Source organism: Podarcis melisellensis (genome assembly GCF_964234715.1).
Source record: "Podarcis melisellensis genome assembly, chromosome: 5".
Lineage (NCBI taxonomy): Eukaryota > Metazoa > Chordata > Lepidosauria > Squamata > Lacertidae > Podarcis > Podarcis melisellensis.
Window position 1 is genome coordinate 53,066,240 of NC_138537.1, and position 144,179 is coordinate 53,210,418.

The window sequence follows — 144,179 nt, forward strand, 5'->3', positions numbered from 1 at the left end:
AAGCCAAATTTATATTGACCTAAATGTGCAATGCAATCCTATGTATTTTAATTTGGAAGTAAGTCCCACTGAGTATTCAAATATGTATAGAATTTTGCTCTGGTGATTAGATGGATCACTGCCTGTCATGTATGATCTAGTTGTGATTCCTGCACTGAAGGAATCTCTTCCAACTCTACAATTCTATAATTCTATGAAATGAAGTTCAATAATGACAAAGGTAAGGTTCTGCACTTAGGTGGAAATAACCAGCTGCACAAATATAGGATGGGAGACACCTGGCTTGCCAGTAGTACGTGTGAAAAGGGGTCTTCGTAGACCACAAGCCGAATATGAGTCAACAATGTGATGAAGCAGCAAAAAGGCTAATTCTAGTGAGGTATAGTGTCCAGATCAACACATGTAATAGTACCGCTCTATTTTGCATTGGTCAGACCACACCTGGAGTCCTGTGTCCAGTTCTAGGCACCACCATTCAAGAAGGATATTGACAAGTTGGAACACAACATGTGCAGAGGAGGGCAACCAAGTTGACCACAGAACTGTAGAGTTGCAAGAGACCCTAAGGGCCACCTACTTCAGCCCCATGTAATTCAGGGTCTGCCATCTAATTTGAAAGCATACCAGCTCGTTTAGCTTTGCAAATGTGCTAGTAGTTTTATCGCTGCACCACTAGGAGGACCAAGGGTCTAGAAACCAAGTCTTGGAGGAAAGGTTGAGTTGGGTATGTTTAGCCTGGGGTGGGGGGGGGGGAGAGACTCGAGAGGAGATATGAAAGCAATCATCAAGTATCTAAAGGGCTGCCACATGGAAGATGGAGCAAGCTCGTTTCCGCCTGCTCCAATGGCTTCAAGAAAGGAGGTAACGATGACCATTGTGGGGTCCTAGGACAATCCTATGATTTGATGACCTTTCCCCCCTCTGTGGACTCCACGTCCTAAAAGAGCTGGTGAAAGAAGAGAAGCAAGCCAAAAGCAACGATGCTTTCGTTCTGGATGAGTGGCAGACAGCACCGGCCTTTCGTATACTATGTATACACGCCTGGCGAACAGGAGTGTCAGCAGCACTGCCTCCTCGCCTCTCTCTCTGCACAGATCTGTGTCTTTTCCTAGGCCAGCGCGGGCGCCTGTCTCTGCCGAAGCAGCCTCGCCGCTTATCTCCAGGATAAAAACAACCACAAAGAAGGGCCTGGCGGCGGGAGTCACGTGTCCAGCGGGGCTCTCTCTCTCCCCCTCGCGCGCCGGAACCCTCCCGGCCTGAGCGCCGAGCGGCGACAGGGGCGGCAACAGCCCAAGGAGGCGGGCCCAGCCTCCAGGCGGCGGATGTGGTGCGCCGGGCGTGAGCGCGCTCCCGTCACTCTTCTTGGAATTTGGAGGGCTCGCTCGGCTTCTGTGGCCGCGGCGCGCCAAGCGGGGCAGGTCCCTTCGCCGCGCCTCGGAAACCCGGCGGCGGGCTGAGGGGAGGCGAGGCCGCTGCCCCTCGCCTCCCTCCCTCCCCTCTCGGCGCTCTTCTCGCCCCCAGCATGGAGCTCTTCCAAGCCAAGGACCACTACATCCTGCAGCAAGGGGAGCGGGCGCTGTGGTGCAGCCGCGCCGACGGCAGCCTCCAGCTGCGTCCCGGTGAGTCGCGGGGACGGGCAGGCTGGGCAAGGAAAGGGGCGCGCCGCCGCCGCCCGAGGGGCTTCAGTCTCCGGAGTAGCAATTCTCCTCAGGGGAGGAGAAGACTTAAGGTCGGCCGGGCGGAAGGAGCTTTGAGTCCGGGTCGCCCAAGGGCGGCGGGAGGGCGGCGCACCTGCTGCGAGGCGGGCGGGGGGAGATGCTGGGCGCGCGCTCAGGTGAGCGCCAGGTGGAGGGACAGAGGGAGGCAGGCGGCCGAAGGTGAGGGGTCCTCCTGCCGGAGGATTTGTGTATGTGTATGACAGGCTGGGAGGAAAGAGGGAATTGTGGGCAGCGGGGCAGGGAAAAGAGGCGACTCTTGACATCGGATCCACCCGCTTGGTGACCACTTTTACCTTTGGGAGGTTGTGGCTTTCATTATTTGCACCACCTCCTGCCTGACTCGAAGCGGCTTGCAAATAAGAACACGCACAGTCCCCCCCCCCCCCCCACAATATCCTCGCAAACGAACAATATCTATAATAGTTCTTCCTTTCCTCACCTATAAAGTCGGTGACTCAGAGCAAACAGTGAACTCTTCGTGGCCTGATTTGTGTAGGTTTGAATTTCTTTTCCTGGAAGCCCAAAAGCACTCTTAAGTACACGGAGTGTTTTACAATGTAAGTTAGTAGGGAATCCGTGCCCAGCCATAGGTCTGACCCACGGAAAGCAACACACCCCCTCCCCGCCCTCCCAAGATGGTAGAGTTACACCAGTTTTGCATGCCCTTGCACTGCATGGAGTTATTCTGTCGCCCTCAGGATGTATCCTGTGGCTTGCTGTGCCTAGCTGTCTGTGGATTAAAGCATATGGAGATTTCTTTGTGGCTTGTGTATCCCAGACCAGTGTATTACCTGCCTTTTTAATTGTCTGGGTGGGTCAGACAGTGACTAATGCCTCATTGTAAGAGGGGCTGATGCCCACCACATTAAAAGTGGTGGTGGTGCAAATGCTCCTTAAGGCCCTCTCTGGATCCAGAGGTACTGGACAACTGATGCAAATATTTCACTTTTTTTAAGGCAAGGCGATCAAGGTGGTGTTCAATTGCATTTGTTCTTGGATGAAACCGATTTTCTAGACCCAGCCCAATCTGGCTTCTGACCTGAGTATGACATTGAGTTTACCTTGCGGAGTATGCATTACTGGAAGAGAGAAGATGGGGGCATGCTACCCTGTTTATTCTCACCAAACCCTCCATAGCTTTTGATATCACAGACCATGATATTGTAGAGTGACCATGAACTGGGCACTATACTACAGTAGTTCCATTCTTACTCTAAGAAAACAGCATTGGGAGACTTTTGCTTGTCCCCATGATATTTTTGCTGTGGGGTGCCACATGTTTTTGTTTTGTCCTTGGTGCTGTTTAACTACTGGGAGGTGTCATTTGAATATTGGGAGTGCAGGGACTTCAGTATACTGATACCCAGTATTGTCTCCATTCCTCTTAAATGACATTGGCTCAACCAATGTCTCAAGGCTATGATGGGCAGGATGAGATCCAATAAACTGAAGCTGAATCAGAGCAAAATGAAGGTGCTGTGGGTTCATGGTTCTTAGGCTCAAGAATATGGTCTGTTTTGGATAGGGCAGCACTCCCCTTGAAAGCGCAGGTTCATAGTCTGGGCGTGCTTCTGGATTCCAAGCTGTCACTGGATGTGAAAGTAGCCTTGATGGTGCCTATTCCCACTTCCGGCTGATTTGCCAGCTGTAGATGTTCCTGAACCAGGAAGGCTTGTCCTTCGTTTTCATCACTCTAATAGCCTCCTGTATAGACTACTGCAATGCCCTTTATGTGAGACTTCCCTTGAAAATGTTGCAGCTCAGTTGTTGGGTGCGGCCTGACAGTATCATATGGCTCCAATCCTGAAGGCATTGTGCTGGCTGCCAGAATGTTACCAAGCCCAATTCAAGGTCTAAACAACCTGGGGCCTACATTCTTGTCAGAATATGTTTCCTGATGCCTGCCACCCTGAGCTTTAAGATCTGCTGAAGAGTCCTGGCTTATAGTCCTGCCAGCCAGTGGGCCAAGCAAGACAGTGACATGAGACAGGGAATTCTCAGTGGCATCACTCCATTTATGGAACTCTCCCCAAATTAAGATACAACAGGCACACACATATAGATGAAAGGCAAAAATGCATTTGTTTGTGAAGGCCTTTGGAACCTTTCTGTTTGGTTCTGTATTTTATATTTTGTTATATTTTGTTGTAAGCTGCCTGCCCTATGCTCCAGTCTGGAGGAAGGGTGGAGTATGAAAACTTAGAGATAAATAAACAAGAGGCACATTGTAAACTTTTGAAAGGGCAGGCTGTTTAGATGGTTCAGTGAAGAGCCACACAGAATGAGCTAAAATTTTGCTTAACCAAATTGAGAAAGGAGTGTGTGGGCTGAGGGTTTGCTGGAGTTAGCTAGGATAGAGATTTTTTAAAAGCAAGTTGATGGGAGTGCAGCACCTTGTAGAGTAGAGAATATACCTGGGATTTATGAAAGTACTGTATACTGGTCCAATTTTTGACAGTTGGTGGTGGATAAGCCTGCTGAAGAAGGAAGTGTGTAGGAAGGTGGTGATCTCATCTGGTGATGCACACAAGGTGGAGGATGACTGGGGAAGCAGAACAAATGAATTATAGAATTATAGAGTTGGAAGGGACTGTGAGGGTCATCTAGTCCAACCCACTGCAATTCACCCTGCCAAGAGTAAGTAGGAGCATGTCAGATTTAGTATGAAAGTGCCCCTCCCCTCTTTAGACTTCTTAGAATGTGCAAGCCTTAAAAGATTAGATGTCTGGTAATGGATTTTTTTTTTTTTGCTTCCTCTGTGCTATACAGTGGTACCTTGGGTTACATACACTTCAGGTTACACACTCCGCTAACCCAGAAATAGTGCTTCAGGTTAAGAACTTTGCTTCAGGATGACAACAGAAATCGTGCTCCGGTGGCGCGGCAGCAGCGGGAGACCCCATTAGCTAAAGTGGTGCTTCAGGTTAAGAACAGTTTCAGGTTAAGAACGGACCTTCGGAACGAATTAAGTACTTAACCCATGGTACCACTGTACTTCAGATAATTGTAACTCAAGTTGTCTCATGTTTTAAAGTGGAATCAATTACAGTTCACTGACACCACCTTCCAAATGCAATAAGGTGCTTGGTATGTTGTAATTTCTCCTTTGTTTAGCACATTGTAGGAATTTAACATTTACTTTTGAATGCTTTAGGAAGATTCAAAGTAGCTGTGTTGTGTGTGTTTGTAATACAACCTTCCCCAACCTGGTTCCCACCAGAGGTTTTGGGCTAAAACTCCACAATATGTCTGTGCTACCTGGGGCTAATGGAAGTTGTAAGCCAAAATATTGTGGTGGCACAACTTTGGGTAAGGCTGCTATAGGGAGACTTTACTGCTGATTTGCCAGGAATTTTTGACATTAGAGGGTGTAACTATAGCTTATATGGAAATGACTATGCACTTGTTTTTGTATTGCTCATGTGTAAAGTGATTTCTTGCTTCACTTGCAGTCTTTTCACATGTTTTGTTAACGCTCATTTGATTTGCTCAGTTTGTGCCCTAATGAACCTATTGAATGATATCAAAGTATTGTCATAGCATTTTGTTTGCTCGGTGCATTTTTTAGAGCAAGGGTGGCAGAACCTTTTTTAGCCCAAGAGCAGCATACATTTGTGGAAACCTGAGAGGCTGCATTCCATTGGTGGTTGAGGCAAAAATCAAAAGTGAGTGAGACAAAAATCAAAATTGGGTTCTATCTTTGTTATAACACACACACACACACACACACACACACACACACACAGCATCTTAAATCCAACCAGACAAAAAACATGTTAATTTATTTTCCCCCTCTGCTTGACCCCTCCCCCCAACAAAGTTCTTACTAATGTTCTTCTTTTTTTCCAAAAGATGTGAAATGATGAGGGTGAGTGGTTGTCAAGATTCCTCCAGATATTGCTACACTGACTGGCAATGTCTGTCCAGAGTTTCAGATACTATCTGGAGACACTAGGGATTGAACCTGGGACCTTCACACAAACCTTTGCTCCACTACTGAGCTATTATCTTTGCACTTACATGCCTAAGGGGCTTTTCCTGACATTGCACTGACCTTTATGGGAACCTCTAGAGTAGCAATACTTTTTCAAGACCCTACACTTTTTGGGTAAGCTAGAATTTGCTGTCACCAGGATACCCCCTTCACTCATTCCTGACTTTGTACTGTAAAAGTTGGGGAGATAAAGCCTTTTAGTTTAGGTTTTTGAGGCCCTGGGTGTGGTTTGCTTGAGGATGATCCCTGCTACCCATCCCTCCTGCAGCTCCAATATTGAGAGGAAGTATGGGGCTTTTCATGCTCAAAAGAGGATAGCCTCACACTTGCCATGATGAGCAAACGTGTAGAACCCTGTTCTACTTAACAGTTTTCTCAAGTGCAACACAAATGTTAAGTCACCATTCCATTCTGCAACTGAGATCTGGGAAAGAGAGCGATGGCCCACCTACTGCAGTCACCTTGAGACTTGAGCTCTGCATAGCGTCAGATGAGACCTTGTCCTCACCATTGGGATAGTACCTGGAAGGGTTCTTTTCAGAAGCAGTATTTGCTGGCTAGCCAGATTTGTGGAACTCTTGAATGAGAACAAAGGAATATTTTTCCCTGTATGCTTTTATGTTGCTTATCAAAGTACATGATGTTTTGAAAAAGGAATAGCGGAGCTGCTGAAGGATACATTCATTATCTTTCTTTGTCTCCCTTTTGCAAAGAACTAGTCTTGTGAGATGGCAATTAGAGTATATTTCCCATTGATTATATAGAAAGTAACATGCTGGCCATGGGAAATTAGCAACCAACAGTTCTCATTGATTTGCAGTTTCATGAAGTTATGTATCCTGGTATCACAAAGACTACTAATAAAATACAGGTAAAATTACGTAGTCCTATATGAGCTACTCCCATACAATCATGTACTTACTGAGTATTAAGCTATATATATAGTCAGCATTTGATTACAGCTTAGCATTGATCACACTGAGATTGACCCTGGAATGAAAAGTAAACCACCGAGTATTCTGTACTAATCACATAACACAAGGAGAATACTATACCTAGTATGAAGAATACAGTTAGACTATTAAGGTAATGGATATGTTAGTGTCTCTTGTTTACTGTATCTTTGATGCCATATGTGTGTGCTGCATCCATCCATAAACAAAATGGCAGCTGTAAGAGTTTGTGTGAATCTTATAATCATAAATATAGTCTTCTTTTCTTACATAATCCAGAAGATGATGCATGTGCAAGTATAGACGTATAATAATGCATGTACGATATAGGCTTTTATGTTCCTGTGAGTTCCACCATTTTTACATTGTTTTCACTGCCATTGTTACCCGTAGCATTTCTAAGTTGAGGTGCTCTAAGCATTTTGTCAATGACTAAGTTGTTCTGCCATAATTTGAAGAAAAATATTGTCTGCACCTGTTTCAGTCTGTGTTCAGGTTTTGTTTTGGGACAGAATCTGTCTTGGCCACTTTTATGGATGACCTTGAGGGAGTGCAGTTCTGCTACTTTTATTGGATCTTTCAGTAGATTCTGATACCATTGACCATAGCATCCTTTTGGTCTAAGTGTGTGGGATGTGAGTGAGAGGCACTCTGTAGGAGCCAGTGTCCAGTTTGGGGGTATTCCTGGGTCATCTTTGTTTCTGGAAGCCCAAGTGGCAACAGTGACTGGAATTCCTTTTGTCAGCTTTGGCTGGTATGCTGGCTGCGACTGTTCCTGCACAGACATAGCCTTTCCACAGTGACTTGTGCGTGGTAACTTTTTGATCTAACTACTGTAATGCCTAGGGACGCTGGTGGCACTGGGGTCTAAACCACAGAGCCTAGGGCTTGCCGATCAGAAGGTCGGTGGTTCAAATCCCTGTGACGGAGTGAGCTCCCGATGCTTGGTCCCTGCTCCTGCCCACCTAGCAGTTCGAAAGCACGTCATAGTGCAAGTAGATAAATAGGTACCACTCCGGCAGGAAGGTAAACGGCGTTTCTGTGTGCGGCTCTGGTTTGCTAGAAGCAGCTTAGTCATGCTGGCCACATGACCCGGAAGCTGTACGCCGGCTTCCTCAGCCAGTAAAGTGAGATGAGCGCCGCAACCCCAGAGTTGTTTGTGACTGGACCTAACGGTCAGTTTGGGTGTAATGCCTTCTATGTGAGGTGGCCCTTGAGGCTGGTTTGGAGACTGTGGCTGGTGCAACATGCGCTGACTGGGGTACCAACTGTGCACACATTATACTAGTTCTTAAAGAATTGCACCAGCTGCCAATAAGCTGGTTCATGGAGCTGTAGCTCAGTGTTAGAGCATCTGCTTTACATGCAGAAGTCCCTGGTATCTTCTGGCAAGGCCAGGAATGATTCCCATCTGAAACCCTGAAAAGCCACTGCCAGTCAGTGTAGACAGTACTGAGCTAGATGGACCAATGAATCTCAGGCAGTATAAAGCAACTTTCTGGTGCCACAACTAGTAGAGGTTCAACTGATGGGGAAGCATTTTCTGTAACAGCAGCCTTTCATGGAATACCCTGCCTTTTGACCTTAGGCAGGAGCTATTTTTAATGTTATTTCAGTGCCTTCTTTAAAACATATTTATTTAACCAGGCTTTTGCTTCTGTTTAATTCCCATTTGGTTCTTTTCATTCTGCCTGACTTGCAGCTGGATTTGGTTATCATACTGTTGTATTGTGTTTTTAAATGTGTACACCACTCACCACCTCAAGACCTTGGTGTACACGTTTAAAAACACCAATTTAGGAGAATTCCTCCTAAACTGTAGCAATTCATATTACAGGCTGTGATCACATTCTTAAATCACTGCCATGTCAAAGTCCTCCCTTCCTTGCTGAAAACTGCACATTGGAGAGAGAATAGGATTAGGATAAAATTTCCTTCCTTGTGTGTAGTCTAAAATGGCACTTTGTTAAGATATTGCTGACTTTGTAGAATGGATCTCACTGTGCAGTCCCATGTATGCTTACTCCAAAGTAGGCCCCACTAAATTCATTGCGGCTTACTCTCAGGGAAGCATATAGGATTGCAGCTTTAGTTTCTATAGGGTGCAAAGTGATGTCTTCTTCTAGAATTGTCCACTAATATATTTCCCTGAGGGTATTGCTGGGCACAGTGTCATTGAGTCACATGACTTCTTGTATGTGTCCCTGACATCAGGCCTAGTATTGGATTCCCACCCCCCTCATTTTGTTGATTGTGTTTTACTATATTCACAGTCCTTATCCTTTGACCCTCTAACAGCATGCCTGGTGGACTGACTTTTCAGTGGGTGTGATGAGAAGGACAATAGTTACTGCTGTATAAGGCTCTGATTTACAAAGGTGATCGATTTAACTTAATATACCTGTTCAGATGGGGATATCTATCTATGGACTAATACTGTATTGTCTTCTGCATGCCTCCAAAAGCCTGAATTTGTAAAAGTATTGCTAGCCCTCTTTTTGTGCTGTGTTAAATGATAATACAGTGTTTGGCAAAACTGTAAGGAAAGAATATATGATGACTGTGCTTAGTAACATGCAAGGTTACTGTTATAATTGTCAGAAACCCTACTTATGCTTAAGTGAGAGTCCAAATGGCTTATTGCATATAGGTGCCTGATATTATTTTGTTTATGGGGAGGTTCTTTTTTTAGCAATCTGACAGGTGTACAGCTTTTGCTGTTATGAAGCTTACATCTTTGATGACTGAATCTGTTTTGAGGCAAGTACAAATCTATTTGTGTCATGCTTACTCATCATCAAAGCTGTATGTCAAAAGAACAACTTGCAAAAGTTGGTAGGAAGGAATCCTGAAAAGACATTCTGAATTTGAGGACGACAAACCCATTTTATGATCTAAAAATTACCATGTACTGGAACATATGACTGGCTAGTTTTCCCTCTCAACTTTAAATTATTACTGTTTGCACATAATTATAATCTAGACTTGCTGGTTTATTGGGAATGAGAAGTGATAACTCCCACTGCACTCCTCCACAGCACAAACAGGATAAACAAACCAGGAAGCATTGATTTCCCATTATGTCTGTACCAGGGATTATGACTTGTTGCTCCCTAACAAGCCAGAATTGCTATCCAACCTGAAGCCATAGTTTTGTTATTGGATTGCTGATTGTGACTTACAAGGGAGGAACAAGCCACAATCCTTGGTTTGCATATAGTGGGAAACCAATGGCACTTTTATTTATCATGTTTGAGCCAAGGTAGAGGAGTGCAGTGTGAGAAATCTGGCAGTGTACACATCACAGACAGAGAATCTGGCATATTGTTGCATCTGAAAGTGGCCTGTGATTGTCTCACAGTTCCTGGGGCATGGAGTTGTACAATAGCCCTCTTAAGAGAAAATGACCTTGCACCCACTTTGGATATTGAAGATAGAATATTGAAGATGCTTAAATCTTAACAGTGAAGGCAACCTCACTTGGTGCTTACATGCATCTAGGAATGATATTAATTTATAGCATGGTATCCTAAAACTTTGTCAACACTATCTTCTGTTCCCAGTATTCCCCCCCCAAAAATAGCTTGAAATAATTGTTTTCAAATACATGTTTGTTGCTCTAATTTATATATTTTAACTTCCAAGTACAGTGTCTTGAATTATTTCAGAGACTTACTTTTACAGGATGATAAACTGTAGTAGAAAGTTAACTGCTGTGTATTCAAATATGGGAATGCCTTAAAATGTGGAGCACAAGTTTGGGGAAGGCTGATTTCAAAAAAGCCTGTGGAGGGAATGTAGAGAATGGATAGATTCCCTCCTCCTACAATATTATAACTTGATCAGCCATGAAAATGATTTGATTATCTGTCCAGGATAAGCAACAGGACCTTATTCATACACAGAATAATTAACTTAGGAACTTGCTGCCACAAGATAAGGAACTTGCAGCTGGATTAAATGACTATACAAATTCATGGAGGATAGGACCAAGCCATACTACAATAAAGTAGCCACCATCTACCAGGATAGAAGAGTTATGTTGCTTCCAGATACATTGTGGTGTTCCACACATGTGTCAGCAGCATGCCAAGTTGGCGCCAGAGCATACCTCATCACCTGCGCCGGAGACATCTTGTCAAGAGGTTTTGCTAGTCAAACCACTCTTAACATGCACACTGATCCTAAGGACAGTACTGAAAGCTAGGCCAGCGGCCTCCTCAGAAGCACCCTTGTCTTCTCCTGGAAAAGTTGTTCTTTCTTAGACTAAGGAGGGCCTTCCCCACTCATCACCATAGGTGCCTAAAGTTCTTATGATGATCTGTGCCTTGAAATTACGCTGCAGGCCTCCGTGATGCATGTCTAGGAATGAGGGAAGGAAGGAAGGAAAGCATTTGAACTGTGTTTAGTTGAGGCTGTGCTGAGAGTAGCCCAAAGATCTCAGAAGAGGAGATCATTCATGTTTCCTGGCTCCTTTCTGCAGCTGGCCAATGGTAAGAGGCCTATTCCAGTCCTTGGCAGCGGATAAGGCATTCAAGTTAACACCTCGACATTCACAGGAGAGTCAAGGGGTGGAGGAGGAAGCAAAGGCATGTTAGGTCCAACAAACCACAGTATCTTTGTTCTTATGCCAACTTGGTACTGGCTAGTTAAATTGTGGCTCAGTGTTGAGTCTGAGTGCAACTATAACGTTGAAGTGACTTGCGGCTTTGTTGTCCAGATCATTCTAATAGGTGGCAAAGTGCCAAGCCCTCCTTTGTTCCATTTCTTTGTTTCTGAGCAAACCTAGCAATATCAACAGATCTATTCAAATTGTTTATAAATACAATAGGAATTCAGGGTAGCAAAGTGGCTGGTACCAGAAACATTTCCCAAATGGTGCTTAAACTGACAGTGTCTCTAGACAAAAGAGCATCAGCTTGGTCTGCACTCTTCACTCTTTAAACAATAACTTTTAATCTTATTGTGAAATTGTTTTTCTTGGAATAGAACATTTCCCTATAGAATATTTCTTTGAAATAAAGTTTAAAAATACATTTATTCTGAGTAGCAGTTTTACAAAAACCTTTGTCCGAACATCAACTTTAGTTTGTGTGCTTTCATTTTAAACCTAAACAGCACTGTTGGTTGTTCCTAAAGCCTTGATGGAATAATCCATTAAGAATAGATATTTTTACATTCTTTTCTTTCCTTGAAATCATAATTATTTGTGCCAGAATAACTAATTTCCAACCAGGGAGTTGCAGAAGTTTTATCCGTTCTGATCCATCAAACTAGATATGAGCAGAAAGAAAAGAGAAAGAAAGAAAGTACAGCAGCAAGATCATATACTCTCATCAGAACTGGCATTACTGCCTCTGCAGTATTTGTTCTTCCTAGCTGGTTAACTTACTGTTAAAAGGATATACTGTATGTAGCATGGGTGGTAGATAGCATTCTTTTGTTGGGGGAGCTGCATACAGGATGTGGACAGAGATAGAGCCAACGGTGGGCAGAGCAGAGATAAACATGTTCTGGATTTATTAATATGGAACAAGGACCACTCTTGTTTCAATTTTCACCATGACTACATTGGAACATTGGATTATAATTCCTAAATCCTATGCTTTTTGGAAAAACATCATATATACATCTAAGGGTGGCACTCCATCAACACAAAGATGCACAATAGAATTTCCCCTACCTCTCCCCTCCCTGTATATCCCCTAAATTGGTTCTGGGGGTTCCTTACAACCCTCTGGAGGAGATTTAAGGAAGGCATATGGAGAGAGAGGGGAAGAAGTTCTGGTGTGCATGGGGCAAAGTGCATGTGGCCTCATATTCCATACATAGTTTATTCCCTCACACATATCTGCTGAACTCCTGAATAGGTGGTCTTGGAAAAAATGATACTAACAGTACAAGTGGTCCTGGTGAGTAAGAATGTTAAGCACTCCAGAGATTGAACTGTAAATTCCATAGGCTGAGGTTGGGAGTTGGCCTAGTGTGCTATTTTGGAGTGTGGTTGTTCTGGTCTCAGGCATAGAAGCAATAGGGGAATGCAGTGTTGGCCCTTTCAATGGCTACTTCTAAATTCCTTAAACTTCTTTCTTACAGGAGAGTGAGAGCGCTCTTGCCAAGTTTTCTTCAACTTGTTGACAGCATGAGTAGTATGTGAATAGAGTGGCATTCATACTTTAAGGGTGTGTCATCTATCCTCTGATTATGAACTCTAAATGAGTCATGTTTGTACAATTAAGTTATTGCAGAGAGCTATTTTCCAGTTATATAAACTGGAATGAACTTTGTAAAATTGTTTTTAACTCCTTGCTTAAAATAAAACTTGAAGAAAGCTTTTGGGCCTCTACAAGTAGGAATTCGGGTCTTGGAAGGTCACCCACCCTGATATTTCTTGCTGACTACAGCAAATAGGGCAGGATAGGAGGTAGGAGGTGGTAGGAGGCTTTTTCTAGTATATCTGCCTAGTCCTCACCTGGGGTATGAAGTGGGAGCAGTAGAACAGAAAACTGAGATGTTGGCTACAACCACTGGCTTGGGTTGCCTTGTAATTGGCACAGTAAACCTGACATTTAAAGATGAATTCTTTCTTTATGTCCCGGGAGGCCAGCTTTAAAAATGAATATGGTATCAGAATAATGGAACCTTCACATATTCCAGTGGGAACCTGTTGAATCCGTAGAGAGCGACCCATTTACAAAGTTATTAGCTAGCAAAATATGTGTTGAGATAACGTACTATAGGAATGAGCAACTAGAGGTCCTGCTGCCAAATCCATCCCTTGGAGAGGTAGGATCAAAACAAACAAACAAACAAATAATCAGACTTGATTTTAAATTGCTTACCACAGATTCTGATTTGCATTTTTGTTTGTCTAAAATTTCTCCCACAGCTACTGACCTGCTTTTGGCTTGGAATCCGATTTGTCTGGGCTTGATTGAGGGACTTATTGGAAAAGTTCAGCTTCACACAGGTATGAATAGTAAAATTCTTTATCTTACCAGATTGATGGTTAACGTTAAAATTGCTATGCCCTTTTGTGCTTGTAACTCCCCTGACAAGGCTTTGCTACCTATAATTGATAAAACTAAAGTGGGCTTTGTCAGCGCCTCTCAGACTGATTTTTCTGACACTTTCATTTGTTTCAAGTCAGTGTCTGAATTGCAACACATAAATAACTGGCTCTATTTACATATACAGTGGTTCATGTATATTTTGTTGTGTTTTCTTGACCTGAGGAAAAGGTAATTGGGAGAAGGGGGAGGTGAAGAATCAGCATCTTCCTGTAAATAGAATTTCATGAGGATACAGAGGTAAGTAAAATGTGATGCTTTAGTTCAGCTTGAGCATTATTCGCAAATATAAATGCAAAGTTCTTGTAGATATCAGTTTAATTTTGGATTGTAAATAAAGGTGACTAATGATTTCCTACAAATGACAGGGATATAAAAATGTTCAGTGGAAGATGCAGTTTTCCGGAGCATTGATTACTAACATTTTTTTAGGCTGGCTTTCTCATCTAGTTTCCTCAAACACCATCTGCTTCATGTTGATATAAGAAAACCTAGACGAGCTTGATTCTATTAATGGAATAGTATTGGAAATCCTGCCAAAGAAACAGCTTTCACACATTGAATATTTCAAAAGTGAGGTCAGCATGCTTCAGAGTCTTATTTGCTTCTGCTCTAGAGTTGTTTAGCTGACCTTTAAATAATAAATATTGTTAACAAGCGGTATTTGTGAATTGATCTTTTGTAATTGTTAGAAATGGATTAAAAACCAATAGTTGCCACAAAACACTAAATTCGTGGTTAACAACAAGAAAAACCCACACATCTGATTTTCATATATGCTTGAAAAAACTTCCTTTAATACTAGATTTTATTTTAAAATAGAACCAGTGGTCTTACCAACATGGAACACAGATAGCTATGAGTGACCCCTATGCTCTTGCTGTGTACTCTTCAGATTTGACTTTAATATGGGCTCAACAAGACCCTACAGATTCCATTCTGTGGACAGCCTGTGATTTATTACACACAAGAAAGAAGAGATTTCACAGAGGGGAAAAGAGGTTCACTCTTTTTTCAGTGATGCCCTCAAAGTTCTTTTAAGGCTCTATAGATTAAAAGAGAACAGTTATGTAACACAATAGTACAACTGGTTAGAAGGAATCTCTCTTCTGAAATGATCAGATTATTTGTGGAGTCATTCTACACATTGTACAGAATTCATGTGATCTGTACTACTAGAGGTTGGGGAAATGATATTTCTTAACACTTCCACTAATAAAAAGAGTGATTTAGTGTAGTTGAGTTCTTGATGCAAGGAGTGCTTATGTGATGGAAATTTGTTTAAGACTATCAGCAGTCTTAAACAGAGAAGACCAGAATTGTGTGCAGTATCTAGAATGACACTAATTTATTATGATGCCACTGCACTAGCTATTGTCCTTCAACTTTGGATCCCTACCTAGAGGTTGTTGGACTTCATCTCCCATAATCCCTGGCCGTTGGCTAACCTTTGGGGGATGATGGGAGTTGTAGTCCGAACAACATCTGATGAGCTAACATTGAGGAACCCTGAGGCTAAATTTTTTTTACAAATTTAGTCTTGAGCTTTCATTCCTGTAGTTTGTGTTTGTTATTTCTCAGTTTTTAAAATCCGAGAAATGCCATTTGCTTCCATTCCAATGATCTCTAGGAGTCTAGGTACTAGTAATGACAACTGACATTGGTTGTTCAGATTTGTTTGTGATGTATGTATGTTCATTTCTGATCTCTTCAGTGTAGCTACAGAGAGACTGTATAAAGTGATTTTCTGCTATTCGCAATGCATCTTGGATGAAGCCTCTGTTTTCTGTGAATGCTAAGCATATCTATTAAGCACAGAATTTAGAGGATTAGGCTGTTGGCAATGAAGAAACCAGAGCTATTGGTAGATATCTAGCTTTCCCTGGGTTAAATGTAGTATCTGATTAAAATTTTATAAGAAGGCTCTGTGTGATGTGTCCCAAGTTAACAAGAACACTGCATCACCATTCCCTTGAAAGCCAACTAGCAGTTATTGATTCTTTGAGGAGCTGAGCTGGAAACATTGCTTTATTTCCTTGCATTGTGGAGCTCTCTGGTAATGTTGTCATGGACAAGTTGTAGAGCTTTGATACCATGGTTGATTCATTGATTAAGAGCACAGGCCTTGAATAAATAAAAAGGCAACTTGGCAGCCTGGAAATGTGTTCTGTTTCCAGAACACTGAATACATTTTAATGGCTTTCATATTCATGGGTGCTTATTAGTAACTACATTAGTTCTGCAATTTTGCATGTTCTTTTATAACACTTGCGGGCCCTTTCTAAAAATAGCTGTGAATATATATATATTTTTAATAGTTGACCATAGTTCTGCAGGCAGGTATGCATGTTCTTTTAGAACAATTGCTGGTCCTTTCTAAAAATAGCTGTGAATATAATTTTAAAAATAGTTGACCATGACCCAATTAAATACTAATGTGTACCTTGAGGCAAAGGAGCAAGTGAATACACTTAGCATTTTCCGTAGAGAGAATATCTTTATATTCTATGATCACAAAATGGAAAATCTATTAATTTTATTGCAGATATACTGACATTTTGCTTTTTCAAAGCAAATATGAGCTATCGCTTATTTTTGTATATGCTGAGGGTATCATTAGAGAAGAAGGGAGGAAGAGAGCATACTAGGATTGCAGGGATGACAAACTGTGTATTTTTAGGACCATACAGGAAAGCATGATTTCTCTTGGGCTCTGCAAATCTGTTGGGGGTTTCTCTCAAACCACTGGAACATTTTTAAGGGGGTACCTGGGGAGGGGAGAGGAATGGGAAGTTCAGTTGCTCAGACCAGAGTGTCTGCTCTGTGTATAAATTAGTTGGATTCAACCATGATTCATGTTTGTCATTCTTTGGGAAGATTCTCCTAAAAAGGATGTTTGTTTTCTTTCTCAAAAAACAAATCAGTAAATAATGTACTTCCTCCTTTCTGGCAAGGCAGGAAAAGGCTGAGGTGCATCCTTTGTATCAATTTTTTGGAGTAGCATCACCACTTCCTCCTTTAAGACCACCTAGTTCTGGGCATGGAAGAAACTCCAGGCAGGGACATTCATGATGTCCCAGCTTCCCTCTTCAGATGTACAGGGAAAATCTTGAGGCTACCAACTGTGTATGTTTCCTGTTAGCTAATATAGGGAATGTTTAGTGGGGGCAGCAGGGAGAGTCAGGTCTTTCATCTTGTGCTTTGATAGCATCCGTGTTTTCCGAGAGCGACAAATAAAATACATAATGCAATAGTTAACATTGCTTTTGAGCAGGGTATGTAAACAATTGCTGTGTTAGTAAGAGCTTGCCTCATCTCGCCCAGCATGAGAACTGACTTGCAAGCTTTAATTGTTGACTCCTGCCACTGAAAGACGTGGCTACGCTTTGGCTGTTGCTGAAAGGAAAAAGGAACACTCAGTTTGTTGGAATTATTATAGACTTGTCTACAAGAGATTATAATTCTACAAGCTGTATATTGCTATATATTGAGGGAGGGAAAGTCCAGTTCTTTTATCATAATTTTCACATTGAAGAATGTGAAACTGTAAATAATGGGGTTGGAGGGGTTGAGTAATAAAGGGTTCAATTTGAAAATTGATTACAGTAGCCCTGAAAAGGAACCTTCCTTTTAAAATAAACATTGCAGAAAGTTGTTGGCTTGTAAATGAATGCAACAAATGTTGCTTCTGCTGCTCATACGCAGTCTGGTTTAAAGAATCTAATTTCACCTTGCATTAATCTTAGTGTAGCACATGAAATGGGGGGGGGGGGTGGCACACTTTGAATGAAATTTCCCTGTTTGTGTATGCTGCGGAATAAGTTGTCATACCATCTTAAAGCTAGAAACGGGTGATTGACAACCAGAGTCATACTCCCTTACAGACTTAACGGATCTGTGAACTCATTAAGGCTAGAATAAATGGGAATGGCACATATGGAGACATTGTAGTTTTTGGTTTGCTCATTAGTTGCTCTGTGCTTAGCGGCAATTGACCTGAAATATTTGACTAAGATTTGACGGCTGAAAATTTTATAGAATTGTAGAGTTGGAAGTGACCATGATAATCATCTTGTCCAGCCCCCCTGCAGTGCAATGTAGGAATGTAGACTCGAAGTAATGACCCAGAGATTAATGACCCAGAGAGTCTCATACTCTACTGACTGAGCTGTTATAGATGTAGGAATTCAAAATTAAAAAGTGATCAAGACTGTAACGTCAGATATTTTAATAGTCTTGCCTGTCTTAGCCATCAAGTCCATATTTCACTGGAATATTTATGACAAGCAGAAGCACTTGAACCTACATGGAATCCTATTTAAGAGAACTCTCTTCTTGCTGTTCAGACATTCATTTTAATCTATCCAGGTTGCAGGTTTAATCCCTGTATGGCATGGCTGCCTATTCATGCATTGCAAAGGGTTGGACTACCGGTAGATGTTTCTCAGGTTCTCTTCCAACTCTACAGTTCTGTGTTGCATGATTACTATCACAATGAAGGATGGCTTAGAAGTACTTGTATGTGGTCTTTAGAACACTTTTACAGATTATTGAGTTCAGTCGTTGAGACAGAGTTCTGAATGCATTTATGCCACTGAACTTCAGTTCCTGTTTGCCTTGGTGCTTCCCAGGACAGAATGCTGCTTGCTTCTTGTGGCTGTGATCTGTATATATTTGATTCTATTAAAATGAGGGCTGCCAACAGACCAGGAAAAGAGTTGCTAGGCTAGTTTTGTTTACTTCCTGGGCATTGTTAGTGATGAGAGAGAGAAAGCGAGAGAACTGTTGTCTCCCATCCTTCTAATTCATTTAAAAATGATTCTCCCCTCATCCAACTGTGTCTTAAAAGCATGCTGTGAGGATACTAGGCCCAGCAGCAAAAATTGGTTTGAGCACCAGCTGTGAAAATTTAAAACGACTGTTGCCAGGGACTAGAGACAGGGGTGTCTGTTGCTGTGCTGGCCTGTACACACCACACACAGGAGGTGGTGGTTGAGTGCTGCATAGTCAGCAAAAGCCACAGCAGGCTAAAGTGTGAACAATGACCTGGGTATTATCTGGAGGTGTCGGTCTTTACGTTTTTATTTTTAGCTGCTGGTTTGTGGGTAGAAGGAGTCTTTGTTTCGTTTTGTTATCGTGTTGCAAATGTTTTCTATCATAGTTTTGGGAGCCTGTTTCCCCACAATGTATTGTATGATACCATATAATCCCCCTTTCCTGTGGTATCATGTATTTATGTATACATATTTTTTAAATGTCAGTATTTGGAGACCCTTTGGTTCTTAAAATTAAAAACCAATTCTATGTTTCCATTCTCTTGAGGTTTGTACTGCTGCTTCTTTAATCTTGGTTTTGCAGAAATGGCAGGCAGGGTGTTCCTGATGGGCAGAATAGCACACCAAAGTTTCTATGCTATCTCTAAAGTGTCTTATGGAGGCTATGGTTATATAATGTCCCTAGAGAATAGCTTGCACTGAAGGTTTTCATCACAGATTTTGCTGTTAAAGCATTACTTTCTTTGTGACACCTTTTTAGTGTTCAAGCAGTTCTGTTTCAAATTGATGGAAGCTGTTTCACCCTGCTGAAAATCTGAATGTGTAACCTTACAATCTCCCCCCTCCTTTAGAAGGAACCAAGAAACCTTCTGTTTCAGATTTGTTTTTGCAGACAAAATGCATTTTATTATTAGCAAAGGAAGCCTTTGTATCATGACACACAATTCTAGAAAATTGCATGACTATTCTTTAGTTAGTAAAAACACAAGCAGTTTCTATTTTGTTACTAATCTTATTACAGTATTCTATAGTTTTGTCAGCAAGAAATCTTTCCACTAAAATGGATTGATTTCCTATATCTAACCTTGGGAGGAGGGGAAATTGTGAAGTCAAATGTTTGTAAATAGAAAAAACAATATTTTAAGTATTCATTTTCAACAATAGCATTCTACAAGAGCCTTTGGTTTCTTGAAGCCACCATACATAGTGGGGGCACATTCACTTGTTTAAATAAGGGTCTGCACACAGTCAGGATTAGTAGTGCCTCTCTCCCTTTTCGCATAACTGAACAATGCTTTGAGTACAGGAAGTATATGCATGAGTGTTTTGTAGCTGAAGAAAGCCACCAAATTTGTTGTGAAACCATGCTACTGTCTGTTATGGAAATGTTTTGTTCCTGGGTTAGGGAGAGGGGACTACTGGATGGCGCTGCACTTCATGATAAGTGCCAGCTATTCTACCGTTTGTTGTTGCATGGAAAAGAGCCACAGATATGAATACTATATTCTGACGCCATTCTGCAGTTTGCAAGCATTGTTTTCAGACCCCCAGTACCAGAATGATTGTATTGTGTTTTAACTGAGATGGCTCAATGGTGAGGAAAGTTAGTTTGAAGGGTTGCTGCCTAACTCTGTGAAAATGGATACTTGGAAATGGAAAATGCCATACTAATAGATTTGGATTTGTTTCAGATTTGCCTTGGTGGTTGATTCTAATTCGCCAAAAAGTCGTGGTTGGCAAGCTTCCAGGAGATCATGAAATATGCAAAGTAACAAAGATTGCAGCAGTACCACTCTCTGAAGCAGAACCTCAGGATCTGGAACTGGAGGTAACTTTAACACTCGGAATACTTTGAAATCTAGCAGTTGATAAGATGAGTGCTTATATGCAAAACTAGGGCTTCGATGTTATCTGAGGCTCTTAATTGGATGGTGTTTTTAAAAGTTTGAACTTTGGGATTTCTTCTGTTATCTGCCGCCTTGCTGAATTTGTATTTTTAATTTTATTGTTAATAACCTTCATTAGCTGCTTTGAAGCATACATGAAAATCTGCATATAAATATCCTGAAAATAGATAGATAGATAAGAATATGCACATATTCATACCTAAACCACATGCTTAAATAAAAGATAATTTATTTAACATTCATTTGATAGGACATATGGAATAGAATATTGTTTCTTTAAGCTTTATATTAACTTGATATTTTCTTTTCAGCTCTGTAAAAAACATCATTTTGGAATAAACAAACCAGAGAAGATTACCCAGTCTCCAGATGACTCTAAATTTCTGCTCAAGACCTTCACTCAGATTAAATCAAATGTTTCTGCTTCTAATAAAAAGAAGGTAGGGATTTCTGTGGGCTTTCAAAATGTCTTTTCCTTGTGGAGTGCTATAAAAACTATTTGTATTTGTTTGTATGTATGTATGTATGTATGTATGCATGTATGTATTCTGTACTTTTTCCGCAAAGTAGCTTTTTATGGTTTCCTGCCAATCAAATCTGCTACTCATTCTAAATAAGCATCCCTGGCCCCTCTGTTTTGCATTTCACCCTGCAGGTGATATCCAGTTATGGCATCCCACTTGTGCAGTGCACTTCTGCTCCTTCAGATAGGACTTCCTCTTCCTTTCTTTTCCAAAGCCTTTCTCTTGTCCTGTATTGTTCTTATTTATTTGACAACTTCACCATCCATCTATTGATGGGGCAGAAAACCTTGGACATTTTTGATTTCTCTCTCCTTTGAGCATATTCAGTCCTTTACTGAGTCATATGGCATTGCAAACATTTGTCAGCATTTCAAAAACATGTCTCTTCCATTTGGGCCGTGTTCTGCTTGTGCCCAGCTTCCACTGCTGCAGTCTTCTCCTCTGTCTAGAACAGGAGTGGGGAACCCAGCATCCCAGACAGCATGACCAGTGCTCAGGGATAATGGGTGTTGTAGTCCAGCAACATCTGGAAGGCCGCAGGTTCTCTACCTCTAGCCTAGAATTCTGCACCCACTATTCATCTTTCATCATTCATACTATGACATAGTTCCTTACATCCTTATGACAGCTTCCTGTCTGCTTTCATATTCAGCACAATTTCGTTCCAGGTCTTTGGCACCTCGTACGTCTTCATGCTCATCTTCCAGTATATCCATGCCAATGACCTTTTACTCATCCCAACTCCCCCAGGCTTAGGTTTCCTTCTTGCTGGAATTGCTGTCTTGTCTTTGTTGGCAGCATTTATGCCTGTCCCAGCAGAACAAATATGTAATGTTCCCACTTTGTCAAAAGGACAACCATAATGGCTAAAGCAGAGCTTTCCAAACTTTTCATGTTGGTGACACACTTTTTAGACATGCATCATTTTGTGACACTGATTCAGTTTTGCATCCTTTCACAATACTCTAATGCAGTTTTACTAGCAAACTGGAGGTTAAATCCTTTTCCAGCCCCAGGAGGAGCATGGGGAGTGTTTGTGCGACACACGTACAGACTGCAGCCAACACACTAACATGTCTTGACACACAGTTTGGAAAGCTCTGGGTTAAAGGAACTAAAGCACTTTTTGTTCATAAAGAGGCTAAAACATTTGGGACTGTTTAGTTTAGGGATGGCAGAGGGACTAAGGAAGAACATAATAAAGATTTATTAAAAATTATTTGTGGTTTGAGGAAAGTGGATAGACATTTTTTCCTATGCTACCTCTTAGACTCTTCCATCTGTGAAAGGTACACTCTGTACTGAACCATTTGCTTTTTAGAAGATAAAATCTCGCTGTAGAACATGAAGTGTTTTGTAACATATGATGTGGTCTGATCTTTTTATCTCCTTCCATGCATCAAAATAGAGGAATACAGTATATTGTGTATGGTGCCTGAGCAACTTCTGCTACATTGGAAAATGGGCAGTCACGTTGATAGGGAAGGCCTATCAAAGACAGTAGCATCTCGGGTTACTTTATCCTCGGGTAACGTAAACTTCAGGTTGCGAAAGCAGCAAACCTAGAAGAATTCGACCAGGTTTTGCCGTGCGCGCATGTGCAGAAGTGGTCTACTGCCGCGTGCATGCGTACAACAGTGATCCTCGGGTTGCGAAAACCTTGGGATCGGGCCGGAGCTCCAGAGTGGATCTCGTTTGCAACCGGAGGTACCACTGTATTCTAAATCTCTCTCCTACTTGAAATCTAAAATGACATAATACCCTATACAGTGGTACTTTGGGTTACATACGCTTCAGGTTACATACGCTTCAGGTTACAGACTCTAAACCAGAAATAGTACTTCAGGTTAAGAACTTTGCTTCAGGATGAGAACAGAAATCGTGTTCCGGCGGGGCGGCGGCAGCAGGAGGCCCCATTAGTGAAAGTGGTGCTTCAGGTTAAGAACAGTTTCAGGTTAAGAACGGACCTCTGGAACGAATTAAGTACTTAACCTGAGGTACCACTGTATGTATCTTCCAATCTATGTGACCTGAAGAAGCAAGACCTTAAATTTGTAGTTAACTTCTATGGCTGACCCATTTGCTTGATGAGGACAAAGGTCGAAGGTTGGGAGATCTTGCTGGGCTGGAATTTGTAAAAGTTGTTTAATAGTATATATTTGGATATAAAATTAATCAAAGTAACATTTCCCCAGTCAGCCTAATATTTTGCTGTTTCACAGGTTAAAGAAAGTAAAGAGAAAGAGAGACTGGAGAGGCGGCTGCTGGAAGAACTATTCAAAATGTTTATGGACTCGGATTCTTTTTATTACAGTTTGACTTATAACCTAACAAACTCCGTGCAAAGGCAAAGTGCATGTGAGAAGGCTAACTTGCCACTCTGGAAGAAGGTAAGGTTGTCTGTTGAAACATTATCAGTGTTTTGAACGAACACTTGGATTCCTATGTGCATGTATCTGATCTTATTCATTTATCTGTAAAACCAAGAAACACGAATTGTTTCCTGTTGGTTTGTGTTCTGATAAGGGTGAGTTTGCATTGTTCTCTGATTTTCAGATGGAAAATATTTACATCTTAATTTCATTTTCAGGTTGATGATAGATTTTTTTGGAACAAACACATGCTAGAAGACTTGATCAATATTGGTGTGAGTAATGTTTGCTATGAATATGTATTTTGTTTAGAACCTCTGCGTAGAAAGCTGTTCTACTTGTTTTTACTTCTTAATCAAATTGATTAGTAAGGAGATTTGTCAGGCTTCATGGGTCTCATTCTAACTTTCTGCAATATATATAATTCTGTAATAAAAATGTAGAAACCTAGTGTGGAAGGGGAAAATGCATAAAATGACATATTCATCAGACCATAGGAAGAGCCTACTTGTTCAGGCCAGTGACCAGAGGTGCCATCTTCGGAAGAACATTGAGGGGGAGGGCACACAATGTCCTGACGTCGCTCTGTTCTCGGCTCTGCATTTGGCTTGAACAATGCAGGGGCCCCTGGAGCTGGTGCCTTTGCCAGTGGCCCATCTACTCCATCATTCTGTTGTCACAGGGACCGATCTGATGCCTATAGGAAGCTTGCATGTAGGACCTGAGCATAAGAGCATGGTCCCCTCTTGCAGTTTCTAGCATCCAGAAGTGTGCTGCCTCTGATTACGGAGGCAGAGCATAGCCATCAAGGCCTGTAGCCATTGCTAGCTTTTACCTCCATTAATTTGCCTAAACGTATTTTAAAGCCATTCAAATTTGGTGGCCATTATTACCTATTGTAGGAACGAGTGTGAAGAAGAACTTCCTTTTATTCACCCTAAATCCTTCCAACAATTAGCTTCACTGGAATTTCATGAGTTCTAGGGTTACGATAGAGGGATGAAATATATATCCACTTTCTCCATGCCTTATAAATTTCTATCATCTCACATTTTCTCCAAACCGAAAAAGTCCTAAATGCTGCAACCTTTCCTCCTATGGGAGTTGCTCCATCCATTTGTACTTCATTTCTTTTTAACTTTGTAGAAATCTGAAGTGGATTTTTGGATTATCCCAGTCATCCAGGGATTTGTTCAGATTGAAGAGCTTGTAGTTAATTATAATGAAGCATCAGATGAAGAGAAAAGCAGTCCTGAGACACCACCTCAAGAGCCAGTCTGCGTGGATGATATTCACCCATGTTTTCTTGTGGCCCTTATCTCACGCCGAAGTCGCCATAGAGCTGGTAAAGTTGCTATGATAGCTTTCATGGACTGTTTAATAATAGAAAAATATTGATTGAATCAAGAACTTGAAAAAGTTGCACAAGATTCTTTTTTCAAAAATGATGTTCAGCTGATACTCCATGCCTTCCCCCACCCCCCAGATGACTGTACCCAGAAAACGGTATTGCTCTCTTTTATTCCTTTCACCATGTAGTAGTGCTAATAATATTTATTTTGATGGGATTAAAGTTATGCATTTTTCACAGGTTTGCTTTCCAATTACATTGATCCTGAATTACATTGACCATGGATACCTGTCTGGTTTGGGATAATGATATAAAACTACATTACTTTCATTCTTCTGTGCTAGTTTTTGTGTAAAAGGGGAAAGAAAGACTTGAATCATAAGGCAAAGGACATTCATGGGAGAAAAACTTTCCTTTCTCCTCCACACTATCCTGTGCTACCCCCAAAGCCTTTTTTGCAGGGAGCACAGGGGAGAGGAAACTTTCCTTATGTGGACATCCTTATTAACTTAACAAAGCTATTGGCTTGGATCCTAAAGTTATCAACAATTATTTAATATGCAGAAACATGCACATTTCTAATTGAATTCTCTTACTGTTAACCTGTGTGGCTGGCAAGAATAACTTTTCCAACTGCTTTGCAGGGCTTGCCATCGCCATATAAATCAGAAATGGTAATAAACACTGAGGGTGGAATTCATCATCATACTCTTCCAGTTGTTCCATCTGTGCAAGCATTGCCAGACAGAACAATCCTTCCTCTGTCCCACTGCATGCTATTCTGGGGGTTCCCTCCTATGAGCCAATTTCAAGGTATGAAGGGGGAGGAGTCGGGGGGAAGCCCCATTGTTCAGGTAGAAGTCCTTGCACATGACTTCTGCTGATGGGGTTTGCTAGGTGAATCCCACCTTGAATATATGCCACACCCCTGCCCCCCCCAAAGGAATTAGTTTTCATAGCCCTGTGTATTCATTGTGACGAAAATAAGCTGTTTTTAAAATAAAACTGGCTACATAAAATAAAATACATAAACTAAATAAACTACATAAGATTCACTGTAGTCTTCTGAATTTATAAATTGATTTCAGCCATCTAATTCCCCCCACCCCCAAATATCTGCCGTAGGACTAATTTAATCTACTGATACCAGTTTGACTTTTGATTTGACATTTTTGATCTCTTCATTCTTTTGCTATAACGGAGTAGCATTTAACAGCTGGAAATTACTCTAGCAAATACTATTCATAGGCTTGCTATATCCTTCCTTAGAATTCTTTGTTCTTGTTTTTTAAAGGAATGCGTTACAAACGGAGAGGCGTTGATAAAAATGGGAATGTGGCAAATTATGTGGAGACAGAACAATTGATTCACGTCCATAACCACACCCTCTCTTTCGTTCAGACGAGAGGCTCAGTGCCTGTGTTCTGGAGTCAGGTTGGTTACAGATACAATCCCCGGCCACGACTGGACAAATGTAAGCATTGGTACCTTAAGAGTGATTTATGCTCTTACTACAGCGTTTGATAGACTTAAATATTTATAGCTATGTTTCAGGTCGTAGTAAAGGTAGTCACTTTCGTTCCTTCACATGTACCTGGAGTATTTTCATTGCTGTTATCTCCATACTCCAGGATATAGCAAGCTGCTGCTCACATTATTTGACACTCAATTGGCAGAGGGACAATTCCCAAAGGGACAAGTGCCCCTTGGATGTGTTGTGTGAACACTGTAAACCAAACTACACAGATGAAACTTTTTTGAGTTCTTAAGGGTGGCAGGGGAACAGCGATGTTCCAGGTACACATAAAGAATGGTATATTAATTTAATAACGTAAACCTACAACCCTTTGTTTGACATCCTTCTATGGAAGCAACCACTCTGCAAACTAAATTTCTGATGGCATCTTGAAACTTGCACAGATCACTTTATATGGAATCAGATCAAAAGCCTGAAAGTCTTGAATGTGGCTGTTAAGTTAGATCAGCTGAGAGCATCCATAATCAAGTTGAGAATGCCAGAGATTGAACCTGAGTTGTACTCTACCGCAGAATGTTGCTTTACCACACCTCCCCCCTAAAGCACAGTTTTTCAAGCAAAGTAAAGATGAAATTACATTCTTGCATTCACCTGACATTTGAGGAGGATAATACTTAAAATAGTGCCGAGTGTCAGTTTAAGTATTTCCAAATGTATTAGAAAGGTACATCTCCCCAGGAGTTTCTTTTAGTGAATTAGATGTACCTGTTCACCTGGTAGTGAAGATGGTTGGGATAATAGCAAGCTGCAGCGTTAGATGGGATATCAGGCTGCAGTTCTGTTCTGGAGTGGTACAGAACTGGAAGAAATAGTTCCTATGGAAAAATGCTCTGAAATTCATTTATTCTCCAGAATTGCCCACACTCGTCTCTTAGCGGTAATTTTCTCTTTCCTATGAATTTCTTTCCACAGACTCCTCCATGCACCTACTTCCAACGTGGCCCTGTTTGAATATTTTAAACGTGCCCATTTCATCTCCCAAGCTTCCTTAACAAGGTATTTTTTTTGCAGGTGAAAAAGAAACTGTTCCATATTTCCGTGCACATTTTGAAGAACAGTTGAAAATTTATACAAAACAGGTGGGTTTCCAAATTATTACAAGATCATATATTAAAAGTTTGGAACTATTGTAATGGTGATGTGTATCTTTTAACTTATGAAGAACAGAACTAAATGGTTGCATTTCATATTGAAAGCTGTTCCTGTTGTTGTTGTTGATGATGATGATGATAATAATAATAAAGATAATCATCATCATCATCAAAATAAAATAAAATAAAAATAAAAATAAATACCCCGCCCATCTGGTTGGGTTTTGCCAGCCACTCTGGGCGGCTTCCAACAAAATATTAAAATACAATAGTCTGTCAAACATTAAAAGCTTCCCTAAACAGGGCTGCCTTCAGATGTCTTCTAAAAGTCTGGTAGTTGTTGTTCTGTTTGACATCTGGTGGGAGGGCGTTCCACAGGGTGGGTGCCACTACTGAGAAGGCCCTCCGCTTGGTTCCCTGTAACTTGGCTTCTCGCAGTTCCAACCATTGGAACAACAATTACAACCATATAAGGTGACATGCTTAGGACCAAACAGCAGCTGTATGCCAGAGAGCATCCTAACTATTGTTGCTGCCTTGGCAAGTTTCTGTGCATTTGTGTATGCGAACTCTTTTTATCCTAATCCTGAATGTTGGAGAGCTAGGAGAAAAGCAACTTTTCAACCATAATTAGCCCATAATATTGGATTACATGCAATTAATTGATGGCACTCTAGAGGACACAGTTTCTGAGGGAGCTTCTAGCACTTATTGAGAAAGCACACAGCAGTCACCTATAACTTCTCCTAGACTAGACATATTTGCCCCTTGTATATACCTGTTAGATTTCATTTGTCTTATGTACTTGTTTGCATTTTTATTTTGAAAACTTTTAACAGATTATCATTAACTTGGTGGACCAAGCTGGACGAGAAAAAATTATTGGTGATTCTTATCTTAAACAAGTTTTAATGTACAACAATCCAAGTCTTACATACGTTTCATTTGACTTCCATGAACACTGGTAAGTCTGTCAAAATGTCTTATAGCAATTTAATACAAAAATGCTAAATCATTCCATTACATTCCATGTTTCTTGTAAGCTGGTATAGTATGGCAGGTGTTTTCCAGAGCTAAGTTATGCCTCTGTGAATGTTTTCAACATCTTTGTAAACTGTCATTTTGAAATATTGTCTTTATAAAAATGTTTAGGTGAGTATTTTCTTGTATGTGTTCATACATACTGATGTCAGAGAGTGAGTCAGGATTTGGGGCATGTGCATAGCTATTCAAGTTGATTTGTCTGTGACAGATACTAGAAAATGCTTTTTAAAAATCTCCATAAGGATTATTTTTTCCAGATTTCGTTTGATATAAAATATACAGTACTGCATTCCTCTAAGAGTAAAAATTCAGTGGAACTTTTAATCTTACTCTTCAAACAATGACCTGCACAATTCCTTATCTGCATCTCCCATGGTCGTATTAAATTATGTGTTATTTTTAATACACCTATGTAGAATTGTACTGACCATTATTATATAAGCATCTCTCCGATGAATTTTCATGTTCCTGTGTTGAAAAAAAGAAAAATAAATCAGTAAGTTATATTTTCTTTGTACCTTTTAGCCGTGGAATGAAGTTTGAAAATGTTCAAACATTGACAGATGCCATTTCGGACATAATCACTGATGTGAAGTGGTGCTGGTTAGTATTAGCATGTTAATTTCACTCTGAAACAGAAAATAAATTTTACATAAATGATTGCATGCCACTTGCCCCCTTGTAATGATACACACGCTGCTTGATAGGGTAGATTATTTTGGCCGGTGATTTACAACTGGTCCAAGATGAGCTTGTATATCCCTCGAAGTACCCAGTGTACAGTTCTTCTGGGCCGGCTGCTAACTGGGAATGCTTGGTTAGTAGAAATGGCCAGGGTGCTTTTTACCATCTTATGTTCACAACTGGTGAACATTTGGAGAGGATAAGCCTTTTCTCAGTTATCATTGCACCTAGTAATGCCCAGTCTGGACTATGTTAATTCATTCCATTTGGGCTGCATTTAAATACAGTTTGGAAATCTGGCTGCCCTAGTAATGATGGGGTCAGGTGATCAGATCAAATGGAACCTATATTTCACCAGTTGCTGGTACATTTCTGTCCCATTTGAAAGTGCAGGTCCTAATAACCTTTGAATGGTGTGGAACTAAGTTGCCCACACTTTTCACCAGCTGAAGCCTTATTTATGTCTCTGCCGGGAGAAAAATTAAGCTTGAAGGCATATAGGACAGAGATTTTCTCAGTGGTGACCCTACATTTGTGGAACATACTGCCAATTAGAGAACATCAGGACTCCATTGCTGCAGGCCTGAAGTCTTCTTTGTTCTTTGTCACATTTTCTTAAATGGGCTTTATTGGGCTGCTGAATTAAATAGTTCTTAACCATAATTACTGAACTGGATATTTAGGCATAATTACTGAGGTTGGTTTCATCAGTGGTTATTTTAGTTACTGTTTGGATGTTTTTGTTACTCATGTTATATATTTTATGGGAAGTTTCCTTAGAAGGCTTTTGACTCTTAAAGGCAGCATATAATAGTGTTAATAAAATTAATTAGGAGAGGTTTGGACAGTATTTAAAGCTCAGGTTAATAAAATGATGGCATCTCATCAGTGATAATACAGTTACCTCACACAGAATGGGTAATGTTTAGGTGCCCTTTTTGAAGGACAAGAAATTAGTTTCTTGAGAGTAATGTTCATTGTTTCCCCTGTGACAGGGGTGGGGAAGCTTTTTGGCTCCATGTTCCATATCCTTAACGGGATTTCTGTTTTAAGACAGCAAACACTGCTATTGCAAGCATCGTGGCAATCAAGAGAAACCCTGCTTCTTGCAGATCCACTAAAAAGGGGCTTCTCTAGTGAGCAGTGATATGTCCTGCAGTGCGCCTGTAAGAAGTGCAGCGATACCTGTAAAATACTGGGGGTAGTTTCTCCTCTCCCCTATTCTTCTTCTCATCTCAAGCCACCCTGAGACAGCCTTCCTCAGGAAATAGGAGAGAAGGGGAAAGAAAGCATGCTGTTTGCAAAGGCCTCTGTAACTATGAGAAGAGAAGGAGGAGAGGGCCTAAAGCTGAACATTATTTGGACAGATTTGTGGACATTAACGCAGCAGCAAGAAGATGATTGGAATCCCCTTCGGAACTTGAAATATGCGTACCTCCAACAAAAATTTAAAATTCGGCTTTGTAATTCATGTGATGTGATTTGATTTGATTGGTTGGTTAATAAAAATTATTATAAAAAAAAGCTGATCTAGTCCCCTCAAGCTGGACAAGGGAAAACACAAGAGAACTAAAGGAGCCAGGTGCAAGACCAGCAGAATGGAAGAGGGGAGGGACTTTAAGACAGCCCTTGCCACACTTGGGGCAAGGATTAAATCCCACTACTTTGGCTGTGCAGGCACTCAGACAATGCAGAATTTAATTCTGCCATCCCACCCATCATTCGGATGGGTGGGGTGGTTTAGGGAAAATGAATTTTTTTCTACACCGAGGGATGTAGGATTTTTTTCACTTTAAGCCTTCTAATATTTTACTTCTTCACTTTTTGCAAGGGTGGACCAAGCTGGAGTGATTTGTAAGCAGGAAGGGATTTTCCGAGTTAACTGTATGGATTGCCTGGATCGAACCAACGTTGTCCAAGCTGCCGTGGCCCGTATAGTTATGGAACAGCAGGTATTGCAACTTCAGTTTACAAAAACCTTTATTAATGAGAACTATGTCAATTAGACTAGTATGAAATGTGTGCATAGTCTATTCATATTTAAATTGCTTCAGAATAATTCTTCTAATGTAAAGCATGATCTTAGTGGAGAACAGTAGTTATTACCCTTGCCATGGTTGCACAAGTAATAGATGCAAATTCAAATTTTTGTCCGGTGTTTGGAGAACAAGGTTTCAGTGGTTAAGAGACAAATGGAATAAACTTGCTTTCTGTAGCTTCAGCCCTATACTCCTAGAGTAAAAAAAGACGAAAGAATGGCACTTAGTAATAACAATAAAATTAAATTCCAGTTGAAGAAGTTGGGTGTGATGCCACCGGAACAACCACTGCCAATGAAATGCAATCGGATCTACCAGATTATATGGGCTAACAATGGTGATGCCATAAGCAGACAATATGCGGGAACAGCAGCTTTAAAGGTAAAAACATTTCACTTCAAGTAAAAATAACTCTTAGGGTAATTCTTTTCAGTTTTGTTAACTGAACTTATAGCAGGAATAGTTTACAAGGTTTATACAGGAGCTTATTGTTTTGGTTTAACACATCACATCTTTCTTAATGTACAGGACTTCTGCTGACTGGGCTGGTTAGGTGAATCCCGTCCATAGATTTCACTGTTAATAGTATAGATCAGGGGTTCTCCAACTTTCTACCAATGTGGCCAGCTGGAGACAGCTGAAAATTACTGAGGCCCAGCAGTCAAAAAAACTGCAGTGCAGGGGCAGAGCCTGTTACAAAATAGTGGCAGATTGAGGCAGAGGTTGGAATTAATCAGATGGAAGTTCCAGGCATTTTCTGGCAAGCCAGTCGATCTTTGAAATTGCTAAGTTCTTTATTACAGCATTTTCTTTGTAGGAAAAAATTCCATAGCTCAGCTTTCCTCCAGCTAATTACAGGCGTTTGCTCTTGAGGTATCATGAGTCAGCCTTCCCGTGTAAGGCAGAATTTGTTGATCCAGAGGGGTCTAAGTAGAAAGGTATTTCCCCTTCCCACCCACACCTGTCTCCGGTGATTTCTTCTGCTATCCTCCCTTCACATTTAGTTTGCTTGCTATTCACCACCCACCCAGCTGCCTGTCTCATTCAGCCTTTTCCCTGATCTTCTTATGCTTTATTTTCTCCTATAAGAGCTTTCCTCCATTATCCTCTTTTCGCTTTCCAGTTTGTTTAACAGTAATGATGATTGTGATAATAAATCATTAACCTTTTATGTTAAAAGTTTCCTGCAACACCTCTTCTGGCTTTCCCCCTCCCTCAGAAACCTTCCATTCCTCTTCCCCCATCTCATGAACTTCTGTGTCTCCCAAGCACTGTTACTCAGCATGCGAAGGGTCGCTGATGTTGGTATTGATCCAACCAGCTAGTGGGGTGGGATAGGCAAGTGAGGAGGGATTGTGCAGACTGAAACACTGAGGCCCACCTAAAAGCGATTCCTGGCCCACTTTTTGAGAAACCCCAATACAGATCTCGTGTTTAGAATCTGCAGATATGTTTTATAGAAAAGGGACATATTTCAAATGGTGACTCTTAAATAAGTGCTATTTAAACGTACAGGAGTACTTTTTTTTAAAAAAAAGAGATGTAACTCTCTGCTTCTGAAAGATGCGTTTCTTAAAGCAGTGGAAAGTTAATGTTACTTAAGATGTCTCTCATATGAATAACTAGTGCATTGAGTATTCAAAGATGTGTTTTGTGCAATAGGGTGACTTCACAAGAACTGGTGAAAGGAAGCTGGCAGGAGTCATGAAAGATGGTGTTAACTCTGCAAATAGATACTACTTAAACCGCTTCAGGGATGCTTATAGGCAGGCAGTCATTGGTAAGATAGTTTCAGTCAATTTCCGTACTGAATTATTGTCTACTATGTATCTGTTGAATTTTCTTTTCATGTTGGTTTCTTTGAAATGTTAAAGATGTTTGGGTCTGTGTTTTCTACCACTAAATAGGTCAAAATCTTGTTATTTTTAAAAGTATGAACAAGACTGACTCATTTTAGCTGAGCTTTCTAGAAGATTTGGCAATAAAACTCTCTCCATTTGTAATCAGTGATTTTTTTTTTTTTAATACTTCAGTCTTGAATCATGGTGGAAAAGGCAGGGAAGACTCATAGTAAAATCCACTTGTCTCCTAAAGATAATGAAGGCATGCCCCTTGTAACTTGAGCATTGCTTAGCTCTTGCTTAAGAATTAGGTCTTGGTTAAGAATTTCAAAATACCTAAATCCCAATAGTCAGAGGTATAACTTAATCAAAGCAGTCCATTTAGTAACTTACCGCCAGCTTTATTCCTGTTATGCATTGATATTGTTATACCTTCATTATGCATTCAGTGGTTTTTTTTGTTTTTTTGTGTCTGTCTAGATTTAATGCAGGGCATTCCTGTGACAGAGGATCTTTATTCCATATTCACAAAAGAGAAAGAACATGAAGCGCTGCACAAGGAGAACTTGAGAAGTCATCAGGAACTGATTAGCCAGTTATTGCAAAGTTACATGAAGTTACTATTACCAGATGATGAAAAATTCCATGGTGGTTGGGCACTTATTGACTGTGACCCAAGGTATGCAGAATGTTCTATGGTTATATAGATCTTAAAGTACCATGGCATCTTTTACAGTGACCAAATGTGTAATAAGGTGGTGGAGGGATACAGTGGGGACTGGGGAAGAGTTGAGTCTTAAATGTTTTTCAAGTACTGTATTTTTCTCTCTATAACACGCAGATTTTTTCTCCTAAAAAGTAAGGGGAAATGTCTGTGCGTGTTATTGAGCGAATGTGTGGTCCCTGGAGCCGACTGGCGTGAGCGCAGGGGCAAAAATCAGGCAGAAATCAAATTGCGTGCCATGGAGGAGGGAAGCCTGAAGAGAGGAAGCTGCTGCTTTCCTGCATTCTGCCTCAGGGTCTTACTGCCCACCCTCTTCTGTTTCGTTGCTGTGTTTGCTCAAACAGAACAAAGAGCAGGCAAATCCCCTGCCCTCCAGGCAAGCTGAGGGGAAAGGAAAGGATCACGTCCTTCCTTCTAATTCCTCTCCGTGCTCTAATGCTTTCTAGGGACTCGCAAGCAGCCGGAAAACATGCAGGTGGGAGAGAGAGAGAGAGGGGGGGGGCTGGCTTGGGTGGGTGGGGGGAAACTTTTGCCTTCCTTTCCTCCCTCCCGTTAAACCCCTCTCCTGCATTCTTAGCGCAGCTGCTTCTCTTCACACCCCTCTCGTGCTCCTTTTCCCTTCTGTGTTTTTCCTTCCCTCCCCACTTAAAACGTGGTTACAAAGCACGGATCCATATGGATCCTCAGGATCTTTGCATTGGGTCACCCCAAATTCACCATCAGATCACATAGCATGTCTCCCACTTCTTACATTGAGGGAGCTTCTGCTTCTGTCATTATTCTGTATGTTTTGTTTTAAATTGGTTTGCTGCATTTGTTGTTGTATTTTCTGACTTGGAACTCCCCTGGGAACTTGTTTTGAAGGTGGGGAAAAATCCCTATAATAAATGCTGCCATGGTAATATCTAAAACTAGCCATGTGGGTGGTTGGATCATTCAGGATGTTACTACACCTATGCTACAACTCCCTGAGAGTGTTACTATGGTACCTCAGAACAGTAATTTACTTTGAAATATACAGCAAAACAAAATTTTGAAGAAGAGAAGGATTTCTAGGTTTTATTGACAGACTATATGAAGCAAGGCATTAGTAAACATGGTTGTTGTTGTCATTACTAATGATTGACTCCATACTAGTTGCAGGGTGTAAAAGGCTTCAGAAAAGTGCTGTGAAATTTTCATGTCATCCTGTGTAAAATACGCTGTTCATTTTTGTTTAGCCTTGCGGATGCTACTCATAAAGATGTGGATGTCCTCCTTCTGCTTTCTAACTCAGCATACTATGTAGCCTAGTAAGTAAGATTCTTTCTACTTTACACATTGAAAACAAAGATATCAGAACATCTTTGCTACTTTTTTATTGCATTGTAATAGGATTCAGGTGTGATTCAATCCAGATCTAACTCTGGGCATTGATGTCTTTTTGTCTAGTTATGATGATGAAGTAGATAAAGTAAATCAATACCAAAGGCTGAGCCTTGAAGATTTGGAAAGAATAGAAATAGGTAAGACCTCAAAGTTGTTGAATTTTAGCTGTTCTCTCCTCATTTCTTGCCTAAACTTAAGCTATTTGTCACAATCATTGAAAACACATGAATGAATAACAGTCTCTTCTATATGTTGGGTACCCAGGATTTGCTACATTTATATGCCCCCACATGTTGTCAACAATAGCAATGCAAGAGGCGCAATACAAAAGGCAAAACAAGTAAATCCATTGTACCAACTATGTCCTTATATATAATGCATTTACATAATAGAACAGCAGAGGACCATTCTAGGAGGGCAGTTGATCTCAGCTAAGTCAGCAGAGGGTGGTCTCACTGTTACACTTCTCCCAGTGATGTAATAAAGTAGAATGGCTGCTTTGGAAAAGAGCTGAAAGGTTCAGAAGTGTTATTTAGAAAGTTATGTTCTTTATTTCTAAAAACATTCATGCTTTTTGTAAAGGTCCCGAACCAACTCTCTTTGGGAAGCCCAAGTTCTCGTGCATGAGGCTCCATTATAAATACAAAGACACAAGTGGATATTTCCATACTCTTAGAGCAGTGATGCGCAACCCTGAAGAGGATGGAAAAGGTAACACACTTCTACAAAGTTTTTAGAAGAGAGGTAAACCACTTTCCCCAAGTCTGACCACTGCATATAGAAAGTAGAACTTAATTATAAGAATTGAGCTGAACAATTGAGTTGAATTGAACAAAATAGGTTCACTGAGAACAAGAAGGAAAGGAAATTGCTATTTTTCAAGAACCTGAGCAGAAAAACTCAACACTCCACATTTCAGAGCCTGGTTTTTTAGTCAATCAATTGAATTAATCAACATGAATTATAGATGCCAACTCCTTTAAGGCCCAAGCTATGGTGTTCTCCCAGCTTTGCTCCCTTCAATATCTGGGGGAAAAGGAGGAGGAGGGACAGACTGCAGGGTGGAAGAGAAGCTTCCCTTGCATTTATGTTGTTCTCCTTTGGCTCTTTCAGTGACACCCACTCCACCTGCTTTGTATGTGAATGAAGCAGACCTGCATTTAAAGATACATTTAAGAGGGGATAATACTTTATCCAGTCAACAACTAGGAATAGTCCTCATTCTTTTATGCTTGTGTTCAGCTATATGGCTGCATTAATGTGCCAGTTACAGAATGATGGGCGTCTCTCATTTCACATTGCTTTATGCTAAATGGCTCACTTGCCAGGTTAAAAGTCAGACCAATAGAAAAGCTTCACCGAAGCATCTACACACTCAGTTTTCACAAAACGGAAGTAGTAAGAGAGAATATGCTCTATTCATGGCTTTAATGGACAAATAACGTGCATTTCAGATACTCTTCAGTGCATTGCGGAGATGCTGCGAATCACAAAACAAGCCATGGGGTTAGATGTAGCTATTATTGAGAAGAAACTGGAGAGGTGAGTTAATACTCTTCCCTTGGGGAGTCCCAAATCTCTTGAATCATAATACTTGTACTGGTTGCTTAAAGCAGCTGTCTACTGACAATTAGTAACTAAGAGCTTATCTGCACATGCATACAAGTATTACAGTACCCATCTACAAGTTTTTAATACTGTGCCCCTCAGGAGAGGGGTGTGTCATTAGGTTTTTTTTAAAAAAACCACACGTGCTGAATGAGGTTGGGGGAGCAAGTCTACAAGGAGTGTTCTCTCTTCAAGGGGCTTTGGGTGCAGGGAAGGAAGATGACGGTCAATGCCTAGCTATCTAGGAGAAAAGTATGCAGAAGCTAGTGCTGTATTTATGTCTCACTAAACAAAAAAATATTCATTAGAATGTATCTGAATATTAAGCAATGTGTTGAAAGTATATCTGAATGTATGTTTATCAGAGGAAGTTACTGATCTTCTTAATTCTGCAGGAAAAGCAGCAAACCCCATGAGGACATCATTGGTATTAGATCCCAAAACAGAGGCTCCCTAGCCCAAGGAAAAAACTATTTGATGAGCAAGTTCTCATCTCTTAATCAGAAAGTGAAGCAAACCAAATCCAATGTAAACATGAGCAACCTGAGAAAGTTGGGGAACTTTACGAAGCCTGAAATGAAAGTCAACTTCTTAAAGCCGAACTTGAAAGTGAATCTTTGGAAATCTGACAGTAGTCTTGAAACCATGGAAAATCCCATGGCAGATGCTAAAGCCAACGTAGAATCTGACATTGAGATCTCCTCAGATAATGATTCATTCCATTCTGATGAGTACCTTACCAATTCCAAATCTGATGATGACCAGCAGTTCATGGACTCCTTGGAGAACGTGGGACAGATAGATTATGTTCTGCCCAGTTGTGGTATCATCGCCTCTGCTCCTCGGCTCGGCAGTCGGTCCCAGTCTATAAGTAGCACTGACATCAACATTAGCATTCCTGTTCCTTCAGAAATCCACGTGACACACTATGAAGACCAAACTAACAAGTCTGAATCGGAAGGGAAAGGACCCCAGGAAACTCCTGCCACAGACAATGCTGTAATAGAGTTCACTAAGCCAATTGATGCCTACTGCCACAGATTTGTGCAGGATGCTCAAACTAAGATGACAAGTGTTTCAGAAACAGAGATGAATTCTCAAGAAGCTCAGCAAGAGTTGGATCGCATTAGCAATAACGCTTCTAAGAAAACTGAATCTTGCTTGGGAACAGCTGTTGAGGCTCCTTCCAGACCATCTAAATTGGATGTACCATTTTCAGAGTCAGGATCACAATTCTTAGCAGTAGAAAATGCTAAGTCTCATAATACTCCAGGCTCCTCATCCAGTGTACTGGAAGCTGGGTCAGGGTTTCATATGACACCTTCACCAGCAGAGAGTAATGGCAGTAGGGCAGTCTCTCCTTTTGCAAAGATTCGCAGCTCTATGGTTCAGGTGGCTAATATTACACAAGCTGGTTTGACCCAAGGAATCAGCTTTGCGGTGGCTAAAGTCCAGAAAAGCCCAGCTGAACCAGAATCCGTAAATGAAATTCAGCAAAATGAACTGAGAGAAATGTTCACGCAGTGTCAGACGCGGATAATTCAGATCTAGAGAGCACACACTTCAGATTTAAGTTGTACATATTGCTAAACAAATGGTTTGTAACGGCCCCTTGAGGGGAGGGGGTGAACCAACTGCCACTAAGTATTGGTATCAAAAAAATGCCAGTAACTATGTTTACAGAAAGTTTTGGGAGATGCTAATTGGGTTCTGAACAGGTTTCAGAATTATCCTCAGGCAGCTGAGCTGGTGAAGGTAAAACTACTAAACAGGTAGCTCATACACCAGTGGTTGATGTGCATGTTAAGTTTGTGTGATCAATTGCACAGTTATCTTTTGAGACCAGTTTCTATAGGCCTTCTGATTTATGTAGAAGGGGGTGGTACTGAACACCTGTCAACCTTATTAATCTTGCACTGTACCAGTGAACTATTTTACTCACAGATGACATTCTATTTATTTTTCAGACTAACTTTTTTTATTTATATTTTTAAATTTGTTTTCTTGTCGTTCTAGTTGCATTCCTAAGGGAGGTGGTCTCTGCAGAGGAAGGACTTAAATACCTATGCCTGTGGGGGGTGGTTTACTCTCCTTCCTCTCCCATGGATTCCTTGCTTCTTCCTACCTCTGTTAATTTATAACTATGGTATCTAGGAGCAATCAATAATATAGTAATGAGTAAAAGCTTGCAGGGCAGCTGCTGAAAAGGTTTTTCTTACAATAAATAATCTTTTAAAAAAACCTACGGTGTGTCTGCAAACTATTATGTGTCTTCTGTAGTGAAACTTGACACCCTACTCTTAGGCTGCAGCCTTTATTTTCTTTTTGAGGAAAAACAAAGGTCTAACTAAAAAAAAAATGCTGAATGTCAGGTATGTGCTAATGTGTTCATATGAGGAGACAATTGCCTAAATAAGCACGAAAGCACCAAAAAGGACATAATCTAAAACATACTCATCCATAAAATCATACTGCTGATATTTAAAATCCAATTAATGCAAAGTGTTTCGAAACAGTTGTAGTTGTAATCAGTTGTGAGACCAATTCTGGCTTTGTCACAGTACTGGTGGGGAATGAGGCCGCATCTAAACGTTTTCCCGGGAATCTGATTCCAAAAACCTGATGTGTAAGAAGTAATTTCCTATATAGCTCATTCTGTTATTTCCCGGAGGGGTCTTGTGACTGATGTTCTATAGTAGAATGTAGCAGCAGAAACAACATTGGATTCTGCTAAGCTTCATAGCCTCACTAGTCCTCATTCTAGAGCCAGGGTCTCTGTATGTTAGTACATGTGTACTATAGCTAGACTGCATGTACTGTTCTAAGCAGTTAACGAGTGTCATAATGGTGGTATGATGTCTTTGAATATCTCTGCTATAACAGAAGTGATCATCACCTTAACCTGATTGTCCTTGTCTAATACTTTTGATACTGTTCCCTTTTTGTTATTTATTTCTTATTACTGTAATGTGTATTCCTTTTTTTGGAGTGTCTGTATAAATTTGTGGGTATATTTAAAATAATATTGTATTGTTTTAACGTGGGAGACCTATATAAAATATTTTAATAAAAAATACTAATAGTATGCATTTTGGTGTAAGTGTTTGAAATGCTGAGATCCTTTTTAGTTCTTGAGTTGCTGAATGGATACAGCCTCTCCCCACTGTTGGTCTGAAACTGACTCCGTATTCAGTATCTGCCTTTGGTTCGGTGTACACATTATGCTAAATCATGGTTTATGTCGACTATAGTTAAAGTTGAAGCATTTGACAGATGATCACTTAAACTATGCCAGAGAAGACACAGAGGCCCCACTTTCTGGACACAATGTGTTCCTAGGAAATCGTTTGCTAGGTGAGTAATAAGCCAATGATTTCCATTATTTCCAATGGGAACATTCCTAATTTGTAATTTGTCTGTTCCCTCCCTCTTTCCCTCCCTCCTGTGGTGTCTGCCTGAAATTGCTGCAGCGAATCAGCAAAAGTCAAAGGAAAAACTGATTTGTCTGATCTCTGCTGCTCCACGATTTATCTTACCTCCCTCTCTTCCTCCATGGTTTTTGCTGGAAATGGCTGCCACCAACCAGCAAAGTACAAACAAGTAAGGAAATGGGCAAACTTTGGCTGTTTGGATATCTGAATCAGCTGTTTGTGTAGCAAGATTTGGGTATAATTCTTTGTGTTCAGATAGCTGAGATTTTGGATAAGCATTCTGATAGTGAGACCAGCACATCATTAAAGGCATCAATAGCTTGCATATAACAGTAGGTTATGATTAACATTAACATGGTTTATAAAGCTACAAACCCTGGTATACTAGTGACTTCAGTATAATTCAACCTTTAATGAGTTAAGGTGCTGGACTGGGTTTGCACTTAATGCTATGCCATGCTTGAATAAACAGTAGTTTTGTGTTATATACATGAACCAGACTTTTGCATTGATTCCTCACACATTGTTTGAACAGTCAGTTTATATAGTCCGCAGCCCTATTTTAATTCTATTCAGTCTAGGATTTTAAAAAGAAAAAACTTCAGTTTGAAGATGTTTTTATGAAAGTATCTTATCCCATTTCTTTTAAGGCCTGCTGCACTGATTTGCCTAGTCCTCTCAAGGCATAATGTATGGTATCCAACCATACTGGTGCTAGATGCAGGAATGCCCAAACACCTACCATGCATGAATGAAGACTTGCCACTACTTTTGCCTTAAGGAAGTCTACAAGATTCCAAACATGGAATATCCTCTGGTTAGACATTAGTTGATTATTTATGCATTGATTAAATCTGTAGCTTATATGTTGATAGTATTGGCTTCTATTCCACCCCCCCTTTTGTTTCTAAAAATAAGGGCCTCCTCCCTGAACAGGTATTCACCTCTGAATGCCACAGTGGATATATTTGACCTGGATGTAGTGTCAACATTGCAATGATGCAGCCAGGTTGCACATCAGACGAATGTATTGGTGGCAGTGGACTTGTGACCTTAGATGCATGGCAGCTTGCCACATCTGCAACAAAGGCTGTAAATTATGCAAGGTGCACCAAAGCCCCTTACATATTACCCTCAGTAGTGTTGTGTTCTGCCAAAGGACGGAGGGGTGGGGAACTGATGTTGTAGAAGCTGCACAAATGAAGTCGACTGCAGCTCTGTGGCCTTTCTTCCAAGCTAATAATGCAGAACACCTCTCACCACAGGAACCTTGAAACTTTCCAAGGACTTTTTTGGGGGGACGGGCAAAATATAAAATTGTTGTCCTGCATAAGGGCGATGCCCATTCACCATTGGCAGCTGCCTCAATATAAGCAGCTAATGCAGGGGTTGGCAAGGTTTACCTTGACTGGGCCGGTTCACTCCAGCGGAGATCCCTCTGTGGGTTGGATCGCGCACGCACGATTTCCAGCATCTGCATCTGTGCAGATGTGATTTTCGACATGAGTTCCGGCGCCCCAGAAATGAGCCCCCGTGCTGTGCTGCGCTGGTTTAGTGCAGCACGCAGGGACTCGCCAAGCGGGTGGCTCGGTTTGGGGGCGGCTCATGGGCCTTAGGTTGCCAAACCCTGAGCTAATGGGACCTCTGGGAGAGGACTTAGTTGCTGAGGAAACAGAAGCCTTTCTGGATGCGGGCTGCCTCTTGGGTTCTACACCCAGGTATGATGGTATGTTGAAAAGCAGAGGCACAAAATCAAAATTGTACCAAGGAGTTGCCTTGGTTTGTCAGGTTTGTCTCATCAGGAATGCTATGAAGGAGAGATGACTCTGGGGCTATACCAGAGCCTTGCCACTGGCTTAACTGAGAGAATTCTCAGTTAAGTCCTCTGAGGAATGGCTGAATGAAGCTCTCAAAGAACTTGGGAGACTTCATAGGCTTTTCTAAAGTTCTTGGCCATGATTCAAGCCTCAAACTCCCACCCAAATAAGGCAGTAAGCTTACACTCACTGAACTGTTAGTGTGAGGCAACGATTACTGCACTTTAGTAAAGAGAAAGACATTTTTTTATAGTAAACTTTTAATATCAAACAATAATTGTTCCATTGTTTCTAGTTCAGTTACAAAACAAGCTCCAAAATTTTATGATCGGTGTTAAATCTGTTGAACACCATAAATTGTGTCCAAGTTTGAGAAAACAGCCATAACATTCTGGTACAAATTATCTACAAAACCCAATATAAACATAAGCTAGCACCCTTTGTACTAGCTCCACAGATTACGCAAAAGTTGCAGTCATCAAAGCAAAATGGGAGCTGTAGCTTTAGAGTTCATTTCCATTTACACACTTCTGCTGCTGTAGTCGCCCTTTACGTTGTGCCTCCAATTGCTTTGCTCTGAGCCATCTCTCTCTTGACAACGTTGTCTGCCCAGCGCTCAGAGAAAGGAACCTGCAGGCAAGAAAGATACGTTGTAGAAACACGGGTTTTAACTTTGCAACTGTAATCTGTGATCACTCCATATCCCTTAACTGTGCAAGAAAGCAACAAGCTAAACTGCACTTCTAGGTCAGGGGTCAGCAAACTTTTTCAGCAGGGGGCTGGTCCATTGTCCCTCAGACCGCTCAAGCACTGCTGCTGCTGGCACCAATAAAGCCTAGCCCCCTTCCTCCTCTAGGCAGGGTGGGGAAAAGTCAGGAGGAGGCGCCGCCACCGTGTGAGGGAGTGGGAAAGGATGTGTGCGCTAGAGATCGAAGAAGAAGAAGAAGAGTTTGGATTTGATATCCCGCCTTTCACTCCCTTTAAGGAGTCTCAAAGTGGCTAACATTCTCCTTTCCCTTCCTCCCCCACAACAAACACTCTGTGAGGTGAGTGGGGCTGAGAGACTTCAAAGAAGTGTGACTGGCCCAAGGTCACCCAGCAGCTGCATGTGGAGGAGCGGAGACGCGAACCCGGTTCCCCAGATTAGGAGACTACCACTCTAAACCACTACACCACACTGGCACCACACCACAGCGATTCCCGGATCGTCTGCGGGCCAGATCCAGAAGACAATTAGGCCTGATCTGGCCCACCAGCCTTAGTTTTCTGACTCATGTTCTAGGTACCCCCATAATCCTCCTTTGCAGAATCTGGGTCTATATGTCATGTACTTGTTCTACTTAAGTGTATTATATAGTATAGTTTATTTGTAGGCTCCTACGAGTCTAGGTTACATTTCTTGGCAATCCAGGTCAAGAATTATCATAGCCAGGACTTTTTTTCAGCAGCTTGCCATAAAAAAGATTTAGTGACTGTGATGGGATAATGAGCTGCTTGTGCGTAAAAGCTTGATCCCTCTGGTGTTTGGCTGGTCAACCAAACCGAGGCACTAACGGAGCCTCCCAAGGCGTGACTCCGTTAGTCGCTGGTAGAATCTGACAGTGGGCGTCTACGAAATTTACGCCAGCATAAAAGTTGTTTCACGGACATGCGCCTTCGTGACTCTCTGCGTGACAGCTTCCGGCGAAGGGTGGGAGTTGCCAACGGGGGTCTTGTTACCTCTGCACTATTCTCACTAGAAGTATCCCAGAGCCCTCCCTCCTCCGACTCCCCTTCTGCCGGAGCTTCTGCTCTCCCCCTGCTGGTTCCCTCCTCCGCTGCAGAATCTCTCCGAGTCTGCTGGAGCCTCTGCACCATCTCTCTTTCCGATGGCAGTTCCCTGACAGTGACTCTCCAAAAGGAAATGGAGGAAGATAAATGAGCAATGGTGGGGAAGAAGGGCCAAGAAGAGAACTGAAGCAGTTAAAGGGATAAGCAAGTCTCCAGCAAATTTATGGCATCTTGCAGTTTGCTCTTCTGCATTTGTACTCTCACCTTGCCACAAGCAGAGTTCTATGAAGATCATCAGCTGTGATACTCTCAGGGTCATTTTTACGCATTTCCACAAAATCATCTTCTACTGCCTGTAAGAGAAGTTGTGTTTTGATTAAATGTAGTGATAAAATTATTGCACTTTCGAAGTATGTTTTAAATACGAGTTGGAACTACATAGCAAATTACCTTGCTTGTAGCACTGCGCTTTTGAGGCATGTTGAATTCCAGGTGGGAAGAATTATTTACCCACTACACAAAATAAACATCTACCCCTTTTTATGCTACTTTTAGCTATTGTAAGGTAGGAATGCAGTGTAGTATTGGCAAAATCTTCCATTGAAGGAGGGACTATAGTTCCAATCCTATATAATGGCAAAGTGCTTTACTCCCAGGTATCCTAGTGTTACAACAGCTCCTAATGGGCCCCTACATGGTGCCGTTATCCCTTGAAGACAGTATTCTAAAATGAAGAGTCTTCTATCCCACCCATGAGAAGACGAGACCACATTTGGCTGCTCCACTACCAATACACACACTCCGTTCACAGGGATCATGTCCTCCTGCACTTTCTCCCCTTGATAATAGCAACTTAACTGATTCTAGGATAGTTCTTGACATTTTTCAGGAAGGAACAGGCTGAAGCAGTCATATCTGAGGTCCGACAAAATCCTCAATAGTAGATTCCCTTTCATAGTTAGGGCAAGGAGTATTGTGGATAAGGGAGGTGGCAGCCTAGATGGAATGACTCTGTCCCAAACTATATACTCTGCTCGACAAGAGATTCTGGTAAAGCAGAAAGTGCTTTCTCTACCTTGGTCACTTCATCAGATATACTGTAATCCAGCAGTCTCAGCAAGCTTAGATAAATGCGGAACTTGTTGAGGACAGATGGCAGCACTGCTGTGAGAAGGCTGCTCATGTACTCTTCCATGTTGGGGGGAATGAGCTGCGGCTGCAGGTGGACTTGGCAGTCGGACTGTGGAAAGACATTGCACAAAATTACTTCTCCTTCACTGTTATCAGTTCCATACTATAAGCGATGTGGGCTGTAATATGAGCCAGATGGGCGAGATAAAAAATATTATTAATAATATATATTTATTAAACAATTTTAACAGAACAAATTATCAATCGATATAACCAATTACAATTTTATAACATGCAGAGAATAATATGTGCAAATAAATCAGAGAGGGGAGTTGAGCTTGCGGGTGGGAGAGTGAGGGATAAAAAAGGGGGAAATTATTATTATTAACAAAGCACAAATATGGTTTAGACTATTAACAAAACTTAGGCAACCCTAAATAGATGTATTTGTTACACAGCTCTAACTTGAGGAATGGGGGCTCAATAACTAGCCTATCTGGTTTAACCTCTCCATCTACAAATGGAACACCACACATAATGTCTATGATGTGTGGGCCATCATCTTCCAACTCTATGTTGTCCTATCGCTACAGCATCCCAACCTTTCCCTTTCATTTCAAAGTAAATGAGATCTTAATAGCAAATATAGCATATTTCACCGAACAGCAGTTGAAAGTGGCAAGTAGTGATAACACACAAAATTAGTAGGCCTAGGATAGTATGCTCTTGTTCTTCATTAACAAGCTTTCAAATGCAGAGGCAAAGTGAAGTATTGCCATACCGGTAGGAGCGATCTGCCCTCTGAAGTGATAAGGACATTAATGTTGCATGGGAATTCCATCTGGTGGTAACTGAAGTCATAATCCACCTTCTGCCAAGTTATCAGGTGACCTAGTGCTGTCACATTGTGAACACCTACAGAAACAGGAAAAAAAAATCCTCTGAAATGTAGATGCAAATTTTTCAAGTTTTAAACAAAACACAGTCTTTCAATGATCAGTTGGCAGTTATTTTGTGCAGTATATTACTATCTGGGAATAAATTATCTACTTAAATCACAAGAATATATGTTATATTACACACACACAAACTTCAGGATGTAGAGTCTACTCCAAGATGATGTAATATTATTGTATGTATCATGGCACTTTCCAGTTCAAAGGGATATTAGGTCAAGTCCTAGAGTAGATCCTGGAGTATATATTTGGAAGGAGACAGAATGGAGAATTATATTTTGCACAAGTATACATCTTCTGCTGTTATAGCTTCTACTATTTATTCGGTATATCAGTTAAGAATTCCAGGTACTACAGTATCTGTTGAACTACGTGGTAGAACAAAAAAGAGAGCAATTTCAGCTTTTCAGCACCAGGCACTACTCATCTGAATAAGGAGGGTGCTGGAAAGGGGGGGGGGAATAGTGAGAGTTTCAGGGTTCCATGAACTTCCATCTATAAGCAATAGTTTTTGTTTCCAGAAATCCCATCGTTCTTGCTTATTCATTCTTCCCCTGTGCCTCCTGAAGTGCTGCAGTGTCCATTTGCTAGGGTATAAATCTCACCAGGTGCTATGGCACCCATCATGTCCAGCTGGAAAAGTGCTGTAGCAATCCCTGTGGCCCATGGAACAATTACTACTATAGCATCAGTATGATTTCAAAAGAAGCTAAGAGACCAAATATGAAGCTCCAGATAGATGACATGTTTGTTCCCTGACCAGGGAAAGAAATTTAATTCTTCTTTGGCGATCATTCGTAGCCAAGTAAGATGGTCTTCCATGAATACGGTCTTAACAGTGAGTCCATAAGTGACTGTGGAGGCCAATTCTGGATCCACCCATCCTTCCACAGTGGGGACATAGGTTTCCAGGCGGACGTTGATCATGGTGAGGGTTTGCCAAACGTGCCTTGCTCTTAGCTCATTTCTCCTTTTTGCCCTGAGTTTGTGCTTCTTCAAAGTCCATGACACCTCTGGTAAAGGCTGTTCTCCAATTGGAGCACTCAAAGGCCAGTGTTTCCCAGTTATCAGCACTTATTCTACATTTTTAAAGATTTGCCTTTAAGAACCTCTTTAAGCCTCTTTTGTTGTCCACTGGTATTTCACTTTCCATTCTTAAGCTGGGAATAGAGTAGCTGCTTTGGAAGAATAATCGGGCACCCAAACTTTAATACAGTGGTACCTCGGTCTACGAACAGTCCTGTTAACGAACTATTCGGGCAACAAACTCCGCAAAACCGGAAGTAGGTGTTCCGGTTAGCGAACTTTGCCTTGGAAGAGGAACGGAAGCTGGAGGGTGGAAGGAGGGAAAGCATGCCTCGTTTAAGAATGCTTTGGTTTAAGAATGGACTTCTGGAAGAAATTAAGTTTGTAAACCAAGGTACCACTGTATACAGTAGCAGACAAGAGGCACTACCACTTAGGTGGTGGCAACTACTATTCCATCCTACTGACCACGTTGTACCTACCAACACCTGCTTTTAAAGCAGAAATGCACTACTTGAGCATTCCTTCACTTATTATGTCCTTGAGAAAGAAAGGATCGTGATAGCAACTCATGGCTGTGGGTGGCTCCTGTTTTTCACATTTGCAGCCTCTTCACTAGGTACAAACAAATGCAGACTAGGCCCTCATTACATGCTCTTTCAAGCGGAGCTAACATTAAGACAAAGTATGATTGCAATATTTTATGATCCAACAGAAGCAGAAAACCTGCTAGTAGAGAAGTTTAAGATAGCCTGGGCGTTCTACACAGGAGTTACGATATTATAAGGAGGCGTCACTGTTTTAAGCCAAGAAACATAACTAAATGACACAAGAAGCTCTATTCTGCCAAGAATGATCTACTGATACAGTGAATTACAGATTTAAGTTTTAGTTTCCCCCTAATACAGAGCTTTTCAATAGATGCCTGAGGCTAATACTGGTAATACTGAGTAAGGAAGCTAACCGGATGTTCAGAACTGGCTCGAGCTGGAGGCTCCCACGCTGGGAAAGGCAGCAATGACTCAGCAAAGCTGGAAACAGCTGCCTTCAGAGCAGTGAACATTCATTCCACCAACGGGCAAAAAGGAAGGAATTCCTTATTAAGTCTTCACAAAAGTACACTGTGAAGTGTACTAAGTTAAGTGAAAACGGAGCAAATTCCCACCCGCCATATCAAACACAAGGTAACAAATTGTTCCACGCACATGTCAGGTTGATCAGAACAAACAAGGCATGGAGTAACTGGAACAATGAATTAAAGTGTTAAGCAGATTTAAGTAATGGATTTAAATGAAAAGGCTTAAGATTTTGTTGGAGCACTGAGCCAAGTTTTTGTGAACTGCCCTGGAAACTCTCAGTGGTGGTACAAAAATCCCTTTACAACAAGCAAAATAAAAAAAAACAGTGCTGATCCAGATTTGTCTTTCTGTGAATGGGAGGGCTTATTGCAGAAGTAACTCAAAATCAGTGGAAGTTCCTGCTGGAGGAAAGGAAATTTCTGTCACTTTCCCTTTCCTCCCAGAGCCACCTTTTATGCTGCAGAAATCAGCAAAAAACCTCTCCTTCCAGTTGAGTTGCCAGCTGGCACCTATTTATCAAACCCTCCATCTTGATACTAAGCATGGGATATGAAAGGACTTTAATCCAAATTTTCTGCAGTACTTTAAGCGCACGTACTCTGCTCTAATCATGCTAACCTGTAAAAATTGGTTAGCTACATATGACATGGGTTGTCACGTATGATAATTTGTTATACATTACAGAGACAATGGCTTGGATCCTAGGTTGCTACTCTGTTGATGAAAAAGGGCAACTTCCATCAAATTCTCTGTCTGCAGCCCCCTGTGCCATATCTTTACAAAGGAGGTGGAAATCCCTGTTATGTGAACTCTGCTGTTTGTCAGAAGGGAAGTTATGATATAAGCCAACCAGTGGTTGAAAACCCTGATCTCACTGACATGTTAGATAAAATGTCCAATTATTTCAAGAATTGGGATTGTCAGCTTGAGAAAACACACATACATTTTGGGAGTAGATCACTGTGTTAACCAGCAAGAAGGTCCTGCCTGAGGCTTTTGGAATTGGGAGTCTACCCCTGTTATAAAACAAGGATGCCAGCGGTATAAGGAGATGAAGTCAGCACTGCTTCCAAACAGAGAGAAATGATCAGACACAAAAGTAGGCGGCAGAAACATATATAAAGCTACCGTAGTGAAGTTCAGGTACTCTGCCCTAAGCAATAAAGTTACAGACTGGAGCCAGTTAGACACACTGTCCAATTAAACTGACACAGATGTGATGCCAAAAATGGGTCAACTGAGAGATAACTCTGTAAAATAATGACAGTGCAACCTGAACAGCCAACATTATCCTTTCTAAATGCAGTGATCTAGTTTCTTCTTAATATTTCTGTTAATGCAAGAGAGCTTTGCACTGGGATAATGAATGGATGAATGAAACCCAAATACCAACCTCTAGTGTCAAGCTGTCCTTGCTCAAGCAGAGTCTCATCTATCACAAGGGAGGTATTGCTTGCGAGCTGTAGTACTCCACTCACTAAGCGGTTAGCTGTGTAGTCCTTGTGGGGGTTAAACTTTAAGCAGTTCATGTTCTCTCTGGTCATGGGCAGGCGATAGGACTGTCAAGGGAAAAAAAAGTTATGAGTTTTCTGCTAAGAAGTGTTTGACAGACAAAACAACACTAAAACAACAACAGAGATATAACAAGCGGGTCAATACACACACACCAGATTCCAAAGGAAGGATCAAACAGCAACCATGCAGACATCACAAGTTGAATGGGGAAGTTTTTTGTGTATTAGTTTTAAAAGACGCAAGTCCTACTGAGTTTCCTTAAAGCTCCAAATTATCATAGTACCCTTGAGTACTAAAGATGTTGCGTAAGGCAAAATAAACTCTATTCCAAAAAATATACCATAGAATTCCACATACAGATACTTCATAGATACTTCATTTCTCCATTTATGTGTTGGCTACTACTATGACCAAGGAACTGAAAGTACTGTTCCAATAGCAGTCTTCACAGCTATTGGAACAGAAATATTGTAGGAAAGTGTGCACCTGCCTTTTTAGGTATACTTCTAACACCTCCAGTTCTGCAATGAAGCTTCTAGGTGGCTACTGTATCAACATACTCATATAGGTGAACTATTGCACAATCAGTTGCTCCACAAAGCATTTATATATATAGAATTCTTACTGCAGGCACTAGCTGCTGAATAATATTGTATATGTGCTCCGTGTAGACATTATTTCTTGGACAGCCGCTTAAGTTGACTGTGAATTTTCCCAGAGGAAGAACATCTCTTCTTGCATAGCTAGACAACACACAAAAGAGAAAGCAGACATTTTGAAATTGCTAGAGTGATTGCAAGAAGTTAGTGGCAAATTCATGATTCATGGGGGTTTTTTTAAATAAAAAAAGCAGATGTCTAGAAGGCTAATAGAAAGCTCAAAAATTGTTTCCCCTCCCCAAACCCTGTAAAGTGAGCTTCAGTTTTATACATCTGAATACCAGAAAAGACCTCAGCTTCATATGTAGAGGGCAAATGATGATTGGGAGCACAGTTGAGGATATCAATGGTTCAGGTGGTAAATTATTCAGAACCTCCAAATTCTCCTCCACAATTATTTCAATCATCAGGAAAGGCTGAGGTAGTTACAAATATTGGCTCAAACCTCCCCTTTTTCACTGACCTCTTAAGAAGGAGAGAAGCCCTGAAGGAGTTATATTTCTGGATAGTTTTGTTATAATTGTTTATTGGGTGAGGAGCAAGGACAGCTTATGTGTCTAGTTAATTACTCCTCTCCCAATAGACACTGGAAGGTGAGAAACAAAACATCCAAACTCAAATGCACAAGTTGCCAAGAATGAGAATGAGATGCAACTAACATATGGAACACATAAGACAATCAGGTCCGTAACTTCCTGATGCTATAGGAGCCCAATCTGGAGGCGAGCTGAAGGCCCAACCTTAGATGATGAAAATAGGGTACAGTTTAACAGAAGTAAATTTGGAGAATTTTTGTCCAAAATGTACCACCCTTGAGCAAATTCTCACTCGCTCTTACAAGAATTAGCTGCTGTGAGCCTTGGGCTCAACTGCTTTCCCACCCTCCTCTGGTGGAGTCAGGAGTAGTAAGTTGGCAGTTAAGTATTTTGCTCAGACTTGGTCAAACTGTGGCTAGTGTTAAATATGGTTAGTTGAAACTACCATCAAGCCAAAGCTTATGAAGCTAGTCTGTTTGAATTACCTATAGGTAGGACTAACCACAGTTTAGGATTCAGAGCCAACACTGAGCTGTGGTTTATTGAAACAGAGATCTGTACTGGTGGAGGAAGGAGAACATGACCCTGAAGTTGGTGCACATAATGAACCATGGTTTATCACACACATGCGCTGCCCCCATTGTTTGAAAGCTTCCCAGAGTTCTTGCTTCCCAGAAATCTTCAATTTCTTGGGCAATGATATACCCAAGGCTATTTCTGTGTATTTGGGTTTAATACATTAAAACATCTGCTCTGGTTATTAGTTCATAGATGTTATTTTATCTCTTTGAGCCCCTGACACTTAAGAATCTGCTGAGCCGCATGCTAAATCCTAAATTTAAAAAGGGTTGTGTGGGGAAAATGAAATGTTCTAAATAGCTGACCAGGTTACTTACACTGTGGAAATGAGATGCAATATAAGGTACTCAGCAGCCAGGCTGTCTCCCAAGAAGGCATGAGTGAGGAAGCCAAGAAGCTCTGCTCTGACTGGTGACAGTTCAGACATAAAACTAGAAACAACTAACAGAGAACAGTAGGGAGTAGACAGAAATACCATTGCCTAACAGTCATATAAAATACAGTTCTTTTTATATGAATGAGTATCAACTGGGGAAAAGACTGGACAACATACAACTCTATATCCAGCAAAAGAGCAAATTTTGTATCTTGCTGTAAAACTTTGCCCACCTAAGTTTCACACTATGCTACTTTGCCTGACGGTTGGGGCAAAGTTTCTCAACATAGGCCCTTACCATTATTATTATTATTATTATTATTATTATTATTATTATTATTGGTTTAACGTAATGTCTTTCTTATTATATACTTTCATACGACACTAACCAATACTATACAAAATCTGGTCTGCAAAAGCAGTACATAATTACACAAGCCAGAACACTATATGTGTGCATGTTTAAAGAATATAGATTACACAAAAACACAGGGAGGTGTCTGTCATTACAAAGAGCATAGAACCTCAGAATACTACCACCAAGAGGCAAGAAGAGCATGGTTGGATTTGGATCTTGCATGAAGAGAAGTAGGTGACTCTAACCCTGAAGGAAGATACTGTGCTAGAGATTGGCCTCCATGAGCCAGTCTGGGTTTGAATTTGAGAGGTCTACTGCTTAGCTTCTGGTCTGTGGGTGCCCTCTGCAGGACAGGACTAATGAACACATTGGCGTACATGCAGCAGCATCACTAAATGTTTGGGGAGGCCACTTGTCGGTCACATTTTCATGTAACGCTAAAGCATAGTTTAGCACAATATACAGGCACTGGGCTGCATGCTTCCCCTTATCTTTTGCACACACAGCTGGGAGGAGCTGTTTGCAAGCGTCTGCTCTTGATTTAAGGTGCAGCTTGCAGATTCATCAGGATCTAGAAATGTGCTTAGCCTTAACTATGGTTTGTTCAGCAGGCCACTGTCAGTAATTATGGTTTGAAACTGGCTTGTTTGAAAATCAACCATGGTTAATATTAACCACAGTGTAAATGAAACAGCAGCTGTGGTTATGTAAAAGCAGAAGCTGCATGCCAGAAAGGATGGGAGCCTAAGATGCAATGTAGCCAATTCATACAGCACTCAACTATGGCTCAGTGGAACATGCAGATGTAGACATTAAACAGCATGTTGTACATGGATAATATGGAGGGTTATTTTAATAATGTCTCCTTTTTAATCTTAATTTGTAAACTACAGAGAATATAAAATTGAAAGGTGGCATATAAACGTTTTCTAATCTTGCAGTCCTTGGGAGAGTGCGCCAGGGGCCAAATAATGTTTCAAATCAACCTCTGAGTGGGCAGGCCTCCCTCTGTAGCCTGCACCTTACAGAATTCAGTAAAGGAAAAGGGGTATGCCATGGGAGAGCAGGGAAAGGTATTAGATCCGAAAAAGTCCCAGTCTCCTGACATTATGCCCCCCAAATGAGTAAACATATGCAAGTCCCGAAGAAAAAGAAAAAGCAGGTGGTAACAGACGCCCCCCCCGAAAACCCCCCACTGCTTTATGCTCCCCTTTGTCCTGCAGGGCACCCAAAAAGGTGTTTCCCTTCAGTTCTCCCTCTCCCACACTGTTTGGATTGCTCTGTAAATAAATAACAATTAAGAAAGTAGTACTGATTATATTGTAATATTTTATCTTTACTCATCACTGTCTACTTTCAAACATAGGAATGAATGGTAACTTGAATTTGGACAGAACTGAAGCTAATAAAGCAATTTATTTATTAATTTTCTTCCCCTTTTATGCAAACATTTCTCTAGCGAAATTCAGTGCCCACATAATAGCTGGCATAACCCACACTTTTAATTAACACTTGTGCTTAAGTGAGAAAATTCAATGTATAAAAAACCCCACCCAATTTTCCTTAAACAAAGCTGGGAAATACGGTACATAATCATTAATATGAGCTTTGATTTTTAGGAGGCTGGCTTCTGCCTCAGAGAAGCATCTAGCAGGGCAACAGCTGTTGTAGGGGGTGGGCGGGGAAAGACTTTTACTCAATATTGTAATTAAGAGCTGTTTCCTCAGCTTCTATTCCTTTGCTGAAAAACAGCTGATTTGGATTCGTGAATCCTGTTCACAGTGAACCCCTCATTAAAGGAAACTGAATGGTTTTTGAGCCAAGGGACTTAAATATGCTGTAGGATTCATAACTACCAGCTATGTTTACAAAAGGATTCAATAGCTCCATCTCCACCAAGGATCTCATAGTAAAACTTGTAGCCAAAATATAAACAACTTGCGTAAGGAAGAGAAACTATTAAAAAAAATACAAGTGTCACGAAGCAAAATCAAGCTCAGTTAAAAACCAAAGAGATCAGTGTTGATAGCAACCTTCTTTAACTATTTGGAGTATGGATCTTTGTAACATACACACTATAATCCCATGTTTGCATATTTCATATGCATTTGTTCACTAGCTAAAAGTACAAAATGTACACCAGAGCCTTAACTTTTGCTACAGGGGGTGAGCAATGGTTAATTAGGACTGGCATGGGGGGCCTTTTTCCAGGAATAAGCTTATTTCAAGTCACATTTTTCAAATAAAAAACCCCCCGACAATGCCAATGTATTTGTGGAAAATCTAGAAAAACCTTGAAATCAAAGGCTTAAAAGATGTTTAGTAGAATACCTTTGTGATCTGAATACGTAGGACTCTGGGAACAAGCTTATTTCTTTGTGAATGAGGAAGTGGAAACAATAAAGTCCAGTGCAGACATTCATCAGTAATGAGGTAATCTTTCTTTTAATAGCTTAACTACTTACAGCTCTTGCTTTCCTCTTCATTAAGGCAGGCAGGCAATAATGGATTTATGTGTTGAAGTTTCTGTGCTAAAATCACATGGATTCTGGGAACTAATGAGGCTGGGGGACTATGAACCCTCTGTTCTTCCACTGTGTCCATACATTCCATAGACTCCACTGGAGAGGATGAATTCTCCCTAGTAAATAAAAACAGCCAAGCTTAAGACACATTCCGTGCAGTTATACAGGTGCCATCAATGAATACAATGACATATAAAACAGATAGAGCGGGACTAAAAAATGTACACCATGAAAATTGGGAGGGGCAAGTCCTACTGGGAAGGACAGCTACTACAAGGTTTTAACCCCACTTAGAATCAAAACCTGCCACCGTGTACTTCTGTGGGATGAAGCTATAAGCTCTACAGGGGAAGGTATTACACATAATAGGCCTCTTTGCTATGGTACTTGAGGCCGAAAGGAAAAAGGCAACATGGCTAGAAACCCTTCCCAATGTTGCATACACAGAACACCTCCAGGATTCTAACAGAGCAATCCTAAGTGGGGTCTGGAGTGGTACCAGTGTGGTGACTGGCATGGATGTGGCAGCCCACTAGGTCAAGAAGTGTGTGTATGCCTTGTTACTTTCCACAACATCAACGCCAGACTGAAGGACCCATAGATTGGTCTGGGGGGTGGGGGCTTCCTGCTTGCTACACTGTCAACAACATAGCTGAGCTTGATTAACGAATGAAGAGGTCTTCCTTCTGACATTGCCTGTCACCCTCATAGCGCTGTGTGTTTAAGGAGACAGCAGGGCATGTGCAACTATGCTGTCAGCACCATAGTAAAAGCTGAGCTCAGCTTGCTGTTGAAAAACTGGATCATACTTCTGCTTATTTATACAGTGGTGCTTATTATACTGATAAGTTACAAATAAAATACTTAAATATTGTTTGTAGCTCAAATCTGTGTGCCTTCAACATTATTATCATTAATAACTGTAAATGTGGATCCTATTAACATTAAAATGTTACCTATCTTCGTTGTTCACCATGTTCAGGACTGGATCGACAGATAAAATCCCATACACCTCAAGAACATCATTCACTTTGAAACTATCCCCGTTTTCATATATCTGTCACAAAGAGTATTTTTAAGAGAAGAGACAGATTATAGTAACATAATGCATAGAGCTGAATATTAAGCCAGGACTTATCTTTGCAGGAATGAGCAACAGCAAGTAGGAATGGATGAATCCTTCAATTTCGGTTTCTTCCAGATGCTCATTCCTCCAATATCAAGTTCAGTTCTTCACTTTTCTGCATCAGTTTGTGAATTTCTTTTTAAAACGGTCTCCCCAAACTTCAACATTTTAGTGCTCATTTCTCCTAATACACACATTTCTGTAAACCTTTTCTTCTAATGTGTATATTACTTATGTTATTTTCACTAATATATGCATGTTTTATACACATTTATGCATACTGTACATAATTTGGGTTGAGAACTACACAGCAAAATTCAGAGAAGCGAGATAGCTGCATTTCAGCTCACGTATTGTTTTGGGTTCTGTGAATTAGTTAGGTTCACATTTGCAGTGTGAACTGAATTTCTGCCTCATTCCTCACAACAAGTCTCATACTCTTGCACTTTCCCTTCTTTCTTTTGGTATGGCTGCAAGGAGGACTCTGGAAGTGTTTGCTTCTGTTTTGGATTAACTGCAGCTTGTCACAGTGTCTGAACGCAGACAAAATGTGGTTAATCTTAACTATATTGTACTGGGGGGAAAAGCAGATTTTGAACTCTGGATTATGAAACTGGTTTGTTTCAACAAACCATAATTAAGATTAATTGCGGTTTAGGACTTTAGGACTTTGAGTAAACTACAGTTACTCAAAAAGAAGCAACAGCTTTATATCTTTTCTTTGTGACCACAGTGGATAAGAAGAGAGGGAAGGGAATGCATAAACCTGAGGCTTGCTGCAGCTCATTCCTGTAACAATAAACCATCCAAATACAAATGGTATCTGAAGAAGTGTGAATGCACACAAAAGCTCATACCAATAACAAATTAGTTGGTCTCTAAGGTGCTACTGGAAGGATTTTTTAAATTTTGTTTCATCCAAATACAGCCAGTGTGTTTCTCATAAAGTAGATTTCAACATAACCGTAGAGACTTAAGAGAGCAAGCAGAAGGTTTCTTGCACATTTCATTGTATCTGCCACTTCTTGCTTGCAGACATCTGTAATAACTAGCTGCATTTTACCCATTTCCATGAGTTTATAGAGAATATATTAATCATTTCAGAAATATGCAGCAGTAATGGCCAGAGCTGCATAACACACAACACATTACTAATCAACATGCACAACCCCCAGCACAGACACCAACTGTTGGTCTACTTCGTAGCTTACATTCCAGTTTTTGGAGACCTACTTTGGAGATTTACATATTGCCATTTATTGGGTGAGATACGGGTATCCTGCTGTTTCACCTATGTCAACTCACATAAAATATATGATCGTGGGTTTTTTTTAAAGAATGCACATATAACTTCATAACTTCAACTGAATAAATAGGATTAAAGGAACATGACATCTCAAGTGTCTGCTTATGTGAGTACAACTGCAGCTACACATACTTCTGTGTTCTGAATTATAATAATATACCCTAGGTCAACAGTGCATTTAATGGCAGGATTTATTTTAAGGATTACATTCTTTTGGTTTTCTTAAGAACAGAAGAGCCCTGCTGTATCAGGCTAGAGGCTCTCTAGCCCAGTATCCTGTTCTCACAATAACCAACCCAGATGTCTATGAGAAGCCTGCAAACAGCACCTGACTGCATCCACATGCTCACTCTTATGACTCCCCAGTAATGGGCATTCAGAAGACTATTATTTTCATCAGTGGAGGTTGAACTTAGCCTCCATATTTCATCCATGGATTTAAAATGTAAATGAGGTAATGCTTAATACTGCTTGATAGGCTTATTACCTTCACAAGACATGCAGGGCCTTTCTCTCCTGGAAGTGGAAAGTTTAGATCTAGCGGAGGTGAGCAATTTAAGGAGATCGTCTGATGTCTTGCAGATGCTTCTGTTTCTAATCGCTTTGGCTCTCCACTCCCATGGATATCAGGCACACTTCCTGCAAGTTAGAAGAAGCAGTTTCTAATCAAAGTCCAATCAAAGTTGAAATTAAAACTTCCAGTTTTTCAAAGAAGCTTTACAAGGCCAGAGGTTTAGGGTAAAAAAAGTAAATGTTGTAATGGGGTGCATCCAATGTAGTGCAAAACTAGAAGTATACAGTACTTGCTTTGCTGGTGAAATATTTTGCACCAGTAGAATATTGTTGTGCAAGAGAATGCATAAGCAAGATGCTGGTAACTTTGTTGCACAACAGATTGCACAATCAGTTGCACAAGTTTCCACTAGCACAGCTGCTGCGATGGATTCCTCTGCTATGCAACATTTAAAACTCATCAGTCCATTAGTGCAAGAGCACTTGATCTAGTGGAGAGAGAATCATAGATGCAGCCCAATAAGTGGATCAGAGTACCAAAAAAATATGTGCTTCAATAAAACAGCTATTCAGCCATACGACTTTAGTGTGTTTTGGGTGTAAGAGGAACTTAAAATAAAACCATCAATGTCTAATTAGCTGATACCCAGATGTTGCTCTCTCTGTTTAGATGGATGCAACTCCATATCTTCATCTTCCTCATAACTCCTCTTGTGACGACTTGGTGTATAGGATGTTGAAGGGCAAACTCGAGCTTGGCTTGCACTGGTATAGGCTTAAATCTCAAGTTAAGGACAATAGCATTTATTGATGGTTTCTACCCAGCATAATTTGATCTGGTATTTCAATTGTATGGAATGATTTAAAACAAAAGAAGACAGGGAAACAAGGCACCATCCTCTCATGGGATGTATACAACAATAGAACATATTCCACATGTAGCCTTAGGCTATAGAGAATTATGAAAATAATTTGCATCTACTTGTATATGAAACTCCTTAGGAACATTTTCTATCTAATCTAACAGACTCCACTGAAGTGACATAATTCAGCCTCAGTTACAGGAGTAACCACAGCTAATTAGTAATTACCCAACATTAGTAACCACAGCTAATTAGTAGATACCCACTAGCTGAGTATTTTACTGGTCTTAAAGCTGTATTCAAGCTTGCCTTTCTCCCTCAAAAAGTTAATCTACAATGTATACTAGATTTGATAATTTGTTATTTTTGGATTAACCACCAGAGGGAGTCATATTTTAACGAAGACTTCAATTTAATAGTATTCTAAAATTTTAAAAATGTACAAAGCTACTCATCTGCTTGTGTAGATATGCCTGGAAAAACCTACATTTTTATGTAATAATTAAAAAATCCCAAACACTTCAACTTTCTTTGTAGGACAGCACCTTTTCTTCAAATTTCAAGGCACTTTAATCAGATAGCTCAGTCGGTAGATCATAAGGCTCTTAATCTCAGGGTTGTGGGTTATGTTGAGCAAAAGATTCCTGCATTGCAGAGTTTGGACTAGATGACTCTTGTGGTCTATTCCAACTCTACAATTTTTTCTCTCCACCCCACATTGCATATATATTTTTCTATATATCAGCATACAGAACAGTCAAAGAACTGCAAAGGATATTTCTTTCACCCATGCTGACTCTCCAGGCACTGGAACACAGTATAAAGTCTGTCTGTCTCCCGTTACTATTTGTTTAGGGTTTAGATCTATTTCTTGGTGAGGCTAGAAAAGAATCAAGTGACATTACACAACATTAGAATACGAGATATCCAATAATATTTGGCCACTTTCACTTCAAAAATTCTATCCTACTAGGTCAGTTGTAACAGAAGTTAATCTACCAGAATATTGAGAGTACCAAAGTATTTTTTTGTTTCAAAAAGGGTTGCAGATTCATATAGTGGTACTCCTTTTCACACTAAGATACAATATACTCTGTTCTTGCAACAACCATTTTCATGATGCAGCTGATGCTTTAAACCATTTTGAATGCAAGAACAAAACACCTGCAAATAGTTTTCCTATTATGGAACAAAAATCATGGAGGTTTTATTCTTAGAAACTGGAATAACTGCTTCATCATAATCACAGGTTCTGATAGTTAATATTGCAGAACTATGATACTAACAGTCACAAAAATAAATAAATAAAATGGGCTTATTTAACAATTTGATATTATATGCCATAATGACTCATCAGTGTTTGCATCACTCAGACAAAACCCCCAGTATAATCTAAGAATCAAAGCTCAAATTAAATTAAAATGTTGAATCAATCAATATACTTTAATAAAAGCCTCATTCTCTGGATGCCAAATCTTTATGTAGCCAAAACAGCAACATCCATGTGCAAGAAGGATATATCAGCAGATGTGGAGGAATCCCAAAGTTTGCAGGAGTACCAATCAAAATATTTAGGGGGGAATCTAATAGTGAGAGGGGGGTTTGACCTAAAATGAGCCATGGAAGACTAAACAAGCTCACTAGCCATAAAATGCTGACTGGGTTTGAGAAATGACAGAGTGAAAATGAGGATCTTGAAGAAGGGCATGGCTAGTTTTTTGGAAGCCTGAAAATGAGACTTTACACTGTGATATTTTATTACGGATCCTATGTGTTTATAACTAAATCTCAAAGCTTCAAAGTACCGCGAAATTTCAGATAACTATCTTAATAAGAAAAATAAACATTCTGTAGCAACAGCATCATTGCAGCATGAGCTTTCATAATCAAAAGCCTACTTCATGCATCTGATGAAGGTCTTGTCTTGTTTGTGAAAGCTCATGTCACAAGACTTGTTTTTACAGCAGCAGACCAATGTGGCTACTCTCCTAGAATGTAGGCATAAATGAGACTTTCTATATTTTTTTAAAATGGAAATAATTCAGTACTAGATGCACCAAAAGGATCAGATCATCAAAACCTTCTACAGTTTGATAGTCTGTTCTATTTCCACGTCACTGTCTTGGTTGTGTAATACAGGACAGAGGCATTATCAAGTACACCACTAAATACATTCTTAGTTGTGGTGCTGGAATCAACATTTTGCCAATACAGAAAAATATCCCTGCATGCATATCCTTGTTGAAATAAACTTCTTTGAAGTACTATTTTTTTCTTTAGAGAGAGGTGCAAGAGAAGCACATATATATGGGACGACTTATTGCACAGAAATAAGAAACATCACTCGCAAGGTTCAGGTTTATCCCTTTAAAACCTACACTTAAAACCCCCAAACTGCTAGATTTTTATTCAAAGGAAGGAATTCAGTGTCACTCTTCTAATCGTTCTGTCAGTGCAAGCGTTACAGCTTGCCCAACCAAACCATCTCCCCTATGGATTCTGGGGATTATTCAAACCCAAAACCGAAAATGGGCGGGGGGGGGGGAGAGACAGGGAGCTATATTTGCCATATTATCACTCACCCCACATTCTGCTACATCTCTGTATTTTCCAAAATGCAAAACCTATTAAAAAGAGGACAATGTGAGATCACTGTTGTATCCTACATCAGTTCACATTCATTCTATGCATAACAGAAATCTCTTCAATTGTGGTTATGCTTTAAGTATCAGCATTGCACTACATATTTCAAAGTAAAGATCAAAATAAATCTGACAAAGAATTGACTATGGGAAAAATTCTGGCCTATAGCCCCCTTCTGAAAGCAGCTACAAAATACTCCTACAGATGAAGAGCTAAATCATGATGGCTTGTGGCTATGCCTGACACAGATGTTCAGGATCTATTGGGAGGCTAATATACAAAATACGATTATGTAAATTTCATATTAAAAAAGGCACACCCCTTCAGTTATACCAATAATTGATGTGGTGGCCTTGCTTCCCAAGAGGCACTGCTGAACCTTCTGCCGTGGTAATTAATATGCAAAGCAGTTCAGCTGAGAGCAAGTCCAAAATAGTACTTTTATGCCGCAGACATGCCTGTTTCTTTAAGGAGACTGAGACCTGGAAGTCGTCCATCTAAGTAGGGTCTTCTCAGTCTTGGTGGGAATATCTGTAGGTCTCAGTCCTTGAGTAAATCACTGCATATGCCCAGCACAAGAAATGCCAGGGTTTGGAGCATGATAATGGTGCACCTGTCCACAGTTAAAAAAGAATAAAGAATCCTCTTTCCTAAGGAGGAAGACTGATTACTCACCATCCCTGCACATTCTCCTTATTTCAGATTACTCAAGCATGGGGTGCTCTTCATTGATAAACTGTTGATGGATTTTTAAAAGCATGGATTGGTTGCTGATACCCTGTGTGTGTCAGGAGGACTTGTGGAAAGGGAAGTGGCTGGGTTCCCCCCCCCCTTTCACCCTCTGCTGAACTTCTGCAAAAGCCCCATGTGACATGGAACAATAAGCAGAAGATGTGAGAGAGGAGTTGGATGATAGCCACCATAAATCATGGCTGATTAGTAAGGCAAGCACACAAAGAGAGAGAGAGCACGTATCTGTGCATGTGAGAAAGCAATAAGGACCATAATAAAGAAGAACCACTTACACATGATTTAGTATGTATGTCAATTGTTTCATAAACATTCATATAAAATTCAGGATCAAACATATCTTGAACCATACAGCGAAATTTCACTAAACTGTTTGGCTTCAGATAATGTAGAGGGACATCATTCAATGAAGGCACCTGTAGAAGAAAATAATAATATTGAATTACTACTACTTTCACATGACATATACAGAATTTTACTCTCTAATGAAACCTTAATTTATATAGTAATTAGGAATCATGAGGAAAGAATATACATTATATTTTTTTTAATCTAGCAGCAGCCTTATTGTTTGTTTACATCAGCCAGTGGGGAAAAAAATGTTGTCAAGTTCACAATATTTTTAATACTGTGTCTAATAGATAACCGGTATAATAGATAATACAGATGTGTTTTCTAAGATAGGTCCAGCTTTTTAGAAGTCTTTTACTGCTAGATTTTGACCTGGGAAATGCTGTGGCTCTTTGGTTAAACCACTTCTGCTAACATCTACTTTTCTTTTTGATAAATGCAGGTGCTAAGAGCCATGAACAGATCCATATCATTTTGAATAACAATGATAAGCAGTAAAACTGTATTAATACAGCACGGTACTGTCACCATTCAAACCTTCGTTTTCTGAATTCACTGTATGCCCTTCATTACAAGGCTTAATTGCCAATTATCCAGTCTCTCAGGCTATCAAGCTGCTGAGCTATAATCACACTTCAGTTTACTCTTTTGTACTTTGGGGATGGGGATGAAATTACCAGAGAATACTGATGTTCAAATATTTAATCTCAACTAAGCCAAAACCGAGTGTCATTCAAACAACTTGTCATCAGAAATAGTGCTCTTTCTGGAATGCTTATTATTCTAATCTGGTATGCTCATGTGACTTCCCCTTTGTGTTCATGTCTAATTCTACCTACAACATGTTTTTACCCTAAACTCGCAGGTAGGTGGGTACAGGTTGGCAGCCTAGGTGTTAGTTAAAGTTGGCACAGGGGAAAAGCAAGGTTGTGCCTTTAACAGCTATAAGGCAGAAGTTTGACAGGGTAAGCTTTTCCTAGTATGGAAATACATTTGTGGGAAAAGCTTCGCTATGATTATATTCACTCTAATTTTGTGTTATGACATGTCTGTCTCCCAGGCAGCCATGTTGTGACTGGCACCCACAATGCTCTCTCAAAATCCAAAATTTGCCCATTAGTTCAAAAGGGTTTGTGGCCCCCTCTTCTACAGTATGCCACTGCGAAGACTTATCCTACAGCAGGCATCCCCAAACTCAGCTCTCCAGCTGTTTTGGGACTACAACTCCCATCATCCCTAGCTAAAAGGACCAGTGGTCAAGGATGATGGGAACTGTAGTCCCAAAACAGCTGGAGGGCCGAGTTTGGGGATGCCTGTCCTAGAGGCTAAGAAACACTGCTACCAATGCACTGAAATTAAACAGGCAGAGTAGGCAATTCTGCATCCTGACTATTCCTGTTCAAAATCTCTATAGTAGAATTAACAAAAACTCTGACCAGCCTCCACCAGCTACTTATTTTTTATATTTTTGTGTCTTATCATGAGGTTAACAATACCTGCAAGTCCCAGTTATGTGTGAGGAATATAATTAGAGGTGCATTCAACTTATTGTCTTTTCAATGAAGTTATAGTCTGTTAACTTTGCTCTTCTCTAATAAAGATTTTCAGTTCCTATTGCACTTATAGTGAAATCCTAAACATCAGATATGCCAAGTGGGAGAAGTTAGGATGTGGTATGTCGTCCCACTCCCAGAATGAGATGCCCTTAAGCTGATGTAAATAAATTACCCCAGTGTATCTGTTTACGCCGGCTGAAGGAAAGCCCTGGTGGCGTAAATTAAATCGGCTGGTGTAAAGGGCAAAAAGGGGGCATGTCAAGAATGGGAAATGTGTACAGGGAGAGGGATAAAGAATCTTATGCTGCATCACAACTCCCTTAATTCATTGGTTTTACTCACAGAGCTTGGTGTAATTTACATCAGCTAAAATGCAGGTGTAACTAAATTCCCCGAAGAAGAGTCAATGAAAGGACAGAAAATGAAGGTTTGCATTTCCCCTGCACCCCATCAAGCAGGAGCAGTTAGAATGCAATTTAACATACAGAGATACGCCTTTGTATCTGCTTGGTTAGGACTGCTCTGCCCATCTGCTTGGAGCCTTACAATCCATTTAGTAGTTTTTTCTCAGTTCAGTTCGCAAATTTATTTAAAGCAATGTTACAGGAAGATATTGTGTAAAACACAAGTGTACTGCCACCAAAGCAAAAGGGTAGGACCTAGATATGTAAATAAGTAAGCCCATTTTTACCCAGTTAGTAGCATTATTTTCTTTCAGCTTCTCTCTGAAGTATTCCGTTACTTTTCTCTCCCATTCAGGATTCAGACTATTTTGAGCTAGGAAAAAACCAAATGAAATTGAACTATTTTAGAACATTCAACAATCCAATGTATTCGGGCAATAAAATAGAATCCTGACTTAACTGCAAATACAATTTTTGCAAGAATATTGTCAGATAGCATTAGTTATTGGAAAAAATAAAAAGCTTGATTCAAGTAGTAAGGCAAACATTTATTAGTATTGGAGACAGCATGCCTCTGAATACCAATTGCTGGAGTTCGTGAACAAGAAAAATGCTACTGCATTAAATTAAGCAAGCTGAATATTTAGACTAGAGATAGGGAATGTGTGGCCTTCCAGATGCAGCTGAACTCCAACTCCCATCAACTTAGTGATTCCCATCCACTCTAGGCAGTATGGCCAGTCTTCAGGGATGATGGGAGTTGTGTTCCAGCAACACATGGGGAGTTCACAGGTTCTGAATCCTTGATTTAGTCTGTCAACCAAATGTGGGGTGAAAAATTTTCAGAAACAGAAATTTTTCCAGTGTTTTCTTTTTCAGGAGAAAAATAATCAATTTCACAAGTTCACTGTTAACATTGAATGGATGCCAATTGCAAATAAAATATTAGGGAATCACAATATCACATAAATGACGGGTGGTCACATCGTATTTCTTGTGTGAGGTTTCCAAGTACTGGGCAGCCTGTTGGCTATCCGGCACTTAGGAACTTACAGCAGCTTCAAAACCATTTTGCTGTTTGCAAAGAGCTTTAAGGCAGCTCCCACGCTCCTGTTTGAGCCTTTTTGAAATATCACACTTTGAAGCAGCTCCATGCTTCTCCTTTAAGCAAACAAGTGGTAGAGAGACGGTGGAAGAGGAGAAAGACACCAGCAGATCTGAATCAATGAACAGTGTTCAAAACTCCCATTGTTGAAGGTGCATTTTGCGACAGGGAATTTCATTAGCGTGAACAGTTTCTGAGCGCTTTGCACAATACTGTGCCTAAGATTTCAGATTAAAACTGCAGAGTGGAAGGAAAGGATGACCTTTTTCTGCCTCCCCACTTCCAGCTACTTTCTGAAGATTGGAGAAGAGACCCTCTTAAGAATATTAGGGGGGTGGGCAGGGGAAGGACTAGACCATGTGAAAAACAAACATAATATTTTAGCTGCTGTTCATTTATTTTCAGCTTTCTTGTTAAAAAAAAGTGCACCTAGACATTCCATTGTTGCGCCCATAACCAGGTTTAAGGTGCCATTTAGTGCCTAGCTTTCATATCTCAGTTTCTTTTCAGCTGATGAGTGGGGATTAAATCCTGCTGCCTTGGCTGCATGATCCTGTTTGCTTCTAGCAACAGGACATGCAGCCAATGCAGGGTTGGACCCTGTTCTCCTGCCCTCCATGATGGGTGGGTTGATGTGTTTTGGGGAAAATGGCCATGGGGCCAAATTGGATTCCATGGAGGCCCAAGATTGACCCATGGGCAAGAAGTTATCCACCCCTACTCTATAGCATCAGAAAAGTCTCCCAAAATTTCCCAAATATCCCACATCACCGTCAAATAGGATTGATATATACTTTCCATGTCATGAAGAACAAACTGTTCTTGCCAATTAACTAAGTAGCTGTAGCCTCTGAAAAATTCTAGACAATAGAAAGACAACCCAAACCCTAGTTGGGTAGCAGTGATGTGTGATGGAGGCACCAGTGCATCTGTCACTCATGCTGGTCAGATAAGAAAGCCAGCAAGACGGGGGGGGGGGGGAGGAGGTAAATCACCCTCAAGTGATGACAGGGGTGGCTCACAATTCAGAAGACCCTGGGCTAGCTTAGCCCCTCTTCTGGAACACTCCATTTTGGTACTCCTGCTTGCCTGCACTTTTAGTGGACTGAACAGAAATATCTACAGTAGTGGAATCCAGCAAGGCTGGGGGGATGGATTCCCCAACCAATCTAGCCTGCTTTCTCGCCTGGTGTGAAGGGCGGGGTGGGTAGGACAGCCAATTTAGTCGCTATGTAACTAATCTTGCTTGGTGCCTATGCATGTACGCAGAGAAAGCCAAGCAGAAACCATTCAATTTTACTACCTGCTCACAATCTATATATTGTTATGAGCTGGGGGGGGGGGGGGGTAGGCAGGCTGTATACTTGAGCCCCCTTCTAAGGTTACAAAGGAAGTGGCTTTGTGACCCAACTTTCAACTCGCTGGTAGTTACAAAGACCAGAAGTTATTATGTGAGCTAGAAGCTAGAACCTGGCAGACTGGAGGCTAGGCAGCTGGGAGACAGAGCTGTGTGTGATTTCTGCAGGAATCCAAGGATGGGGCTATGAGAGAAGCAAGACCGTCTTAGGGTGTGTTAATGCCACGAACCTCTCCATCATAGACTTGGGTCATATACACGTGTAAATAAACCATATACCCTAAAGACAGCAGAGTCTCTGCTATACTTCATTCTGAAGGAACATGACCTGGAAAAGCTTGGAACCCCTTGAATCTCACACTGCTCGGAGATCGTGGTGGTGTGCAACAATATAAATTCTGTACTGCAGAAGATATTAGGCATTCATTTCCTTAAAACATATGTTTGCAAGTTAATTGTTACTATAGCAGCCTGTCGTTATTCATACCAATCAATAAGCTACTTGATTTTAGTGGCTCTCTTTTGGTTGTTTAAATCAATGGTCATTTATTTCAATTGGCTTGGTTTAAACCCACACATCCTGGGAGACACAGACACCCTAGTTAAATACCCCAGCAACTGATACTGGTAAGGAACAAAACATGTAGAAGCCAGACGGCGTGGTATTTACCCGCCTAACTGGGCTTTGACATGCACCAGCCTACTACCACGTCCTCACTTTATTCTGACAAGAGGGCTCTGATCTGGCGATTACCCTCGGGGGCTCCTTGGAACCTCCCGATTCTTTAGCACGCGAAAAGGCATACTACACATGCTCAGAGGCACTCTTATCCCCGTTCCTGGTCTGCTTTCAGGGCGCTTCACAACCACAACAGCCATGCGATCCCGCCGAAGAGGGGGAGCCAGGCGTCCGCTGCCCTCTCGCTGGGCAAGGCCGAGCTCCCCACTAACGCCTTCCAGCTCTGCCCAGCTAGGCCCACTTTGCCCTGCCGCCCCTCCGGCTCCCTCCATGCGCAGCCGACCCCTTCTTCCGGGTTGATCCCGGCCCAGCTGGCTTGCCTCAGCCCCGGCTCCTCGTCCTCCTCCCTCGCTTCTCTTTCCCGAAGCCTTCTCGGCGTTGCTCGTTTGCCTCGCCGCCCTCCCAGTCCGGTTCCCCCTTCGCTTACCGAAGATGCCTTGCACGATACTGAGGGGGCAGTTCAGCCAGTCCGCCACACACGGCATGTCGTCGGCTCTCGAACCGGGAGGCACACGCGGGTTTTCACCGACGGTCGCTCAGTATCCCTCCGACGGCGGGCAATGGCGCGCTTCGGCGGGCTGGTGCTTCGCGAAGAGGCGTTGTCGTCGTCGTCGATAGCGGCGCGCCCGAGGCCGAGCTGACTCTCCTTCTCTCCGCCTCACTTCCCCCTTCCCCTCAGCGCGGGCTCGGGTTGGCGGGAGATGAGGGGGAGGCGCCGGCGCCGCCATCTTAGAGGCGGGCGGAAGGGGCCGGCCCGGCCGCCCGAGGAACCCGAGAGGCAGCCCGGAGACGTGGAAGCGCCACAGCCATGGCTACCCCGAAAGCCTCCGTGGCGGCTGGCGGCTCCTCCTCGGCTGGCGGCGGCACGAACTTGCTCTTCTCCTCGTCGGCCACCGAGTTCAATTTCACGGTTCCCTTCATCCCCGTCAGCCAAGCCCCTGCCCCTCCGCCTCCTCCAGCCGCTGCTGCCGCCGCCGCCTCGGGGCCTGGTCTCCTGCCCGCAGGTAACTCGGCTTGGACATCTTCGTAGGTCCCCCCCCCCCGCCACATACACCAGGGTTGCTTTTCTGTGGGTTGCCCGCGCCCGAGGGATTCGTGGGCAGGTGAAAACGCGCGCCCGTTTGTTTGCAGGTGGTGTCGCCCATCTCCCGTTCCTCTCGCGGGCGACTCGCCAACTGGGCAGATAGGCACGGGAAGCTTGTTTGTGTGAAAGTGATGCCTTTGGAGGGACTTGGGAGGGAAGTGGCTTGCGCGCCTCCGAAAGGAAGCCCGTGATGGAGAAGGTGTCGTGGCTTAATTCGTGCCGGACGTCGGACCCGCTAGTGGCGTCTATGAGCCGGAAGCATCACCGGCCAAGAGCCGCCTGCAGGTCTTTTACCAGTTGCTCTTGATGGGAATGGTCGCCTCTCAGCCTTTCCATAGAGGTGTCACACAGGCTCTGGTCCTGTTCTCCCCTTCCCTATAAGCAGTGCTTTTTTTTTTTTAATTAAAAAAAGTTTAGGGGTATTTTCATTCTGACTCAAGAAAATCACCATTTTATAGTTCACATCGGGGAAAATAAATACAGTAAATGGGCAAAAGTACAAAGATTCACAAAATGTTTAGGGGTATGCGTCCCCCTGCGTCTGCCTAGAAGTTGCCAGATTCAAGCATCCGATGACTGCAGCTCGTAAAAGTTTACATAACAATGAGCCGGTAGGCAGTGGCATAGCATGGGTTGTCAGCACCCGGGGCAAGGCAAGTAATTTGTGCCCCCTAACCCGTGGATTTGCGCCCCCTAACCCGCGGATTTTAACCCGTGGATTTGCGCCCCTAACCCTAACCCCCAGATGTTGCGCCTGGTGCGGCCGACCCCCCCTGCACCCCCCACGCTACGCCACTGCCGGTAGGTCTTTTAAGGAGCCACTCTGCTTCCCACTGGGTGATGACAACGAATTTGGGGGTGAGGTGGGGGAAGGGCATTCCCAGTTAATAAGTATTGTTTCCAGATTGAGTTGGCATTTGTATATATTTTTTCTTGAAACAAAGGATTGGAAGGCACAGGCATGTTATGGTGGTGATTCGTGGCTGGGAGAACCTGTTGATGATGGGGCTTCGGGGAGGGTCTGTAGCACTGAGAAACATGGGAGAATAGCACAGAGATGTATGGAGATTAGCCTCAAAATCTGATGCCTGGGAAGCTGTTAATGTAACATCAGGTTTGTTTTTTTAAAAAGGACCCAAGGGATCCTGGAAATTATAGGCTATAGCATCGCAAACTAGTATTGCTAAAGATGAAATAACTAAGTATATACTGTAAAAGAAAGAACCTTGCTGAAGGAGAACTAACGTGGCTTCTGCAAGGGTAAGTCCTGGCTCACTTGTCAACCTTGGCCCCCCGGGGAATGGGAGGGGGGAAAGGATCCAGCATAATTATTTATGCTGAATTTTGGGGAAAGTTTGTCACTATCTTATAGTGGTGAGGCATTTCCTAGGGGCAACATTTTTTGAGAGAATGCTAGGTAGATCTTGAATTAGGCTAGCTACATCCTTAATGACTCTGCTGTACTAACAGGCAGATTAGAGAATAACACTCTTAACACTGATTGTGGCCACTGTTACTTGGTGCTTGGCTGCTGAGTGTATTCTGTGTTGTCCTGTAATATTTAGTTTTAGGACTACGTTTTTTGCTGATAACCATGCATGATAAATGCAGATACTGAGCACACATGGTAACAGGCAAACTTGCCTGTTTACACCTGCTGATCAAGTTCATGCTAAAAGAGCATTAAAGAAAATATAATTACTTATGCTGAATTTTGGGGAAAGTTTGTCACTGGGTGTTTTCAAACTCCTCCAGAGAGTTGCAGTTCTTTGTGAAAACAATAACAAGCTCTGTGCTTCGTTAATCCCTCAGGCTGGATTCTTGATTATCTTGTCAGTGTGGGAGTCCTGGCATCCACTTTCATTTTGCCTGAAAGTAGTGAGCCAGTCCTCACTACTTTTTATTTGTGCTTAAGAGCTTTTTAGAGTAGGGTTTGTTTATTTGCATGTCTTGTTCTTTTCATCTTGTTCTTATTGAAGATGGTGTGACTACTTTTGATGATAAAACATTTGCTGGTGTGAATTAGACAGAAGTCCTACCTTTTCTGTTCTTCTAATAGGGTAAAATTGTGGATTGTGATTTCCCCCCAAACCTCTTAGGAAAAGCAAAATGCTTCATCTTAGACATTGCTACAGTGGTTCCTTTGTTTAAGAACAGCTTAGTTTATGAACAACTCGGATTAAGAATGCTGCAAACCCAGAAGTAGGTGTTTTGGTTTGTGAACTTTGCCTTGGAATAAGAACATGTTTTGCTTCCTGTTGAGTGTAAATTGAGTCCCCTGCCCCTATGGGAAAGCATGCCTTGGTTTAAGAACGGACTTCCGGAACGGGTTAAGTTCGTAAACCAAGGTACCACTATAGACATTGATATGTGCATTTCAGAGGCCTTTGGAAGCTTGGATTCCCTTTTGGGTAGTGCAAGAGATTGCAAATGAAGGTTATGTTATAGCTAATTATGTTTGGGAATAATCTGCAATTTATGCCAGCAATGTCATTTGAAAATTCTAGGTTTATGTAAGAGGAAGTAGTTCAAAAATAGTATTTGCTCTAAATGTGTTTGTGTCTAAATGTGACAGTAGTGTAAAAGGCAGAAAAGCAAGACATATTAAAGAGCGGAAATAAAATAACAACACTGCAATGTTTGACAACCTGCTTTGAAGTCTCTCATTATTTGTTACTATTTGAAGTAATTTTCAAAAGAAAAGTATACAACTTATCCAGGGGGAAGGATGAAAGCACAGTTCTAAAGAACTGAGTTAAATGTCTGGGCAATTAAAATTCACCTGCAGGTACAGGCAATATATATATGGGGATGCACATTGACAGTGTGTATTCCTGCATGTATCTCAAATTGGCAGGCTCTCTGAATCATACCACACTGTTAACAAACACCTGTGAGTAATGTTAAAAGCACAATGCACTCAGAATGTGTTATTTTTTAAAAAATGTATATATTACTATTCAGTAAACATGTATCTAAATAAAGTGTTTTCACAGTGCTTCCAAAAAGACTCATGATTTGTAAATATCAGAATGGAAAGAGTCCAGGGGCTGGAATGTCACCACTGAGAATACATCTCTTAGTGTGGTATGCAAACCACTTGAAAGCGTGTCTCAGAAGGTTCTTTTAAGTAATGATATATGCATAAGCCTGACACATTAAAAGCACTAGTGAGTTAGTTGGCCAAGTGATTTTGTCAATTTAATAGGTGATTCAAAATTCTGCTTTTGGAACGGAAACCAGAAAACCTTCATACAAGGAAAAGTCTCAGTTCTCCAAGATAATGTGCTGCAGTGAACAAGAAAGGAACGGGACTGGATAAATTTTCCTATTTGGGGGGAAATGTTTAAAACGGGCAGTACTACCAATAGTTTCTCCACATAAGCTTCCCTTTCTTTCAATAATCCTTGTATCCTTTGTTGTAGACGATACGACTGATGTTGGTGAAGAAGACAGCTTCCTGGGGCAGACTTCTGCAAATCCTAACCCCCCGCCAACTTTCAGTTACTTCTCCCAAGTTCCTAGCAGCAGTGATCCCTTTGGAAGCATTGGGCAGCCATCCTTAGGCACAGCATCCCCACCCCAAGCTGGAACATCTGTTTTCTCTAAGACTTCAGCTTCTCTCCCACTTCTGCCTGGATCACAAGATGGGCCAAATGCTTTCTCAGCTCCTCTTTCCAAATCACAGCCTTTTAATGCGCCACCTGCTTCAGGAATTGGTTCATACACTGGTCCTCCACCAGCTGGCTTCTCAACTCCTCCTCATGCCATATCGCAGCAAGGCTACAACCCATATCGCCATACTACTTTAAGCAGTAGAGCTAATCCTTACATCACTCCACCGCAACTTCAACAGACACAAACACCCACCCAGAACGTTCAGCCTCCAGCCTCTGTACCACCGATGCACATGTATGCGACTCCAGGGACACTGCCACCGGTACGGAAAGTGATTTTTAGCTTTTGGAATTGGTGTAAAAATTTTAAGGGTCCTCTCGTGACCTAGCTTGCCCTGCCCTGCATCTTCCAGCACCTCCATTGGTTCAAAGTAATAATTACTAAATTCAGGGGGAGGGAAAGAGAATTGGAAAATATTGATCAGTTGACAGGCAAAACAAGAAATGGCAGTATTTTAAAGCATTAATTTAGTATGATGAACAATGAGAGTTATGCTACAAAAGCTTCCTTTTGGAACCCTCTAGAGTCTAGACATTCCCTGAAACTTTACAGAACACTGCCAGATCACAGGGCAAAGATAAAATAGGAAAATAAGATTGTTCTTGATTAGATGGAATATTCTTAATTTTTGTTAATAAAATCACTTCTAGACTGCTTTTCATTGAAAAAGTAGAAATAAAGTAATGTATCTATAAAGCAGCACCACTATAGTACCAGAATAATTGTGAACTGGCATCAGCCATCAGGGAAGAGAGTATTGATGATATTTAAGCAAATCAAATGATAGACATTAGAAAATATTTGACCCAAATATTTGACCCAAACATGCGTACACATACAGACACAAATTAGGTTTTGCATTAAACTTGATAATCTACACTGAATTGGATGCTGATAGAGGGCTTTGGAGAAGGCACCTCACTCTGAATCAAGCTTCTATTTAATGACATAGTAATCAAATGTATGGAATGAAGAATCTCAGGATCATTTTGTTGGATCTGACCAATTCTAGAATTTAATAAATGTATGATAATAATGTACATGATCAATGTAATCTGGAGGGCAGTGGATTTTCTGTTTATAATAACCTTTTAAAATTAAGAATTGTATACATTTAAACTGGTTTCATTTTCAGTTTTCTTCGCCTCAGTCACCAATGCCGCCTGTGGCTCCCATGTCAGCAGGCCCTTTGGTGAAAGCACCTCCCATCTTACTACATAACCAATATGAGCCAGTTCAGCCCCATTGGTTTTATTGCAAGGAGGTGGAAAACAAGGAGCTATGGATGCCATTCAGTGTCCTAGATTCTACAACACTAGAGGAAGTTTATAACTCTGGTAAGACCTCTGCGCTTTTCATTTATGTGATGGCTTTTTGGCTTTGAAAATAAAGAGGACTAACAAATTGCTGATAATTTACAATGAGAAGGCAGAAATACTAACCCGTCCCAATCTAGTACCCTCCAGACGTTTTGGTTTGCAACTCCAATCAGCTGCAGACAGCATTACCAGTGTTCAGCCCAAAACACCTGGAAAGCACCAGGCTGAAGAAGACTTCTGTATACATTTGCATATATTTACATATCCTTATGCAGGAGTTTCTTAAATGGGAACGTGATATATGTTCAGTTCCACATTCAGATTTCAGATGGACTTTTGTGTATAAATCCCATGTCCTGATTTTGTTTTCATAGGCAGCTCTTTGTTTCATTCATCTTGGCAGCTTCTATGTGAGCAATTAGAAAGGCATAGTTTGCTGGTAGCCAGTTCACAGAATTGTAGAAAACCTCCAATGAAGGAGAGTCCCCCACCTCCTGATGGAGTCCATTCCATTGCCATACAGCTCTTAACTGTCATAAAGTCATTCCTAATGTTGAATCAGAATCTCATTTCTTGTAATTGCAATCCATTGGTTTGGGCCTTCCCTCTGGGAGTAGCAGAAAACAAGCTTGCTCCATCTTCCAGGCGGCAGCCCTTCAGATATTTGAAGATGACAATCATATCACAGAATTATTGCCTGTGAGAATGCTTGTGTATGTTTTATACTGCCTACATTCGGATCCACACCAGTGAACATAGTGGAACAACTGGGGAAAGAGACATGCAGTGACAAGTCTAGAAATCTTTCAAAAGTGCCAAGTTTCCCAGTAACACATTTGGTTTGACCTCTCTGTTTCATTGTTCTAATATAAAATTTGAAGAGAAGGAAAAGTGAATATTTCCTTCTTGTTTCTAAATATGTGTTAGCTTATCAGTTGAAGGATTCCAAGCTAATAAAACATTTTTTAATGCTTCTAGTGCAACCTGATCCAGAGAATGTTGTCCTTAGTACTGATGGAGGACGTTATGATGTTTATCTCTATGACCGAGTGAGAAAAGCTGTATACTGGGAAGAAGAGCCATCTGAAGTGAGAAGATGTACTTGGTTTTATAAGGGAGATCAAGACAGCAGGTTTATTCCTTACACTGAGGATTTTAGCGAAAAGCTAGAGGTGAGTGTACACCAGTGTGGTGTAGTGGTTAAGAGTGGTAGTCTCGTAATCTGGTGAACTGGGTTCGCGCCCCCGCTCCTCCACATGCAGCTGCTGGCTGACCTTGGGCCAGTCACACTTCCTTGAAGTCTCTCAGCCCCACTCACCTCACAGAGTGTTTGTTGTGGGGGAGGAAGGGAAAGGAGAATGTTAGCCGCTTTGAGACTCCTTAAAGGGAGTGAAAAGAGGGATATCAAATCCAAACTCCTCCTCCTCCTCCTCCTCCTCCTCTTCTTCTTCTTCTTCTTCTTCTTCTTCTTCTTCTTAAATTGACTAAATAATAAATGTGTGTGATGGCTTACTGAAAATTGAAATTTGAAAGGGCTCAGATTTTATGTGAAGATAAAAAATACTCACTGTGGAGTGTTGATAAAATGTGGAAGAAATCCCGGTCTGTATTATTGCTATTGTTACTGCTGGTGCTGTTGTACAATGACCAACATTATTATTATTATTTTGCATCTCAAATACTGTTGTAAGATCAGTGAAGTGTGCTTCATCCACATGGTCCTGGTTATTCACTGATATTTCTAATAAACATAAAGGAGATTAGGATGTTCTGCACTACCGCTATTTGTCTTTAAATGGGGTAAATTGAACTTTATGTTGATGTTCAACCTACTCTGAGATTCAGCCTCAGAGTAGCAGAATTTCTAAGGCCTGGGGGAAAACATACATATTCCTTTTGCTCCTACTCTGTATTTTAAAATGCAGCCCCACCTTGGGAATTTGGGTTAGCAGGCAGGCTAGAAAAACACTGAATAAGTACATGGAAACAGTAATGTACACAGTGATATTCAGCATTGTTTGAATAGATTTCTGCTCATGTGTTATGACTTCCCTCCCCCCCTCTGTGCCCCCACCACATGCCCCCCCCCCAATCTGTACTGGCAGCAAGCTGGAGGGATCCTCCAGAGGATGTTTCAAGGACATGAGGGACTACAGAGGGGATCAGAGGTTGGGGAAGTTCTGTTGTGCAAGCTGAACTAAAAATATTGGAGTTTTGATACTACAGGATTGTCAATAAATGAATGTGGTATAAGCTGTTTCTGGCACTGTCCTTTGACATGACATCTTGATGCTTAGTTTCTTTATGATTTTGCAAAACTGTTTTTCCCCCAGGCAGAGTATAAGAAAGCTGTTACCACAAATCAGTGGCATCGGCGGCTGGAATTTCCAGGTGGAGAAACTATTGTTATGCATAATCCTAAGGTAATAAGAATTTTTATTGCACAATAGCATTGCATGTGTGGTTAGAGCAGTATGTAAAACTCAGCGTAACTTGAGCTTCTGTTCACGGAAGGTGCCTGCCTCCACTTCCAGTTTCCCATAGTCTCTTCCTCAGTGCCACAACTGATCCCTCTCTGCAGCATCTCCTGACCCTTGGGGGCTAGAGATGCAGAAGAGTCATTCTCCACCCACCCTTTTCCTTGAATGCACCTCTGGTTGCAACTCCAAGTGTTTAAATGTAGTGTGTTGTCCACTGATTTTTTTCAGGTTATAGTTCAGTTCCAGCCTTCTTCAATACCAGATGAATGGGGTACCATACAAGATGGGCAGACTAGGCCAAGAGTGGTAAAACGTGGAATTGATGAGGATCATGAGGAAATTCCAGTTGGTGAGTGGTTTAGGACAGAGGGCTCTCATATTAGCTTTTCCCTCCCTTTTAATAAATAATGGGGTTGAATGCGGACCATACTTTTTCCATGCCCTAAGTGTAGCAGAGTTTGTTGGACTTTTCTGATTTGGTTGACTTTGCCAGCAAGGGGCCTAATGAGGTAGATAAATTCAGGTTTATTTGGGGGAGGAGAACCCTCCCATCTATTCCTTTATTAATATTACAAGTTTTAAATTGCTTCCTCATCCCAAATGGTCCTCCAAGCGGTGAACAACAACAACAAAAATATGGAAATAGACAAATGCACCTTTAGAGATACGATCTGAAGGCAATAAATATTTATATTAAAATTTGTCACTTTCCTAAGCTTGTTCCTTTTTAAAATTTAGCTGTGGGTCCCTGCTACCAGCCTGTGTCTGTTGTGTGGGGGTGAGGAGGGAACATGGGGATCTTCCGCCTCTATGCAGTTAACAGTGTAGTTCGCTGGCAAGTTGTGCTGTAGTTCAGGTCCTGCTCTGGAAGCAAATTGGCCATGCTGGTTGGTTTCTTGTGGCAAGGCCTCAGACTGGATTGGAGAAGGAACCTTTCCCCAGAGCATTTCATACATGGTTAGGAAGCCTCAGGCTCTTCAGATGTTGCTTAAGTCCAAGTCCCATCAAACCCATTTGGCGTGGTCAGAAATGATGGGCATTATATTCCAGAAACAAAAAGAAGGCTAGAGATTCCCATTGCTCATTTAATGAAAACTGTTGCTATTTCTTTTCACTTTTATAGGTGAGGTGTCTCAAATCGATCATCTAGTATTCATGGTCCATGGCATTGGCCCTGTCTGTGACCTGCGATTCAGAAGCATCGTTGAATGTGGTGTGTGTTTAGACCGTGTGTGTGCAGGAGTTTCTTTTGCTGATATCTTATTGTGTCCTAATTTACTCTTGTCAGCATTTATATATTATTGATAAGTTACGTTATTGTTGATTAATGCAGAAGTGGGGAACGTAAACCATGGGGGTTGAATACATGCCTCCAGTTCTCTCTGTCTGGCCCTAGGGGTACCCAACCCCGTTCTGCCACCTCCCCAACCTGCTCCTCAGCAGCTGTGTTCCACACCATTCTGCAGTGTGTCCTTGAACTGATAATACCTATTGCTTGCTTGGATATGGGTATGGAGATGTTAGGATTAGAGTTCCCCATTTCCTGGCTCAATGGTTAATTAGCAGAGTCGCAGACCTCTTGCTGTAGCGTGCACGCCAATAAAAAACAGAAGAGTCATTAGTAATAATTTACTAAAAATAATTTACTAATGCATGAATCTTGTGGTTCTTTGTCAAAGCCTTGACAAGGTGCATCTTGAGCAAAAAAAGCAGTTCATATAGAATCCAACACTATACAAGAATACACTGAGAGTGAGAAAGAAATAATCCAGGCAGAGAGAGAGAGAATCGAAAGTAAAATGAAACTGCTTGCTGGGTAGCTGATGTTTGTTCCCAGTGACCTTGAAGTGAGATGTAGTCAAAACAATATCCAGCTTGCTTCTTCGCAGAAATGAAAAGTGCCAACCAGCTAGAATTCCGTACAGAATGTTCCAGCTTCAGCTTCTGCACGTACAAAGAATATGCTAGAAAAAACTTCTGTTTACTTTGATGAACTGGAAATAGTTTCTGTACTTGAGAAACACCATTAACCCTGATAGGAGATGTGTGTGTAGAAACTTTTATGTGGCAGGAATGTAGCCTATTGTTCAAAGGCAAGTGTTGCGTTCACTTTCCTACACACCTTGTGCCATTCACCCCATTCATTTTTGCCCCTCACCTTGCCCACCATTGGCATGTGGTCCCCTAGAAGGGGGGATGTCTAGAAGGGAATGTGTCTGTTATCCTGGAAAAGATTCCCCACCTTTGCCATAGGAACATGAAATCATGGGTCCATAGACTTTTACGGCACACCACTTCTTAGATATCATGTGTCCAGGGTGCTTCCCAGCCGCAGAATGCACATGGCAGGTAGTTAAAGTGTCAAAGGTCCCTTCTACAGTTCTGGATATCTATACACACCAGTCTAATGGCTAGGCAGTTATTCCCCTGTCCATGTTGCAGCAACCCTCCACCAGTTTATGTACCTCCCTTTGATAGGCTATTTGCACTTAGCTTAGGACTGTGTCTGCCTGGAAACTTTCTCAGTTTCCTCAAGGTTCTGGGAGACAGTGGTGCAAGAGAGGGCGGGGAAGCCAGCTCTTCTCCTGCCTGACCTGCCTCTTCCTCCTCTTCTGACTCATCCTGTTCTCCACCCTCCAGCTCTGAAGCTTCCTCTGCCTCTGATTCTTGCCTCCTGGCCAGTACAGGCTCCCACAAAACACTGCCCCCCCTCTCCTGAGTCAGACTCCAGCCCCCTGCCTGCATTGCATCAGTCGCTTGCCAGTCCCTGACATCATGTGGAAACAGCTTTCAATCACTCCAATGGATGCTGCGTCAAAATATCCTTTTAAAACTGAATTAAAAATAGATTTGGATGGAATGGGAAATGAAAGGATGTACTGTTGTTTTCTTTCTGAAAGGAAGGGAATGTTTACTATATAGGTAGATTAGCCAGTGGTCAGTGAGGGGAAAACAGCATAATTTAGTTTTGTTGATGTAATTATTTTGTAAATAGAAGGCATGACAACCCCTTAAGTCAGAAGGAGAGAATACAAGAATTGCTCCTGCAACTTTTTCCCAGTGTGGCTTTCTAATGTTTAAATGGGTATCACTTCAAAGTCATACGAGATTTTAAAAGCAAAATCAGACTGAAACAATGTGAAACTTTAGCTCTGTCTAATTAATGACTTGGTTTTTGTTTTGTATTGTAGTGATTGTTTTACAAATTTACACTTATTCATACAGTTTATGAACTGGAAAGTTTTGATTAGATTAGCAAGACTTCAAAAGTGTAAAGAACTGTTGGAAAATATATTTGAACACTTGTAATGGGTATCAATTTGTGGAGTTAACATTAACCTCTTCTTTTCTTCCATTTTTAAAGTTGATGATTTTCGGACAGTGTCTCTGAAATTGTTGCAGTCGCATTTTAGAAAGTCAGTAGAAGAGCTTAAAGTGAGCAGGGTCGAGTTCCTGCCAGTTCACTGGCATAGTACTCTGCATGGAGATGCAACTGGAGTGGATAGGTAGGTCTAAAATACTGAAGTACCAAAACACAGTTATTCTCCAAACTTCTAATCTGTTTCAGCTGGGCTAGCTTGTTGTTTGATCATTGATCACTGTCCCAGAGATGAGCTGCTGAGACAATAATGTGATAGAATGTTTTCACTGAAAACTGCTCAAATGTGTATTGCAGGTTGAGAATGAATTGCCACAAGCTGAATAGTCCTATAACCCTCACTATAACTTGTCTCATTAAAATAAAAGAGATCATTGAATCTGGTTTAGCGGATGCTATTAAAAGTGATCATAAGGTAATTGTGTTAAGAGTTATGTGGCTTATCATAATGGAAACAAGCCAAAGGCAGCCTTGGACTTGCACTCTTTTTTGGTGGAGCTACAATAAGATCAGAAGCATTTGGTTCTGTTATTGATTAGTCGCAGTTTAATGTTACATCCAACAGCAGCGTCATGAGGGGCGGTGCTCTCTGGCCAACCAGCTGGCTGGCTGGAGTGCAACTTCCTTCAATGCTGCGGCATGAGGGAAACACTCCCTACCCGCGTGCAGGAAATGATCTAGGGAGTGTTTCCTGTCGGCAGCTGTGTGGGGCTCAACAACTTTGGGCCATCTCCCCTCATTAAAATTGAGTCCCCCAAAATAGGGGGGGATCTTATACATGAAGGCATCTAGTAGAGTGAAAAGTACAGTACTATATAGTGCAGACTCTATAAATGGTAGGGCCTGTATCCAGCAGTGTTGCTCAACTGACTGTAAGGCTTATGTTAGTGGAACAGGGAGGGAAGCACTGCACCCCAAATGTGCTCTGGAGGTTGGAGGACCTTGACTGCAACTAATAGCTATTGGGATCATCCTGTTTTTAGCTAAGCTCTTTAGTCATGTAATGAAAATGACATGGCTATTAATCTATTGATTTTGTGTTCCCAGGAATATTAAAAAAATAACTTTGCCGACCATTGGACGTCTTCGTCATTTCACCAACGAGACTCTGCTTGACATACTGTTTTACAGTAGCCCCACCTACTGTCAAACGATTGTGGATAAAGTAGGACTGGAAATGAACCGTCTCTATGCACTTTTCAAGAGCAGAAACCCTGAATTTAAAGGAGGAATCTCTGTTGCTGGTCATAGTTTGGGTAATGCTACAACTTAAAAACGATAAGCTTTTTCAACAAAAAGCTATTTTTAAAAATTCCACAGTTCTTGAGAGATGTTGTCCAATGTTTGGTTTTGTGACTGCTTGGGCACACCATTTCTGTAATCTGGTTTGCATGCACAAAACACCTCTAGGTCATCTGAAACTCTAAATATGTTTGAGAGAACAGATCAAGAGGTCAGCATACGTCTTTCTATTTAAGTTTGGACAAGATTAATGCTATCCTGAAACATCTTGTTTTGCTTCTCCAGGTTCGTTAATATTATTTGATATCCTGTCCAACCAGAAAGATTGGACTTCCACAGTTAATTCTGTGGCTTCTGTCGCTTCCAATGGTATTGGGAAGGATGCAGCTGAATATGATCAGCAGGTATTTGTGCTAAAAAGCAATTGTCCATTAAGACTTGTGTGGCTGGCTCTTTTAACTGTTTAAACCATCTTCAAAACACTGGAAATATACAGCTTAGTCAATTCTCTGTCTACATACATGCGGCAGCTGCCTGCAAAATAAAGATCCCTGGAAGATCAGGGGTTTTGGGTAGGGGATCTGCTGCAGAAGTTACTCTGCCCAGGGAAGCTGTCAAGAGTGATGTATAACGGGCAGGCCTCTTATTCACTGCAATAATAACCTGAATAAGGCTATTGCTTAGTTACGTTTCCCTGGATATATGTTTGATTTCCACATACTGTTAGGAATTGGTTTTTTCTATCACAAATATTTTTCTTTCTTTCAAGATGACAGTAGAGTCTAATTCTGCTGGTTCTGTACATTCTCTTTCCAACGATGAGCATGATGTGGAGGACGATATTCCAACCTTGCAAAGAACCCTGGAAATGCTTAGCTTGTCTGAGTACATCAGCACATTTGAAACGGAGAAGATTGACACAGAATCTCTGGTATTTACATTAGCACGGGGAGGTAGCAAGTTAAAATGGACTGCTGACTAATTTTACAAAAGGTGGAAATGTGTAATCCTGGGGTGGGCAACTTTAACTTTATTTCATGTGGTCCTTTGCCTAATTTCATGTGGGTGGTAAGGATGTAGTGGCAGAAAGAGGGAGGTAAAGGGAGCACTCCACTTTTGGCTCTCCCTGGCCACCACCAGCATGTGGCAACCAATAAATTATCCCTGAGGGAATGCAGCCCTTGAAGAAGAAAGGTTCCCCACCCTGATATAATGGTTTCAGCATAATACACCCAGATACGTAAAAATAAATATACATTGTGTCAGGAGACGGGATCACACACCCACACCTAGACATGCATTGCAAGAAAGAGTAGAGGGGTTTGCAACATAAACCTGTACCTTAGAAAAAATTACCAGCATCCAGTCTAAACTATAGGTCTGTAGAGATTTTTATTTTTATATAATACCTTCCATGTGTATAGCACTTTCAGGGATCATTTCTCCAGTTTGTAACTATAGAAGAATGTGAGATTAGAAGCCTGCCGTACTTACAGTCTGGAATTAAGGTCCAGGGAGGGAAATGGAGGCATATTTAAATGAATTAACTATATCTATTATTTAAGTTACATATATTTAGGCTTAGTTAAATGAGTGTATTTGGACATGTATTGCACTAATTTACTTTGCCTGAAATAGTTAGAATTTGTGGTTCCAGAATTTTGTTTGTTGGATATCTCTCTTTTACTAAAATATGCAAATTTAAACTGTGTTCTTAAAAAGTGAATAAGTAAACCTTGATATATATATATATATATATTTACAAAACAGCTGATGTGTACGATTGATGATCTGAAGGAAATGGGAATTCCACTTGGGCCGCGAAAGAAGATAGCAAACTTTGTAAAAGACAGAGCGGCCAAACAGGTAGGGAATGATTGCTTTGCAAGCCAGAACTATGGCAGTAATACTTCGGTGTAATAGAGCTGCTCAAAGAATTAGAAAATAGGCATGGTGAGAGTTGGATAAGAAAGGGATGGTCAAAGTAGACAAGAAATCGGTCAGAATAATACAGACAGGCATGTTGTACTTCCCAGAAAGCTTAATACGTACATAATATGTATACAATGCAAAAGGAAATAGTAGTTGAAAGAAAAGAGTAACAAGAGTTGCAAAGTTTTATTTTACAAGACTATTAGAAAAGAATACAATGTAAGCTTAATATTGTAGCCTCTCCAAAATACTCCACAATCAATACCTGATTCACACATTAAATACTTTCATTGAGAAGTACACATACTTAGTTAAAAATGGCTGCAATTTAAATACTATGAATTTTAGTACTGGTCACATCCAGCTGAATAACTACCATGTATCGTACCGTATTGGCCCGAATATAAGCCGTACTTTTTTCCAAATTTCGGCCATGAAAAGTTAAAGTGCTGCTTAGATTCTCCACCTTACAAAAATTGGCTTTTACCATATTGCTGCTGAAACAGACATATGGTAAAATGGAATGGGTGTGAGTGCCTGCGGAATTTTAAGGGAGCGGCTTATATTTGGGTATTGCCTTTTTTTTCTCCCCCCCCCCCAATGAATTTTAAAGGTGAGGCTTATATTTGGGTGTGGCTTATATTCGGGCCAATACGGTAGTTCTTTAATGTGAAATGTTCAGATGTGTTGAGTCAAGAGAGCCATCGATACAGGGCATGAGATCTAGCCTCATGACTTGCTTTTCCTGAATTGTGTAGGGTAGCTTGAGCCATAGATTAGCTGATTTTTAAAAAAGCAGAATCCAGTGCAAATGGATCATATTATTTCAGCGCTTAAAGATCTTACTAGGCTGCTAGCTTGTTTCTGAATGCAGTCCAAAGTGTTTGTTGTGAACCATCAAGTGCTGTATTCTCTGAGTGCCAGAGGATCTGAAGAACGTTCTGCTCCTATGTGGCTATGAAGGCAGGGCCTCCTGTGTTGCAGCACCCAGACTGTGATACACCCTCTGCATGGCTATTGGTTTTTGCTTCCTGTTAAGCACCTTTTGAACACTGTGCCAAGCTTTTAGTGGGATTTGACTGATATGGACCTAATTGACTTGTAATGTTATATAGACTTCTTGAGGTTTAATTCTTATTTTGCCTTGTATGCTGCCTCGGGCACTAAAGACGGAATGTAAATATTTTAAAATGAATGAATATTAAAAGGTGATTTGAGTGAGTTAAGACTTGGTTGAATACAATAATACAATACAATAATTAAACTAAATAGGACATAGCAGGGGGGTGGTTTCTTTCCCCCTCCTACAAAGTTCCTCCAAAGCTTTTGAAATCTTTGCATCAATAGGAACAGAGAAAAGCAGCATTGGAGAAAAAGGCAGCAGTTGAAGCCATGATGCGGACACAGGAAGAGGCTGCGCAGGCAGCAAAGAAAGTAGTCAGTTTTGCTTCACCTTCAGAATCTGGTATGCTCCAGGATCCATCCAAGAAAAGACTTCCAGTTGGAGCTTCAGTTTCCTCTGCCAACATAGATTATGAATATTTTGAAGTGGGCACTGGTCAGGTAAGTTTTATGCAAGTTAAAATAGTCCTCACTGATGGAACTCTCTTTTTTTTTTTGACACATACCCCATTCACAGAACTGGTGCTATGATGATGGGGTCATATGTTATGGAAGCGGTGGGATCCTGGCCCAGAGAATGGATGATTCACTTAAGTTGTGGAACATGATTCACTTCAGTTGTGGAAGTATACAAGTGCATACAGTTTGTATACCATCCATTCCTCAGAAACACTGTTTTTAATAAAATAAGTTTTTGCTAGGCTTGTTAGTATCAGATGAGACCTTTATATCTGTCTTGTGGGATACACCTGTGGCTTTCAAGTGGGCTGACTGACATATGAAGGAGGTATTAATCATCTCTTTTTTAATTCTTTGTCTTCTAGGTGTCTGTGGTATATAGTGCACTTGACTTTGAGCCAGACAATTTCTTTGCTCTGGGTTCGCCAATTGGTGTATTTCTCACTGTAAGAGGAGTGGGAAAAATCGATGAAAACTACAGGCTCCCCACTTGCAAGGGATTTTTCAACATCTATCATCCGGTTAGTGAGAAGCACAGGTTTTCAATCACTTCAACGAAAGGACTATGGACTGACTATCCATTTAACACCTAATTGGATCTTTTTAAAAGCTCAGGAAAACAATTTGTTAGGCTGAAACGGATTTTTAGCACACCTTCAGGTACTTCTGTACCAATGTATATTTATTTAGTTAAGATAATTACTTAAGCCCCATAACATACAGTGGGCCTGCAAACCAGTGGAACAGCAGTGCAGTACATATACATATCTGCTCAGTGGGGCTTACAGGCAAGTAGGTATAGGACTGCAGTTTTAAGTTTGTTGCATCTCTGCACTGGATTATGGTCACACTTTTTTATTGCATCATTAAATTTTATTTAAGTATTCGTTTTAGAAATAGGTCTCCTGTGGAAAGAGCTTTTTAAGTCCCCTTCCTTAACTGGCTTTGGGGAAGGTTATGTGAGGCTCCCACAAGATTGATGTTTAGATTGATCACTGCTTTCTTTCTTGTTTCCAGCTCGATCCAGTTGCTTATAGGCTAGAACCTATGATTATTCCTGACTTGGACGTAAAACCAGTTCTTGTTCCACATCATAAAGGCAGAAAAAGGCTTCATCTTGGTAAATAAAGTGTATTCATATATTTTCTAATATAGGGATCTAGTCAGAAGGCTGGATCCAGAACTGGCTCACTACTTCACGGGTCATTTTGAGAAGGTGGGCAGGACCACTCAACTGTCCATCACCTGATGTCAGGTGATTCAGTGTTCACGCTGTGTCTGCAAAGGAAGAATATTGAGGGTAGTGAAAATGCTGCCTTTTATGGTCAGAGAGCTGGCAGCATTTTTCTTACCTTTAGTCATACTTCTGTGTGACCACTAAGACTGAAGAGAAGCACCTGCTTGCTTTTTGACAGTAAAAGGTGGTGGCAGAGACAGCACAGGAACCAGCAGAGGCATCAGCTCCAAGCTTTGAGATGCTTGGATCAGATAACAGATCTCCACACCTGTTGTCATATGATGTCAGGTGACTATGGTTTGCCCCAAATGGCTCCACAGGCTAATTAGACCCATGGGCTGGAAGTTTTCCACCATTGTTATAGATTATAATACACAAACAGAAGAAGGTTCATTCTCAGAAATAAAATTTTGCATAATTTCACTGACCATTCTGAAAGAGCAGATGTGTCATAAGGCTTTCCCCATTCTCAGTTTACCATTTCCCTCTACACTGGGCCTTGCAGAACAAAAATATTTTGGGGTCTTCACATCTCTTAATATAATGGGTAAGGAGACATGGTGATCATATTCTGTTATATCTCTTTATGAATGCTTTTGCAGTGCTGTGCATGTGGCGGCAGCTGTATAATCCCTATTGTTTGTAGTGAAATAATTCTCTTAATTTCTACACATGGAAAAAGTTTCAGCTGTAAAATAGTATCAACTGCTATATTGGCCAATAAAGCGAGATGAGTGCCGCAAACCCAGAGTCGGCCATGACTGGACCTCTAATAGTTAGGGGTCCCTTTACCTTTACTGAATTGTGATAACATGGGATGCTTGAGGATATTGTCCTTGCATTTTTAATGCATTTCATTTTTTTTGTATCGGCTGCCCAAAGTACTAGTTATCTCAAGTTCCTTTTAGAACTTCAGTACCTCTACAGCCCAAATCTGTCCTGAAGGTGGCAGAATAGCTCATTTCATAGAATCTATACTCAGTTTTTCCTCCTAAATGCGCTCTAAATAAGTTGGTGCCTGTGGAATAATGCTTGTCTTACAATTCATCATTTCTGTGGCATTTCTAATTATTGGAGAATGGTTCTTGTTTCAGAATTGAAGGACTCTCTTTCTCGAATGGGATCAGACCTGAAACAGGGTTTCATCAGCTCGTTGAAAAGTGCTTGGCAAACCCTGAATGACTTTGCACGTGCTCATACATCTTCCATTCAGCTCCAAGCAGAACTGGAGAAGGTAGCTCATCAGATAAAACAGGAAGAAGAAAAAGATGAGACAGACGGTTAGTTGTTGCATGGCTATTATATTTTCAGTAATCACTGTAAATGTCACGCTGGTCACGTGACCTGGAGGTGTCTGCGGACAGTGCTGGCTCCCGGCCTATAGCGTGAGATGAGCGCACAACCCTAGAGTCTGGCAAGACTGGCCCGTACGGGCAGGGGTACCTTTATCTTACTGTAAATGTTAAGTGACTGGGACGTGCCCCAGTTTTATTACCTTTGTATTAGGAAGTTAAGTTTGATGCCTTTAGGCTTGATTCAGATTCTTACCTATCATTCTGAATATCTAACCCTGTAGCCTCTGGGTAACTCCCCCAACATATAATCTTTAATTTTATTTTTACTTTGAACACTTTGTCTGAATGAGAGTTTTGTCAATAACATTTTTCACTTTGTGTCTTTTGAACTTTTGTTGGCCAAATTGCAAGCATCCCCTTGCTAGCTGTACAAACGTCATGTACAGACAACATGAAAGTGGGGTATATCTCTTGAAATGAATTTCCCTTGTAATACTGTCTCTAGATGATACTCTTCAGAGTGACCAGCAGTTTGCCAGCTTCATCCTGTCTGTGATTAATATGGCTTACCACTGTTTTCCTTGCTTTTGTCAAAGCCGCAAAAGCTTTTTGGTAACATCAGAATTTGTGCTAGAGTAATCAGATGGAAATAATATATTAATATTGACAAGTACTGAAGGGCTTGATGGGTCCCGGAAACCTGATGGGAGTTTTGGCTTTTTTCTTTCATTAACAGTCCCTACTGTTCCTTGCCGCAAACTGTTTTTGAACCTCCCCTCAGTTTTTAAGTGTAGTTTGTAAAATAGTATGAAGGCCTGCAGTTTGAGAAACACAACCACAGAATCCCTTTTGGTAACTGAAACAAGCCACAGAATTTAATTTGTATTTGGGAAGCTTTTTGCTTTGGCTTTTAGGGCAGAATATTCTGACTGTTACTTTATTTGAGCTAATATGATGAAACACCACACAAATATTGGCTGTTGTTCTGTTATTAAATACTTTGAAAGTTTGACCTCCCGTAACTTATGCTTCTGTTTTTTACTATTAGGAATGCATAGGAGCTGCCTCGTAGTGACATACCATTGGGCCATCTTGCTGAGCAAGACCAGTGGTCAGGGATGATGGGATGCAGTTCTCTAGGGACTCAGTCAGGAGATTCTGCCAGCCCTACCTGGAGATATCAGGGGGTTGAATCCGACCTGCTTCTAAGGCAGATGCTCTACTGAGCTTACAGCCCTTTCCACATTGTGTAGATAATAGGAGGAACCCACAGCTGTAACAACCCAGACAATATTCCAACAAGCTTAAAACGGATAAAGTGTAATAGGGACTGCAGAAAGGCAGAACCAGGAATTCATCAAAGATTCAATTTACCATGTACTTTTCATGCTCTGTTTCCTTCTGCTGCCACAGAAAAGATCGTTGAAAGCCCAGATCTTTCAAAAGATGAAGACTTGGGTGTAAAAGTTGGTTTGCTAAATGGAGGACGACGTATTGATTATGTGCTGCAAGAAAAACCCATAGAAAGTTTCAACGAGTATTTGTTTGCTCTACAGAGTCACTTGTGCTACTGGTAATAATATTTTATTCTAATATGACACACAGCTTCACGTTCTTTCCTGCATTTATTTTAGCTTTCTAGCATTATTTTGCTAGCCTTTTTGGGACTTACATGCAGGAGCAGTGCAGGAGTGGGTGGCGAGAAGCCATCACTGGCATTGCTGCTTACCTGGGAAGGGTGGGGGTGAGGTCAGGGCCTTGTGGTTGCACCGCTGAACATGCCGGATTGACAGGGTCACTCTTGCTGGTGCAACCACACATCCCTGATCTTGCCCCCACCCTGCCTCAGGCCTATCTAGATAAGCAACAGTGATGCTGGTGTTGGGAGGGCAGCTACTTGTATTTTTGTTCTGACTGTTGCACCTGCCACACTGAGGATCACAACACTACAGGAAATATACAACGCAGTTTGCTGCGTGTGAATACCCACACATTGGTTGCATCTTATTTTGTTCATAAGATCAGTTTTTGCACCAGATAAGAGTTTTTCACTATAATGTTTTTAGTCTGGCTTGAGTTTCTCAGGGCTAGAATAAATTTATGTACAACAGAGTGGGGTTTGGTGGAGAAAATAAGGAAAAGGACTTGGTATTACTACTACTACTACTACTACTGTGATTGTCCTAATATTTAACTGAAAGTCTTGTGTGCATGAGAAATATGTCAGTAAAAGGTGCTTTTCTGGAGACAAACAAATTGTTTTTAATTGTGTGTGTGTGTCCAAAATATAAAGATAGTGATGGGAGTGTTTTTATGTATGGGTTTATGTTTCTTGAGAAACAGTGCATGAGGATACTTCCTATTGAACAGTTAGTCATTTAAAATAACCATCCAAACAGTATTTTAAAGTTTGCTCCGGAATTTTAATTGACTAGCTGGTGCAATAAAACGTATTATCCTGCTTGTTCTACATCTGTGCGGGTTTGCTGTGGGACTAATGCTGGAATCTGTTTTGTTTGTGTATGCCAAAAACATAGCTGTATATTGTTCTCCATAAGGTGGCACTCTTGGGCTTCTTTTAATTTAAAAAAAAATCTATTGATCAATAAATTATAACATTAGTAGGCCTTTTAAAAGTAGTTTGGTAGGAAGGGGGCAAATGATTACTTACATATAGAGCTCCACTTGTTATCCAGGTAGTAGACAAATATAACCCTTTTGTATTTGTGCAATATTTACTCTTGTTCCCTGCGATTTGCAACATATGGTTGAACATATGCAAGGATTAATGTAGCAGACCTTTACTTTTCCTGCCCATCCCAACCTTCTCCCCCACTTTTTGTAGGGTGTCTTATTAGGCATCAGCTCTCTAGTTTTTTCTTCTTCTGATGACAGTGCCTAGACAATTTTATAAATAACTGTAAAAGCAATAAATTAGTGAGACTTCTGTGGAGAGATAACCTAGCATTAAATGCTTGAAAGATTGCTGCTAACTCTCTTTGGAGATGTTCTTAACAACTTCTAAAAATGATATAAATCTTGAATTTTGTAATACAACTGCTCAGTACAGTAATCTGGGTTGTGTAGAACAGGTAGATCGATTTAAATCAATGCTATTTAGGCTATGCTCATCTGAGGGTGGAAAAGACCTACTTCACCCACAGAGCTCAATGAGTGTGCTAAAGGAATCTATATTTTTATTGCACTTGTGACAGTACGGTGTTAGGCACTGATGGATGATGTCATGGAATGTAAAGGAACATGCAGGTTGTTGAGGAAACCAGGCTGCCAGCAACAGATTGCTTGTGAGGTATGGGAGGAATGGTGTTGAGAAGCAATAAAAGGAACAAATGAAAGCATCACAGTGGCAAACTTTCAGTCAGCAAGATTACATATTTAGGTATTTGTGTCTGCTGCACTTGGGGAAAAAAATGCTGAATAGCAAAAAGGTTTCAAGCAGGCAGTTATTTGGCAATCAGCAAGTATTTTTATTTGCAGGGAATCAGAAGACACCGCTTTGCTTCTCCTGAAAGAAATATATAGAACTATGAATGTTTGTCCTGAACAGCCGCAACATTGATGTATGGATACCCATCATTCAGAATTTGTAAGTAATCCTCAATATAAACGCAGCACAGGTTGTCCCTACTTGAGAGTACAACTCTCCTTTTGTAGAATAGGGAAGTGATGAGAGCTCCTATTGACGTGAGAATGTTAAATGGCTGAAACTTAGAGACTTTGTTCCCTTGTGTGCAGGTGACAATATCTTAGGTGGTCTCCTTATGTGTAGCATTTGCAATGAAAAGTGCACCTGGAGTAGACTTTTTTGTCCCATCCAGTTGCATAAGGCCATTTCCCTTATCCAGGTGACTTCAGTAGGCAGGATACTAGAAGTCATTTTCTTCCTTTCTCCATGATTATGGCTTGGACTATGAAGCAGTTAGACTACTACTTACCCTGCAAATCCACAATGTGCTTTGGATATTTGAGAGAGTGGTGAAAAGAAAAAGTGGGAATGCTTCAAGCTTCCAGTTTCCTGTGCTGCTTTGCAATATTGAAATCAGAAATTCTGCATCTTTTTATGACTGCATGCATAAGCTGCACTGAAGCAACACCTAAAGCCCTTGTCAAAGGAATTTCAAGCTTATGACAGCTCTGGTATCTGTTTAGCATTGCATTGTTAAAAATATGACAGTGTGATCCCCCCTCCCAGCAACTATGAGAGCATAAGTAAATAAAAGGGATCTGTTTAACAGATGGAAGTCACTGTATTGCAGTGGGCAAAAGTAATTTTGTGGTGCTCATATTTTAGTGACTTGCAAGTTCATACTAGCCAGGAATGAGATTAACTTCTGTTATTTGTGCCAGCATCTGTGCTAGCAAGGAGCTAGATATCGTCTCTCTTTCGAAATTAGTTCTTCACAGCTTCAGGTTAGAGAGGGAGGCAGGGAAACGCAACAGAAAATAAATCCTAAATGTATACATACCCTTGCAGAATTAAATTCTGAAACACTGAACTTAGTTTTAATTGTTATTCAATGGGTTATCAAGTATTTCAGCTCATTTAACTCATCTGTTATGTTCAGTTGACATAGTAGTATTGTTTAGCAAGGGAAATGTCTCAGTTTGTGTGCATTTGTGTGTAGATTTAAATGATTTGAACTGTGCTTGGTGTTTGTTTTATACTTTGTAATTGGGTGGCTCTGTTAGGTTCCCTAAACACACTATGGAACCAGGGTATCAAATATTAAGCATCATTTGTTTAATATCTTAATATTTTCTTTTAACTGCACTTGTTGCAGCTCTGGTAAACAAATAAAACATAGCTCTAGAATTATTCCCAGGACTCAGTGAAATATACTCAGTTTGGCTCATACCATGCTGCTTCATGACATATTCATGCTTTGCTTGCTAAGTGAAGCTACATCTAAAATATGCAGATAAATGTCTCTGATCTTATGCATAACTTAAATGTAAACTCATCCAATGTACACAAATAATAACTTTTTGGAGGGGTTGGCAGATCCTGTGCTATCTCCTTGTGAGAGAGCTCATAGGTAAAAATATAAATGCCATCAGGTTGGGGAGCGGAGAGAGAGGATTTCCAAAGGGGCTGCTTCAAAAAGGACAGCACACTCTTCTTTAAAAGTTTATTTCCTGGCTGTTCAATAAGAGTGCATTTTGACAGTGTTTTTTTTCCTTATTGCTATACTGCACCAGGATGCAACATACCCAGTTCACCAGATGCGAACAGTGTCTGTACAGGATTCTCAAAGGTTCCCTATGGGCCCTACATTCTACAAGCAGTGCTGTTGGCCATTTGAAGCACAGGGCAGCCTGAGCCTCTCCCCATTTGCCCATACAGCCTTCCCTCTTGCCTCAATAGATGCTCATGTTAACTTGATAGTCGTAGCCCTTTACATAAGCTGTGAAACTAACCAAGTCTTTTCTTTTTACTCTTCCTTCCAGCCTTTGTAATCTTTCTGCTGGCCTGCCAACAACCTTTTGAAGAGGCAACACCAATTCCCTCGTCACAGATGACAGAAGTGATTTCAATCTACAGCCCTCAGATTCCATACCATCCTTTTTTACTTTTGTTTTCTTTCTTTCTTTTATTAACTGGGGTGGAGGAAAAGAAAATGAAGCCTACTGTTCAGAGTACACATACCTTTTTTTTATTTTTTAAACCAGCCTCGAATCATTTGTGGAAGAGTTGCCAAACATAAATGACCCTTCAAGAAATGTGTGGCATGCAAATTAATCTTTATAATCTGATTTATCAGACTTGTATTTTCCATAAGGGCTGCGGTTTGTTTGTTTTTATAAAAAAAATATTATTGGTAAACAGCAATAACAACCTTTTCGTTTAATAAAAAGACCATTTGTCCCACCTCTGCAAGAACTGTGAAGTTCAAACTACTTTAATACAAATTTGCATCCATCCATTTGTATTTGTTGAAATAAAGCAATTCCTTGCACCTGGTAAGCCTACCACTAAGATTTTATAATGAAATATCTTCTGAGCCTCTGAGGGAGAGTGTTTTCAAATGCTTGCGACATGAACTTCAACTCTGTATCATAGAGAGCAGCTACAAACTGCTTGATCTTTCTGTATTTTTTTTTTTTTTTTGCAGAGGGAGAGTAGAAAAGGATAAGCCAAATAAAATTTTAGTTTGACAGTAGTGACCAGCCTGGGATGTGGAAGTCTCCATACAACTTGGGAGACTGGATTTGCAGAAATCAAATACATTTATGGCCCTGCAGCAGAAGAGGTGTGTTTTGATTATTAGATTTAGAGGGAGTTTTGGTATGCCAAGAACAGTCCCCGTGTTGCTTAGTGGAGTATGAGAAGGTTAGACACTGGACTTCTATCACTTTTTTGCTGCTGCTTCTGATTCCCCCTCTGTATACTTTCAATTTTTTCATTAAAAATAAAACTGTGATAGCTTCTATTTGCTGGTCTTCTACATAGTGGCTTGTCATGGATGAGTAGCCTTTTTGGAAAAAAAGTGTTTTTGGTTTTTTTTGGGTGGCAATGTCCACATTATTTTTGATATTTGCTTTGTTGCAGCATTGTGTCTTGAAGAGGGAGGTAATAGACCAGGGGGTGCTGTGGTTGGATCAGCTTCTGCCTGCTGTAAAGTCTATGCAGTTTAAAACCTTCATATTCTTAGGTTGAGAGAACTTTTCATTGCAGTATATTAACCTGTAGCTATTTTATATCTCTTTATAAATATAATATTGTGGCTAATACTAAAAGATACTGTGAATACCAGCAAGCTTCTATGCTTGCCTGCCCCCTCTCCACATCTGGTAATCCTCACTTTATCTCAGAAAGCAACAGGATGTTTTCTGTCTTGCTTTTTCCTCTCTTTCTAAATATTCGGTGCTCCATTCATCACAATGAAATTTCCCTTCAGTCATTTGTTAAACCAGAACAAATTTCTGTCAGAGGAATGCGGGATGAAGCAACAGCTTGTCAGGGAGCATAACAAGTGGCAAAGCCCTTTAATAAATCCTGGATTAAAGTTGTCTCTGAACAGGTTTCAGAACTGTACATTTGGTATTCAGGATGTGTTTTGAGTCCTCCTCGATAAAATACCAAAGAACTGCAAAGGTTTTCAATAATCGACAACAGTATTGAGTGTGTGGCGTGTACTGAAGAGAAATGTGTAAAGGTAGACCAAATAAATGTAATGTTAGCAAATATGACAAATAAAAAGGTGTTTATTGAAACTTTTAATTTTAAGGGGAAAAAACTTAGTAATTTCCTTTGCTTTTCACTTGCTCAATATTGTTTAGTGCTCTGGCAGGAAATTGCTTTTGCGTTGGTGGTATAGAACATACATTGTGTTTCAACTTGAAAATTTTAAATTCATTAAGAAATTCTATTTTTTTTTAGCAAACATTCTATGTGTCATCTGAATTGATGGATAAATACCCCCCCCCCTGTTTAAGATATTTATCTGGGTGTTGATGTGGTTATCTAAAACAGTCTGAATATTGCCTATTAAACTTGGCATTTGTTGATTGGAACATTACACCTGTCCTCTGCGCAAACTGCTACCTTTTATTCCTGTTGGCTCTATTCAACAGCTGAATTCTGTCACATTCTACAAATATTTGAGGTTCCAGTGATATGAGCACTAAAATGCCAAGTTCTTGTGATGGGATAAGGATAGAACTTTGTACAAAGGAGACATAATGCTGGATTTCCATGCAAACAATATGGAATAAAACATAAGTTGTTTTAAACTGTGTTTAAATTTGTGTTTTTAAAGTATCTAACCAACCCTGTGACCTCAGCGTAAAAGGTACGCAATAAATAATAATAGCAATAATAGCCCCAGTCCCACAACAGCAATTTGGGGGAACCTTCCTCTTCCACTAGAGCAGGGATGTCCCAACAGGTCAGTCGTGATCTATCGGTCTATCGCGGGGCGTCCCTGGTTGATTGCGTGATTCCCCACCAAAAACAGCTCAACAACTTTGGTCAATCAAATCCAACGGGTAGATCACTGCCAGTTTTTTTTATAGTGGGAGTAGATCGCAGTCTCTTGGGAGTTGAAACCACATTAAAAAAAAATCCTTCCAGTAGCATCTTAGAGACCAACTAAGTTATTGGTATGAGCTTTTATGTGCATGCAGACTTCTTCAGATACCTGGTGAGGTTGATGGACTTCCATTTCATGTGGCTCAATGTGGTGCCTTCCATAGTTCTAGTTACAGGTAGGTAGCCGTGTTGGTCTGCCGTAGTTGAAACAAAACAAAATAAATAAATAAATTCCTTCCAGTAGCACCTTAGAGACCAACTAAGTTATTGCTATGACCTTTCGTGTGCATGCACACTGGACATTCCTGCACTAGAGGATAGAGAACACAGGAGCAGCCATAGCTCTGTTATAGTTCACCAGCTTGGGAAATGTAGCTGCACCCTTTGGCAGCTGCATCTAAGTCTTTTCTCTCCTCCCTCTTAAACTGATGAGAGACAAGACAACAACAGCAATAGGGCTCTTCTGGACTGAGCTGTCGTCCGTGTTCTCTCTCCTGCTTTGCTACTCTCCTCCCCTTTACTGGCAGAAGAGAGAGAAGGATCGGTCATTGGATGCCAGCCAAGAGACAGTAGACAGGGCAGCCAAACATGATCCAGCATCAGTACTTGGCACCCTCAGGCAGCTGGCAGGACACACTGATGCCTACGATTGACCCCCAGCTGTAGCTTACCTGGTAGCAGCAGCTGTTCTAATTTCCCACAAGGCTTTGGAGCAGCACTGTTTGAAAAGCATTGTGGGAAATGAAAAAAGGCCACAGCCATCAAGGGCACTTTGCCATGCGAAGCTTGATCTGCCAAATCTTTCTGTGATTGTTTTCTTTCATTTTAATCCTTTCTAGTGTTTTGCTTCAGTCAATACTGACAGTTGTTTCTCCTGGGTTTGAGAACTTGACTTTAGGTTTCAGTCCTCCGATCACTACAGTAAACAGAACACTAGTCAAAGAAGGGGAAACAGAGGATGCATGTAGATTCTATTAAACAGAAGCAAAGAGTACCAGCCAAACATTAGGATTAGTGATTAGTCTTGCCTTTTGTTCATTAGAATCTAGATTGATTCTCTATACTGCTCCCCTTAACTAGCATTTTGCTTACTGTTTTGATGGGAAGACTGGAATCTAAAGTCAAGTTCTCTAATTTGACTTGGTTTTCTGTTGCCTATCATATTTATGCCTTTTTTGATGTTGCTGTAACAACAAAATGATTTGCATCTCAGTGAAGTTTCTTGTCACTGAAACAACTGAATGTTTTAAGGAATACTTCAGTAGGTTATGATAAAAGTGTCTCTTGTTAAAGTGGTGAAACTTTAATATCGAGAGTAACAATTCGCCATGTTCTTTTTAGTTTAGCCTTGTTTTGTTTCTCCTGTGCCTTTATAATGTATGTCACTGTGATTAGGAAGAGTCTGTACACAACTCCATTGAGCCCAGCAGCAAGGGCCTATTAAATAGATATGGAAGACTTCATAAAAGGTGCTTTGTTATGACCACTGTTGGAACCATAGACTACATCAAAATTGGAAGAGTTCTACCATGGAAGGGTGTATCGTGTTTCTTACATACTTACTTTTTCCGTATTTTGGTTTAGAGAACAGGTAAGAGGCAACATGATAGAAGTGTATAAAATTATGGGAAAGTGAACAAAGATCCCCCCCCCCGCCTCACAACATCAGAATGACCTTTCTTGGGACGGCTTGCAAACCTTTGGTAGCAACTATGCCGTAGACTGGTAAGCACTATCTCCAGGTTTAAGACAACAATATTCAGAATGGAGATGGAGAAGCTCTTTGTGATATTTTGTGTGTTTTCTGGGTGGTAGCAAATGGTGATGTTGAGTGGGGAAAGATAGGAAATTGCTTTTATTAGTGCCCTGTTGCTTGAAAATTGTGGACTTGTAGAGCTGGGTCTGCTTTGCACATATTCTGGTATGTCCAATACAGTTTCAGAGTTATTTGCTGCCTGTATTTTTCTCACATAAAAACCATAGATTTAAGTATGCTGCTTTTGAGTATGCCTCTGATGAGACCATCCAACCTAATTAGAGTGGAGATTTTCCTCTTCAGATCTCCAGTCTACAAACTCTTCCATCATGCCTCCACCTGCCTTTTGGCACTTACGGTAACCAACCTGATGATTGAGTTCTGATATACTTTGAAGTTTGCTCACTATTTTGTAATGTTTTAGTTGACCACAATAAAGACATGCTGCTGTTGCTTTTCATATTTTTTTTCCTAATGAACTCACACTGTTACCTAAAATTTTTGGTGTTTCCATAGCATTCTGAGTTTTCCCTAACTTGTGTCAACCAGCATTTTAATTATCTGGAAAAAAATACATTTTAAATCTGACAACAGCATTTTCTGCACATTGGCAAGTTTTGATAGTTTATTGATTTCTAACTTTTTTTATTCCATCAGCACCATACTAATAAATCCATCTTCCTATTTGCACTTTGAAACAAGAATTGCAAATATTCTCATATTGTTGTCTTATCATTTTTAAAAATAATTGACCTTGAGATTGTTCATGTTGGTAGAGCACTGTCTAGGAGAAAAAAACCTAGATTCTCCAGCCTATGTGAATGTTTACAAATATGAGAAAATCTTTTCACAAACACACAATTCAGACCTTTAAACTCGTGTTTTGAAAGCAAGCCCTTCTCGCTTCAAGAGTTTTGGAAAGAAGTTTTGAAAATTCTTAAATTATTTAATTTTTCATCATGTAATTAACTTGCTGCTTCTGTTATGATCTCTTAGGAGGCAGAAACCACAGAAGTGGGTTAATTTCAGTTCACATTGATGGTGTTATATAAATGAATTATAAGCATTTGCATTATGTCCCATAGACTATAGGGGGAATTCAAATGATTAACTTTCTCTAGTTAATTTGTTGCTAGGCTTATATAGCTAAGCAGTGAAAGAAAACCCTATCATTTCCATGCTACAGGTCTACACCAAATACAAGATTCAATTTGGTTCCTGATTTGGTAATTCAGCTCAAAAATCACCTGATTCACCGCAGAACATGCCTTTGAAACATCTGGAACTTCATGCCTCTTGACTGACTACCATGGGGAAATCAACAAACAGCTTTTTTTTTGGGTGGGGGTCACTATTGGATGACATTTGCTGGGATTAGTAGCCTGTTCTGATTGGATGGAGCCTACCAAATGTCAGACAAATAAGTGTCGGAACACGCCTGGGGGGACACCCCCCCCCAATGAGACAAACCTCTCCGGGCGTCTTCCTGATGAAGCGCAGCCTGGGACGTCCATAAATCTTCAGTCCCGGTGTGCACCAGCGACACATATTATCTTCAGATATGTGCAGTCTCAATCAGCAGAGTATGGCAGAAATGAAGTGAAGCTTTGGTGTGTGCAACCTAAGAGTGAGAGAAAATAAGTAACTACAAAAGTACAATATAGCAGAAGAGATCAGACTGACTTCCGTTCTCACACTTTCCAAGCCTGGAAAGTAAACACAGACATGAAGAACAATCACACATCCAGCAACAGCAGAGTGAAATGCTGACAATACGTGCAGGGGTTTTAGCGCTAGCTGCACTTAAAGTTGGAGCTTTGAAACTGGTGAATCACCTATAACTACGTGTTTAGCAGAACTGAATGATATTCGCAAGCATGGAAGCCCCTAATGTGGGTATGGATCCTGCCAAGTTTCAAACAGACAGATGCAGGGTTTTTTGTTCTAGGTAAAGGGACCCCTGACCATTAGGTCCAGTTGCGGCGCTCATCTCGCTTTATTGGCCGAGGGAGCCGGCGTACAGCTTCCATTTCATGTGGCCAGCATGACTAAGCTGATTCTGGAGAACCAGAGCAGCACATGGAAACGCCGTTTACCTTCCCGCCGGAGTGGTACCTATTTATCTACTTGCACTTTGACGTGCTTTCGAACTGCTAGGTGGGCAGGAGCAGGGACCGAGCAAGGGGAGCTCACCCCGTCGCAGAGATTCAAACTGTCGACCTTCTGATCGGCAAGTCCTAGGCTCTGTGGTTTAACCCACAGCGCCACCTGTGTCCCGTGTTTAGCAGAACTGTATGAAATTCGCAAGCATGGAAGCCCCTAATGTGGGTATGGATCCTGCCAAGTTTCAAACAGATAGATGCAGGGTTTTTTTTCTAGTTGCCTTTTAAAGTTGACTTTTGGATAGAAGGACCAAGGAAAGAACTTGCTTCTCTCCCCCTGTGCTTTTGTATGCTAAGGGCATGCACCACAGAGGTGACCCTGGGTAAGTAACTCATAATATTTCAGAAGGAGGTTGGACAGTATTCCTTTCCACATGATTTCCTATGCAGTTTGCTGTATTCTATCTGTGTGACCTGTGAGTCACACATTCTCTCTCCTTGCCTCCACCCACAAGTTTGTGTGTTGGGAGTAGCGCATACTGCATAACTCTGCTTGCTCCTAAAGCCCACACAGCACCAGCTCCTTGCTCTTTCAGGCAAAGAGCAAGTTGTCCTTGTGCCACAACAAGAGACTACTGTGCCCTGCCTTTCCTCCCTCTGCATTGAGGTTTTTCTCTGAGAACGTCCATTGGGGTTTCCATTAAGAGCAATGGGAGAGGAGGCATGACCAGTTCTTGTCCACATACCCAGCTACTCCCCCTAGCTGCCTGAAGCTTATGGTCATCTAGCTGGCTGGTGCCACCTATAACCAAATTATGGCGCCATCCCCTCTTTGTTCCAGCAATTGGGGAGAAAGTGCTGGGTGAGTTTGACACATATTATTGAGATTCAGTGGAACTCAAAAATCTGATTGACTTGTGGGACTGGTGTCAGCCACTCACTGAACATGCAGTGCAGTGGCGTAGTGTGGGTTGTAAGCACCCGGGGCAAGGCAAGTAATTTGTGCCCCCTAACCCATGGATTTTAGCACTTGGGCAGAGAGCTGCGAGTGCAAGCGTGCTCCCCCCAGAGGTTGCGCCCAGTGCAGCCGGCCCCCCCTGAACCCCCCACGCTACGACACTGATGCAGTGAGCGACCTGTCATGGACAATAGAAGAGGGGAATAACCTCACTCCTCAAATCTTTATAAAGAGTGCAAGCCAGAAACACATGCGCCACTGACTGAATACTGCCATCTCCACACGAACATAACCAGCGGAATTTTTTTGAAATCGACCCTCAAGTACAGCCAAAGCCAGTATATTCAATCTTGTGGAAGTGAAAGTGCGTCTGTATTTTGGAATTGTTAAATTTTGCAAATAGGGTGCCAGAGTTTCAAAATGACTAGGTGGAAAATTATCATACCTTATAAAAAGTTCCTTATTGTGGCCAAATTATTCTGTTGCTCAATATCATATAGGCGTTGTCTAATTAAATTATTTGCTTTATTGAAGCCCAGTGTTAAAGAATCTGTTCAAATCTTCTTGTTCTGTACAGCTACTAAAGGCACGAAAGCCTTAATATGGCAACCCTAACATCAAGACCTACACAACTCTCCCAGATCAATGAAACAAACTGGACAGAGTAGCTTATGTTTGGAAGAGTGTAGTTGTAGGTGGTGTGTCAATAACAACATAGCACCTCTCTGACATCCTGTTTCCCTGATAGAACAGTACTGTTTAAGAGCCATTGTAAAAGTGACAAAATATTGAGCCATCAATTTGAAACCTGCGGTTTTGCTAAACACAAGATCTATATTGGTGTTTCTGAAACCTGTGGTTTTTAATGTAGTAAATACATATGACCGTATAGCTTCCCCAATGAAATCGATAAGAATAGTCAGACAGAAAGGAAGCCAACTGGAAACTGCAGTGCTCATTTCTTATTTGGCTCAGAGGCATTTTCTTAAATAGACTTTGCAGGTTTTGATAAAACTCTCTTGCAGTTTTGTTGAACTCATTTTTTTTTTATTCTGTGTAGGCAAATCATTCAATTGGATATCAACTTATTTTAATAATCAGGAAGGATCAGCAGTTGAAAAAGTAGAAATTGCCTTGAAAAAGTTTTTTAAACTAGTATTTTCTTTCTTATATGGCTCTGTACACTCTAACAAATATCTTTCACCAGTATGAACATTTCATCTTCAATTTGTAATCAGTGCTACAAGGCAATAGAGTTGGAATAAGCACCTATGGGTGTACTAAGTGCAATGGAATTTCTTAAAATAGCTCACTTTCTGGATAGCAATTGTCACTGAAGACTTGCTGTATAAATACACTTGTTTATGTCTGGAAGCCTCCTATACAGGGCTTTCGATACACAGAAGTATGGGCTATATAAGCATAAGGCAATTATAGGAATTCATGGATGCTACTGGTGACTATTATTCATGTTCTGTCTCCACTGTTAGAGGCAATATGCCTTTGAATATCAGTTGCTGGGAATCAACAGAGGGAAGAACACATTTGCATTCAATTCCTGCTTGCATGCTTAATGGAGGTATCTAATGGGCTATTGTGAGAACAGCATTCTGGACTATATGGGCAAGAAAGTAGGTTTATAATCAGACCTCTATCACAAGATGTTTAAGAAAAGCCTTGTGGAATGTCATTTACAGGTGAACATTGCAGGTAAAGGGGATTATACATAGACTGGTTTCAATTCTGATGCCATGATTTTTACTCAAAGGTTTGGATCCTAAGATGTGCTAACTTTCATGGAAGGAAGCTCTCCTGAACTACCCTTGCCCAAGTCACCTGGGACCCATGAAAATCCCCCAAGGGTGAGTGCACCTTGCCATCCTGTAATGTGGATGGGACATAGGGGCTTCAGGGAGAGGAGAGGGCATGAAAATTTCCTTCCATGAATTTATTTAACATATCTTGGGATCCAGTCCCATATGCACAATAAAAGAAGTAGCATTTCAGTGCTAATGTATAACTGCTTTTTTAAATACAAACTTGGTAACTGTATTTGGGCATGCAAATTAGCATGCTGCGTTCAGCCACAAGCACAATGTGAACTTGCAATTCATACAGAACAGCCTTTCAGGATACTAGTAGTGCCTTTTCTTTGAGAAGACAGCTTCTGTCTAGACTTCTAGACAGCATAATTTTTACCATCCCTTGTATTAATGTCTATAAAATTTATAGAACAAATTAAATTTTTAGCAGATGGCTTCCCAGAGACAGTTGTATGTGATTCTTAGTTTAGATCTGATTTTTCTTCCTCCCAGAAAGGTTGACATTGCACATATAATTCTTGTTTCAACATTTTCAGAAAGCAGATGATATCTAGTTGCTTTTCATCAGTCTGTGACAGATTGTACTGATGCCCAGCTGCCTCTGGCCTTGACAATCTGAGAATGCCATTTATAATCAAGCAAAATATGGTAACTTGATATTTCAAACCTGTAATGAAACAGCAGGTCACAGAATGTGTAGAATTAGATATAATTTTATGCACCTTTCAAGTATATTTAGTGTTGCTCAGATATGCCAAGTTTCCATTATCTGATTTTGTTTTCTCTATGCCCTAGGAGGTTTTGTCTGTCGAAGAGAAGGGAAGTGTCTGGTGAGAGGGATCCTCATTGTTTATATCTAATTTTTCACAAAATATGTTAACACAGCTTCCTTTCCATCTTCCTTAAAAATTGACTTGCAAAATGTCTAAGCCTAAGCCCATTTGAAACAATTCCAATAGTTTATAAAAATCATAGCATGTTGTTTACTGTGCAGTGACCTCCTTTAGAAGGATTTCGTACTCCAGGTGTCTGGTATGCTCAACAAATCACTTTTCAGCTGATACATAAAGCAACATAAAGCAACTGGAAGGCCAGCATAATAAATGGACTCAAGGACATTTCATGTCATTATCTTTCTTTTTATAGCTTGAGGATGTGGACATGGCTTGGATCAGTCAGGTGACTACCTGCACTCTGGACAATTGCCCTTCTTGGCTGATAACTATCCGGGAGGGGGAAACTGGCTGGGCCAGAAAGGTGATTAATGCCTCCTTGCTGGAGGGGATGGCCCCTGCCTGTTTGAAGGAAGCAGTGGTAAAAACCACTCCTCAAGAAACCCTCATTGGATTAGGAAAATCTAAGTAACTGCCAGCCAGTTGCCAGTCTCCCCTCCCTTCCTAACTGATGGTTGTAGGCCAGTTCCAGGTGCTCTTGAAAGAAATTGATTTTCTAGACCCATTTCAATCGGGGTTTTAGGCCCAGCAGACAGAAACTGCTTTGGTCACCCTGTATGATAACTTCTGTTATCATACAGGAGAAACGTGTCCCTGTTAGTTGGCCTTGACCTCTCAACAGGTATCCTTCTGGAGTGTTTATCCAAGTTGGGGGTGCGTGACACTGCTTTGCAGTGGTTCCAGTCCTACTTAGTTTCTAGAGAGTAATGCTTCTGGCCCTGTGTGGGGTTCTTCAGGGTTCAATTTTATCCCCCATGCTGTTTGACACCTACATGAAACTTCTGAGTGGGTTCATCCAGATTGTGGAGTATGTTGTCAACAATATGCTAATGGCACACAGCTCAACTTCTCTTTTACATCTGCAGGCGAGGCAGTGGATGTGCTGCACCATTGTCTTGCTTTGGCAATGGACTTGATGAGAGCCAACAAAATGAAGCTTAATCCAGAAAAGTTTGGAAACACCAGCTGGTGCAGAATTCAGAGGCCAGGTTGCTCACTGGGACCAGATGGTCTGAGCATATAACACCCATTCTGGCCAAACTGCACTGGCTGCCAGTCAGGTTCCAGGTCTAATTCAACATGCTCGTTTTGACTTATAAAGCTTTAAATGGCTCAGAACCACAATAGGTAAAGGTAAAGGGACCCCTGACCATTAGGTCCAGTCGTGGCCGACTCTGGGGTTGCGGCGCTCATCTCGCTTTATTGGCCGAGGGAGCCGGCGTACAGCTTCCAGTCATGTGGCCAGCATGACAAACCAGAGCAGCGCATGGAAATGCCGTTTACCTTTTCACTGGAGCAGTACCTATTTATCTACTTGCACTTTTGACATGCTTTCAAACTGCTAGGTTGGCAGGAGCAGGGACCGAGCAACGGGAGCTCACCCCATCGCGGGGATTTGAACCGCCGACCTTCTCATCGGCAAGCGCTAGGCTCTGTGGTTTAACCCACAACGCCACCCACATCCCTTTAGAACCACAATACCTCTCCTCATATGTACCAATTAGGTTTCTTTGGTCATCATCTGAGGCCCTTCGTCAGTCTCTCCCGCTGCAAGAGGTCTGGATGTGGGTAACATGAGAATGGGCCTTTTCTGCAGTGTCTCCCCATTTGTGGAACACTTGCCTGGTGCCTTTTGCTACATATCTTTAGGCTCCAGGCAAAAACATTCCAATTCTGCTAGGATTTTGGCTAATTAAACAATGTATGGTCATTTACACTGGGGTTGGTGTAGGAGTAATTGTTGTTACCATATTATGTGCTTTTGTGTTTTTATATTGTAAAACAGATGAAGGGTGGTATAGAAATGTAATAAAAAATAAAAATAAAAAGCATATTGTCAAAATAAAGCTTCTGTATAGTTCCTGCCCCCCCAATTGTGCTATAAATACAAACACAGAAATTCTCTACAATTACTGTTGTACATTATATACACCCGTCACTATGATTTATTCCTGGAGCATGTGTTACAACTTTATCTTTATATTATACTGTCATTTTAGCCTCTGCATTCCCAGTATGATTCCACTCCAGCATAAAACACTACTTTCCCCCTCTGTTTAGTCTTTTAATATTGGATCTCTTATGAGAAAGTGCAGCGGCCCCCAATGTGCTTGTATGCGGCAGGTCTAAACTCAGTTACTTGTTGTCTTACTTTCTTCTTGCAGTACTCTTCTCATTCACATCACGAAGACTAGTGAGCATAAAAAGTGCATCTACCTGAATGTTTCAAGTCTGCCTCGGGTTGTAGCTTTTGAACAGGAGTGGCCGGCATCATAGGATGGTATTGCAGAACTGCCCTCTCAGTAATGCCATCGCTGTTACTTACAAGGATTATATGTGGTCAGGGCAAGGCATGGTAGGCCAGGAGAATCAGACTGGCTCTGCCAGTGCCCCCATGCAGCCCTGCCCCTGCTGCCACCCTGGCCCATTCAGGTACAGGAGGTGTGGTATACAAATTTTAATATTATTATTAATATTTAAGTTTATTATTAATTCAGTGGGGCTAACTCCTAGGTAAGTGGTGCTATGATTGCAGCCTAAATGCAAAAGAAAATGTAATATTCGGCAGTCTTTAGCAAAAAAGAAAAGAAAAGTTGACCAAATAGTATGAAACATCCTGCAAGAACAATGTCCAATGACTTTCTCATACTTTACACTAAAAATATTACAAGTGGAAAGGGTATAAAATAAGACTCCCATCTCTGAACTATAACTGGCTCTTTATGAGAACAGATTGTTTAAATGCACATCCCTGAGTGCCTCACTTATTCATTATTATACACAAAATGGCCAGTTCTTAACAGGGTTATTCTAAGAAACAAATTTCAGTTCTTTATCCTCCTCCCTAGCAGCATAAATGAAGGTTGAGTTTGGTATTACTTTTATAAATACACACAATCTGAGAGTCTTGTGACCTAAGAGGCACACAGGTAGTGCTTAAAAATGATCAGTTTTTGTGGCATTGTTCTACAGCTTGGGCCAACTCAATGCAGGTTGTAGCAACAAAACAAGCATGTATCTAAGGTGACAGTTGCTTGCAGACTGAGTGTGATTCTCTCTTCTCCATTTTAAAGTGATTCTAGAAGCCGGTCTAACATGAATGAATGCACATGTAATGGTCTGCAGCCACATGGCCACTGAACATATATTTACGCTGTGTCACTATTTGATTTTGCAAAACCAGCAGCCCTTAAGAAGTGACTTCTCCTCGTGTAGTGAATGAATTTCAGTGCACCTAGAAATCCCTACAACTGAATGTTGCAAAAATCAGGAATCTAGGGTTTGCTCCATGTGTTAAGTTAGACTTGTGTACATGACGACACGGCAGCTGACTCCACGTGGGAGCTATTTTCACATGCCAAGTCATTTTTATCAAACCACTTCCCCCTCCCGCAAACCACTGCAAAACAGCCCACACAATTTTACTTCAAGGATTTTTGTTAATGTCCAGAGATTCCATGGCAGCTTACGTAATGTTAACGATATAAATTATAAAATGCAGTGTAGCATATGGTGAGCTCCGTACCTTGAGAAGCCTAGTAGAGTGATTGCCAAAAAAATATAGTAGAGTGATTTCAAACCACTGGCAGCTGTTTAAACTTGCTTAGAGTATTCAGAGCCTGGTTGCGTAGAAGGGGTGTCCGTGGTCCCCCAACTCCACTGAATGTACATAGTATGGAGAATGGAACTGACCGATGACTCTTGTGGTGTCTTCAAAAGATGTGAATACATCACCCTAATTGTCTAGATCCTTGAGTGTGCAGACTTTATACCATTCCATAATAATTAACTTACTAATTTGGTTATACCTAATCAGAAAATAGAGACAGGGCACTTGCAGAATTAGAAATGCACCCAGTTAGATTTTAGGAGTGATCATGGAGCGCTACATCACATCCAAACAGATGCCATTGAACATTCTTACGTGACGGCTTTGACTCCCATTATAGCAATGGGAACATTTTATAATATACTGACATGGATCAGGGTTCAGTTCATGAAGCTTATCACACCTGATAACTCATTAAAATATGAACAAGGCCACAGAACTCTTGGGAGTCAAATAGTTCTTTGCAGAGTTCTGGTTGACCTCATAACATGTAGCTTCCATAGGCAAAAATTAGAGCCGGTATAAGAAAAACGAAAGTAGGTAACACATCCTCCAGGGAAGCTCAGTTCCTTGTCTTTCAAGTCCATTAGGTCCTCCTGGACCTAATGCTGTCCATTACTCTTTCCTCCTTTTCTATTCACTAATATTACCCATGTAAAATTATATTATGTAAATCTCATCCATTTATGCTCAAATGTCTGATTTGCATTAAGTTAGTTTGAGTGTTGAAATTGAATTTTCTGCTTGGCAGATATGACTTCTAAAAAAAAAGGAAGAGTGTTCTCAGATGCCCTGGCAGATTTATTGGACAGTAACTAAGAGCAAATAACCCAGTGATTATACTTTGTGTCTGTGTGAAAACCAGGCTCCTTTCCAGTTCAGAGCGCGAATTAAACAAAAAACTACTCTGCCAACTAATACCAATTAAATCCTGTGATTTAATTACAATGCTCAACATTCCCATTTTTTTGTGTGTTCACCTTATTTTCATAATCTCTTCCCCCAAGTAAATACTTTAAACTATGCAAAGCTACTTACAGCCCCTGCAGACACCAAATCCTGACCCTCTTGAAATTAGTTGAAGGACATGAACACCAGTCAATGCCGAATCCAGTCCTTAGAGGATATATTGCTACTAAATGTTTAAAAAGTCTTCCCTTAATGTATCTTGCAGCAGATGGATTTCCTCTGTCTCAAAACACTATTAAGCATATTCACAACCAGAGCTGAGTGTTGTTGAATATGCATGGCAAAACGATATGTGGCAACAGAAAATGGCTGGTCTGCATTCTTGTCTTGAAGGCCATGTAACCAAATTTGAATGTTATTAAAGGAAGGAATGAAAAAGGTTAGGAGTGAAGGAGAGTTGAGCAATTCTTTGCAGAGAATGAAAATATATACTCTTGATTATTTATGAGAAAAAAACATTTCAAATGAGAAGGGACTGTTTGGAAGTTACACCAATGCACTATAAAGCTTTGATAATTCACCCGCCCACCCACCAAATTTTATCATTTATTGTATGGACTGCCAGGGCATAACAATATAAAGCAATGCAGTATTAGTCTATTGGGTCCCCCCCCACACACACTTTACAGCATTTTGATCTTCAGCTGAAAAGAACTTCCAGAGTGGCTTAGAAAGATCAATAGTCCCTGCCCTCATAATTAAAAGGTTTGATACGAAAGTAAAAGGAATTATGAAGGAGGAAGGGAAATGCACATTCGGACATTCATAGAGGAAAAGACTACTAGTGGCTACTGGTCATGAAACCTGTATGTAACCTGCAAGTTTCAAGTGAAGAACAAGCTGCTGAGGAGTGATGGCTTTTAGGTGAAGTTTTTTTTTAATGGCTTTATTCTGCTCAGCTTTTTATTGATGTTTTCATGCTGGCTCCATGTTTCAGCTGATCTTCCATTGTTAATTTATCGCCTTGTTTAAAATGCTTTTCATCTTGTAAATTACTCTATGAGGCTTGCATCCTATTAAGGTGCATACCCTCCAACATTTCTCCGATGAAAATAGGGACATCCCATTCCATAATGATAGTTTTACTATTTATACCCCACACATCTTACTGGGTTGCCCCAGCTGCCTTGGGCAGCTTCCAACATATATGAAAACATAATTCAACATTAAACAAAACCTTCCCTATGCAGGACTGCCTTCAGACGGCTTTTTTTTGGGGGGGGGGGTGCCGGATAATTCCATACCCTCCAACATTTCTCCAATGAAAATAGGGACATCCTAAGGAAAAGTGGGACATTCTGGGATCTGAAGATGGGCTGTATATGATGAGACAAATAAATAAAATGGGATGCTGGATCTGGTGGATCTTTTGGTCTGATTCCACATGGTTATTTTTTATTATCTTTGCAGCTAGGGTTATCCTAGGTGTGCATGAGCCTGCAAGATTCTTAACCACATACAGTGATACCTCGGGTTACATACGCTTCAGGTTACAGACGCTTCAGGTTACAGACTCCACCAACCCAGAAATAGTACCTCGGGTTAAGGACTTTGCTTCAGGATAAGAACAGAAATCGTGCTCCGTCGGCACGGCAGCAGTAGGAGGCCCCATTAGCTAAAGTGGTGCTTCAGGTTAAGAACAGTTTCAGGTTAAGAATGGACCTCCAGAACGAATTAAATTCTTAACCCGAGGTACCACTGTATTGCAAGCTTGGATGCAAGTTGTCCCCCCCACCCCCAGACCTTGTATATGAATTTTTTATGGCTGTGCATTAACAAAATACATCTTAGGAATGTGTCATAGCAGGTATTACGTCATGATGTGTCAGGGCGTCATGCGTAGCTATGTTTCTTTTTCTGATCGCCTGTTTCCTTGTGTCATGTATGTTTCCAGTCAGTTTGGCATAATGCCACTGGAGCCAGAGGGAACGACTGTTGTGTGAGCTGAATGGATATAATTAACAGGATTTATGCAGTTCCTCTTAAAATGTGGTTGGGAAACTGTGATGCTCCAAATGTTGCTGGATGGTATTTCCCACCACACTTGGCCATGCCCAGTGGTTAGGGATGATGCGAGTTGTTGTTCAGCAACATCTGGAGGGCCACAGCTCCCTTCTCCCTTCTTCTAAAGATGAGATTGTTGAAGGATTTCAGGTTCAAACTTGGTTGGGCAAAGAAGTCACAAAAATGGAGGGGGAGGGGAAGCTTTGGCCTCCAGATGCTATTGAACTACAATTCCCATCATCCCTGGCCATTAGCCATGTTTGTTGTGATCCACAAACATGCATTGCATTTTTCATATTTACAGTGAAAGGTTACAGGAATCTACCTGAGCTTGCACAAAAATGCTTTGATGCAGAACATACATGCACAGTAAATCGAAATTGGCCTGATCCAACAGACTGTTTTTTAAGTTTATATGTTCTTAACTCGTAACCAATCTCATTTTAAATCACAAAAAATATTAAAGTTTGTTAGTGAGCTGGGCTCAGTTTATGGTCAGGCATTAACAAATAGATTCAATCTACAAACCACTGAGTTTCAATGGCATCTCTAGACCTTTGTTTTCACAAACAGCAGCTGTTAGATAAGCCAGTTTCTGGACTTTCATATAAGACTGCAGCTGAGGGATCACATTATGGGATACTTTCCCATGAAGGCAAGATTCCTACACATAGAAAACAGTATGCGTGAATGAAGGTTAGGCTCTTAATAGTTTTTTGGGGTAAATTTTTTGCTTGATGGAGTAGGCAAATTATTGCAATTTTGTGCAGAGGCTGGTGAATGATAATGGAAAACAGAGAGGGATCCTAACCTCCCTTACACCTGCAGTGACTTTCTGCTTGCTCTCCAATGTAAATTTTCAGAAGCTGGGGGAACAACAGCAAACTTAAATGAGGGTATAATGATAGCAGCCGCTGTGTACATATTAAAGCTAATGAAGACAGTTATTTATATGCAATTTAGCAATAATAATAAAACTTTGCTTTTTGGCTCACTTCCCAGATTAAAATAACACCCTTGAAATTGTTTGCAAGTGCAGTCTTAAAGAATATAAAGGCTGCTTGCTTTCTAAGGACATTGGTTTTCCTCAGGAGAAAACAGAACTGAAAAGCAAGACACTGTAAAAAGAAAAGGGGGGGGGGATCATTTGATGCAGAACTGGACCCCTGCAGCCTTTTTTTCTGGTGATGCTTTGAAGTTACTGCATTTTCTCTCTTTATTCTTGATATTGGTCACCTTAAAAAGTAAAGGTAAAGGTACCCCTGCCCATTAGGTCCAGTCGCGGACGACTCTGGGGTTGCGGCGCTCATCTCGCTTTATTGGCCGAGGGAGCCAGCGTACAGCTTCCAGGTCATGTGGCCAGCATGACTAAGCCGCTTCTGGAGAACCAGAGCAGTGCATGGAAACGCCGTTTATCTTCCCGCTGGAGTGGTACCTATTTATCTACTTGCACTTTGATGTGCTTTTGAACTGCTAGGTTGGCAGGAGCAGGGACCGAGCAACAGGAGCTCACCCCGTTGTGGGGATTTGAACCGCCAACCTTCTGATCAGCAAGTCCTAGGCTCTGTGGTTTAACCCACAGCGCCACCCACATCCCTAATTGGTTGCCTTACAGAACTGCTAAAGAAGAGTGTAGGTTCACACTAAGCCACTTCCACTGTTCACCATATTTTGCTGTCTACCAGGGTGCTGGTTTTTTTTAAGCAAAGCCTCCCTCTGTAAATTCATGTCATGGTTGTGCAGGAATAATATTATGGACACTGTTCTATCTCCATTGTCCTCGCCTTCCAAAAGCTTGACTGTCATCTATGCAGATATTGTTTTGACACTAAATCAAAACATCCCCCACTCAGCCTTTTAAAATTGTTTTATTTCTGTGAGAGTCTAACACAGTTTTTTTTTTAAAGGACCTTGATACTCTAGCCACATTATGATTTTATGTTTTTAAATGCGTTTTATTGTACTTGTGACTTTGCATTGTAAGTTGTCCAGGAAATTTATTTGAAAGTCAAGATAGCCATTTCCATAATTTAGGGCACCATCTGCACAGTGGCGTAGCGTGGGTTGTCAGCACCCGGGGCAAGGCAAGTAATTTCCGCCCCCTAACCCATGGATTTGCGCCCCCTAACCTGTGGATTTCCCTAACCCCCAGATGTTGCACCCGGTGCGGCTGGCCCCCCCTGCACCCCCCACGCTACGCCCCTGCATCTGCACAATTTGGAACCATGTCCATCCGCCCTCTGAAAGCGTTAGAATGTGGGGAGAGCTCTAGGCGTATATAGTTTTATGCATTTAGATTCTCATCAGATGTTTGAAAACATGTAGAGCAGTGCCAGTAGCTGCTGCCACAATATATCTGCACTGAAGTCTGATAAACCCCTAGTTTAAGGGAGCCCAGACCCTTCCATTTGTTGGGCTCCAGCTCCCATCATTCCTGACCATTGGTTCTGCTGGCTGGGACTTTTGAAAACTGAAGTCCTACAGCAACTGGGAGGCCACAGGTTCTCCATCCCTGCCTAGCCCTCTGAAATTTATCCCACCTATCCTATCTGGGCCATACAAGATTTATTGTAGATGATTCCAGAGTGTATTTACATAGGCAGATATATTACACTCAACCAAACCTTTAACGTTCTTTTAACTCCTATTCTCATGGAAGCCCTCAATTAGCTTTTAAGGGCTGTTCCCCACACTACAAGGAAATCCAGGTTTGTGACTGAGGCTACACTTGGCAAACAGCAGCAAATGATCTTAGAATACACACATTTCCCTCATTTCTACATTAAGTGCACGTTTAATATAGTGTTCTTAGGACTTTCTGCATTTTCCATCTTCACCCCAGCCCAGCAGGTTTATGCCTCTGGTTCCACTACAAAGCCATAAAATGGACATGTGATTGCAACCTATGCTTGTGGAGTTCAATATTTGTGGCTGGAGTCAGGTGAGCAGGGAGCGCATAGGGGGCAACCTTTATACCCTGAGACCTTGGGGTATAGGGCAGTATAGAAATAAATAAATTAAATAAAAAATCTACCATGCATTGTGTCTGCTGCACAGCACAACTTATGCCTCTGAGCTATTTGTACCTGGGGATGTTATCCAATGTTCATATGGAGTGAAGTGTGTTAATTCAGCCTGACAATAAAATAACTCGGTGTGGACTGAAATTAGTCGTCCCCCCCCCTTGACTTATGTGATTGTATCTAAGGCCCTCCATGAACACCGAGCTCTTCAGATGTAAATATGACTCCATAGCAGGCATTGTAGAATTTACAGTGACTTCCTTTTAAGAGAGATTAGAGACTTTTGAGTTACAAAGTTCAACCATTGTTGTTAAACACACAGCTTTCTATTCAGCGGTGTTGCTCCCCTTTCCAAATTTATAGGAGCTGGTGTAAGAAATGTGTGTTCTCTCTAACTCGTTAGTATGCTATTCTGCTTTAAATGACTGCAGCAGAGCAGGCTGTATATGATGAGTTGAGATGGAATTGCACAGATGAGCTCTCGCTGATGAGCTGTGCATTGCTTCAAAGGCGGCAAACACGCATTAGGGAGAGTTTACAGCAGCCTCTTAACAGGGTTATTTTTGTAAGGGTTGTGAAGGGATGTCATCAATAAGATGACCCAGGCACGATGCTCTTCTCTTGCAACTTTTTTTTTTTGCTTCTAATCTCTTCTGTCACTCATACAGCAAAGCTGCTCTGTGTTTCCTTTTAATTTTTAAACAAAAAATTGGCCCAAAGAAATAGCCGGTTCAGCAGTTTATTTCTGAGGCTACATCTAAAAGGCCTCGTGATTTTACTCTTTTATGTGAAAATCACTGAAGTTAGTGTGCCAGTGAGCCTAGTCAGAGATGAATGTCTCCCTGTGGGAAACTGCAGTAGTAAAGTCATTACATGAGCATTTCCCCTCAGAATTACGTATCTGAATCGACCCATGATCTTTGAAGCCTGCTTGGCATTCAGCTGATAGGGACAACAGTACTGAAAGAAGTAGAAGCTGGTTGCTTCATAAGAGGAGTTCCAGCAGGACAACAAGGTCAGTCACACAGAAGTGGACAGAATTCCTAATATTCCACCATTACAGAAGGATCGTTCATAGACTCTGTGAGTTATATCCAGCTAAGTCATCCTTAGTGCATTTACAATGGGTTCACTCTATGACCAATGTTGGATAGCACCCAGTATATTCTCCCTCCCCACGTGATATGTACAAGCTATGTATCATATAGGTAAGTAAGCTAGTTATTCCTCAGGCATTCTATACTCAAGATTGTTATCAGCAAGTTTGTTACATTGGAATGTGTTTGTGTATTTGTTGTTTGTGTTTTTATGAGGGTTTTTTTTTGGGGGGGTGGGTCAATCTGGATGGAACCCTGGGTCCCATTTCCAGAGCTTGCGATCCAGTATAAGAGCAACCTTGCCAAACTAGTTCTTTTGGCTTTGGCTGGCTGGTTACACACCATGATTTAGCATAACGAAAGAAGCAGCTCTGTGCCATAGAACAAATGAGTGGGCCTTTCCCCCACCCGTAGCTGCTATGTGGAGGACATGGGTGGCACTGTGGTCTAAACCACCGGTCCTCCTGGGCTTGCTGATCGGAAGGTCAGCAGTTCGAATCCCCGCAACAGGGTGAGCTCCTGTTGCTCTGTCCCAGCTCCTGTCAACCTAGCAGTTTGAAAGCATGCCAGTGCAAGTAGATAAATAGGTACTGCTGCAGCGGGAAGGTAAACAGTGTTTCCGTGTGCTTTGGTTTCCGTGATGGTGTTTTGTTGCACTAGTAGTGGTGTAGTCATGCCGGCCACCTGACCCAGAAAGTTGTCTGTGCACAAATACTGGCTCCCTGGGCCTGAAAGCAAGATGAGCGCCACACCCCATAGTTGCCTTTGGCGTTAAGTCCAGCGGTCATTTACCTTTACCTTTTACTTAACTGCTGTGTGGGAGAACCATAGTCAAAATTGTGGGGGTTGGAATCTGGGAGCTGGATATGAAATGTGAGAGGTTGTAGACTCGAGAGACATGTTCTGCTCTGTGCTGGACTATGAGCTATCCCTGGAAACCTAAGGGGGAAGCAAGATCTGTTGGAGTGTTAATGCTGTGAGCCCGTCTATCCTGTGCTTAGGTTGTATATATGTGCAAATGAAACCGTACATCCTAATGTCATCACAGTCTCCCCTCACCTTTATTTGACGCAAACCAAGCCATGGGCAAGTACTGGAATGCCTAGAGTCTGCTCAGAGATTGGAGTGGTATGTAACAGTATTTTTATCCTCTCATTTAAAAACCAAATACCATGTTCTATTATTATTTTTTTGTAAAGGAACATAATTAATAACAGCCTTATTTGGGTTAGTGAAAAATATAGGAGGTAAATGGCTTGTTGAAAGGGAATACAAAAGATCTATTACTGTTGTAATAAGGGAGTGCTTTCCCCTGCCCTCCATAGTAGGAATGATAGAAGGAATGGAAATTTAGGAATGAAAATTAATAATAATAATAATAATAATAATAATAATAATAATAATAATAATTTATATCCTGCCCTCCCTGGTGAGGCTGGGCTCAGGACAGCTAACATCAAAATATATAATACATTGAGACATTAAATCAAACAATTGATTAAAATACAGCTTAAAATTAGATTAAAAGCAAAATAGAATCATATGGCAACCTAAAAAATAAACATACTGAAGTCACTCATCAAATGTTATTAATGCAATCTGACTAAAGAGCCGCTGTTTTCAGACTACAGTGTAAAACTGCCCTCCCATTGCATTGGTGTAGCACTGACAGACTATAGGGTCCATTCAGACATGGGGAATATTGTGTTGGCTTTCCTGATTGTAATGCTAGTGCTCCTCTCCTGTTTTCTAACGTTCCTTTCATGCTGCAGTTTTCCAGTTCTGTTCTACAAATTTCCATATCAGTTAGGGTTTCTTTCTTTGGCATTTTAGCATTTCCTAATATGTGTGATTTTTTTGGGGGTAAATATAGACATTTTTGCAAAGCAATTTCCCTTGATATAATGCATTCTTGTATGTTATTTTCCGCAATATATGCATTTATACACAGACTTTAGTATTTGAATTCTGGGTACTTTACTTGGCTAAAGAACTGCACTGCAAAATTCAGAGAAATTTGAATTTCCAAAGATGGCTTTGGTTTGAATGTTGTTTCAGAAAGTGTGAATTAGGCAGGTTTGCAAATGGAAAATGAATTGTAATGGAAATGAATTTCTGCCTCATTTCTACTGAATATTTTGACTAAGTAGCTACATGACTTTTCGGATTTAGCATAAGCAACCACCAAGAGAAGGATCAGTGCAGGTTCAGTTAGACACATTCATATATATGTCACCATCTACAATTGTGGTTGAAGCTTAACCATGATGCCTATTTTTTTTTTAAAAAAGGTGATTCCAATATTATTTAATCTTAGCAAAATAATGGTTAATTTGCTTTCCAAATGAAAAGGTGTGTGGGGTGGGGTGGGGTGGGAAGCAGTAACAAAGGAGACTTGGAAGGCACACATCATAATCATAGAATTGTATAGTTGGAAAGGAACACAAGGATAATCTAATCCAACTCCCTACAATGCAGGAATCTCAACTAGATCATACATGGCAGATGACCATCCAACCTCTGCTTAAAAACCTCAAAGGAAGGTTGAACAGCTCTACTGAACAGCTCTTATGGTCAGAAAGTTTTAGTATAACAGCATACAGTTAAAATCCTAATATAGAAATAATTTACACACCTAGAGTGCAATCCTATGTGCGTGTTTACTTGGAACTAAATACCTCTGTGTTCAGTGGGGTTTCCTCCTATTGCTGCAATCCTAAACGCCAATGAGAGAGTAAACTCCCAGGAACACCATGGGCTTACATCCGAGTAAGCCTGCTGTATAAAACTGCAGTGTGTTACTTCACATTTACTCCCAGAAATTATTAGTAACTTCGATTCAACTTTTAATACCTACCTTCAGATTGATCAAACTATTTTCCAAACACCTACCTCACAAATAATTGCATTTGCCATTTTAAATCTAATCAGTTATGTTTTTGACATGGTGATTTGGCTGAAGCTGAATTTAATTGCATTTTCCCAGTGATAAGTTGCAAAAAAAAGCCCCCCAGACCTTGTAAGATAATAGAAATGTCACATTTATCATGTTTTGCATCTGATATAAATGAAACTGTGGTGCAATATTCCATATCCGACAGAAAGCAGGTAGCACTTGTGTACAAGAAAAACCAGAAACAAAGAAAGAATGATTGATGTCTAGAACAGAACTTATTGAATAATGTTAGTTCCAGTATATGGTGAAAGATGGGGTCATTTCAAAGTTGAAACTTTTTGAAACTAACAGAATACTTACGATCAACACCGGAAGGGAGCGAGAGACAAAGAAAGAAAGAGATGTAACATTTCTGCCCCTTCTCCACCCTGCCTGCCTTATCAAGTCAATAGCTCAATAAAAATGGACAGCAAATGTGCTAATACAGGCTTGTATCTGCTGATGGCTTTGCTTACAGAAGCCCTTCTGCTCATGAAAGTCACTCCTCCCCATTTTTGCCAGGTACCCTTACCCATAGCTGTCAACGTTTCCCTTTTTTTAAGGGAAATTCCCTTATTCTGAATAGGATTTCTCGCAAGAAAAGGGAAAAGTTGACAGCTATGACCCTTACCTGCTGCGCCTGTCCACACTATTCCAAAAGGTCCATCAAACTCTGGGACCAGCTTCATAAGTTGCACAAGCTACAGTCAGGAGAGTGGCACTGGTGACAATGAAAACCCCTGGTGGGTCTTCCCTGGGCCCGCCCTGCCCGTGATGCCAGTCTTGGCCTGCCTGTGATGGGTCACTTCCACAGGCAAGCAAATTCAAACTCACCATGGCCCAGAAGGAGAAGAATGTGTCTCCCACCAGCGATTATGGCCTCTGTCATGGAGAGAGTGGGCACATGGAGTGGGCACATGGAGCTGCAACTGATGCCCACAGAAAGGTGAGCAGGATTTCTATAATTCTGTGGTCAAGTTCCTTAAGCCAATTTGAAGCAATTTTGGTGGTAGGGCTGAGAGAGGCCACCCTATCTGCCTGAGCCATGGAAGGTCACTGCCACATAAAGTAAAGAGCACTGCACTAAATGGACAAATAGTCTGATTCAGAATAAGGCAAATTCATATATATTATTTTTGTTCAGAGTACATGGCTGCCAAATAAACAAACCGATCAGTAACTTCATCTTGTGCTCATGAAGAATGTTTCCCATTACAAGTTCCTAATCCCCGTATATATTGTATGTACTCCAAATTTGGGATGAGACAAACCATGTTTTCCCTCATTTCGTTTACCATTCAAAACCACCTTTCAAATACATCTCTAGTCCTCCTGTTGGGAGATATAACAGCAAAGCAGAGAGAATAAGACAAAAAGAGCCTGACATTTTCATATTATTCTCAAAACGTGCCTGCAAAGTTGCCATCAAATCTATTGTTCTCTCAAGGATTATATGCACTTGCTCGTGATTCATCCATTTTTTTTTGGTTCATCACCTTTTTTCTTTCAAGGGATTAAGTGGTCCTCATGTCTCATCCAGAAATACGGGAGAGCCTGATTGCACAGGGATGACTAGAAGGATGAGGGAATTGAATTTTGACATGGTTCTTGCCTCCCCTTTCTTGCACATGTGCCTTTCAATAGGAAGAGAATAAGCCTCTTCTGCCGAGGCAAATAGGCATAGAAGGGTGAGGGCATTTGCAATAATATTTTACTCTTTTAATAATAAAAAGTGGTTAGTGGTGGGACAGCATGACACACCAAATACCTGAAATCAATGAGCCTGCACTTTTCTGGGTAACCCGAATCAACGGAGACAGGACTCTTGAGCCTTTTAATAATCCTATAGGAAAGGGAATTCTGACAGACGTAGATGCTTGCCAGGCTGGGGGATGGGGCTGCATCTTCTGAAACTGCCTCTTTTGTACAGATATTTAAAGGTGTATGAGTTCCGTTTTCTTTGCTCCAGAGAATAGGTAAAGAGGGTTGATGAATGGGGAGCCTGCCATATGCTCTTGAACGAGCTTGGTGCAGTGGTTAGAGTGTCAGTCTAGGACCTAGGAGACCAGGGTTCAAATTCCAACTTGTCTATATAGCTCACTAAATGACTTTGGGCCAGTCACTGCCTCTCAGCCTAACCTACCTCACAGGGTTGTTTTGGGGATACAATTGTGGCATGGAAGAATGGTGAACTTTGCTTTGTGCACCTTGGAAGAAAGGTGGGATATCATAGAATCATGAAACCATAGAGTTGGAGGGGTTGGAAGGGACCTTGAGGGTCATCTAGTCCAACTCCCTGCAGTGCAGGAATATGCAGCTGTCCCATATGGGGATCAAACCTGCAACCCTGGCATTATCAGCACCATGCTCTAACCAACTGAGCTATCCATCTATTTCTTATCCCTGTACTAGCTCCTCCTTCCTGCCTCCCTTTTCTTCCTGTGTCACTCTCAACCAGGTGTATGAGGAACTTGCTCATAGTCTTTGAGTCAGCTCGGAAGAACAGTGCATGGAATGCAATCAAAACATTGACATGATGTCTTTAGGAAAGCCATAAAACTACAACAAAACTGTTTTCTAGGAGCTGGAGTCAGAGTGAACTTTCTATGTGTTCTATTAGCATCAAACAACAAACTGACAAAGTAGGTTTCTATGTTCTATGTTTCATCATTGCAAAATACTTAAAAATAATTTTCATCAGCTCAGCAAGCTAATAGTAGTAGTAGTAGTAGTAGTAGTAGTACTTTAGGGGAAAACCCAACCATGTTGTTTGCATCCTTTCATCATTCATGTCCAAACAGCTATAACCGTATGGGCAGATGGTTACTTGATGGGCAATTAGCTGGCTTGTTGATTTGTAAGTAAGAACCACCAGGAAACGTATGGAGATAATATCTGCAGTACTGAAAGTGATGTTAGCTGCAGAAATGTAACAACATTATAACATTAAACTATTGTTAGGCAAGCTGTCAGCAGTAACATTAATTTCTGCCACTAGCTCAGTGGATCACAAATTGCCATGGACCAGGAAATGCAAGAAGTCTGTTGGATAGTATGCAGGGTGAAAACATATGTCAAACTACATCTCTACAGTTCCCAAGATTCTTTGGGGGAAGCCATGTTAAAGGGGCATAAGAGTGCTTTGAGTGTATGGCATGGATGTGAGTTGCGAGAGCAAATGGGAGACAGGCTGTAGAACACAGTTTAGAGCAGCCTTACCCAGCTTGCCCTCTAGATATTGCTGGATGTCAACTCCCATTAGCCCCTGCAGGTAAGGCCCAGTGGACAGAATTCATATGAGTGAACGCTAGAAAGAATAATCCAACAAAGCAGAGGGAGGGGGCGGATGTAGCCAAATGCGGGAATACTGTAATTATGGTTGGTGGAAGAAATTGTGTGATGGGCAGCGACACCTATAGGACAGTGTTACATATTTGTCTGGTACAGTTCTGAATGCATACGAGAGTGGGGAGAAAGTATAACAACATTGAATTTGGCCCTTAAATTGTTTCAATTGTTATTCCCTTTTCCACGGGAAACATGAGAATTGCTATACTCTGTGTACAGTCTCTTACAGAATCCTCAGTACTTGGTCATACTATTCCTCCCAGGATTCTTTGGGAAAAGCCAGGACAGCTCAAGCAGAACTAGTAATGTGGGCTTGATATAAATAAGTGGCATTAAGTTGTAGCATAGAGCAGAGGCGTAGCGTGGGTTGTCAGCACCCGGGGCAAGGCAAGTAATTTGCGCCCCCTAACCCATGAATTTTAGCACTCGAGTCTTGAGCGCCCCCCCCCAGATATTGCACCCGGTGCGGCCGCCCCCCCCGCCCCCCACGCTACGCCACTGGCATAGAGCAAGTGTCATCCGTACTTGAGAAAGGCTACAAAAGTCACGTCCATTTTAGCATGCTCTTATGCTATACCTGATTTAGACTTTTGCTTCTTATTCCATCCTTCCACATGCTCTCCTCTGATGTAAAAACATGATATCTGACACCGAACAGAAGGTGCTAGTAGGGAACATAATTGCTGTGCATATATCTTTGGAAAGCTATATGAAATGAAAGTTTTGTAATAGCAATTTTTACTGAACCATTTCTCTGTTTTGCATTTATACTAATGAGAATCTTTACACAAAATGACCATCTATGACCCCCCTTCCCCTTCATTTACCTATCTGTCACTTTGTTTCACTCAGGAGAAAATAAATAGTTTCCCTCTAGCTAAGTGCATTTTATTTTTAGCTATTGGTTCTGGCGGAATGCGGGTGCCACAGATAGTTATGCATGTATGAAGTGGAAAAATAATGAATTCTAGGAAATGCCTTTGTCGTTGACAAAAGATGAAAGACTCAGTTTTCCTGATAGCTATGAATTCCTAGCAATGACTTTTCCATTGCTTTCGATAGGACTATTCAAAGTCATAATTCCAATAAGTAATTACTCAAGTGGGCATCAAGAAGCATTTGCGGGATAGAAACACAATATTTTAAAAGATGTAAACAATAAAAAGTGCACCTTTCATTTTAAAATGACTTTGAGCTGGAGATATACCTACTTTGCTTTTGTTCTGGTTCCTGTGTGTGCAAGGTACTATGTGAATCTGCAGTCACATACATTCCCATAAAAGTAGACATTTGAGGCAGGATGTTTTGTGATGAGGAAGGCACAGGCTGAAGAGGGTCATATATTCTAGCAAAGCACATACATTGCATACGGAAGGTCTCAAATTTAGTCCTTGGCATATTCAGTTTGAAGGCTATTAAGTGGCTGGGCCAAGAAAGGCCACTCCCTTTCTCCTTGTGCTTGGAGAATAACTGCTAGACTAAGTATTTGTTTGTTTGTTCATATCCCACTCCAAGGACTTGAAAGTGGTGTACCTCGTTCTTCTTTCCCCTCCCATTTTATCGTCATGACAACCCTGTGAGGTAGCTTAGGTCAAGAGTGAATGACTGGTCTTTGGTCATCCAGTGAGCTTCATGTCTGAGTGGGGATTTGATGGCACAGGTTCCTGCACAATCATACTTGGCGAAGAGCAGACAGAGGATGAAGTTTACATATTGGTGACTGGGACTGAGAGTTTGCTTCATATTGGGCTCTAATGCCCTTCAGTCCAGCACTGGTTTGGAAGATTGCCTGAAAGCATGCCAGATGTTAAGACTTGGCATTCAGTTCTGGTTTGCGCTATCCCCCCGTCACAAAATCTTCTAAGTTATGACCCAGAGACCATTGGCAGTAGAGCTAGATCACATCTGGCACACCTAATTACAAGACGCGCTGCAATAATACCTTATGCGATAACTTCACCATGTGGGGCTTAGAGAATCATAACTGGTTGCCAGGTGTCCCAGGCAGAGGACCTCACATACTTAATGAGGAAGGTGCTGTTGTCTTAATGACAATGCATTAGGAAAAGGAAAGAAGTGTGTCTGGCACCTTAATGTAAGCTGTAGGGTTTTTTTTTGACATTTATTCAGAGGGGCACATGAATGATTCAGACATCGTTCCCCCACTGTTATGATGTCAAGCTCAGCTTGTGTGTTATGGACAGAATCTGCAATGATTACCAAACCGAAAGTCAACATGGGCAATTGTTTGTTTGGTTCTGGGAATCTATTTTGGGAGTCTTTTCTAAAAATACTACAAGATTATAAATAAGAAGACAAGATTACAAATGCACCTATCAACAAAATTAAAATTGTATCTAGCAAAACATGTTGCATTCCAGTCTATTTACAGTATTATATTATAGAAGCGCAGGTGGCGCTGTGGGTTAAAGCCTCAGCGCCTAGGACTTGCCGATCGAAAGGTCGGCGGTTCGAATCCCTGCGGCGGGGTGCGCTCCCGCTGCTCGGTCCCAGCGCCTGCCAACCTAGCAGTTCGAAAGCACCTCCGGGTGCAAGTAGATAAATAGGGACCGCTTACCAGCGGGAAGGTAAACGGCGTTTCCGTGTGCGGCTCTGGCTCGCCAGAGCAGCAATGTCACGCTGGCCACGTGACCCGGAAGTGTCTCCGGACAGCGCTGGCCCCTGGCCTCTTAAGTGAGATGGGCGCACAACCCCAGAGTCTGTCAAGACTGGCCCGTACGGGCAGGGGTACCTTTACCTTTACTATTATAGAAAGTCTATTGTAGTTTTGAGCATCTTTATAGTTATTGATAATGGAAGACTTACTTTGCTTATTTCAAAATATTATGCTTAAATCATTTTTCCATCTAGATGTTGTTGGACTCTAACTCCCATTAGCTCCAGTCAGCATGGCCCATAGTCAGGGATGATGGGACTTGTCATTGTGATATTGATAGGATGGGTACTTGAAACAAAACCACAGAGAAGACAAAACTGAACAAAGTGTTTCTAAATACAATGAGAGGCAACTTCCACTGAACTCAGTGAGACGTACTTCAGAGTAAACAAGCCTTGACTGCAATAGATGCCATCCCATCTAGTATAATAAAATAAAATAATAATATTAATAATAAAGCTGCCTGAAACAGGGCTGCCTTCAGATGGTTACAGAAATTTATATAGTTGTTTAATTCTTTGATATCTGCTGGGAGAGCATTCCACAGGGCTGGTGTGACTACTGAAAAGACCTTCTGCCTGGTTCCCTGTAATTTCACTTCTCACAGTGAGGAAACTGCCAGAAGTCCCTCAGAGCTGGACCTCAGTGTCTGGGCTGAATGATGTGTTATTAAAGGTAAAGGTAAAGGTACCCCTGCCCGTACGGGCCAGTCTTGACAGACTCTGGGGTTGTGCGCCCATCTCACTTAAGAGGCCAGGGGCCAGCGCTGTCCGGAGACACTTCCGGGTCACGTGGCCAGCGTGACATCGCTGCTCTGGCGAGCCAGAGCCGCACACGGAAACGCCGTTTACCTTCCCGCTGGTAAGCGGTCCCTATTTATCTACTTGCACATTGACGTGCTTTCGAACTGCTAGGTTGGCAGGCGCTGGGACTGAGCAGCGGGAGCGCACCCCGCCGCAGGGATTCGAACCGCCGACCTTTCGATCGGCAAGTCCTAGGCGCTGAGGCTTTAACCCACAGCGCCACCTGCGTCCCTGCGTTGACATATTTTCAACACATCCTGTAAGAGGCTTATTCCCCCCCACCCCACCATCACTGTAGCACAATTGCTTATGGACAATTTAATCCTTGGACAATTTGCTGGAACAACACCGTAAAGCTCTTTCAGGGTTGTTCTGGTTATCAAATGTAAAGTTTTATTGGCCAAGTCTAATGCTCAGAGTTACTTGATTAATTGTTCACCTATTTTATGAGCAATGCCTTTACCCTTTTAGTTCCCCATACAATGCCTTGAAAGATTACTCATACCTTTAATTAGCCGGCTCTTTAATTGTGTCACAGCTGCTGAACACATGGAAAACCAATATACATCTATAGAGAGAAGTGTCCCTAAGCCTGGTACATAAATGCATTTGGAAAGTGTTTTTGTTCTGCTTGTTAATGGCTAGTAAACATTTTGCTGCATATAGCCAGGAGAGACTAGTAGAAAAAGGAATGCTTTGCTTTGGGTATAAGACTTTGAAAAGATATTTTCCTGAGAGACTAGGGAGTGAGTTGTGTGGGCCCAAAAATATGGAAAGGAAACCAGGAAACTGTCTTGTATTGTGTCAGATCATTGTACTATATGCTTTGAGATGCGGTCTAGAAACACAACTGAGACTTCCATTCTCAACTGTTTAGGGGCAAAGAAAACGAACCTTCCCCCCCCATTCTAGTTGGCATATAAATTTATTTGTTTGTCTTAAAGTGAATTAAGACCTTTAGGGTCAAAGCAAATGAATACTGGAGCAAAGGCAGCGTGTTCAGTCTATAAATTATTCCATCCAGCCTTCAGGCTCCCTCTTCACATTATAGTGTATAAGTTTAGCACCAATTTTATTCAACCAAATACAATTTTGAGCAAAGGTAACGCCAATCAAGGTGATATTGAACATTATTGTGTGGAGATGTGTTGCAGCCATTTGCTTTACTTCCATTCAGTGAAGAACTGTATTATTTTATCCATCCCCCACGGTATGAGTAGGGCAGATGCAGGAGCCCATTGCTTGGCAAACAAGGTTAAGAGTGGCAACTGCATTCTGCTCTTCATTTTTTAGCTTTCAGCTTTAATTAATAAGACCCTTTGCTGTTTGTGCCTGCTTTGTATGGATGATTGAACTCAGCAGCACTTGAGAGCTGAAGTGCAGCCAGTTCTACTTCAATTCCTACTTGAAGAATCAAATCGTTCTTGTAGTATGGATATAATTGGTTCCAGTTGTAAGTCATATTATGTAATCTCTGGATACAGGCAGAAAAGTCATCAGCAGATCAAAGACGAGGAAAAATAATTCCTGTAACAAAAGAGTGTTACTATTAGATCCTTGTAAACTATGACATGCGACATCAAGGCTGCAATTTCTTCTGAGCCGGTTACCATATCTTATCCTGTGGTTTTGCAAAAAAATAAAATAAATACTGTTTGAACAAGTCAACCTCTGATGACTTGACCATGAAATCTTCTTATTACTGATCTACTAAGGCCAAAGTTCCTATTATTAATCAAAAACAACAAGGAAGCTTGTGGCACCTTAAGGACTAACACATTTTCATAGCATGCACTTTTGTGGGTTGCAGTCCACTTGTCCGGATGCACAGTGTGTTATGCTGAGATGCTGTTATTCATATTATCATTATTTATTAAATTTGTATACTGTCCTTCAGATGTATGGGATGGGGGACAACATTGTGCCCCTTCTTGGGTAGTTTGGTTCCCACGCTGCATGCAACTCTCATTTGTGGCTCCTAGAAGTTGTCAACATGCAACAGTGGCCACACCCCGGGAACGGCCTCGATTCCCAGCAACACCCGTGAGATCAGCTGACAAAATTCAGCAGATTTAAAAAGGCCTGAAAGAAGATGCAGTGTCTTCTCTGTGTCTTTTAACTTTGCTTTCATGTGACAGAATTGGGGCTTGAAGTTCACATCTTTGAATCATTGGGTGCTTTTTGCACAGAAGAACGTCCACATTCCTTGCAGTGCAAATTGAATATACCTGCGTGCATACCCTGAGATCTGAAGGCCATAGTCATCTAACATCTAGTAGGTCTACTGTATCATGTTGTCAAATTAATTCCTGTCCCCCCCCTCCTTATTGCAGCTTGCCTCACTTGCTAAAACTCTCCTCTAACTGTATACGTTCCACATAGAAACTAAAACTATTTCTTTTGTGGTGGTGTTCTGGCTTTAAATTTCTAAACCAGTCAAGATTCAACACATAAATAATTCCCTGAACAGTTGGCAGTCTTCTAAAATATAAAGAACTTCACATATACATTTGAAATATGTAGAGAGAGAAAGAAACCCCCAAAAGAACTTTCTGTCTTTTGAAAAGATCAAAGCCTATTCATAGCTTGTGTGTTTGGGGATTAAGCCACTTCACTCAAAATATTTTCTCCTTAGCAAAAGTTAATAGGCACATAGGCCGACAAATATTTAATTTCTCTCACATTGGGGCATTTTTGTTACGCATCTTTCTCTGCTTTCTCTCATATATTTGTGTGTGTGTTTGTGTGTTAGGGATTGGGGTAGTTTTCAGTGGCTTCTGCTGACTGGCTAGCTTCCTTCCTTATTTGTGATGATAAGGAGATTCCACCCCACCCCACCCAATACTCAATCCTTAAAGATGAGAGTTCCTGTCTCCTCAACTTGTAATGTCCAATAGGGCAGAGTGGGAGGGGGCAAGGCAGTGGTTGCTCAGCGTAGGCATAGCACCGAAGCAGCAGTGGGAGCATTGGCTTGGTTCTGCTGCGGTGCCCACACCACGCTGAACTCTTGCTACCTCACCCCTTCTCCTCCTCATAAGTGGCAGCACCCTGCCACCTACAGCAGGGCAACACATTCTCACCAGTCACTACTATGTCTAAGCATCTAGGCAACTAGGGCTTTTTTTCAGCTGGAACGCAGCAGAGTCCCGCCACCTCTTTGGTGCATTCTGGCACCTCTTTGTAGTGTCCTGGCTGCTGTAAGCGTCAAGGCACCCAGAGCTGTGTGTTGGAAGTGACATTATAATGTGATACTGGCGGTGGGGGTCAATCTTTTTCTAGAAAAAAAGCACTGCTAGCAACTCTTGAAGATGCATCACATCTAGTTGGCCTGTAAGAAACCTGTGAGAACAGGATACTGGACTAATGGGCCATTGGCCTGATCCAGCAGGTTCTGTTTATGTCCTTATTTCTTTTAATTCCATATCATTTTTCAGGGATGAATTTACCATTTCTAGTCCAGTGTAGTCCTCTTCAGGCATCTTTCTAACCTAAGTACTGTATTCCGCACATGAGTTTGGGGCCTGCTTCTACTCATCTAGGCTTCCTGGGTGATGCAGAACCCAGTTTCCCAAAGTTCTGCATTGCTCAGGAAGCCTCCATGAATGCAGGAAGCTCCACACTCCAGACAGTTGCTTCACAACCTGTGGAGGACAACATGAATGGAGGTGGGGAAGCTGGCATCTTCGTCCCCCACAGAACCCAGGTATGTAGAACCCCCAGGTTTAGAAGAATGTCTGAAGAGTGCTTGTGCCTCTTCAAGCTGAAGATGATTCCCAGCTCTGGCAAATATCCATGTTGGGACTACCTCTGCATTCATGCATGTAATACCTCAGTAGTTTACTGCCCTTTGGCTGGTTACAAGAATGTCCCTACTTTAATAAGCTTCTCATAAATGTTATATTAGGATTTTCACAGAGCAGAGGGAGACACAAGGTCAGCTGGTAAAAAAATGGTCTTTCCCCATAATACTGTTCTCTGGTCTGAGCTCTTCCAGGCAGACTCATTTCATTGCTTACATCTGTATGGATCTGAGGGTTCTTTTATTGGTGCATAAAAGCGGCTGCGTCTTTTTGTTTCCTTAACCTTTGTGCAGAAAACCAAGCCTGGGGAGCTCTAGATTTTGAATGTCATTGAGCTCTGAACCACAGCTTTCTTCGGCATACTAAAGGACTCTGTGGCTTGAACTTTGAGCGTTTGCTGCAAGGTGTCTCATACCCACTGAGCAGCTTTTACAGTACATGCATTACGTATGCCCCAGCCACTCATCACTGCTCAAGGCTGTGAAAAAGCTAGCACTCTGAAATGACAAATGACAAATGACAAATGCATCACATTGTAGATCTGATTTGGCACAAATGAAAAATGGTTACCCAAGGATCTGACCTTGGGGGGAAACCCCTCTAGGAGAGTGTGAGATCCCCTTTGTCAACCTGGCGTTCCTCAGATGCTGTTGGACTACAACTTCCATCAGTCCACGTTGGCTGAAGCTGATGGGGGTTGTAGTCTAAAATATCTGGCAAAGGTTGGCAAAGGTTGACCGTAGCTTATTTGGCAAACTTGCAGAATTGCTTCTATTGCAGAGCTTCTTCATTTCATGAAGAGCCATGTTTTGCTCATTCATAGTTTTCTGGTTTTGTTTAAATGAGATGTTCAGTGCCAAACTTATCAGTTTTCCTGGGAAGCACTGGGATGAAAGCAATCAAATGGAACTCCAACTAGAGGTAAACGACCATGTGGGAACACTTATTTATTAGACTGTCGCATTTGTACCTTTGCTCCCTTCCTCCAAGGAGCTCAGAGCTTATAGTGATGGGCCTTGTCAGTTAGGTACTGTAATTATAAAGCTGACTTTCCTTAGCTAGACTTAGGTTTGCCCCTGTTTTATGGACCGAGGCTCTATGACTGTATACCAATAGGGCAGAAATTAAAAGATGCTTTTGCTTGATGAAGTTCTGTTCCTTTATGGCTCCAAAAGGCATAAAGCCTCTATTCATATAAAAGGAAACAATTCTAGTTAGGATAGACCACTTGCTTTATTTTGCATTTTCTAAAAAGCTGATGCAGCACCTTCCTAATATATTTTATTTTAAAAAAATGAAAGAAAAAGCATTGACTTCTCAAGGAACCCCTTCCTTCCTTCCTTCCTTCCTTCCTTCCTTCCTTCCTTCCTTCCTTCCTTCCTTCCTTCCTTCCTTCCTTCCTTCCCCCCCTCACTTTCAACATTTCCCTTCATATTTTACAACATTCATCTTCATAGGTCAGTGGTTCACATGTGCTTTAACTTGTGAGAAAATAAGAATGGCTATACATGATGATGACGACAACGATGATGATAGGTTCTGAGTTGAGAAGGAGAGGTGGCTTTTAACTGGCACAAGCAGCAGAATCTGGAAGACCGATGAGAGAACCATGCTTTCAAATTATTGGTAGCTTTATGGATCAAATTGCCCCTTTCTGTTTATGGGTAATTCAATTCACAAGGCTATCAATAGCTTTGAGGAAATGGTCCCCTCATCAGTCTTACAAATCCAGGGTTGTTTGTGCCAATTAAAAACCACCTCACGTCCGCAATTCATTACTAAAGTGCTCTAATCCAAAATCATTTCAGTTTTTAATTTGTATGAATCTGCCACAGCATCAGTGTAGCGTGCCATGGGGATAGACGGATGAATGTGAACAAATAAATAAATAAATAAATAGCTAATAAATGTCTTATGATACTGTTCTGCTGTTTTAATAATCCCATTGTGTTGAATGGCATTTTTTACTTTATTGTAAGCAGCATGTGATGTTGTCACAAAAGCTGTTTCTCTTCCTTACATTTGTTTATCTCTCAGAGTGAAAAGATTCATTGCATCTCTTCCCCTGGGAGCTCCTGATTATATTTCCACTGATGATATATTTTGTATCTATAGAGCTGTAATTATTATTATTTATTTGATTAGTATTTTGGTACTCTCTGGGCACACTGTTCCTTTGTAACAGATTTTTTGAGTGGCTAACTTTTCCACTGCAAAGTAAAATTTCGGAGATATGCCACACGAAGAACAACACAAGTTGATGTGGGAGAGAGAAGAAATAATTTCAGAAGTGTGTTCTCAATACAAGAGGCATTTTTTCTTACTATCTGGGGATACTTCTTCTTCTTCAAGTATAGTGCAGAGAACAAATTAGAGTTTAGATACTAGTGATATGAGATTTCCTTTCACTCAAATTGTATTTGGGCCACTTATTGCAAGTTTCCATTTTAATAATAATAAATAATATTATAGCCTCTCCATTAATTCCAAATTATCTTGTAATGTTTTAACAAAAGTCTAGTGCAGGAGTGGAAAGAAAGCAATTTGGAAGAAACTGCACAATGAAAAAAAAAAAAGGAATAAATTGCACAATGCTCCTTTCTACCATGTGTCACAATGCCCAAACCCTACTTGTTTGCTTATTCACAAAGTGTCACAATGTCCTGGGTCCTAACTGGCCCCTTGTTTATCCTGTGTCACAATGCTCTGGACTGTCTGAACAAAGAGCATCACCACCAACATCTATGGTGGCACCAGAGGTGGCAGCCTCACCCTTAATGTTTTTAGGATATGTGCTGCTGAAGTGAGCACACAGCCTCATCCTTAAGACAATAGGTGGCTGCTGTGTCTGAGGAGGGACCTGCTCCTCTGCACATCTTCCACTCATCTTCTGCATGTTGAAGTGGAACCTGATGCCAGCAAGTGTCAGCAGAGGTTCCAGGAATCATGGATGCCAGTCTGCCTCTCCTTCCTGCCTGATGCCCCACCTCTTGACAGGCCCAGATCACTCTGGGCCACCCAACCCCACTTGCAGTGATAAGTAGCTGTCTCAGGCTGACTCAGCTGATGCCTGGAACCCTCCAAATAGGCCCAGTTTGGCTCAGGTCTCAGCTGGATCCAGTGCCACAGCTTTAGTGGAAATGCCATTATGAAAATCTATAGCCTCTTCATATTTGACAGACTGTATATTACATTGTGTTGGTTTGGGTTTAAAAAGAGAACCAAGTAAGGATGTGATAAAGGCTTATAAAGTTATGAAGAAAGTGAAAAATCTGAATAGCTTTGTCTCAAAACATTTAGAATTTGGGATTATTCATTAAACCTGACTGGCAGAAGGTTCAGAAGAAACAAAAGTACTTCTTCAGCCCATAATTGACTTATAAATTCAGTGCCACAAGATGCAATGGTCCATAACTCTAAAAGCTTAAAAAAAGGTTTAGAGGAATATATAGGAATATATCAATAACATCTACCAGAAAAGAAAAGGGTAGAGCATTACTATTCAGAGGCAGAGGACTTCCAGGTACCACATACTTGGGGTGGGGAATAATAGGAAATGCTTATTTCCATCATGCTCTGTTTGTGATCCTCAAGCTGGTGTCTGTTGAATATGGTGTTATCTGAACCCGTGGCATGATTGACTATTTTAATTTTTATGCCCTGACTCACAGTGTGAAATGATATTGCATGTACCCTATGAGACTCATACGAACCTTAGTAGAGATGGCACGTAAAAACTTGGTAGTATCAAAGAAAGTGAGAATGGTAAACCTAAATGTGATTTTCTCACTCTGGGTTTTCATCCGTATCAGCTCTGGAAATGCATTCTGGGTAAAGTGAATAATTTCCTTTTTATTGCAAATAAAAATGTAAATTAATCTTAATTACTTTGCATGTACATGATTCAGTCTGCCAAAGCTGAAAATGCAAGGCCAATAGCGTAACCTTGCTTGGCCATTAATGAAACCATTATAGCATGCTTAAGTATCTTTAGAAAACGTAAAAAAAATAGCAATGAATAAACGTTTATTTGCTTCCCGAGAAATGGATTATTCAAGGAGTTCATAGCACATTACAGAAGATAAGAGGGTTGCTGGTCTGATAGCAGCAGGGACAATCATTGCACAGAGTATAAGGAAGCACTGCCCAATTGATATAATGCAATTGTCTTCCAGAGGCTGATAGAGCACAGATGAAAGGAGTTGGGCATTTTGAGGTGGTGTTCCAGAATACAATGCCAAGGCCACGTGTGCTTCCAACAGCCACTGACTATTCCAAACATCTGTTGCTAATGTCAGCTACTGCGAGCCCACTGGAATTGGTAGGGCTGAAGGTGGAGAAGCCAACAGGAGGTTGAACTAGAACCAGTGACAGGCAGGGCTAACTAATTCTAGTTCCACCCCCATCTTCCTCCCTATTGAGCTCTGTAAAAGGGCAACACTGAGACTCCCTGAGGAGGAGGAAGCTGACAGGCAATGGCACCCTATGGACTGGTTGTAAGTAAGAAGGCAGGCAAGGGGAGTCTTGCCAATGACTGACTGAAGTTAGCGGCACTGTGCCCCATTTGTCCAAATGGGCCAGCCTTCACTGGGGTGTGTGTGTGTATGTGTGTGTTAGAGAGAATCATCTGCTGACCCAGATCTGGTCCCGGATCAATCTGGTGGTGGATTAGAGTTCTTAAAATGCTATCTGGTCAGAAGGAAAGAGACATTGGATCTCCTTTCCTCTTCCAAGCAAACTGCAGTGAGCAGGAGACTTCAGTCCTGCTGGATGGACCTTTGGCAATGTGCACCCTGTGGAGAAGCTGTTGGTGAAGTAGACCTCTGCAGCCAGCAGGACTGCACGCAGGGCACATCATCCACAAAAGTCTAGTACAGTGGTACCCTGGGTTAAGAACTTAATTCGTTCTGGAGGTCCGTTCTTAACCTGAGGTACCGCTTTAGCTAATGGGGCCTCCTGCTGCTGCCACCACACGATTTCTGTTCTCATCCTGAAGCAATGTTCTTAACCTGAGGTACTATTTCTGGGTTAGCAGAGTCTGTAACCTGAAGCGTCTGTAACCTGAAGCATCTGTAACCTGAGGTACCACAGTATTGTATACAGGAAAGATAACTTTTAGAAGACATCTGAAGGCAGCCCTGTATCGGGAAGTTTTTAATGTTTGATGTTTTATTGGGGTTTTGTATTTTGCTTGAAGCTGCCCAGAGTGGCTGGGGCAACCCAGTCAGATGAGTGACATATAAAACAACAACAACGACAACAACTGCAAACCGTTGTGTATTTTAGGAATATGTGTTGTGATTAAACTTATTTTCAAAACCATGTAACCTAAACAGTTGTTGGCATCCATCTGTCTCATGAGACAATGGAGGAGTGTGTCTTTTGGGGAGACATCAAACTGTTGGAAGGTTATGGCGCCTGCTGTAGAGATCAATATGAGAAAGACATGTTTTGTTGCAGCTGGGGCAGATGCAAGAAGATATCAAATTTTGTTATAAGACACACACAAAAAAGTTACTGATTTTGAAGGAAAGGGATTTGTACCTTTGGCCTGCATATTGGCATAAGCCTCCAGTGTTTCTTTTCTAGTATTTTCCTGAATGTGGTGATAACTAACCATTGTAACATGTAGGACCCATTTCACAAAAACTGTGTTGCCCTGTCACTTCAAAACTGTCAACTGTTTGCTATCAAAAAAGTTCCATAAATGGCATTTGGGATACATATAGAGGGACACAACTTGGTGTTGCTGTGGATTCTCCTTAGGGACAGCTATAGGGGCTGCCATGACCTGCACTATGAAATTCGTCACTGGATAGGACTTAACTCTGGATGAGGATTTATGCTGATGCAGATGGAGTCTCAACATGTGCATTTCCTTCCGATGAGAAATCCGACATCCATCCATCTGATAGACACATTCAGTTCAGCTTTCAGCGCTCTCTCTCCCCCGCCCCTCAGCTTGCCATTAAATAGAGGAGTGACAGGCTGCTGAACGTAGAAGAGGATTTCTTTTAACTCTTAAATTAATTAACGCACAACTATATAAATACAGGAAACAAATTTAATAAAGGAAGCTCTCCAGATGGTGGAAGGTAGGCACTTATAAATTCAGAGCATACCTCATTATAATTGCAATACTAGGCTGAATATCAGACTGACACTTTGGGGAATTTGTGGATGAGACGCCTTACAATCTGCTGCGAGGCATAATATTTAGAGAATTTATTGTCACAGGAAATACATAATGACAAATGAAAAAGAAAGAAGACACAGTTCTCCCTTAATTGCCTACAGAAGCTGGCATAGTTATGTATTTATTACATTTATTTTGACCTGCAGACCTTTGTTCCACAAAGAATATTTAAAATACATGAGGAAACACCAAGATGCTGTGCTGATCGCTGGGGTGTTTGTGTCTCATTTCCTTTAGATTGCTTTATAAACCCTTTCCCCTTCTCACAGGCAATTTGTTCGCACTAGGATTCTTTGAAAGGCTGCGCCCCAACCGTCCCGTATGCATTTTTTCTCTCCTGATCAAAAGGAAAGTTTCTATATGAAACTTAGAAACCAGTCAAATTATCTCCTTTCTTCTGCCCAGTAGTGGCATGGAGGGCAAAGGAGTGGTGACTCACTGGGATGTGGGGAAGAGGTGATGCAAAGGAGGGAAGCTCTGGTTTGGTGGTATCAGCGTCCCACAGGTTCAGGGGCAGAATGCTGCTCTCCCCAATCTGGGCATCAACCAGCTTTGCTGCTGTCTCCCAAAGACCCATCCAGCCCCGTTTCAGCAGCATAGCAGGACCACTGGAGGGAAGGCACCACAGTTGCTCTGGCCGCCTTGTGCGCCGCTGCTCCTGCCTCTGAATCCACATCATATTCTTCTTTAGTGGAATTTGATTGAGTCATGTAAGCCTTCCCCAGCAAGGTGCCTTCTGCATGCTCCAGACTATGAATTGCCATTGTAAACAAAGTGAAGCTGCCACTTTTCTGAATGAAAGATAAAAATAGCTGAAATCCTGATCCTGTGGAGGTTTTTAAATGCTCATTACTAGAATTGAAGAAGAGACAATCCATTTGTAGCAATCAAGTGAATTGTAAGGGACCACATGTAGAATTCAAATTAGCCAGTAAATCTTCAGTGACTGGAAGCTGGGTTTCCATATTTCAAAAAGTAAAGCTGCCATATTTCAAACACCTGCAAAGTTGTTATGATGCCATTTTTACACCTGAAAATTAGGACATGTTAGGAGTTTTCCTGACGTATGGCAAGCCTGCTTTGTGTTTTCTTTCATCCTCTCCTCTAGTGGGCAAAATTCTCACCCTAGCCCTTGAACTCACTTTGGCTGTGGTCAATTCCAAGTAGAGTATTTTTCGTAATGGCATGAGCCTGTCCTTATGCACCACATTAAAAAACCTCAAGGGCCATTGTTAATTAGGAACTGCCAGGCTTTGCTGCTCAGCTTTAGAGCTTCTGTCTGATGAAGCAATACTAATCATAATTTGTTTTTTTAATCCTGATCACAGTTGCATTTGAATTGGATGTCAGCAAGCAAACTATGCCAGGCTGGCTTCTAATAAGTCAGTGTGTTCTAAACAGCCATCGCAGTGCACCATTTTGGCTATGCCTGGTAAGCTTTCTAAACACTCACTGTCTCTAGACTGACCAGCTTCTTTAAACAAATTTGGTCTGTCCTAACCTTGTATAATAACAGAGGGGTAAGTAGTTTGGATTTTAGAGGGAAAAGAATGTACAGAAGAGGGGAGCCAAACCCTTCCTTTACTTTCCATTTCTCTCTTATCTCAAGCTCTGAGCTGTCCTAGCTGAGGAGAAACGTGACTGGGGGACAGGACACCAGGTGGTAAACTTCTGGTGAAGAGAGCATTCATCAGCATCCACCCGTGTGTCTCTTTTGCTGTAAAAATTGGACACACCTAATTTTATTCTGGACTATTTGATTATGGACAATTTTATTCTGAACAAACTGGGGACTAACATTTGACTATATTTTGGCAAAGCATGTACTCTGCCACAGAGCTGACAGGAACCTGGGTGCAAATAAAATAGACATGTGTACTATTTATTTAGGGGACACGGGTGGCACTGTGGGTTAAACCACAGAGCCTAGGACTTGCCGATCAGAAGGTCGGCGGTTCAAATCCCCGCAATGGGGTGAGCTCCCGTTGCTCGGTCCCTGCTCCTGCCAACCTAGCAGTTCGAAAGCACGTCAAAGTGCAAGTAGATAAATAGGTACCGGTCTGGCAGGAAGGTAAACGGTGTTTCTGTGCACTGCTATGGTTCGCTAGAAGCGGCTTAGTCATGCTGACCACATGACCTGGAAGCTGTACACTGGCTCCCTCGGCCAATAAAGCGAGATGAGCGCCGCAACCCCAGAGTCTGCCACAACTGGACCTAATGGTCAGGGGTCCCTTTACCTTTACTTACTATTTATTTTGTTTATGGCAAGTTCCACCTGGACCCACGTTTTTGGAGGGTTATGCCCAGAACCTTGCACCCTTCTTCTTACAAGCTTTTTGACCTTCAGCATTTTATTCTTTGTTTGGGAATTCCAGGCATAACCATTTAGACTCTCTTTGTCGCCCATTACAAAACATATTTTCTTTGCCATTCTAAAACAAGCCATTTCATATGTGAGACCTTGGCAGATCTCTGACACCAAGTTTATCACAGTCTCAGGATTATTATTTTTTTCCTAAACAGGAAAAACAATCTAGTTCACTTCTCAAAGCATGCTAAAGGAAGCAGACAAATAACTCTGCAGTTCCCATAAGGAGCTTGAAAGTAAGCCAAGAGTTATTGATGTTTCTAAATGGTGCTTGTAGATTTTCCAATGTCTTTATGTAGAAACCTGAGGGCTTTGCTAATATTACTTTTTATTGCAAAAGTTCTTACCTCTTTTTTTCCCAGAGAAAAGATAAATTAGAAAAACCCTACTGCTGTTTCAAAATAAGCTTCCACTGGTTAAGAAAGAAATCGATGAACTAAATATTTCAAAAGAATGATGAGCTTGGTATGTAGTTGCAATAAAAGTAACGAAGACGAATTATATAACAACCTCTAGTCATTGTCGAATCCCTACTCACCCATGAAGCTCACTGGGTGATTTTGGGCTAGTCACTGCCTTTCAGCCTAACTTACCTCACAGGGTTGTTGTGAGGTGAAGATAAATTGGGCAGAGGAAAACCATGTACACCATCTTGAGATCCATGGTGGGGAAAGATGGTATATAAAATGAAACAAATAATTAAAATTATCTCCCTACTGAAAGGATGGGGAACCCCTACCTAACATCAAAAGTTGCACAGAAGGGGTCTCTTAAATATTTAAGCTCAGGATTTCATGTGCAATGAGCACTTGGCTCCTACAGAAAAAATATATGGCTTAACAATCTGTTCCACTACAGGTGCCATGAAGCCACAGAATTTGCAATACCCCCGACAAGTGATATTTCTCTTATTTCTGTGTCTTCTGAGAGAGGATATAGCAGCTGGACTAATGAAAACCCTCTGGGCTATTCAGCTGAGTATGCTTCAGCAAAACAAGTAGGCATACAGCACTACAGTTTCTATGTCTTCCCTTTTTATAGAATGCTATAATCCAGCCACACAAAAGCCAGAAGCTTCTACACTACCTGCATGCCATCTCACCATCCTTTTATTATGCTTTATATTTTGCTGCTGGGTATTATTATTATTATTATTAATAATAATATTCAGGCAAGCAAGTAGGGATGAGCATCAAATTCATTTCAGTTTGCATCCAAAAGCAATCTTGACAAATCTGAATTTTCTGAAACGATGTGAACCAAAATACAGCCACCCTTTGAAATTTGCACTTAATCAATGATTTATTGCATGGGTGCAGCCCTGTTTGAAATTTTCACTTCTCTGAATTCTGCAGTGCAGTTCCCCAGCCAAGTCACTTGCACACTTTACCCTCATATGTGCATTTATGTGCATGCACATTTATAAGTGAAAATAATATACAAAACACATTATATTAGGGGAAACTGTCTTGTAAAATATTGTATATTAAAGAAAAGTGCATACAAATGTGTGTATTAAGTTAAATTCACACTAAAATGCTGATGAATTTTCAAGAGGACTTCATTTCACAAAAAAATCACAAACCGTTATGGAAATGAAGAGAATCAAATTACAGATCGGAAAAACAAGAAACTGAGAGAAACTGAAATTAACACATTTGCCCATCTCTAGTGGGCAAAAGGCATTACCATAGTTCAAGGAGACATTCCAGCCAGACAAAAGCACCTGAGGTTGACGTGGAGCAAGCTTAATGAGAGGAGAGTCAAGAGCTAGTTAAGGAAGACTAGAGGGCTGCACTGGGCTCTTTGGCGATAAGTTGCCCACCTCTGCTGCAACCATATACTTCTCAGCAGCCAAGATAGAAACAAGTCAGTCCTCCTTGCCCCAAAGCCAATTTGTGAAGTACAAGAGTAATAAAAAAAGTTTGGATGGTGTAAGAATGGTTGTTCTTTCATCTTCCCTCTCTGGGTTAATGTGATCTCTTGAACACAATATATTTTGCATGAAACTGGTGCCTCTGGGTTGCTTCTAAGCTGATCTAATAATGTGTTTCTTCTGAAATTAAAGAAATATGGGTGTAAAAGGTATATTGCCTTCTCAACAACATAATACTGCAGCTCCCATACTAAACACCACAACAAAAAGAGCTAAATGCTGTCTTGAAAACATCTGGAAGAGCAATAAATTCCTTTCTGAAGCCTCAGTCAGACCGCAGAGAGTTCATGTGACATCTTTCAGAAGCGAAACACAATTTCTGCAGGTGAATAATGATCAAGCTATGCTCTTGTAATTACAGTTTATCTGGTGAGAATAAGTTATTGATGGGGGTAAGGCTGCTTTCATTAAATTTCTCCATAATCCGTCTGGTATAAATACAAAGTCTTACTTAAAAAGCCCAAACACAACAACATAGAATGTTTATTTCATGGCAAACAGTCTCCCCTCATCACATAAAAACCATTAACACTTGAGTGAATTTTAAAAGCTTCACATATTTCACCCAATGAAAGAGTGGCACATGTTTATATGCATACTCAAATAGCACACAACCTTTTCACAAATGTGTGGCCATGCTTTCATAGCCAAAAGCTCAGTGAAGAGAGGGGTCAAATCACAGAAAGTAAAATAGGCTTTGCTATCATCAAAGAAAACTACATTCATAATAGGGGCAAATAGTAAGGACCTCCATAAACTGCACCCATGCCTTGAATTTCTGAACAATAAAATGCAGCATCGAGAAAGCTTCTATGGTATCAATGGGCATTGTCATGAAGTTTGATACTAAACCTTCTTATTCTGAAGCAAGAACCAATGAAGACTTGCTAGGAAAAGAACATAAAAACATAAGAAAAGGCGCATTTGATCTAACATCCTGTTCTCACAGTGGCCAAACAGATTGTCCTGGACCACAGTGTACCTGGCAGCCAGGCTGGCTGAAGTGCACAATCCCACAGCAGATACTAGCATGCAGTCTGGCAGGCCAAGAAGTCAAAAGTCTAGCTTCTACCTCTGCAGCTAATCAGGGCACCTGGAGGTCAGACAATCCTGGACCATCCAAGCTGTGGGCAGCTGAGCAGACCCAGCACCTCAGCTCTGCTTGCCTTTGGTACTTTGCCTGCTGATTACAGCAACTGGGCTTGATGAGGCAGGTGACCCCCACTCCAGCTAAGGAATCACACATCTCCTCACAAAGCTAGCGAGCCCCACCTGGCTAGCTAGAAAGAGGGGCTGTGGGCCTTTGGCTGCCTCAGCCTACTAGAGCATTTTTCCTGCTGCTTCCTACACCTCAGAATTTGACATGATCATGGAGACAGGGGTCCCTCCAGCTCTGGTGGTGGGTCTTGCTGTTCTGGTTACTGTGCACTGACCCCCATCCCTTCACCACCCTCTGTCAGCCTGTGAATACTTCCTATACCAACCTCTCCTTCCCCATCTCCAGCTTACCCCAGTGTGTCCCAGTCCCAGCTACACCTCAAGTTGGGCTCCTCCCCCTTGTCCTGCCAGTTGATGACACAGATGCCAGTGGGAAACCTACAAGCAGGACGTGAGCACAAGAGCACTCTCCCCTCCCGTGGTTCCCAGAAACTTGCATGCAGAAGTACTGCTGCCTCCAACACATATATGGGTATATATATGGGGCAGGGAAGAGATGCTTTTCAGATACGAAATGAGCAGGGAGGTGGGACCTGGCAAAGCAAGGGAGGGAGCTCCTCTTCAGGCTATGTGAATTCATTATAAGGTATGTAGGGAGCCATCTGAAATGAGCAATAGAGGAAAAGAAAGAAAGAAAGAAAGAAAGAAAGAAAGAAAGAGAAAGAAGGTAGGTAGGTTGGGGGAAAAAGGAGGGGGTGGAGAGAGAAGGAAAAGGAGTGACCTTAGTATTAAAAACATTCCTGGGCTGAGTCCTGGTGCAATCTAGCAAATAAGGGATAACATAGTGCAAGCAGCATGCCAATGCATTAAGTGAACATCTAGTTTGACCCTTAGTCATGGAAGCAGCTATTAGGACCAAAGAATGATGGGTACATACAGACCTCTAGGTACACCCCCCATGTCCCAGAATGTCATAGATGACTGGTTTGCAAAATGCACATCTCACTTTAAAAATATTTCAGAAATATATGTAAAAGTACAAATAAGTATATACACACAAAGAGCCTTAGATGAACAATCCATAAAACATTGGGGGGGGGGTAATCTTTCCTTCTTACTTCCCCATCTTTTGGTAGCTTTGTTACTATCTGAGATGGGCAATTCCACTTAACAGTTCACCCCTGCAGCACTTGTATTATGGGATCACTGCTGTCTCCCACGTTGTTCCAAAAATACACATGTTCATGAACAAGGCCTCCAGAGGATTTGGAGCTGGGTGTCATCCATATGCTGAAAACGCCCAGCTCCATCTGTCTTTCCCAGCCTAGTTAGGTAACATGGAGGAAATGCTGATCTGGTGTTTGGAAGCAGTAATGAGTGGAATAAAGGTAAGTAGATTAAAAGTCAAATCTGGACAAGATAGAAATGTTCTTAATGGGTGGTTTCCCCGATCAGAGAGCTGGTGATCAGCTAGTTCTGGAAAGAATCACACACACTAAAGCAGAAATGGGGAAGCTGTGACCCTCCAGATGTTGTGATAAAATGTTGCGATAAATAAATGACTATACTAGCTTGGCCTAGTGGGAGTTGTTGTTCCACAACATATGGAAGACCACAGCTTCCTTACCTCTCCCATAAAGATCAGGTGCACAGCCTGGGAGTGCTATTAATCTTTATCACTTAAAGCTCAAGTAGTCTCGGTAGCACGAAAGGCCTTTTAGCCAGAGGCAAATATGCCAAGTGTATTCCTTCTTATACAGAGATAGTCTGGCTACAGTTATCCATGCTCTGGTAACTTACAGGTTTGAATTGTGAAATGCATTTTACATGGGGCTGCTATTGAAAGCAGTTTAGAAACTGCAGCTAGTTGAAAACACTGAGGCTAGAGTGTAAAGTGCCTGAAGATATCATCTCTCACCTGCATTTAAATAACTCCACACTCTCTCTGCTTCCAAACTCAGTTGCAGGAACTGGTTGTTTTGTGTGGGTTTTTTTTTTAAATAAAATACTTATATTTATTAAATGTTTAAATTTCAAAATCTCACAATCATACAGAATGATAAATCAACAAATGATCAGTGAACCCTTTCCCCCTCTATGAAGGGTCATTATTTGTAGTGTCTGCTGGACAAAATAGTCAAATGAATCAATGTTTCCATTCTTTATGCTCTTCTCCTAAAGATGCCCATGTGTAGCTGGTGGCTGTTCTCCCCTTCCCACATATTGGATGACATAGTTCCAGAGACATAATGCTGCAGCTGCTCTCTTTCTTCTCACTGGTCTCGCCTCCCCCTTTTGCAACTGGGGAGGGGGGGAGGAGGGCATCCAGTCACTGTGTTGCATCACTTTTGACCCACCCGCCCATTTATTTCCAATCAGGCTGTCCATAATCTATGACAAATATGTCGTCTGAAACAGCAGGTGGTAACTGCGTGCTCCTCTAATTCCAAATATTATTGCACAAGACTAGTCTTTAAGAGTGGTCTTTTATCACACCATTAATAGCTATGCTAGAAAATATTTTGTCTGAACAGCCCTGATCCTGGAAGAAATGGCATCCATAAACATTCTCTAAGCACCGTGGAAAGGATAAATCACTCACAATTACTCAATTAAATTGTTTGTGACTTAACTTAGCATCAGTGAGTGATGCTGGGCAACTGTACAGCGTCTACATTCGTCATTGGTGGCCACACTGCATGTGGTGCTATGCCAGCAGCAGTTTTTGCATGGAATACTAAATGATATGACTGCTTAGGAGTTCTAAAGCAGAATGGCCCACTAATTATGAGAGGATGCAACTGCTTATATCTCTCTTCAAAATTAACTTGTGATGTTCCCATGGGTCAAATGGTATCAGGGATACACATCTTAAATCAGGGAGCCCTCACCCTAAGGCAGTGGTCCAATAGGACACAGACGCTCTTTGGTGTATGAACAGTTGCTTAAGATAGTGTTTACTTCTGCAGAGCAAAAGCATACTATGTTACAAAGTGAAAAAGAATGCGAGACTATTTGGCAGGATTTATTGTGAACAGATGCTGGATTTCTAAATAGATAGAGACTAGTTCTCCAAGCTTTGACCCCCTTTGCTACATTGCGCACCATTCAGAAACAAGATGATGAGTAAAACAAATTGTTTGTTTATGGTTTTATTGAACATCAGTGATAGAGAGAGGTCATTTTTCAGTCTGTACTTTTGGAGGATTGTTCTCCATCCTGGAAAGATAAATATTACTCTACATATTTGTGTGTTATATTAGCACTTAGGCACGAACATTATAAGCTAAAGTGAATTAAACAGGGCGCCTGCTTTCACATTACCGAAACAAGAGGAAATGCATTAACAAAGAAGAGGGCAAAGGGGACACAGATTAGCATAAAAACTGCATATGCTAATTTATAAATATTGATGTAATTGCTGCAATTTAAACAGAAATATAATGATCTCACCAGGGGGGTGGAGATTGTTACCAGGTGACCTCTGACTGTTCAGTCCAGGTGCTAACTTTTGATGGGCAACGTCAAGCCGCCTTCTCTCTCTTTTTACGATTCTTTCACTTTAAACTTTAAAGTAAGATGCACGGTCACCTGGAATTAAACCACAATTAAAACGATGCAGAGGCTGATGAGGAAGCATTGATTTATTCTTATTCTTTTGTAACAACAACTGAATGCCATCACTTTCAATCAGAAACCTGTGTTTGATTTGCAACAAAGTGAGCTTTGCTGCTATGGATGGAACGGCATGGAAAGTACTGTTGGGTGGCAGACATCCCAGTAAGAACACGAGTCACCCTGCTGATGAATCTAAGGGTGGGGAGAGGAAATCAGGAAGAACAGTGGTGCAGTTAGGAAATTTTAGGCTCTGGACTCAATAGACTTACAATCTTCCAGTGTTCTTTAGCTCAAGTCCTGCTTGAGGTTTTCTCACTATGAGAATCAGATGCTAGACAAGATGGACCATTGCCTGATCCAGGAGGCTCTTCTTATTGAGCTTGCTTATTCTTAAATGAATGCTGACTAAGCCTATAATAAAGCACAGGCTTTGCCTCTTTGTCCCTAGGTTACACGTCAGAGGTGATGTCTCCGTTTTTATAATTCCTGAGAGCCAAGCGATGACACTGCCTGCAATTGTTATTGACTGTATTTTATTTTAGGTTTACATTTCTTGATCATCTGAACCTACCCTACCGCTTACAATCTCTGTACTTCTTTGTAGTGCTGTAAGATTGGGGGTTTGGACAAAGGAAGGTTAACGGGGCCAGAAGTATTGTTGGATATTGCCTTAATGACCCAGACAAAGGTGACAAGCATGCCAGGGGAAAGACCAGTAAATGGCCCACAATAGCTGGAGACACCTTTCGAAGGGGAGAGGTATTTTGCTAAAAGGAATGTCTACGCCCCCCTTCCATCTTAAAATGATGAAATCTAAGTGTCAGACTGCAGTGTGGCGATATGGGTCAGACTGCAGATTGCAGTTTTATCAGACAGGTAGAATGAGCTGAGTTTGTGAACATCATCTTATGATGCTGGCTGTGCCCCCTGGGAAATTGTCTTTCTGCTGGAGTGTTTAAGCTGTGCCTTCACTGATGCGCAACTCATTGTCTATGTGGACTCTTGCCAATGGACGCTTCTGCCATAACATATTTCTTGGTTGCATTTCCCTTCCAAAAGGTATCGTGAGGGTTAACTGAAAGTAGATGAAGCATGTTTGACAATGAGAAACAATTCAATGTCCTAATAACATGATGTTAACAGTGTACAAATTGGTCCCGAACAGTTTTCTTTGCTGCTGGGAGTTACTGGACAGCATTCTGTTTAGAAAATGCTTAACTGCATTTTTGTATCATGCCCACCTATGTGAGATACACTGAGTAGAACATCTTTTCCAGTAACAAACCTCTTCCAGTATCCATTAGATACTCCTCCAGTGGGTTCTTACCATTACCAGTTACAGAGAAATACTGTGTTGCTAAACTATATTGTGGTGGGCCTTAGAGAAGGTTCCTAAGGCATTGGAGTAATGACTCTTTTAAAAGTAATCAACGTCCAATGGAAGGCTGGGGAAATCTGAGAGCAGGAAATTTTCAGCCTACTAACTTTTATAAGGTGCTAATTGCCTGGACATATTGGTTGACTTGTGACATTGCCAGCTTGGAATGGAATGGCTTGGTGTCTTCTAATTACTTTATGCCAAGATGTTAAAAAAATTATCCCCTCCTGCTCTTGCTGTGCTGTTGATTTCAAGAGCCTGCCTTCCCTCCTGCTTGGGAAGCCTATAAATCAAAGATAGGACAGATGAAACAAAGCTTGAAAACAAAAAGAAACTCTGGGGGGGAAAAACTGCATTGTAGTAGCAATTGAAAGAAAAGGGAAAATGTGGAGAGAAAACCTAGTGCTGTAAGATCGGAGGTTGGATGGGAAAGGGTTAAATGGACCAACAAATGACTGATTAAATGTGGTTGAATTTGCTGGCCAGGGCATCATTTTTCTTAGATGCTAAGTTGCCATAGGAACAAAATGGTTAGACAATCGATACAGGATCATTTTGGAAATGAACTGAATAGAAAATCTATAAGGTCTATTGCAGAGACTTGAGATGGCTGGATTTAGTCTTTGAAAGCTAACAGCATTTTTGGGTGTTGGTTCTCCCTTGAGATCTGGTGTGGGGTCCCCATCAAATATGCAAACTCGTATATTTGTATTCAAACACATTTCTGGCAGAAAACCAGAGACCTTCTTCCAAAGGGACCCAATCCTGGCCAAGAGCTGTGCCCTTCGAATGCCTAAACTGCTTGGAGAGGTGGAATGAGCATAACAACAGCTACACGCAGTTAAGAGCTATAAATTAGAAATGACGAGGCCAGAATATTTGTTATCCACCTGTGGTTTCAGGAGCTGCTAAATGCATCCGTTGTCAGGGCCATTTTTAAAACCATTTCTCTGAAACAGTGGCAAGCAGAGAGGAGCTCTGGGGCGGTAAAGCATTTCATACCATTATAAAATTCCTATCAGAAGTTCTAAGCATCTTTCTTTGAATTGCTCCCTTAAGAGGCAAATACATTAAAAGATCATATTTGGGTTTTTGGTGGTTTGTTTTTTTTAATGGAAAAATGACACCTTTTAAATTTTGCCTTAGGAGTCGTAAACAACATGATATTCCACTGGTTAGTTCCCGAATGGGCAGAATTTATCCTCAAATATTAATGACTTAATTTAAAAAAGATGCCAGTAGAGACAGGAAGCGGAAACCAGCTTTCTTATTTCCTTAGAACTTGCAGACTCTGGATTGGAAGAAGATTGGCTTCC

At 41.3% G+C, this 144,179-nt stretch overlaps 3 protein-coding genes and 1 long non-coding RNA gene across 5 annotated transcripts; 3 read left to right on the plus strand and 1 right to left on the minus strand.

Moving 5' to 3' along the window:
* Positions 1-1,312: 1,312 nt before the first annotated feature.
* On the plus strand, positions 1,313-39,685 carry INPP5F (inositol polyphosphate-5-phosphatase F). 2 transcript variants are annotated; one of them, XM_081912632.1, is made up of 20 exons: positions 1,313-1,619; positions 13,555-13,635; positions 20,202-20,338; positions 20,729-20,857; positions 23,164-23,331; positions 23,532-23,588; positions 24,460-24,658; positions 25,959-26,138; positions 27,213-27,280; positions 28,132-28,256; positions 28,862-28,939; positions 30,852-30,972; positions 31,312-31,440; positions 32,722-32,839; positions 33,381-33,579; positions 34,845-34,916; positions 35,056-35,129; positions 35,575-35,703; positions 36,447-36,534; positions 36,996-39,685. In XM_081912632.1, the coding sequence occupies exons 1-20, from the start codon at positions 1,523-1,525 to the stop codon at positions 38,149-38,151; spliced, it is 3,405 nt and encodes a 1,134-aa protein (XP_081768758.1). In that variant the 5' UTR covers positions 1,313-1,522; the 3' UTR covers positions 38,152-39,685. The 2 variants fall into 2 exon arrangements, with proteins under 2 accessions (XP_081768758.1, XP_081768759.1); XM_081912633.1 differs by lacking the exon at positions 1,313-1,619 and adding an exon at positions 9,018-9,043.
* Positions 39,686-42,097: 2,412 nt separating this feature from the next.
* Positions 42,098-67,708, minus strand: MCMBP (minichromosome maintenance complex binding protein). The gene is made up of 16 exons (XM_081912700.1): positions 67,499-67,708; positions 64,158-64,243; positions 61,835-61,975; positions 60,749-60,790; positions 58,945-59,046; positions 57,950-58,079; positions 57,278-57,429; positions 55,315-55,415; positions 54,299-54,474; positions 51,417-51,540; positions 49,951-50,068; positions 49,204-49,369; positions 45,531-45,664; positions 44,694-44,858; positions 43,883-43,971; positions 42,098-42,478 (listed from the first exon to the last, which is right to left on the minus strand). Exons 1-16 carry the CDS (start codon positions 67,554-67,556, stop codon positions 42,352-42,354), a joined length of 1,911 nt encoding a protein of 636 aa, XP_081768826.1. The 5' UTR covers positions 67,557-67,708; the 3' UTR covers positions 42,098-42,351.
* Positions 67,709-67,744: 36 nt separating this feature from the next.
* SEC23IP (SEC23 interacting protein) lies at positions 67,745-94,053 on the plus strand. The gene is made up of 19 exons (XM_081912635.1): positions 67,745-68,075; positions 71,581-72,095; positions 72,969-73,170; positions 74,131-74,324; positions 75,486-75,575; positions 75,861-75,981; positions 76,756-76,845; positions 78,997-79,138; positions 80,059-80,267; positions 80,539-80,657; positions 81,023-81,184; positions 82,024-82,119; positions 83,533-83,748; positions 84,132-84,287; positions 84,784-84,886; positions 86,098-86,283; positions 87,712-87,871; positions 89,797-89,905; positions 91,768-94,053. Exons 1-18 carry the CDS (start codon positions 67,880-67,882, stop codon positions 89,876-89,878), a joined length of 3,039 nt encoding a protein of 1,012 aa, XP_081768761.1. The 5' UTR covers positions 67,745-67,879; the 3' UTR covers positions 89,879-89,905; positions 91,768-94,053.
* A 4,420-nt stretch (positions 94,054-98,473) lies between these two features.
* LOC309370814 lies at positions 98,474-103,064 on the plus strand. Its single transcript, XR_014168699.1, has 3 exons — positions 98,474-98,592; positions 101,786-101,820; positions 102,810-103,064. It is a non-coding gene; the product is annotated as an uncharacterized lncRNA (long non-coding RNA).
* Positions 103,065-144,179: the final 41,115 nt, after the last annotated feature.

What these genes read in the sequence shown, in the direction of transcription:
- INPP5F (XM_081912632.1), top strand. Translation starts at nt 1,523, where the DNA reads ATGGAGCTCTTCCAAGCCAAGGACCACTACATCCTGCAGCAAGGGGAG. An exon ending in ACTGATGTGAAGTGGTGCTG is followed by an intron (nt 28,940 to 30,851) that starts GTTAGTATTAGC and finishes ACTTTTTGCAAG; the next exon opens with GGTGGACCAAGCTGGAGTGA. An exon ending in ATTGAGAAGAAACTGGAGAG is followed by an intron (nt 36,535 to 36,995) that starts GTGAGTTAATAC and finishes TTAATTCTGCAG; the next exon opens with GAAAAGCAGCAAACCCCATG.
- MCMBP (XM_081912700.1), bottom strand. Translation starts at nt 67,556, where the DNA reads ATGCCGTGTGTGGCGGACTGGCTGAACTGCCCCCTCAGTATCGTGCAA. An exon ending in TATCGTGCAAGGCATCTTCG is followed by an intron (nt 64,244 to 67,498) that starts GTAAGCGAAGGG and finishes GTTTTTTCCTAG; the next exon opens with CTCAAAATAGTCTGAATCCT. An exon ending in ACAGAGAGAGCAACATCTGG is followed by an intron (nt 57,430 to 57,949) that starts GTATCAGCTAAT and finishes TCTAACTTGCAG; the next exon opens with GAAGTGTGCCTGATATCCAT.
- SEC23IP (XM_081912635.1), top strand. Translation starts at nt 67,880, where the DNA reads ATGGCTACCCCGAAAGCCTCCGTGGCGGCTGGCGGCTCCTCCTCGGCT. An exon ending in GCCTGGTCTCCTGCCCGCAG is followed by an intron (nt 68,076 to 71,580) that starts GTAACTCGGCTT and finishes CCTTTGTTGTAG; the next exon opens with ACGATACGACTGATGTTGGT. An exon ending in TCATGAGGAAATTCCAGTTG is followed by an intron (nt 75,982 to 76,755) that starts GTGAGTGGTTTA and finishes TCACTTTTATAG; the next exon opens with GTGAGGTGTCTCAAATCGAT.